The sequence below is a fragment of the Marmota flaviventris genome, chromosome 8 (assembly GCF_047511675.1).
Source record: "Marmota flaviventris isolate mMarFla1 chromosome 8, mMarFla1.hap1, whole genome shotgun sequence".
Classification (NCBI taxonomy): Eukaryota; Metazoa; Chordata; class Mammalia; order Rodentia; family Sciuridae; genus Marmota; species Marmota flaviventris.
Window position 1 is genome coordinate 105,507,303 of NC_092505.1, and position 144,179 is coordinate 105,651,481.

At 36.1% G+C, this 144,179-nt stretch overlaps 1 protein-coding gene and 1 non-coding gene across 5 annotated transcripts; both read left to right on the top strand.

The window, feature by feature from the left end:
- Positions 1 to 50,251: 50,251 nt before the first annotated feature.
- On the top strand, positions 50,252 to 119,979 carry Kpna4 (karyopherin subunit alpha 4). 4 transcript variants are annotated; one of them, XM_071615513.1, is made up of 18 exons: positions 52,430 to 52,518; positions 54,362 to 54,435; positions 86,135 to 86,179; positions 87,029 to 87,118; positions 87,221 to 87,250; positions 87,344 to 87,396; positions 91,059 to 91,154; positions 91,671 to 91,756; positions 93,065 to 93,151; positions 98,172 to 98,341; positions 98,431 to 98,475; positions 102,001 to 102,132; positions 102,223 to 102,351; positions 103,856 to 103,960; positions 107,497 to 107,568; positions 108,903 to 109,065; positions 111,390 to 111,484; positions 112,895 to 119,979. In XM_071615513.1, exons 3-18 carry the CDS (start codon positions 86,138 to 86,140, stop codon positions 112,991 to 112,993), a joined length of 1,494 nt encoding a protein of 497 aa, XP_071471614.1. In that variant the 5' UTR covers positions 52,430 to 52,518; positions 54,362 to 54,435; positions 86,135 to 86,137; the 3' UTR covers positions 112,994 to 119,979. The 4 variants fall into 4 exon arrangements, with proteins under 4 accessions (XP_027789489.1, XP_071471616.1, XP_071471614.1 ...); XM_027933688.2 differs by lacking the exons at positions 52,430 to 52,518; positions 54,362 to 54,435 and adding an exon at positions 50,252 to 50,603; XM_027933689.2 differs by lacking the exon at positions 52,430 to 52,518 and having other exon boundaries at positions 54,283 to 54,435.
- LOC114091589 (small Cajal body-specific RNA 7) lies at positions 102,685 to 102,998 on the top strand. Its single transcript, XR_003582523.1, has one exon. It is a non-coding gene; the product is annotated as a small Cajal body-specific RNA 7 (non-coding RNA).
- Positions 119,980 to 144,179: the final 24,200 nt, after the last annotated feature.

A 144,179-nucleotide genomic window follows, 5' to 3' on the forward strand; every position in this document is an offset into this window, starting at 1 on the left:
ACTGAAATATTGTAAACAAAGAAAGAAAACAGAGGTAAAAAGTAAAAGCAAGGTCAAAGATTAGAGTGAAGAATAAGGAAGTCAGCATGAGAGTTCAGAGCTGTTCTACAGGCAGAGCAAGCTTAGGAACCTAAAGTGCAAGGAGAAAACAACTCGTTCAGCCTCTTTTCCTGTCATTTCCAACCTTCCCCAATACCATGATGCTACTTGGAACTGAGCTCAGTAATCCAGAAAGGGGCATTTTACGCTTGAGGAAAGTCATTAAAGTCTAAAAATGAGGTGTCTACTTCCTCTGCATATCCTAGATTATCTACAATTGTCTGAGTCAAATCTGGCTATTGGTGAGCAGAGAGAAGCTAAGCTAATCAGAGCAAAAGGAAATTGGCCTTACAAAGAGCACTGAATTCCAGGGAAGGTGGAGGAGGTTTCTTATGATTTTTAAATCTTCTTCAACAAAATCATATGATGTTAAAAATTCTGACATTTGCTTTAAAGTGATCCAGAAGGGAGAATAAAGAGAAATGGCTATCAATAAACAGGAATGACCACATATATGTAGAAAATGGCATAAATACACAGGGCATAGGAATGGCCTTATAAACAGTGAGGCTGAATTATGGGTATGAGGCTTCATTATATAATTACCTTTATTTTTGTGTATTTAAAAATTTACAGATTAAAACGTTAATAAATTAACAAATGAATGATGAAACAAATACAGTAAAATCAAGACTAGACTCTGGGAAGAAAAGTATTTAAAGTTTAGAGAATATAGCAACAATTACTTAAGGTAGGTTAACCCATCTTAATACACAGACCTTAAAAGATAAACATGCAAACACAATAGAAGCTTATTTTTCTCTAAAAAAATGGTTCAGGGTAGTGTTCTGGACTGGAAAGAGAGAAGCTGTGCTCCATGAAGTCATTCAGAGACTCAGTTAAATGGAGGTTCTGCCATATTCAGTGTGACTTCCAAGGTCATTTTGTTTGTCACCAGCTTGGCCACGAGAAGGATAAAAGTAGTACAATGCCCAGTCTCTTGAAAACACAGTCCAGAGGGTACATAATTACTTTTGTTCACATTCCATAAACAAGAGCTTTGTCACAGGAATCACTTAGCTAGCTGCAAAGGAAGCTGGGCAATGTGGCTTGTGGTTTGACAGGTGCTATAGTTTGGGTCTGGAACGTGCACATTAAAGGCTTGGTCCCCACCTTGATGGTGCTCTTGGGAGATGGTGGAAACTTTAAGAGGCGGGGCCTCGTAGGAGGTCTTCAGGTCATTGGCTGCATGCCCTAGCAAGGAATTGTGGGACCCCACTCTCTTCCTCTCTTTGGCTTCCAAGCTCTTAGGTTAGTTGTTTTATTCTCACATGCTTCAACCCTGATGTTCTGCCTTATCACTCATCCAAAGCAATGAAGCCAATTAATCATGGACTAAAACTGTCAAAACTGTTAGCCTTAAAATATAAATCTTTTCTCTTTATAAATTGATTACTTCAGGTATTTGTTACAGTAACAGAAAACTAACACAACAGGCATAATCAACTTAAAACTGCAGTGGAAGAAATGATAAATTTTGATGGAAAATTAGTTTTCTCTGCTACAGGATCTTTTTAGGTTTGCTCATTAACATAAGGCAGAGATCAATTAATCATAATGCTTCTGAAATTTGAAAGTTAGGGTCTCTTACTTGCATGAATCCTTCTAAGGCCCTAAGAGAAGTCTGTATTAATTATCAATTTCTTTTTTTAATCAACAAATATATGAAAAAAATGTCCATCATCTCTAGCAATTAGAGAAATGCAAATCAAAACTACTCTAAGATACCATCTCACTCCAGTCAGAATGGCAGCTATTATGAAGACAAACAACAATAAGTGTTGGTGAGGGTGTGGGAAAAAAGGCACACTCATACATTACTAGTGGGACTGTAAAATGGTGCAGCCAATATGGAAAGCAGTATGGAGATTCCTTGGAAAACTTGGAACGGAATCACCATTTGACCCAGCTACCCCTCTCCTCGGTCTATACCCAAAGGACTTAAAAATAGTATACTATAGGGACACAGTCACATCAATGTTTATAGCAGCACAATTCACAATAGCTAAACTGTGGAACCAACCTAGATGTCCTTCAGTAGATGAATGGATTAAAAAATGTGGCATATATATACAATGGAACATTACTCAGCAATAAAAGAGAATAAAATCATGGCATTTGCAGGTAAATGGATGCAGTTGGAGAAGATAATGCTAAGTGAATTTATCCAGTCCCAAAAAAACAAATGGCAAATGTTTTGTCTGATATAAGGTGACTGACTCATAGTTGGGTAGGAAGGAGGGAGCATGGGAGGAATTGACGAACTCTAGATAGGGCAGAGGAGTGTGAGGGGAAGGGAGGGGGCAGGGGGTTAGCAATGATGGAGGAATGTAATGGACATCATTATCCAAACTATATGTATGAAGACATGAATTGGTGTGAACATACTTTATATACAGAGATATGAAACATTGTGTTCTATATGTGTAATAAGAATTGTGATGCATTTGATGTCATGTATTTAAAAAATAAAAGCAATTAAAATTTTTTATTATCAATTTCTATATAATAAGTTAAACATACCAGCTTAAAATAATAGATTTATTATCTCATACTTTTTCTGAGAGTAAAGAATTTAGGAGTGGCACATTAGAGAGGTTCTGACATGGAAATCTCATGAGATTGTAATCAAACTGTCAGCCAGGAGTGCCATTATCTTAAGTTTTGACCAGGCCTGGAAGATCCACTTCCAAAATGGTTCCCTCACATGACTGTAGGCTAAAGTCTCAGTTTCTTACCATCAAGACTTTTCTACAGGATTGTCGAAGATTCCTACAATATGGTAGCTGGGTTACTCCAGAGTGGCCTCATAGACCAACTCCAATACAACATGAAGGAGGAACTATCCAAGGACATAAAAACTAGGAGATAGGATTATTGGGAAAAATCTTCACAATTAGAAGCTGGCTACCATCAGGTTTTAGCAATATGGTCACATGACATATTTTTATAACATTTACAAAGTAAGATTTTTTTAATATTCTTTTTCCTAATAACCTTCTTCCCCAAGTTGTATTAGCTTTTGGCTCACAAAATGTGAATCTTTTTCTTATCTAATCTTGATTTGATACTTTTTAGAGCAGGGCATGGTGGCACAGGCCCCTAATCCTACCAACTAGGGAGGTTGAGGCAGCTTCAGCAGCTTAGCAAGACCCTTTCTCAAAATAAAAAATAGAAATAAATAGGGTTGGGGAGCCAGGCACAGTGGCCCACACATATAATCTCAGCAGCTCAGGAGCTGAGGCAGGAGGTTCCTGAGTTCAAAGCTAGCTTCAGCAACATAGTGAGGCCCTAAGCAATTTACCTAAGCCCTGTCTCTAAGCAAAATATAAAAAGAGCTGAGGATGAGGCTCAGTGGGTTTGATCCCTAGTGTCCCCCTGCTACAAAAAAAGATTTGAGGATGTTGCTCAATAGTAAAGTGCCCCTGGCTTCAATTCTCAGTATCAAATAAAATGGTTTTACAACCAAATGAAACTATTCCACAGATCACTCATAATTCCTAAATTCTGAATGAAATGAATCATTTAAAAATGTATTTATTTTGATAACTGTTAATATTATCTCATTTGTATACTATTGATTTATTATCAATTATTATTTATTATCAGGATAGGTGAGATCTGGATTTGAATCCAGAATCTCTCTCTACTGAGTGGTCTTCCTTTCATAGCCTGCTCTCTGAGGTAGCTCTTTTTTGTCAGGTCAAAGAGAAATTGCATAAACTGATCTATACAAGTACTTCTAGCCAGCTCTTCAAGTCTTTGAAGTTAATGTTGTCTCTCTATGCCTCAAATTCCTCATCCATAAAATGAGGACAACAGTACTTACTTCACAGAGCTGTAGTGGTGATTAAATAAGATAGCCTATCTGAAGTGCCTAGAATATGCCTGGCAGGCAGCACATATCCAATAAATGTTATTCATTCTTAATATTTTATCCCTGAAAACTCACCAACCTCAGAAAGCTAATGTTAGATGTTTTCATTATATCAGCAATTTGTAATTTCATTTTCATCTCAGATAATTGTGTACATTTTGATAAGTTGGCAAAAGACAACATGAAATGACATCAAGGATGCAGAACAGTTGGAACTTTTATACATTTACTGATGGGAATATAAATTGGGATAATGACTTTGGTAAATGTTTGGTAATATATCCTTAAGCTATTATGTGCATATCTTATGATCAACCAAATCCTCTCCTGACTATAAACCCAACAGATATTAGTGCTTATGTCTACTAAAAGACATACAGAAGAATATTCATAACACTTTCATTCATAAGCCCAAACATGAAAAAATCTAAATGCCCTTTAAGAGTAGAATACAGACAACAATGAAAAAGAATCAGTCTTACCAATATGAAGTTGAGTAAAGGACATGGACAAAAAAAGTACAGACATTATAGTTCCATTATGTAGAGTCTGAAATCAGGTAAACACATTCATGATGTTAGAAGTCAAAATAGTGCCAGGCACGGTGACACACAACTGTAATCCCAGTGGCATGGGAGGCTAAGGCAAGAGGATTGTGAGTTCAAAGCCAGCCTCAGCAACTTAGCAAGGCCCTAAGCAACTCTGTGAGACTGTCTCTAAATAAAATATAAAAAAAGATCTAGGAAAATGGCTGAGTGGTTAACTGCCCTTAGCTCAATCCCTGGTTAAAGAGAGAGGGAGAGGGAGAGGGCGGGGAAGGGAAAGAGAGAAATCAAAATAGTGCTTATTTGGGGGAGGATAATTGGGAAAGGGAGAAAGGGAGCCTTCTGAGGTACTTAAAATATTCTATATATTGATCTGAGTAGTGGCTACCCAAGAGTATACATAAGGAAAAATCACTCAAGCTTAAACTTAAAATTTATACATTTTATTGTAAATCGTACTTCAATAAAACTTTTTTTAAAAGTTTGTAATATAGAAAGAAACAGGGATGATAACATTCACATAAATTAAGAGGCTTGATAGCGACTGGAATTTATTCAAGTGTTTCATTTTAGTTAATCCTAAATCTTTACAATCATGGTTACTAGGCAGTAGTTAATGAACAACTATTTTTTTTATTCTGGGTACAGGGTATTGAACTCAAGGGCATTCAATCACTGAGTCACATCTCCAGCCCTATTTTGTATTTTATTTAGAGACAGGGTCTCACTGAGTTGCTCAGTGCCTCACTTTTGCTGAGGCTGTCTTTGAACTCACAATCCTCCTTCATCAGACTCCCAAGTGGCTGGGATTACAGATACGCAAAACTGAGCCCAGCTAACAACAATTTTCTTATTACTCCCTATCATATGCTACCCTACTAGTTGTGTCAATCGTTGCTCATTTCACAAATTTTTAAGTGCCAGGTACTCTGCTAGATGATGGGACCATCAACAAGGAGCAGCACAGTTCTTTTCTCCAGAGAGCGAATTCTATCTGGACAAGACAGAAAAGTAAATCAATACGTGCAATTGCAAGTCACAAATGAATTATATGGGAAGTAGAGGGTACTTCCCTTGCTGATGAAGAACAGAGCAGGAGCAAAAATCTGGAAGTGAAAGACTTATTGACGATAGTAATATCTGACTTAAAATCAGTACCTTTAGAGCAGGAAAAGCACACTGTCCCATGAGCCAAAGAGAACATGGCATAAACTATGACCTGAGAGAAGTTCAGTAAGGCTGAACTTAAAGCATGCTAGAGAGAGAAAGGCATGCAATAAATGATGCTAGAGAAGCCAATGCATGGAAGACCCAGTAAGCCCTGTGAAGGATGTTATTCTGTGGACAAAAGACTTGACTCCATGTGTTCCAAATATATTAGTCTGTCTTCAATATGAAGAATGAACGAAAGGGAGACAAGATTTAAGGAAGAAAGACTAGCTAGGAGGCTGCTGCAGTAAAGTAGACTGGAAATAATGATATCTAAAACTAAGGCAGTAGTGGAAGCACTCACCTGTAATCCCAGCAGTTTGGGAGGCTGAGGCAGGAGGATCCCAAGTTTAAGGTCAGCCTTAGGAACTTAACAAGACACTGTCTCAAAATGAGAAAAAAAAATTAAAAGGGGCTGAGATGTAGCTCAGTGGTAAAATGTCCTTGGTTTTAATACCCCATATCCAAAAAAGAAAAAATTAATAAAACTAAGGCAGTAGAATATGGCATGATGGTGCATGCCTGTAATCCCAGTGACTTGAAAGGCTGAAACAGGAGCACAAGTTCAAGGTCAGTCTCAGCAACTTAGTGAGACCCTGTCTCAAAATAAAAAAAATTAAAAGGACTGGGGATATAACTCAGTGGTAAGATTTCCCTGGGTTCAATCCCCAACACTGCAAATAATAATAATAACAACAACAACAACTAAGGCAGTAGAAATTTTTTAAAAAGAACATTATTTCAGAAGCTAAAATGGAAAGATTTGAAGACTGATTGGTTAAGTAGATTAGAGAGGCAAATGACAAGTGGTATCTTTTTTTTTTTTTTTTTTTTTTTTTTTTTTTTTTTGGTGCTGGGGATTGAATCCAGGATCTTGTGCATGCAATGCAAGCACTCTACCAACTGAGCTACATCCCCAGCCTAATAAGTGGTATCTTTATTGGCTGGAGCAACACTTGTGAATTGTGGTGCCATTCACTGTGATAGGGAATACAATCAAGGAATATTTTGCCAATTTTAGGGATTTTGAGGAGGTGAGAGGAGGAAGCTACAGAGTTTTGATTCATCCATCCTGTGCTTAAACTGACTGAGACACTGAGGTAGAAATACTCAGACTGTAGTTGATGCTTAGGAGAGATGACTGTCCTAAAAAAAATTAATGGGGGAGTCAGAAGTGTAGGAATTAATTAAAACTGTGAAAGTAGAGAAAATCTAAAATCACCCCTGAATCAAAAAAGTGAGAAACAGATTCAGTATAGAACAGTAATGAATACTAATTTAAGGATTAGCAGCAGAGAAAGAGGGTCCCTTGGAGAATACTGAGGAGGAACACAGAGAGAAGCTAAAAAAGGGGAGATCTCTCAGCTAAGTGCTGGGTCTCCCAAAGGACCTTCTACTTCTAAAAGCTTGTCTACTTCTGGATGATGGGATACATAGTAAGACCAGTGAATCTCAATGATACTAGTTTAGCTTGGCATGTTGCTACATGTTTATAATCCCAACGGCTCACGAGGCTGATGTAGGAGAATTGCAAGTTCAAAGCCAGCCTCAGCAACTTAGTGAGGCTCTAAAAGCAAGGCTCTAAGCAACTTATTGAGACCTTGTCTCAAAATAAAAAATAAAAAGGGCTGGAGATGTGGCTCAGTGGTTAAGCACCACTGGGTTCAATCCCTAGTGCCCCCCCCAAAAATTATCAGTTTAATAATTTACTTCATTTATCAATAAACAAATTCTCAGGTCAGAAGCACGGTTAAGGACATACCAAGAACACAGGTATTTAGTAGGCTATAGATGACCATGCAGATAACAATTTGGCATGCAAGAAAAATAAATCTGCATCTATAATAGATATATATTATAATGAGGAAAAATGCTGCCCACTTTCTGATGGAAACAGGCTTATATAATTAACATGCCACTTGACAGCTAGTTGATATTCAAGGGCTGGGAGCTGGATCAGGGCTCAAGTATGGGTCACTGTTTAAGTGTGGGAGACACAGAAGATGAAGTAACTGTCAGCCCCAGTGTGGAAAGTCAATTTTGAACATATGTGTAATCTATTTCCTTGCTTTAGGAGTGTTGTTAAGGAAGTCAGATCCTAGGGCTGACATGGTGAAGATTTGGGCCTTCTTTTTCTTCTATTAGGTGCAGGATCTCTGTTTTAATGTTTAAGTCTTTGATGCACTTTGAGTTATGCAAACAGTTCTAAGAGGAAAATTTATATCAATGAATGCCCACATTAAGAAATAGAGTTTCCAAATAAATAGGCTTATGCTTTATCTCAAGGCCTTAGGGGAAAAAAAGAACAAACTAATTTCAAAATTAGTAGAAGGCGGGAAATAATTAAAATCAGAGTCAGAATCAATGCAACAAAGAGTTGGTTCTTTGAAAAGATAAACAAGATTGACAAACCCTTAGCCAAAGTAACCAAAAGAAAGAGTGAGAAGACCCAAATCAACACAATCAAAGATGAAAAAAGAGAGATCACCACAGACCCTTCTGAAATCCAGAGGATTATCAGAATCTATTTGAAAATTTATACTTCAATAAACTGGAAAATATTGATGAATTTCCAGACACATATGACCTGCCCAAATTGAGTCAGGAAGATATAGAAAATCTAAACAGACCAATATCAAGTAATGAAATTGAAATATCAATAAAAGCCTTCCAAAAAATAAAAGCCCATTGGGCTGGGGTTATGGCTCAGTGATAGAGCACGTGTCTGGCATGTGTGAGGCCCTGGGTTCAAATCTCAGCACCACATATAAATAAATAAAATAAAGGTCCATCAACAACTAAAAATACAAAAAAAAAAAAAAAAAAAAAGCAAGCAAGAAAAGAAAAGCCCAGAACTGAATGGATTCTTTGCTGTGTTCTATCAAACTTTTATGGAAGAACTAACACCAGTCTTTCTCAAATTATTCCATAAAATTGAAAGGAGAGAACACTCCCAAATACAGTCTATGAAGCCAATATAAACATAATACTAAAACCAGATAAAGAAGCATCAAGGAACAAAACCTACAGACCCATATCCTTGATGAACATAGATGCAAAAATCCCTAATATTAGCAAACCACATTAAAAAAACCCGTCAAAAAGATAATACACGATGATCAGGTGGGTTTCATTCCAGGTATGCTAGGTTGGTTCAAAATGCACAAATCAATAAACATAATACACCACTTATTAGGGTTTGGCTGTGATTTATTCCCCAAAAGCTCATGTGGGAGATAATACAAGAAGGCTTAGAAGACAAATGATTGGGTTATGAAAGCCTTAACCCAATCAATAAATTAATTCCCTGATGGGATTAATTGATTTGTGATTGAAGGTGTGGCTGAAGGAAGTGGTCACTGGGGCCATGCCTTTGGGTATATATCTTGAATCTGGTAAGAGAACTCTCCCTCTCTGCTTCCTGATCATCATATGGGCTGCTTCCCTCTACCACTATTTTACCCTGATATTCTGCCTCACCTCAAGCCCTGAAGAATGGAGATGGCTGTCTCTGGACTGAGACCCCAAATAAACTTTCCTACTCTAAAATTGTTTGTGTCTGGTCTTTTAGTCACAGTAGTGAAAAGTTGACTAAAACACCACTTAAACAGAATTATGGACAAGAATCACATGATCATCTCAATAGATACAGAAAAGGCCTTTGATGAAATCCAACAGCCACTCATGTTAAAAATGCTACAGAAGGTAGGGAACTACTTAAACATCACAGGAATGTGCCTAAACATCATAAAGACAATTTATGATAAACCCAAAGCCAACATCATATTGAATGGAGAAAAACTAAAAGCATTTCCTCAAAAATCAGAAATAAGACAAGGATGTCCCTTTTACCATTCCTACTGAATATAATCCTTGAAACATTAGCCAAAGTGATCAGGCAAGGAAAGGAAATCAAAGGGATACAAAGGGAAAAGAAGTCAAACTTTCTCTGTTTGCTGATGAAAGGATACTATATCTAGAAGACCCCAAAAAACTCCACCAGAAGACTTATAAATGAGTGCAGCAAAGCAGCAGGATATAAGATCAACACCCATAAATCAATAGTTTTCCTATACTCCAACAGTGATTCAGCTGAGAAAGAATTCAGGAAAACTTTCCATTCTTAATAACATTAAAAAAATGGGAATTAATCTAGCCAAGGAAGTAAAAGAGCTCTACAGTGAAAATTATAGACATTGAACAAAGAAACTGAAGAAGACCAGAGAAGGTGGAAAGACATTTCATGTTCTTAGGTAAGCAAATTTAATATTGTCAAAAATGGCCATACAGGGGGAGGAGCCGGGCCGCCGCCAGCGCCCGGAGCAGGCCCAGCGGCTCGCCAGCATGGTGACCGCGTGACCCCAATTGGAGAGGGGGCGGAGCAGAGCCGCCACCCGCACCCGCAAGGTGGGCAGACCCGCGACCCAGTGGTACATGGGCGTGGTAGGAGGGGCAGGGCAGAGCCGCCGTTTGCGCTTGCAAGGTAAACAGACCTGTGACAGCCTGGCGGGTCAGGCCCAGTGGCCTGCCAGTGTGGTACACACGTCACCCCAACTGGAGTAGGGGCAGAGCAGATCCTTCTCCCACGCCCGGATCAGGCCCTGCCGGTGTGGTGGCCACGTGACCCCAATAGGAGTGGGGGCAGAGCGGAACCGCCACCCGTGCCCGCAGGGTGAGCAGACCTGTGACCAACCTGCAGATCAGGCCCAGGGGTCCGCAGGCGTGGTAGGAGGGGCAGGGCAGATCCGCCGCCCGCGCCTCCAAGGTAGGCAGACCTGCGACAGACCGGCGGATCAGGCCCAGGAGCCTGCCGGCGTGGTACACACACCACCCTAATTGGAGTAGGGGCAGAGCAGAGTCGCCGCCCGTGCCAGGAACAGGCCCAGCGTCCTGCAGGCGGGGTAGTCACGACACCCCAATTGGAGTAGGGGCAGAGCAGAGCCTCCACCCGTGCCCGAAAGGTGGGCAGATCTGCGACCGACCAGCGGGACAGGCCCAGTGGCCTGCCGGTACGACAGACACGTCACCCCATTTGCAGTAGGGGCAGAGTAGAGCCGCCGCCCGCGCCTGCAGGGTAGGCAAACCTGCAACCGACCGGCGGATCAGGCCCGGTGGCCTGCCGGCGTGGTACACTCGTCACCCCAATTGGAGTAGGGGCAGAACAGAGCCGCCGCCAGCGCCCAGAAGAGGCCCAGTGACCTGCCGGCGTGGTAGCCACGACACCCCAATTGGAATAAGGAGAGAGCAGAGCCGCCGCCCGCGCCTGCAGGAAAGATACGCAAGCAGTATGAAAAGACAAGGAAAGAAAGGACCACAAGCAATGCAGGTCAACGCAACTTTAGAAGAGGTAACAGCTGCAGCAGATGGAATGTCAGATAAAGAATTCAGGATATACATGCTTCAGATGATCTGGAGTATCAAGGAAGACATTAAACAGCAAAATCAGACAATGAAAGATCACTTTGACAATGAATTACGCAAACAAATCCAGGAAGCAAAGGATCAACTATACAGGGAGATAGAGGTTATAAAAAACAAACAAACAGAAATCCTAGAAATGCAGGAAGCAATAAACCAACTTAAAAACTCAATGGAGAATACTACCAGCAGAGTAGAACACTTAGAAGATAGAACATCAGACAATGAAGACAAAGTATTTCAACTGGAAAAGAACACAGACAGCTCAGCAAGACTGTTAAGAAACCATGAGCAGAACATCCAAGAAATATGGGATAACATTAAGAGACCAAACTTAAGAGTCATTGGGATACAGGAAAGTACAGAGCTCCAAACCAAAGGAATGAGCAGTCTATTCAATGAAATAATACGAGAAAACTTCCCAGACTTGAAGAATGAGACAGAATCCCAAATCCTAGAAGCCTACAGGATGCCGAATGTGCAAAATCATAAGAGATCCACACCTAGACACATTATAATGAAGATGCCCAACATACAGAATAAGGAGAGAATTTTAAAAGCTACGAGAGAAAGGAAGCAGATTACATTTAGGGGTAAGCCAATCAGGATAACAGCTGATCTTTCAACACAGACTCTGAAAGCTAGAAGATCCTGGAATAACATATTTCAAACACTGAAAGAAAATGGGTTCCAACCAAAAATTGTGTATCCAGCGAAATTAAGCGTCAGGATGGAAGATGAAATTAAAACCTTCCATGATAAACAAAAGTTAAAAGAATTTGCAGCTAGAAAACCATCTCTTCAAAACATCCTCGCCAAAGCATTACAGGAAGAGGAAATGGAAAATAACAATGAAAACCAACAGTGGGAGGTAGGACAGTAAAGGGGGGGAAAATAATCAAAGAGGAAAACAAACCATGTTTAGTAACAGAAATAAACAAATATGGCTGGAAGAACAACCCATATCTCAATAATAACCCTAAATGTTAATGGCTTAAACTCACCAATTAAGAGACACAGGCTAGTAGAATGGATCACAAAACAAGACCCAACAATATGCTGCCTACAGGAGACGCCTGATAGGAAAAGACATACATAGGCTGAAGGTGAAAGGTTGGGAAAAATCATATCACTCATATGAACTTCGGAAACAAGCAGGAGTGTCCATACTCATATCGAATAAAATAGATTTCAAGCCAAAGTTAATCAAAAGGGATAAAGAGGGACACTACATACTGCTTAAGGGAACCATACACCAACAAGACATAACAATCATAAATATTTATGCCCCAAACAATGGTGCAGCTGTGTTCGTTAAACAAACTCTTCTCAAGTTCAAGAGTCTAATAGACCACCATACCATAATCATGGGAGACTTCAACACACCTCTCTCGCCACTGGACAGATCTTCCAAACAAAAGTTGAATAAGGAAACTATAGAACTCAATAACACTATTAATAACCTAGACCTAATTGACATATATAGAGTATACCACCCAACATCAAGCAGTTACACTTTTTTCTCAGCAGCACATGGATCCTTCTCAAAAATAGATCATATATTATGTCACAGGGCAACTCTTAGACAATATAAAGGAGTAGAGATAATACCATGCATCTTATCTGATCATAATGGAATGAAATTGAAAATCAACGATAAAAGAAGGAAGGAAAAAGCATACATCACTTGGAGAATGAACAATAGGTTACTGAATGATCAATGGGTTATAGAAGACATCAAGGAGGAAATTAAAAAACTCTTAGAGATAAATGAAAACACAGACACAACATATCGGAATCTATGGGACACATTGAAAGCAGTTCTAAGAGGAAAATTCATTGCTTGGAGTTCATTCCTTAAAAAAAGAAAAAACCAACAAATAAATGATCTCATACTTCATCTCAAAATCCTTGAAAAAGAAGAGCAAAACAACAGCAAAAGAATTAGAAGGCAAGAAATAATTAAAATCAGAGCTGAAATTAATGAAATCAAAACAAAAGAAACAATTGAAAAAATTGACAAAACTAAAAGTTGGTTCTTTGAAAAAATAAACAAAATCGACAGACCCTTAGCGATGCTAGCGAAGAGAAGAAGAGAGAGAACTCAAATTACTAGCATACGGGATGAAAAAGGCAATATCACAACAGACACTTCAGAAATACAGAAGATAATCAAAAACTATTTTGAATCCTTATACTCCAATAAATTAGAAGATAGTGAAGGCATAGATAAATTTCTTAAGTCATATGATCTGCCCAGATTGAGTCAGGAGGATATAGAAAACCTAAACAGACCAATATCAATTGAGGAAATAGAAGAAACCATAAAAAGACTACCAACTAAGAAAAGCCCAGGACCGGATGGGTATACAGCAGAATTTTACAAAACCTTTAAAGAAGAACTAATACCAATACTTTTCAAGCTACTTCAGGAAATAGAAAAAGAGGGAGAACTTCCAAATTCATTCTATGAGGCCAACATCACCCTGATACCTAAACCAGACAAAGACACTTCAAAGAAAGAAAACTACAGACCAATATCTCTAATGAACCTAGATGCAAAAATCCTCAATAAAATTCTGGCGAATCGGATACAAAAACATATCAAAAAAATTGTACACCATGATCAAGTAGGATTCATCCCTGGGATGCAAGGCTGGTTCAATATACGGAAATCAATAAATGTTATTCACCACATCAATAGACTTAAAAATAAGAACCATATGATCATCTTGATAGATGCAGAAAAAGCATTCGACAAAGTACAGCATCCCTTTATGTTCAAAACTCTAGAAAAACTAGGGATAACAGGAACATACCTCAATATTGTAAAAGCTATCTATGCTAAGCCTCAGGCTAGCATCATTCTGAATGGAGAAAAACTGAAGGCATTCCCTCTAAAATCTGGAACAAGACAGGGATGCCCTCTCTCACCACTTCTGTTCAACATAGTTCTCGAAACACTGGCCAGAGCAATTAGACAGACGAAAGAAATTAAAGGCATAAAAATAGGAAAAGAAGAACTTAAATTATCACTATTTGCAGATGATATGATTCTATACCTAGCAGACCCAAAAGGGTCTACAAAGAAACTATTAGAGCTAATAAATGAATTCAGCAAAGTGGCAGGATATAAAATCAACACGCATAAATCAAAGGCATTCCTGTATATCAGCGACAAATCCCTGAAATGGAAATGAGGACAACCACTCCATTCAAAATATCCTCAAAAAAAAAAAATACTTGGGAATCAACCTAACAAAAGAGGTGAAAGACTTATACAATGAAAACTACAGAACCCTAAAGAGAGAAATAGAAGAAGATCTTAGAAGATGGAAAAATATACCCTGTTCATGGATAGGCAGAACTAACATCATCAAAATGGCGATATTACCAAAAGTTCTCTATAGGTTTAATGCAATGCCAATCAAAATCCCAACGGCATTTCTTGTAGAAATAGAGAAAGCAATCATGAAATTCATATGGAAAAATAAACGACCCAGAATAGCAAAAACGATGCTAAGCAGGAAGTGTGAATCAGGCGGTATAGCGATACCAGACTTCAAACTATACTACAGAGAAATAGTAACAAAAACAGCATGGTACTGGTACCAAAACAGGCGGGTGGACCAATGGTACAGAATAGAGGACACAGACACCAATCCACAAAACTACAACTATCTTATATTTGATAAAGGGGCTAAAAGCATGCAAGAGGAAGGATAGCATCTTCAACAAAGGTGCTGGGAAAACTGGAAATCCATATGCAACAAAATGAAACTGAATCCCTTTCTCTCGCCATGCACAAAAGTGAATTCAAAATGGATCAAGGAGCTTGATATCAAATCAGAGACACGCCGTCTGATAGAAGAAAAAGTTGGCTACGATCTACAGTTGGTGGGGTCGGGCTCCAAATTCCTCAATAGGACACCCATAGCACAAAAGTTAATAACTAGAATCAACAAATGGGACTTACTCAAACTAAAAAGTTTTTTCTCAGCAAAAGAAACAATAAGAGAGGTAAATAGGGAGCCTACACCCTGGGAACAAATCTTTACTCCTCACACTTCAGATAGAGCCCTAATATCCAGAGTATACAAAGAACTCAAAAAATTAGACAATAAGAGAACAAACAACCCAATCAACAAATGGGCCAAGGACCTGAACAGACACTTCTCAGAGGAGGACATACAGTCAATCAACAAGTAGATGAAAAAATGCTCAACATCTCTAGCTGTCAGAGAAATGCAAATCAAAACCACCCTAAGATACCATCTCACTCCAGTAAGATTGGCAGCCATTATGAAGTCAAACAACAACAAGTGCTGGCGAGGATGTGGGGAAAAGGGTACACTTGTACATTGCTGGTGGGACTGCAGATTGGTGCAGCCAATTTGGAAAGCAGTATGGAGATTTCTTGGAAAGCTGGGAATGGAGCCACCATTTGACCCAGCTATTCCCCTTCTTGGTCTATTCCCTAAAGACCTAAAAAGAGCATGCTACAGGGACACTGCTACATCGATGTTCATAGCAGCACAGTTCACAATAGCAAGACTGTGGAACCAACCTAGATGCCCTTCAATAGACGAATGGATAAAAAAAATGTGGCATTTATACACAATGGAGTATTACTCTGCATTAAAAAATGACAAAATCATAGAATTTACAGGGAAATGGATGGCATTAGAGCAGATTATGCTAAGTGAAGCTAGCCAATCCCTAAAAAACAAATGCCAAATGTCTTCTTTGATATAAGGAGAGTAACTAAGATCAGAGTAGGGACGAAGAGCAGTAGAAGAAGATTAACATTTAACAGGGATGAGAGGTGGGAGGGAAAGGGAGAGAGAAGGGAAATTGCATGGTAATGGAAGGAGACCCTCAGGGTTATACAGTGGAGGGGGTAGAGAGAGAGGAGGGGAGGGGAGGGGAGAGGTGGGGAGGGGGGAGGGTGGAGGATGGGAAAGGCAGCGGAGCACAACAGACACAGTATGGCAATATGTAAATCAATGGATGTGTAACTGATGTGATTCTGCAATCTGTGTATGGGGTGAAGGTGGGAGTTCATAACCCACTTGAATCAAAGTGTGGAATATGATATGTCAAGAAATTTGTAATGTTTTGAACAACCCACAATAAAAAATTAAAAAAAAAATGGCCATACAACCAAAATCAATGTACAGATTCAATGCAATCTCCATAAAAATATCAATGACTTTCTTCACAGAATTAAAAAAATAAATAAAAATTCATTTGGAAGAATAAGAGACCAGAATAAGGACAGAAGGAAAAACATTTTTCCTAAGCAAGAAAAACCAAAGCAGGAGGCGTCACAATACCTGATCTGAAATTATACCGAGTAGTTAACAAAAACACCATGGTGTAATCAAAATAAAAGACCAACAGAACAGAATAGAAAACACAGAGAGAAATCCACATATCTTCAGCCATCTGATACTTGTCAAAGGTGCCAAAAATATATTTTGGAGAAAAGATACCCTTTTTAACAAATTATGCTTGGAAAACTGGATAGCTACATGTAGAAAAATGAAACTAGACCCCTGTCTCTCACCCTACACAGAACTCAAATCAAAATGAATCAAAGACTTAGGAATTAGACCAGAAATCTAGCAACTGTTAGAAAATATAGTGCTCTATCATATAAGTGCTGGTACCAACTTTCTTAACAAGATCCCTAAAGTGCAAGAAATAAAACCAAGAATCAATAAGCAGATGCCATCCAATTAAAAAGCTTCTGCACAGCAAAGGGCTCAGGAGGCTGAGGCAGGAAGATCACGAGTTCAAAGCCAGCCTCAGCAATGGTGAGGCGCTAAGCAACTCAGCAAGACCCTGTCTCTAAATAAAATACAAAATAGGGCTGGGTTGAGTGCTCTTGAGTTTAATCCCTGATAGCAAAAAACAAAAACAAAAACAAAAAAAACCAAAAAACACAAATAACTAACAAATATATGAAAAACAGTTCAGCATCTGTAGCAATCAGAGAAATGCAAATGAAAACTAAGCTTACTCTAATCAGAATGGCAATGATTAAGAATACAAACAATGATAAATTCTGGCAAGGCTACGGGGAAAGAGGTACATTTATACATCATTAGTGGGACTGCAGATTAGTTTGACCACTAAGGAAAGCTGTGTGGAGATTCCTCAAAAAACTAGGGATGGAACCACCATATGACCTAAGTATCCTACTCCCTGATATTTTCCCCAAAGATCTAAAGTTAGCGTAGTATAGCAATACAAACACCTCAATGTTTTTTGCAGCACAATTCACAATAGGGGAGTTATGGAATCAACCCAGGTGCCTGTCAATAGATGGATTAAGAAATTGTGATATATAAACACAAGGAAGTTCTACTCAGTCATTAAGAAGAATGAAATTCTGGTATTTGCCAGTAAATAGGTGGAAATGGAGAATATCATGCTAAGTGAAATTAGCCAAACTCAGAAAATGAAAGGCTTAATGTTTTCTCTCTTAAGCAGAAGCTAAAGTAAAATAAAGAAAAGGGGGAGGAAAGGATAGGATATCATAAAGATCAGTAACATAGAAGACAACTGAGAGCCAGAGTGGAGGGATAGGAAAGGGGAGGCAATACATAATGAAATACTCAAAAATCATGTTATGTGCATATATAAATATACTACTGAGAATTTTACCTTTATGTATAAGTAAAAAGAACCAATCAAATATAAATAGACCAGTGAAAGTAAGTTTAGAAGAGTAGAAGAAGGAGAATGAGGAAGGGGAGGGAGGGCTGGAGGGAACAGGGTGGGGATCTGAAATCGAATGAACTGAAATTGAATGAACTAAAAACAAATTCCATGCAAGTATGAGTTTTGTCAGAATGAACCCAACCACTATATGTAATTATAAATCTCTAATTGAAAAAGTACACATGCATCTGCTTGGAATGAGCATGTTATTATGAGAAAATATTATTGCCTTTTTTTTGGGGGGGGGGTTACTGAAGACTTAACCTAGGGGCACTTAAACACCGAGTCACATTCCCAGCCCTATTTATTTATTTACTTATTTGAGACACAGTCTTTCTAAATTGCTTAGGGCCTCGCCAAGTTGTTGAGACTGGTCTTGAACTTTCGGTCCTCCTGTATCAGCCTCCAAAATTGCTGGGATTATAGGTATGCAATACTACATCTGGAGAGAAAATCTTGATTATAATTTTTTTTCTTCAATAAAGAGGAGGCAAGGTCATCAGCTAAAAGTAAGGAAGGGTCAAAGATGTGAAGAATTAGGGTTTGAATTAGCTACTCATACGAGATATGTGATTTGTAAAACAAAGATAGAATTTGGGTCAGTTTGCAGATGCCAAATTATATGATTGTTCCCCCCACACCCAACCAGAAGCCTACTATAACCCACTGAAGACACCAAAAACACCATAATGGACAAATATATCTTAACACTATAATTTGTTTGTGTTAAAAATAATCACTAGTTCAAAAGTGAATTTATTGGTAATTCAAGCTAAATCAATGTTATTCTTTAGATATTAGATTGGTTGGCTGACTGATTAATTGTAGTGGGAATTGAACCCAGGGGCATCTCCAGTCCTTTTTAATTTTTTTTTTTTCTGAGGCTGTTCTTAAACTTGTGATCCTCCTGCCTTAGCCTCCTGATTCACTGGGATTATAGACATGCACAATCATGCCCAATTTAGGTATTAGATTTTTTTTTTAGTTGCTCAAAACATTACAATGATCTTGACATATATCATACATTTGATTCAAATGGGGTATGAATTCTTATTTTTCCCATGTATACAGACTGCAGGATCACATTGGTTATACAGCCACATTTATACATATTGCCATACTAGTGTCTGTTGTATTCTGCTGCCCTTCCTATCCCCTTCCTATCCCCGCTCCCCTCCCCTCACCTCTCTCTACCCCATCTACTGTAACACATTTCTCTCTTAAGAATAATATAAAAAAATATTTGAAATAATTATTGTCTTAGGTCATTTGTGTTATTTTATCAAAATGCTTGAGTTTGGATAAGAGCAACTATTAATGTTTCAGTTCTAGAGGCTGAGAGGTCTAAGATCAAAGCACTGGTAGGGCTGGTGTCTTGTGAAAGTTTGTTTTTGTAGAAGACACCTTCAGGTATCCTCATCTGCTCAGTGAAAGAGCAGAAGAAAACAAACCTTTCTCTCTTTGAAGATTTCATTTCTTAATATTATCATATTTTGAAAGTTTCAAGAGTCAATTTGAATGTCAACGTGATCTGATTAAGAGGTGCTGACAATTAAGAGCCTTACGGGTGTGTTGGTGAGGGTATGTCTAGGAATGATTGCATGTGGGATAGTCAACTGAAATGGAGACCCTCCCTAAGCATTGGCAGCACTGTCCAATAATGATGGCTTGGATGGAATAAAAGTTGGAAGAACAAGGAAGCAGCAGCAGATGCAAGCTCAATGCTTCTTGAACAGGTTCTTGATTGCTGCTGCTATTGTCTGAGGACATTGGACTCTTGCTTCTTCACTCTTCCAAAGCAGATTCTGCCAGTGATTCTCCAGTAGCCTTCGATCTCAGACTAGGGTAGGACTGCCCTCTTGTTCTGGGGCTTCAGCCTCTTGGATCGCACAGCTACTGGTTCTTCCAGTGCTTCAGCCTGCAGACAGTCATTGTGGATTATCCAGCTTCTGGTTACATAAGCCAACATAATAAATCCCCCTTTTATAATTATACTTCCTGTTGATTCTGTTCCTCTAGAGAACCTTTACTAATACAAACCTAGAATTCTAGGAGACACATTCAGGCCATAACAATCAGCTCATAAAATTGGTAAAATCTATCAGTAACAATGATTGCCTCTAGTGAGAAGAACTGGGTGGCCCAAACATGAGAGGGGAAAGACATTTATTTTTCACTATGTACCCTTTTGTAACTTTTGAATTTTATGCCTATACATAAAAATATCTATATAAACATTTATCCACAAGTGCAAGGTGGTAAGAAGACAGGGATCTGGAAAATGTGGGCCTTCTGTGGTCCACCCTATACCAAATGATACCTACTACTGGTGATTTTTCAAGCCATACGCTCAACATCAGTTAATCAGAAAGATATTTCCCAAAATCTCTGTAGTAAGATTATGAATTATTTTTCACCAGTATTTTTCAAATTTTCTATTGTCATGTATTCATTCATTCATATATTCTTACATGGTAGAAGAGGTTCGCTAGTTCTCTGGAGTCTCTTTACTAAGATCACTAATTTCGATGATGAGGGCTTTGCCCTCAAGACCTAATCACCTTCCAAAGGCCCAATCTCCTGATACTATCACCTAAAGGGTTAGGATGTCAACATATGAATTTTGAGGAGACATAACATTCAGCCTATTGAAGCAAGTCTAGAGATAAGAATATAATCCAGTTAGGGCTAGGAATGCAGCTTAGCAGTGGACTGATTGCCTAGCATGAGTGAAGCCCGTAGTTCTATCTCAGCAGCACACACATAGGTACACACACACATAAACACCGTCCAGCAAAATAAGAATAAAATGTGCAAGGAAATATTTAGTGGGAGAAAATGCCAGAAAGGAATGCATGAGTCACACTGCCTTGAAGAGTACCCTGAGACATGCACTGGGGAGCCACTGAAGTTTGTGAAAAGGAAGTAACAATTTCTGTTCACATGTTAGGAACATAATATGTTTTAGGCTCTCTGATGACATATAGAACACAGACTCTGAAGTTAAGCAGACCTTCATTTGGATCTTCTCTTGTATTCACAGTGTCCTTTGGGGCAAATTACTTAACTTCCCTGCTTCTCAATTTCATCAAGTCAAAGTAGATTTGACAAATGAAAGTACTCAACACACTTGCATGGTACATAGTAAATGCTAATAAATTATAAGCATTATACTTATGGTAACCTGGAGGATATATTAACAAGGAAAAAGATTGGATAGCCTAGTTCAAAGACTAATATGGAGTCAAGTGAGAGGTGATGAGGGTCCAAAATATTAACTAATGACTATTGGAATAGAAATGAATGAACAAACATAAGATCATGGCATTTGGTAGACAAGAGGCCAGGGATCCTAAAAACAAAGAGTTATCTGTGCCAATAGGTCAGTAGTTCTCTTTCCATTGATAAAGGGAATTATTAGTGAAAAGAGATCAGAAAACAAAACTAATTTTTAAAATTATAAAATATTTAAAATGTACTTAAAACATAGTAAAACAGACATCTACATACTTACCATAACACAAAAATCACAACCTCTTCCAAAGGAAGGAAAAAGAAATGGAGCTATTAGTCTGCATAATTCTTGAGAAACATTCTAGCCCTCTATAGCTGAGAACCAGTTGCATTTAAAGAAAAGTAGCCAAATATCTTCAGGTTAAGAAAGGTCTTTCTCTTTCACAGAATTAAAAAAAAAAATCTGAAAGGAATAGTTTATTAAATTAAGGGTAAGAAATTTCTATTTGTTTCATTAAACAACGATATTAATGAATATTATTAAGATAGCATAATATCTCAAAAAGAAAGAAAAATTATAGGATGCTATGATAAAAACTCAATAAGTGGGTCATAAAACATCATGGGAATTCTACAGTCTTTGCTTAAATGGGATCAGATGGGAAAATCTAGTCTAACCTTACAAGCCCCTAGTACCTCCATCAAAATCTGACATTGGTTAAGGATTCAGTTTCAGTATGGGCATGACTTTCAGACTGTATATTCTACTAAGCATGTGCTGTCTTCCATAAAATGACACAAATATAAATGGAAATACTTAAAGTGATTCATTCAGGCTTTTAGTGAACATTATCACTATGAGTTAAATAAAGAAATGCAGACAAATGGAGGTCACACACACCCATCAGACAAGGGGCTGCTCCTTTAGTCAAGCCACTTCAAATTCACACCATGGCATATTTAAAAGATATATACTTCAAGATCATTTAGAATCACTGTTGGCCAAGTAGTAGTACAAATGTAAAACTGGCTTTTGCTAAGGATCCATTATATATATATATATATATATATATATATATATATATATATATATATATATATATATATATATATAATCATAGTACCTACCTACAATGGCTCCTGTGACAGTTATCAACATGACTATTCTAAGAGATGTCCAGAGAGCTGGTGAGAAATTACTTCTGGTGTGTCTGTGAAGGTCCTTATGGAAGAGATTAGCTTTTAAATTAGTAGGCTAAGTAAAGATTCACCCTCGGGCTGGGGATGTGGCTCAAGCGGTAGCCCGCTTGCCTGGCATGCGCAGCATGCTGGGTTCGATCCTCAACACCACATAAAATAAAATAAAGATATTGTGTCCATCTAAAAAACTAAAAAATAAATATTAAAAAAAAAAAAAAAGATTCACCCTCATCAATGTTGGTAGACATCACCTAATCCATTAAGGGTCTGAAAAGAGCACAAAGGCAGAGACAGAACAAATTTGCTTTTTCTTCCTTTTTTTAAATTTTTGTTTTGTTTTGTTTTGGTGTGTGTATTTGTGTGTGTGGGTGGGTGGTGCTGGTGGTTAAACACAGGCCTCACACATGCTAGGCAAGTGCTCTACTACTGAGCTATATTCCCAGGCCTCCCTTTATTAAAAAAAATGTTATGTTGAGATAGGGTCTCACCAAGTTGACCAGGCTGGTTTTGAACCTGCAGTCCTCTTGCCTCAACCTCTCTGAGTAGCTGGGATTAAGGTGTGCACCATCATACCAAGCTTCACTGTCTCTTCTTAAGCTAAGAATTCATTTTTTCCTGCTCCTGGGACATCAGAGTTCCTGGGTCATAAGCCTGTGCACTTGGACTTACACCACACCTGGTAGCTTCTATAAAATTTAAAATTAAATATGTAACTTGTATTATATTTCCACTTGGAAGTATTAACCTAAAGCTTAACCTACATATCCAGCCACTTTTGGGATCAAGTACACTCTAATTCATACTTATTGCTATGATATACATAGTAGAAATGAACACTCAGACATTTTTTAAGAAAAATATATTTAGAATATATATATTTTTAAATGACATTGTAGCTGAGCATGGTGGCACACATCTATACTTCCAGGAACTAAGGAGCCTGAGGCAGGAGGATTGCAAGTTTGAGGACAGCCTCAGTAATTTAGCAAGGCCCTAAGCAATTTAGTAAGACCTTGTCTCAAAATAAAAAGTAAAAAAGGGCTGGGGATGTGACTCAGTGGTTAAGCAACTCTGGTTTCAATCCCCAGTATCAAAATCAATCAAATAAAATGACATCATATTTGATTACACTATGGTTCTGTGAAGGACAGAGTAGTCTCAACCCTATTTCCTTAGATAGGAACCAGTGAAATTAATTGTAAGAGGCATAACTTCTGCATATGTATGTTATGGTTTGGATGTGAGGTGTCCCCAGAAGCTTACGTGTGAGACAACACAAGAAGGTTCAGAGGAGAAATGACTGGGTTGTGAGTCTTAACACAATCAGTGAATTAATCCCCTGAGAGGGACTAACTGAGTGGTAATTGGAGAGGTAGGGAGTGGCTGGAGGAGATGAGAGTTGGGGCGTGGCTGTGGGGTCTATCTTTGTAAGTGGAGTCTCTCTCTACTTCTGGATCATCATGTGAGCCATTTCCCTCTGCCACACTCTCACCTTGAGCCCTGAGGAATGGAGCAGGCCTTCTACGGATTAAGACCTCTGAATCCCGGAGTCCTCAAATAAACTTTTCCTCCTCCACAATTGTTCTGGTCTGGTCTTTTCGTCACAGCAGTAAAAAAGCTGACTAAAGCAATGTACATATAAATAATCCCTGGGGCCAGAAGGAATAATCATAAATATTTTTAAGGCAAAAGTCATACTTAATTAGATGATTTTTGTAGGTAAATAATTACAAATGAGGAAGGAAGATGTATATTTATTTTCTCAAAAAAGATTTGACCAAGTTCTACGTTGAAAGTTTTCCCATCCGTAAATTATATTACTGTAAACTTAATGGCTTCAACTCATTTTTGTGAGTTAAATGTTCAGGTACTGCTGAGCTGGGTCCTCTGTAAGACTGAAATAGTGGTGTTAGCCAGGACTGAGTTCGACTGGAAAGGATCTACTTTTATGTTCATGTGCAGCATTCAGTTCTCTTCAGTATGACAGACTGTGATCCTATTTCTTGTTTAACTGTTGTTTAGAGGCTTCCCTCAGATCCTTACCACACAGTCCTCTCCACAGGGAAGCTGACATCACAGTAGATTACTTCTTCAAAACCAGCAAGGAAAAAAAGACAGATGTTACAATTAGTTAACATAATCAAATAAATGTAACCGCTTATATCCTATCATCTTTGTTATATTATCAATATAACACAAAGTTAAAAGCAAATTGCATGGCCCACACACTCTTGAGGGAAAGGAATTACCCAAGGGTTTGAAAGGGGTTAAGTCCTACACAACAGAAAACTGGCTTAGGGCTAAAACTTAGGGAAAGATGTCACAGTGATGCCCAAACTATCTTTGAGAAGACCATTTTAATTAATGCTTTTAAATGATCTGGAAGAGAGGGAAAATAACAAAATCTTCCAGTTTTCTAAAAGAAATACTTTTCTAAATAGTGAAATATCATGGCAATAAGAAGCAAAGACTGGTCAATGCAAATAATAAGCAGCAACAGTAGCAATAACACTGGCAAGCAGTATATGGACTTAGAATATCTGAGAAATAAGATACAGAAGCAAAATTTGGAACTACATAAAAGTCCTGGTGAAATCAATGGGAAGATAAGGTGATTGACTTTCTTCAGGAATTTCAGAAACTGGGGATGTTCAGGTAGTGCTAGCCAGAGGATTTAACAATAGCAGAGGAAAATTTGCTCACTGCCCCACAGGAAAAAAAAATGAGTACATGGTGAAGTTTCTCTTTTAACAGGGATTTACAATAGCCTCAAAATAAATAAATAGATAAATAAATAAATAAAATACTTAGGAATCAACTTAATGAAAGAGGTAAAAGACCTCTATAATGAAAATTACAGAACACTAAAGAAAGAAATTAAACAAAACTTTAGAAGATGGAAAGATGTCCCTTGTTCTTGGAAAGGCAGAATTAATATTGTCAAAATGACCATACTACCAAAAGTGCTATAGCATGTGGTGCTAAGGATTGAACCCAGGGCCTCATGCATGCTAGGCAAGTGCCTACCACTGAGCTACAATCCCAGCCCCTCATTTGCTTTTGATAAATATTTTTTGCTGGGAGCCATTAGCCAAGTAGGTATGACAATTTCCTTGCCAGCGTACCCCATGTTGCTGACATGTTGCAGCGACATTGAATGTAGGTGACCTTGCTCAAGGACCAAGGCAGATTAGGGTGTTCCCAGTTTAGGTTCCAGGTTTAAGGTTTAAGATTATTCCTGCTGGGAATAGGGCGTATCCTGCTGCCTGAGTTCCCCTTGAGTTCTCACGGGATTTAGACAGTATATTTTGGAGATAGAAGCCCAGTGGAGGTGGATTTTGGGCAGAGAACGTGAATTTGGGCAGAGAACGTGGATTTGGGCAGAGAACGTGGATTTCCCCAGAACGTGATTATAGACCGCTGGTGTGAGTTCGGGAATAAAGAGTTGCTGTTTGAATCTACAAGCTGTGTGGTGGCTCGTGATTGTGTGCCCAGCCAGACTGTGGCATTTGGTGGCCCCGTACAGGGAACTTCTAAAGCTTGGAGGTAAGTGAAATTGCTCGCCCCTGAGGAAGAGCGAAAGAATGGGTGACCAATTCAAAAAACAATGTGTTATTGTTTTGATTTATCTTGTTTTTGTTTCAAGCTGCCTATCCCTAGAAATTTCTCAGGCAAACTGGAAAAAATGGTTGACTAAAGGTTTGAAGTTTGTCGGCCCTGAGGAAGAGAAAATTGATACAATGATTTTTTATTCCGTTTTTGTTTCATTCAGTTTCGGCTTTGTTTTGTGCTATCTTAGTGGGTTGCGTTATCTTTATAGTAGATTAGAAATTAGTAAAAAACAAACCGAAAAGATATTAAGTAAATTGTTAGAGGTTCAGACCATGGAGAAAGACATTTTAGATCAAGCAAAAGAGAAGTTCTCTCGAGCTAGTCAGACAGAGGAAGAAAATTTAAAGGAAAAGGGGTTGTTAGGAAAAAGGCCACAACAGGAGGCTGTTACTAACTCCGTTTTATCACAAGAGGGCGTAATTCAACCAACAGCCCCACCGATGGAGACAGCTGAGTGGCCCTCAAACCCCGTAGTTGATAAATGGGATCCTGAGACAGGACCTCAAAGATTAGCATGCCCTGTACTTGAACAGGCAGGAGGGCAGCGAATTCACCATGCTTTAGATTTTAAAACAGTGAAGCAGTTAAAGGAGGCTGTAACAACCTATGGTCCCCAAGCTCCCTTCACGGTAAGCATGGTCGAGTCCATTACTAACTTGGACATGACACCAGCAGATTGGGCTAGCATGTGTAAATCTGTACTAAATGGAGGACAATATTTGTTATGGAAGGTTGCCAATGAGGAATTTTGCACGGAGACAGCTAGGCGAAATGCAGCAGCCAGTTACCCTCAAAGAAATCTAGATATGTTGTTAGGAAAAGGACCTTATGAGGGTCAACGGCAACAAATTGAATATGATCCTGCTATATATGCACAAATTGCTGCAGACGCAGTTAGGGCATGGAAGACTTTACAAGGACATGGAGATTTACAAGGTCAGCTATCTAAGGTAATACAGAGAGCTAATGAACCTTACGCTGACTTTGTAGATAGGCTAATTCAAACGGCTGCCAAAATTTTTGGGGATACAGAACAAGCAATGCCATTAATAAAACAACTGGCTTATGACCAAGCAAATCGTTGCTGCAGAGAGGTTATTAGACCATGGAGACATGAAGATTTAAACACATATATTAAATTATGTAGAGATATTAATGAACAAGGGCAGGTCTTGGCAGCTGCAGTACAACAGGCTTTAGATGCCAGGCCAAAAACATGCTATGATTGTGAACAAACAGGACATTTTAAAAGGAATTGCCCCATAGGAGGAGGGTTTAACAAAAGTAGGTATCAAAGGAATAGAATACCGGGTATTTGCCCACGATGCCGTAGAGGGAGACATTGGGCTAATGAATGCCATTCTCAAACCACCATAGAAGGTACTCCCTTATCAAAAAACGGACAAAGACCAGGTATTTATCCAAGATATCGTGGAGAAAGGCATCAGGCTCCATTGCCAAAAAACGGACAGGGGGGCCCAATGCCCCGGGGCCCACAACCACAAATCTACGGGGCAGTGGAAGAACCCAGCAACACCATCAGGCTAGTGCCCAGGACACATTTTCCATTAAATCCCTCATCAGACAAACCCGAGGGAGCGCAGGGTTGGATATCTGCACCTCTGCCAGAGCAGTATTAACTCCAGAGATGGGAGTTCAAATCATTCCCACAGGAGTAAAAGGACCTCTTCCCCAAGGAACAGTAGGCTTATTATTGGGACGTAGTTCATCTACATTAAAAGGACTTATGATAAGTCCTGGGGTAATTGATCCTGATTATGTAGGTGAAATAAAAATTATAGCTAGTTCTCCAAGAGGTATATCAGTAATTTCACCTGGAGATAGAATAGCACAGTTGTTAATAATACCCAGCCTACATAATAAATTTCCTAGTCATAGTGTAGAAAGAGGTTCCAGGGGATTAGGCTCCACAGGTGTAGATTGGGCTATGTTGTCTTTAAATTTAGATTCTCGCCCAATGCTAAAACTAAATATTCAAGGTCATGAGTTTAATGGACTACTGGACACAGGAGCTGACCTTAGCATCATATCTCGTCAAGAATGGCCAAAACATTGGCCATTACAACAAGCCACTCAAACGCTTTGAGGCCTAGGAGTGGCGACTAATCCCCATAGAAGTTCTATGATATTAGATTGGAAGGATCCTGAAGGATGTGAAGGAACTATACAGCCATATGTATTGGATCATCTTCCTATAAATTTATGGGGACGAGATGTCCTAGATCAATTAGGTTTGACGTTAACAAATAACATCAATCCTAATGCGCCCACTACTAGGGCTAGACAAGGCTTTAGGAAAGAAAAAAGATTAGGAAAACAAGGGCAAGGTATAGCAGCACCAATACAAATAGATCAAGGAACAGACAGACATGGGTTGGATTTTCAGAAAGGGCCACTGAGACAATCAAAATTACTTGGAAATCAGAAAGACCAGTGTGGGTTCCTCAGTGGCCCCGACTAAAGAAAAGATACAAGTAGCCCATGATCTGGTCAAACAACAATTAGCGGAAGGACATATACAACCTTCCATATCTCCCCATAATACTCCCATTTTTGTCATCAAAAAGAAATCTGGTAAATGGAGATTATTGCAAGATTTAAGAGCCATTAATAATGAGATGGTTATTATGGGACCTGCTCAATCAGGGATTCCTCAATTGTCTGCTTTGCCAAAAACCTGGCATGTTTTAGCTATAGATATTAAAGATTGTTTTTTTTTTCAATTCCAATTCATCCCGAGGATAGTCCACGTTTTGCATTTACTATCCCTGCATTAAATCATGAAGGTCCTGATCAGAGATATGAATGGAAAGTACTCCCTCAAGGGATGGCTAACAGTCCAACCATGTGTCAAATATATGTTAACAAAGCAATCCAGCCACTTAGAAATCAAAATCCTGAACTACAAATATTTCACTATATGGATGATGTATTATTGGCACATAAAGATAAAAACATATTGCTGGAATGTTATGCCACACTTACAAACTTATTAAAAAATTATAATCTAGAGATAGCAATAGATAAAGTACAATTAAATTTTCCAATTAATTATTTAGGAGTTCTATTATCCTCAACCATGGTCCGTCCACCAAAAATTCAAATACGAGTAGATCAACTCAAATCACTTAACGACTTTCAAAAGTTATTGGGAGACATAAATTGGATAAGGCCTTATCTAGGTATACCAACAGGAGAGTTGGGACCTTTATTTGATATTCTAAAAGGTCCATCAGATCCAAATTCACCCCGTATGTTAACTCCTAAAGCAAGAAAGGCATTAAAAATTATTGAAACATATATGGAAAACATACATTTGGATAGATTGATATAAGTTTGCCTTTATTATTTATTGTACTACCAACAAAAAATATTCCTACAGGAGTATTTTGGCAAGAAGTTCCATTATTGTGGATACATTTATCTTATTCTCTTAACACTATTCTTACTAGGTATCCTGAGGCTGTAGGACAATTAATACTCAAAGGAATAAAAGCAGCGAAGGGAGTGTTTGGAATTTCTCCCAATAAAATTATTACTCCATATACTATGGATCAAATTGATGAGTTAGCTAATGAGTTAAATACTTGGGCAATAATCATGTGTAAATCTAATGTTTCATTTGATAATCATTTACCATCTAATTGTTTGTTGTCTTTTTGGTCTAAGCATCCTGTAGTTTTTCCTAAAATGACAAGAAAAACACCTATCATGAATGCTCCAAATATATTCACTGATGGGTCTAATAATGGTACAGCAGCAGTAGTTACCCCAGATCGAACTTTTACATTTTTAGTACCGAAACAATCAGCTCAAAAGGTAGAGCTTAATGCAGTTTTACAAGCTTTTTTGATGTTTAAAGATTCTGTATTTAATTTATTTTCTGATAGTCAGTATGTAGTTAATGCTATAGTATCTCTTGAAGATGCTGGTAGGATTTCCCCTTCTTCTACTGTTTTCTCTTTGTTTTCCACTATACAAAGTCTAATCTGGGACAGAAAAGATCCATTCTTCATAGGACATATTAGGGCACATACAGGATTGCCTGGAGCCCTTAGTTTAGGCAATGATTTAGCAGATAAAACTACACATGACATACATATTTTCTCTACATTTGAAGAAGCTACAAATTTTCATAAAAGGTTTCATGTTAATGCTAATACTTTACAAAAGCGTTTTAAAATAACTAAGGAACAAACCAGACATATAATAAAACAATGTCAAAATTGTGTGACATTTTTACCACAAGTTAATCTTGGAGTCAATCCTAGAGGACTGATACCTAACCATATTTGGCAGATGGACGTCACACACTTGCCAGAATTTGGAAAATTAAAATATTTACACGTTACAGTTGATACTTCTTCTGGATTTTTGATGGGCTCCCTTCATGCCGGAGAAAAAACTAAAGATGTTATAGCTCATTGCTTACAAAATTTTGCCACTGTGGGCGTTCCTAAACAGTTAAAAACCGATAATGGTCCTGGCTATACCTCTACCTCTTTTAAACAATTTTGCTCATCATTTGGTATTACTCATATAACAGGAATCCCATACAATCCACAGGGACAAGGCATAGTTGAAAGAGCTCATCAAACTATTAAAACATACTTATTAAAGCAAAAAGAGGGAATTGGAAGGGGGTATATATCCCCCAAAGATAAACTTAAAATAATGCTTTTTACTCTAAACTTTTTAAATTTGGATTCATCAGGACTTAGTGCTGCGGAAAGGCATATGTATCCAAAAAATGTACATAAGCCTAAAGTACTTTGGAAAGATATTCTAACAGGACAATGGAAAGGTCCTGACCCAGTGATTGTCTGGAGTCGGGGGTCTGTTTGTGTTTTTCCACAGGGAGAACAGCAGCCCATTTGGATTCCAGAGAGATTAACTAAAACAGTTTCTACAGATCGAAAAGAAGATGATTTGACTCAAATCCATAACAGCTGATATCCAGAACTCCAGCTTGGCCATTCTTACATCTGCGACAGTGATTAACCAGGATGCTTTTTTCAATAGCTATTTTATTATTGCATTTTTCCACATCATAAGGTTCTATTTTATTTTTTGAGCTCATACAAACCTAGGTTAATGTTTTTCTGATCAGTTTTATTTTTTGACTGTGGAGTTTTTAAACATTGCAATGGAGATTTCACCCAGGTAAAGCTACAGGGCCTTTACTATTTTCTTATGTGTTGTACGTTTGTGTACACTCTTGTGTTTTGTGTTGTATGTCTGTACGTGCGTATGTCCATATTTCTTATATGAGGAGCGCTCATGAAAAAATGGATCCGAATTATTATTTTTTTATTCACGTGATTTAAATGGTTTAATTTAAATTAGGTAAACAGCTGTTAAGGATTGTTTTTAAAGTAGGTTAACAGATCTGTTTGTTTACTTTCACCTTTCCTTTTCATTATATTTAATAATTCTTTTCAGGATAATGTCTTTTTAGCATCATTGCCAGAATTCCCATCTCCATCCCAGTGCCGGTGAAGACAGCTTCTATGATAGCTATCACAGTAAGCTGTATAAACTGATGCATCAATGAATATAACTCAACAAGTAATGCTCAATCAAGGAGTCAACTTACTTTGGGAGGAAACGGATTTTGGGAGGAAATGGACATATTGATAGATTCCTCTGCTTTGAACTGCTTGCAGAACTTGCCTGGACTATGTAACTATCGTTTGGTGCAGCGAATTGTGGTAATGCTGGCATATCTTTGCTGATGGTGTCACTAGTGATGCAATTTTTATTTCCTTGCCAGCGCACCCCATGTTAATTGTGGTAGTGCTGGCATATCTTTGCTGATGGTGTCACCAGTGATGCATTTTTTCCCAAGGAGCCGTCAATTGGCTTGGTGTCGTGGCATTTCTGTATCCTCCTCCCTTCTGCTAGTGATGGTCTAAAATTTGGGGGCCAATGGCTTATGCTGGACCGGTAGTCAGTGACGGGTATGATTCAATTGCAGTGGTATCAACCTAAGACAGGAGGCTGACGCCTAAAGGTCAGTTTTCCGATGACGGGTAAGAACCATATGTTGAATTGGACAACCTACCAGGCACGGTCCATAAGCCACATTAACCTCACTCCCCCACTGGCACCAAGGCCAAATTTGGGGGCCAACAGAGGTGAGGCAAAGAACCTCACCCCCCCACTGGTGCATAGACCTATCCACAAGTATGGCTGTATGCTGGACCGGTAGTCAGTGACGGGTATGATTCAATTGCAGTGGTATCAACCTAAGACAGGAGGCTGACGCCTAAAGGTCAGTTTTCCGATGACGGGTAAGAACCATATGTTGAATTGGACAACCTACCAGGCACGGTCCTTAAGCCATATTGCTTGTTGTTTAATTAATCAGAAGGGGGGAGATGCTGGGAGCCATTAGCCAAGTAGGTATGACAATTTCCTTGCCAGCGTACCCCATGTTGCTGACATGTTGCAGCGACATTGAATGTAGGTGACCTTGCTCAAGGACCAAGGCAGATTAGGGTGTTCCCAGTTTTAAGATAATCGTGTTTAGGGCGTTCCCAGTTTAGGTTCCAGGTTTAAGGTTTAAGATTATTCCTGCTGGGAATAGGGCGTATCCTGCTGCCTGAGTTCCCCTTGAGTTCTCACGGGATTTAGACAGTATATTTTGGAGATAGAAGCCCAGTGGAGGTGGATTTTGGGCAGAGAACGTGAATTTGGGCAGAGAACGTGGATTTGGGCAGAGAACGTGGATTTCCCCAGAACGTGATTGTAGACGGCTGGTGTGAGTTCGGGAATAAAGAGTTGCTGTTTGAATCTACAAGCTGTGTGGTGGCTCGTGATTGTGTGCCCAGCCAGACTGTGGCAATTTTTTAGCAGTTATTGTTTTAGGGAATGCACTAGTTGCTTGGAATAGAGTATGAGCAAAAAACAGGTGAGGTTTCAACTTTCAAAGAGCTTGTAAGTAGTAGGGAAAGTGCGGGAATAAATAATTATGCAAATAACCATGTAATTATTAATGGTGAGTGCTATAAAAGACAAGGATAGAGGGTTTTGAAAAAAATATAATAGAAGAATTCAATTGAGCCTGCAGGATCAGGATTGCAGAGGTAGTGAAGGTAGGGGTTCCACCAAAAGTTAGAGAAAGTATTTGCCAGCAGAGGAAATAACACATAAGGTCCTAAGGGGAAAAGGAATTTAAGTTGGACTGCAGTAGCTGGGAAGCTAACATGGCTCCAGCATGGTGGCAGCTTAAAATTACAGAAGCAATCATGTAGGGCATGGTAAGCCAAGTCAAAGATTTTTAATTTTATTTAAGAAAAATGTAAAGCCCCGGCTGCGGATGTGTCTTAAGCTGTAGAGCGTTTGCCTGGCATGCGTGCGGCCCGGATTCGATCTTCAGCACCACATAGAAACAAAGATGTTGTGTCCGCCGAAAACTAAAAAATAAATGTTAAAATTCTCTCCCTCTCTCTCTTAAAAAAATAAAGTTGCCAACCCCCAAATAATAAATATTAAAAAAAATGCAAAGCCACTAGAAGATTTTAAGCAGAGAAATGACATAATATCATGTCCCTTATAAGTTGACACTCTTATAACTATTGGAAATTTGATTGAAGGGGCAAGTTTAGATATAGAATAGACAGTGAGGTTTTCATAGTCATCCGGAGATATCAACCCTTAGTAGAGATATGGAATTTTCAAGGATGACAACCACATTTCTGGCAGAGCCATTTGGGAGGATAAAGTTACTACTGACTATTAAAAGGAAAAACTAAGTGCAATTAGATTTGGGGGGTTCAAGAGGCTTTAGTTAGGAGATGAGAGATGCTTCCTTCTCTTGTCTATGGTAAAACAATGATAATAAAAGAATGTAGAATTAGGTAATGATTGAACCATACAACTTTTGCTTTTTAGTACATTTAATGCACTGTGCTTTAGAAATAAATATATCTGCTAGAGAAGCAACCAAGATGCTACAGAGCAATCTTTTTGGACTTTTCCTATAATTTACTTCTCAGTGAAGCAATCTTATTTTGGCAAAGTTCCCCCATAATCAACTCTAGCAAGTCAGTACTAAGCAAACCAAGCTTGATCAATCTTACCTCCATCAATATAGTAACTAACAAAAAGTAAAATCTTTTTGCCAGGACCAAACTAAACAAAATTAAAGTCATGAATGACCCAATATTTCTTTTAGGGATTAAGAGAATTTCTAAATTCTTGTTCTATTACCTGAGGACAGCAGGCAATTGTTTTTCTAAGCAAGAATAAAGCTTATTTTTTTTTAAAAAAATATATTTTTGTAGTTGTAGATGGACACAATACCTTTGTTTTATTTGTTTAATGTATATGGTACCAGGGATCAAACTCAGTGCCTCATGCATGCTAGGCAAGTGAGCCACAGCCCAGCCCCAAGAATAAAGCTTTATCTACCAACATTATTACAGCACTGTTTCACCATCATGGAAGTGTTCAGATTATGAATTTATCTTCTGTATTCAGATTATATAAAATTGATTTGTCCAAGTGTTTTGCTTTTCCATGCTGATTGGACTGTCAGGACAAACATTGTGAGGCTGCTAGAAATAGCACTATGTCTTATACACCTTTCACCTGTAATGTATATTCAGTGAGTGTTTGAAGAAATGAATATTTTGTAGATTATAGTTCTAAGAAAAAGATGCAGAAATATGATAGTGACTTCAATGTAGGTAAATATCCAGATAAATAAATTGGAAGATAATTCAGACCATACTAATGAAACACTAGGTTCTGAATTATCACAGTGTAACAAAATAACTTGTTTATAGAAAATAACTACTTAGTGTTCCAAGATAGTAGCTTAATTCAATGAACAATAAAGGGAGACTATATTTACCATGATTTTAGAAATGTAGTAAATAGAGTTCAAATACAAGCTGTTGTTGACTATGACAACACAAGTAATTTATTTTTTTCTTTAAAGGAGTTCACAAATCACTATTTGTTGCCATGCAAAAAGAACTCCTTAGGTTTACAGTGCTTAAAAAGGGCCAAGGGTGGGGCTGGGCATGGTGGTGCAGGCCTGTAATCCTAGCAGTTCTGGAGGCTGAGGCAGGAGGATTGTGAGTTCAAAGCTAGCCTCAGTGACCTCAAGTACTAAGCAACTCAATGAGACCCTGTCTCTAAATAAAACACAAAATGTGGCTGGGGTGTGGCTCATTGGTCGAGTACCCCTAAGTTCAATCCCAGATACCCCCGCAACCTCAAAAAAAGGGGCCAAGGGTGAATAATATGAACAAAGGTCACAGAGGATATACTCAAAAGACAGGGACACTGAAAACATAGTTGAGTGAGTTCCAAAATTGTTGAAGTTCAATTGCTCAACTAAGATGGAACCCAGTCTCTGAAAAGTAATGTCTAATTAAAGTTTGAGGTGTGCATTTATACAAGTGGTTCTCAGGATAAACTGGCTTAACCACCACATCAGAGGTCCACCTGATGCAAGAGAGCAGGTTGGGTGTTGATGGGGAAGCTCCAAAGCTCCAATGCCTGCCAAAGATAAGAGTGCAGCCCTGATAGGGTCTAAGATCTCAAAGTGTCTATCAAACTGTTGAGTTTTGAAGTCCAGTGGTTAAAATAAGTAACTAATATGGGGGATCTGATAAGGTATGAGGAGCCATTCCCTGAGAGGAGAGTTTGCTCCAAGTTCCCACATATATACACAAGTAATTTCTTATGCTACAAACAAACAGAGAGCAGTAAATATAAACATTCACAATTAGGTTTATTAAAATACAAAATGGATTTTTCTGGCAATGCGTATAGCTTTTTGAAAAATCTATTCAGTTAAAGACAATAATTAAACAGTTATTCAAATTGTATGCCATTAAGAGAAAGGAAATATTCCATAAATTATGCAATTAATTATTTAAAATCTCTCAGCATGTTTGACTTATTATCATTTGTTTCCATAATTTTTTAAAAGCATGGTTAAACTATAACCTCAGTGGTGCCTTTTGAATGATCCACAACAGGGCATTCTAACTTTTATTATGCAATCATTTATAAATTTTGGATCATTTACATTTTATGTGTAAGCAACACCAATGATGACTCAGGAAACCAATGCTGTATGGCCCTCTCCAACAGTGCCAAGGTACATAGCCTAATGTGTGTTTTTTTTAAGACTTTAAAGACTGCACTGCAAGAAGGGTTGCTCATTTACCTCAGTGACAGAAACTGGTAGTCTCTTCAGAGGGAAACTGGCAGACTCAGGAGCAGGTTAACTGGCTAACCTCCTAATGTTTTATTTTCTTAGTATATATATTCTTTCCACATGCATGTATAGCCCTATAATAATCACAAATCACAATTTTAAAACAATAACAAAGTTAGTCACATGATGAAACAAAACCATATAATTAGTTTTCTGCATCTATCTTGGAGATAGTGCTTTTCCCAAAGTTCCATAGAACTTAGTGATAGTCATACTATTAAATTCTCTATTATATAACAAACAAAGCAGAAACTCTGTATATGCAAGAGGAACAAGTTAATTCTCTATGGTCCCAGGGTTATGATACCAAAAATAAACTGAACTCTTTAAAATGAAGATATTTTTATTCAAAAGTTTTGATTCTACCCCATGACTTTTTGTTAAAGCTAATAAAGAATAAAATAGGCTAAATTGAATTAAATTCTCTATTTTTTTCATAAGTTTTGAGCTCCAATGAATGCATCATGAGTAGTAAAAATGCATTAAAATTAATCAGAGAATCTGGGTGAATTTTGAAGAGATTAAGTCACTGAGTAAGAAAGAATTGTCTGTATGTAGCACAGAAGTTAAGATGCTAGGAAATAAAGCAGGCAGAACTTAACTACCTCAGATCCAGGGTCCCAATTCACCTAGAAAAGAGCTTCAGATAAATTCACTAATGCTATTTTGGTTCATCTGTGGATCAGCTGTACTAGTAAATTAACTTATTAATAAGATTGGGCAAGGGCTGGAAAGATAGCTCAGCTGGTAGAGTGCTTGCCTCGCATGCACAAGGCCCTGGGTTCAATCCCCAGCACACACACACAAAAAAATCTAACAGATCAAGAACAAAAAAAGAGTGGGCAAAGAGACCTAGGTCACCCACATTTCCTTTTTTGGCGAGGCATGTCTACTTAGGGCTCCAAAATCCAGATGAAAAATTGCTTTGAAGTCCACATCAGAACATAGGACTTACATTGTCATAAAAATCTGGTTTGAATTTTTTTTCTCACTTTTAACTATGTTGATTCAAGAAATGGAATAAGTTCTAATTTTAAAACAACTTGCTGACAAAGCCATTCTTTTTCCTTTAAGACTTTTGAATAAAATGTTTTCGTGCAAAAAATTTTAGGGTTAGGAAAAATTTCCAAGATGATCTATACCAGAATGTAACAATCTCTGTACATAGTTCAAATATCTCTCAAATTGCCCATAATAGTACATATATGTGGTTTTCAATTCATATGGGTTTGAACTGTGTAGTATAGTTTGGAAAATCTGCCATAGTTTTGTGAATTCATTGAGTGTGTACCTATTCACTTCCAAAGTACACATTCACACACATGTACACATACTCAGTCTATGTCACTATATTTCAGATTTTATCTTATCCCATTATAGTGCCTTCTCTCAGTAGAACATATCCATCAATTGAACAAATTTTATCAAGCTTAATTTTCTTGGTTTGTGTTAGGAAAACAATAGTCATACTGAATAAGCTTTTTTAAACTACACACACTCTCCTACCTTAAGAATGATTGCTCTAAGTTTACCATTCAATTCTTCCTCTAACAGCACACTTTTCTTAGACCTTTATAATGGCAAAATTTCAACCTTATAATAATGCATAGTGACGTTAAAAAGATTGTTATAATAAAGTTGGAATGAGTGTCTATATAATTATAATGTTTCCATAATATATTGTGACATTTGCTACTATGTATTAAATTCATTTTTATGGTTTTGGTTTCCAAAAAATTTATTCACTATTCACAAAATTATAGTTATATGTAAGGTGTCAGTCTTTGGACTGAAAGTACACATCTTGAGATTTAAATTTTAATTATCTACTGAAACAGCCACAACATTCTTGTATTTAAAGCAATCACCTTTACTAAAATAGCTCAACAACATTTATTGCTTAAAAATTTAAAAAATATTTTTAGTTGTAGGTGGAAGCAATACCTTTATTTTTTTATATGTTGTGCTGAGGATCGAACCCAGTGCCTCTCACATAGTAGGCAAGGTCTCTACCACTGGGCTACAACCCTAACCCTTTGTTTAAAAACATTTTAAACCCATTTTCAAAAGTAAAGAAATTCAGCAAGGCCATGTGGCACATGCTTGTAATCCCAGAGGCTCAGGATGGCTGAGGCAGGAGGATCAGAAATTCCAAGTCAGCCTCAGCAATTTAGTGAGACCCTGTCACAATAAAAAAATCAATGGGCTGGGGATGTGGCTCAGTGGTTAAGTGCCCCTAGGTTCAATCCCTGGTTAAAACGAAATAAAACAAATTCCTTTCTTTCATTAACAACCTTGGACACCACTGCCATTGGGGCTCTCAGCACATGAATCCTATAGTCAAGTCATAGAGTGGGAATCCAAATCCTGCTACCAAGATTTTTAGTTCTTTTCTGACTTCTTTCATTTTGTTTTTGAATTCTTATTCTTTTATTTCTTATATAATTTCCTGAATTTTTTTTTTTTTAACCTCACTGTGAAATAATGCAGTGTGTTGGTACTGCTTTGTGAGTACATTTTCCTGGCATACTCTTGTCTGCATGGATGTTGTTTTACTCCTTATTTTATTTCTTTATTACAACTTTGTATGACATCTAACCTGGATATTTTCCTGTTGCTCATTTTTACATGAATTTAGTTTTCCTGGACTTTAAGAATAAAGCATTATTCAGATAACCTTAACAACTTGGTTTTTTAAAAACATGGGAGCTTGGGCTGGGGATGTGGCTCAAGTGGTAGCACACTCGCCTGGCATGTGTGCAGCCCAGGTTCGATCCTCAGCACCACATACAAACAAAGATGTTGGGCCGCCAAAAACTAAAAAATAAATATAAAAAAACAAAAACAAAAAAAAACATGGGAGCTTGAGCTGGGGTTGTGGCTCAGCGTAGTGCACTCGCCTAGCAAATGTGAGGTCCTGAGTTTGATTCTCAGCACCACATAAAAATAAATAAATAAAACAAAGGTATTGTATCCAACTACAACTAAAAAATAAGTAAAAATTAAAAAAAAAAATCATGGGAGCTTGCTTTCAGTAGTTTCTGACTCTGTTCCCTTATCCCATTTTAGTTTGGATCTCTCTTTCCTTCTCCATTATCCCTGTTTGACTGCATTTCTAGTCATTTCTCCCCAATGTGAGGTCCCAACCTGGAAATAAAACTTGTGGATCAATTTCAAAAGTCCATTAAACTAAACTATTCAGGGGCTAAGGCTGTGGCTCAGTAGTAGAGTGCTTGCCTGGCAAGTGTAAGGCCCTGGGTTGGATCCTAAGCACCATATAAATAAATAAACTAATTAATTAAAAAAAAAAACAAAGATATTGTGTCCATCTACAACTAAAAAAACATTAAAAAAACACACAGCTTGCCTAGCACGTGTGAGGCCCTGGGTCTCAGCACCACATTAAAAAATAAATAAAGATATTAAAAACAAACAAACAACAACAACAACAAAAAACTATTCAGTCCCCTACAGGCCTCTCCTGGAGATTCTCATAGTCTTCTACTTCTGCCATACTAGCTGTGTGATTTTGGACAAATTGCTCATTCTTTCTGTGCTTCCCCTTCCTCATGGGTAAAATAGGAGAGTAAATAGGAGGGAAAAAATAATAGGATAATGAGTTTTCATTCAAAGTGCTTAAAACCTTGCTTAACACTGAGTACTTTTTGAATGTTAAGTAAAATATCCATCTGCTCCTTATTTATGAACTCACCTAGAAGTTCTACATGCTTTCAGGTTAGCTGATGGCAATTCCCCACCCCAGTGCTTCGGAAGGCCATTCCTATGCTAACCACAGATAAAGATTCAATTTAACCTATCAACATAGTTTACACTAGTTTGGTTTTTAATAATATTCCAAGAACAGAAAGCCGCTAAGTGTCAACCTAATAAAAACATAAATGCCCTTTGTTTCTACTGCTGATTTAGGAAATGGTATTTCTTGTTATAAGTTTCATTTTTCCTTTCCCTTGATTCTTTAGGGATGTGGAGGTAACTGTATTTGCATATAATCATATAGGAGTTTTTTCAACACCTGGTACCTTTAGCCAAGGTGGTAAGCAATCTTTTTAGAAAGGCTCTGGGAAACTTAAAAGTTCAGAGCATTTTCAAAAGACTAAAAAAAAAAAAAAAATGGGGGGGGGGGCGGATACTGGGAATTGAATCTGGGAGCGCTTTACCACTGAGCTACATCCCCAGTTCTTTTTATTTTGGTCTCACTAAGATTGCCCAGGTAGGCCTCAAACTTGCAATCCTCTTGTCTCAACCTCCCTGCTTGCTGGGATTATATGCATGAGCCACCATGCCCTGTGGAATTTTCATTTTTTGAGTTTAAGCAAATCATAAGCAGCAAATTCCTGTTATCTATAGTCAAGTATGCTACTTCTTTAACCTACTGGATCTGATTTTTTTTCCTTTTTAAGCAACGTTTCTGTTTTAAACATACAAACAAACAAAAAAAGCTAACCAACCAGATTTTTGGAATTCAGGTTTCCAAAAAGTAATTCCTTATACCATTATAGGATTTGTCTTGGAAAATCTGACTCAAAAAAAGTGGAGGAGAGACTCATGAAGACTGAAAATAATATATATTCCTGGTTTGAATTCTGGACAAGAATTTTTTCCCTTCCTTTTCTAAAAATTAGAGTATTACTAGGAAAATGTAAATGTTGGTTTTATATATATATAAATAATTTTGTATCAGTTTTTCTCATTTAGGTAATTATTCTGCAATTAGGAAAGAAAATGGAATGGAAGCATTTGGAGCATAAAAACATCATGCCTGCAATTTACTATCAGAGGTCAGACAAAAAGAGAGGATGTGAAAGTCAATGTGGTAAAATACTAACATTTAGAGAATCTTTGTGAAGGAATTCTTTGTACTATTTTCTTACAGCCTTGTATTTTCTTACAACACTGAAATTATGTCAAAATTATGTTTTTTAATAGTTGAGGGGTTAAGAGCAGAAGGACAGTAAATTAGTGTCCTTAGTCTCTTTGAGCATATACAGTATCTGTGAATGTTACATGTGGCAAGCGAGAATATTATTATTTTTAAAGAAAAGTCGAGGACTTTTATATACCTCACATATTTAGCTAGTAGGCCAAAACAGAATCACCACCTAATGGTACTCACTTTGATAGCCATTTCATATTAGTGGAATCAATGGTATCCTAGTGAGATAATAATGTAAGCTAAGACCATTAGATAGGCGCTATCAGATTGGCAGAGATGAAATTGAGTTACTATGCTCAGTTAGCTTGTGGGGCAATGACAATGTTTGTACACTCTTGATGGGATTTAGATTGATATAATCTAGTATGATCTTTCTGAGGAGCAACCAGGTGGTATGTATCACATTTTAAAATGCTCTCAGCAATTTCACTTCAGAAATTTATCCTAGGAAAATAGTGGGGCAGGTACACAAATATGTATATTCAAATATGTTTACTCTATCACAACAAAGAATAGAAGGCAACATGTGTCTATCAGTAAGTGATTGATTAAATAAATTAAGGTTTACCCATATAAAAGACTACTCTTCAGCCACCAAAAAGTATGATAAATTAATGTCTCTCTATGAAATGAAAAAGCAGGTTTAGAATGGTATATAGTGTGATCCTATTTACATTTAAAGTACTTATTTACATTTAAAATACAAATATTATACAAGCATTTTTTGAAAAGGCTGAAAAAAAAAGAATTGTAACTAGTTATAAGAATGTACTCTATACTATACCATAACTTGCAGGGACTAGAGCAGAATGAAAATGTGGAGCTCCATGTTTCAAACCTAAGAACCTAAGAATTTCAAGACAGTGACAACAGAGCATTAAGCCAAGCATGGGACTCTATGTGATTGTATGGGTCACATGTTCATAAAGCAGTACCTGACTATACACTTAGGTATACACTAAATTGTATTATATATTACATCATAAAACATAGGCTAAGATACACACCATAGTAAGTTGTTGCACATGGATAGGTGGGTAGAAATATATAAGGTAGTTTATCTTTTCCTCCCTTTCCTGTTTTTTTTTTAAGGTCAATACAGTTTGTGATATAAGCAACACAGTGTGTTTAAATTATTACTGGGGAGGGCACTGAAATTAGCCAGTTTGCCAGTGTATCCTATAGATCAACTCAATGCCACCAGAGTGCCTCCAAGAAGACTGACAGAAATCCAACCAGTAGACAGAGATGTGTGGCTCTTAAAAGATATCTATGGCTAACTTGAATTACTTTTTTTTTTTTTTTAAAAAGAGTTTCACATACTAATGATTATTAGGATAGATAAATGCAAGGTGATTTTTTCCTCCTTTCACATGCAAAATAGAAGTATAAGAAAAATAAGAATAAAAATATAAAACTTAAGAATTTTCAGTCCTTAGAAATAATTTTTCTAAGGTATTTAATTTAATAGCTCTACCAGGTCACCTGGGTATTGATATCTTTCTACTGCTCTAAAGGGTCCCATGATAGCCACGAATTAACAAAATAGTAGTATTATTAGTCATTAGTTGACTTGATCTTCCCACAAGTTAAATGTTTCCTTTGATGCTTCTATTCATAAGCAGAACTAAAAACCTGGGAAGTCTAATTTGGGATCAGTATGGTAGCTTATGTTCTGCCATGTAGAACATCAAGGTTTGATTAGGCAGATCTTAGGGTTGTAGCCAAAAGGCAAGAGTACAAGACATTCTAATATCTAATGACTTATAAATAAGATGGCCTAACACTTACCAGGTTCTCATTCTCATTAGTCATATAATCAGCAACCTTCAACAGGTCCTAATAAGAATGTTGGAATAAGCATACAGGTGAAATGACAAAGGTTTCTAGGATTTAATAGTGTGCTGGAGAAAAACATTAAAAGATTTGTTGTTAAAGATTTTTCTGAAGTTCATCATAAGGTAATCAGTGACAACTAAATCTACATGACACATCAAAAGCTATAAACATTTGACTTTGTAAGTATCTAGAGAATCTGTCAAAACTCTTATTTGAGAAGTTCTCTAAGACATTTCAGGGTTTTGTATAACATGGTGACAAACTATAAATAGAAAGTTGATGAATCCTATGAGGTGTGTATTTCAAGACTAATTTATGTGCCTTGAAAGTGTTCAATTTTGTACTATTTTTAAATTCTCATTCCAGAATTACATGTGTATACATGGTACCATATGTCACATATAATGTATGCTCAGTAATAGAGACAAAAAAAACCTAATAAATGCACCAGAGAATTCTACTTATATGTGATTATCCAAAGCAGTCATTTGTTTTAGAGCATCAGTTTGTCTTCACTAAAGTTATTAAAGCCAGTCATATTAACAAGAATTTTCACCAATCTGTTTAGTACTACTATTCTCAAATTTCCAAGTACGATATATTACTAAAGGTAGGAATCTATCATTTTCACAAACAAAAGTAAAACTCTATTTAATGATTTACCTTTGGTTATCTCCATAGATATTTATCTGCCTTTATCTTTGTCTTATGATGAATTTTTTTTGTTTTAAATGATTGTTACATATATAAATGTTTATCAAGAAGCACTTTTTAACAGTGTCCTATGAAGACTAAATGGGCTATGACAATATAATTCCAAGACATCAGGAACATGAAACAATTCTTATAGACATTATACAGGGATGACAGAGGATTGGAATGGAAAGAAGACAAATTCATGAAGATGTTCTATTTATTTATTACAATTTTGTACTTACTCAACATGGGATGTAGGAGAAAAGAATGAAGAATCAAAGATACCTAATATTTCAACTCAAGAAACTGAGTAGCACAATTAGTAGAAGTGACTGGGTATTAATGGATTTTTCCCCATTGTTATGATTGTGAAGGAATCTCTGAACAGGACAACTAAAAATAAAGATGCTAAATCTGCATTTCTGTTTTGTTTATTGGTATCAGAGATGATTCCAAGAGGTTGGTCAGGTGTGGCAGGAAACCCCATTCCTCTGTGCCTGCAGGGGCAGGGCCTGAGAAAGAGACTAGTAGAAGTAAACTAGCATGCCTGGCAAATAGACTGGAATTCAGAAGGAAGAACAGTTAATGGAGTCACACTTTGCCTCTTTGGGAATTGACTCAAGAACTGGGACAAGTCTGAGCCTTTAAGGAGCTAGAAGGGCAATGGCAGAGTATATAAGATTTAAGCTAACACCAAGAAACTCAAAATAGACTTAACAGGCCCAGTGGAGCCACTTACTGTGAAAAATGCCATAAACTGGTATTTGAGAAAACTCAAGAGAAAAATTAGACACAGGGAAAACATTGCGTAAATCTATTAAAATATGCAATTGGATGTTATGGCCTAGAAAATTCTGTTCTTAAAACATTATTTGGTACATTTTTGAGTAAGAGATATATAACCATGACTTACCTATGCATTATAGTTGTATGACATATGATCTATTATTGTGATGCACAATTACTCTTATTTTAACTTTGCCCTTATCTTAAGGCTGCCACCTTATAATAAGTTCTGTTAGGGTAGTTCTCAAAGGATGTTCAAGAACGTAAAACATCATTAGCATCACCTGAGCTTCTGCTAGAAATTCAGCTCTTCAAAGGCTATGCAGGCCTACTAAAACAGAAGTCCTAGGGACAGAATCTCCCAATTTGGGTTTTAAGCCTCTCAGGTGATTCTGATACACTCAGGTTTGAGAAACACTGTCAGTCTTCAGAACTAGCTCTTTATAGAGATCCAGCTGAGATCTGTGTGAGAGGCTAGGGAGGCAGAAGGGTCAACTAGAAACAGTGAGGTTTTTCAACTAGGCAGACCTAGAATCAAACTGGAATTCCAGCACCCTCTAGTTGTGTAGGATCTTAAGCAAGTCACTTAACTTCCTCATAAAGAAAATAGAAACAATAATACCCACTTTGAAAGGTTACTATGAATACTGAAGTTTATGTATCTCTGTGATAATCAGGAGTGTTGGCTGTAATGTCAGGCCTAGTTCAAAATGTCAGCTCTATCACTGCGTGATCTTGGGCAAATGACTACACCTCTGTGCTTCAATTTTCTCATTTGTAAAGTGATTACTCTTACTTCACAGGTTTTGAGGATTCAATGTGTTTATTTGTATATATATGTGTGACTTATATAGTGTATATATAAATTTATAGAATTGCTTAGAGAATGCCTACCCCATAAGTGCTCAATAACTGTTATCTCTCTATAATAGAAGAAATACAAATACAACAATAATCAATACCTCATGCAAATAAAACACCTTGACTCGAGTATAGTAGATATTCAATATTTGGTAACAGTAATTATTACTGTAACTATAGAATTCTTTCCCATAAAGTGTAGGATTGTAGAGTTTCTAGTATATGGGGACCCCTGATACCTTCACATATTATTTATATTCTAATGTCTTCCCTCTCCTCTGAATAACTTCAATAATAATAATACCAATATTAATTGCCTTTTCTTGATAGTATACTATAGTTAGGTAACATGCAATGATTGGGGGAGACAGTAAAGAGTAGATGGGACCTTCTTGTACTTTTTTTTTCAATTCCTGTGATTACTTAAAAATAAAATTTTTTAAAAATAGGGTTATAAATGTCTGAAGTAAGTAATCAGGTGGACATTGGGGGGGAAAACTCAGTTTTTCTCCAATTAAATTGTCAAAACTAAGTTTGTTTGTTTATATTTGGTAACAGGGATTGAACTCAGAGGTGCTTTACCACTGAGCAATACCCCAATCCCCTTTTTTTTTTTTTTTAAATTTTGAGATAGGGCCTTGCTACGTTGCTGAGGCTGGCCTTGAACATTCGATCCTCTTGTACCAGCTTCCTAAGTCACTGGAATTACAGGTGTGTACCACCATGCCTGACTCAAAACTAAGTTTTTAAAGAAATAAGCTAAATAAATACTAGGTGATTCACCTCTCTCACTTTAATATTAATTTTTAACTCATCTTCATCTTTTCATTCAGAACTTTAGTCAAAATAAAGAAGTCATCTTCTCCAGTCTCCCCAGGTTATAAGTCAGAAAAGTCTGGCAATGGAGAGAAAGGAGCAAAGTCCTCTAATACCTGGTCGATTTTACTTTCCAGAGAAAATAAAGGGACATTCTTGTATTAGCCCATTTTATATTCGATTAAAGAAACACCTGAGGCTGGGTACTTTCTAAAGAAATTTTAGAAAAGAGGTTTACATAGCTCACAGTGGGGAGGCTCAAAGTTCAAACAGCATAGTAATGGCTCTGGTGAGGATTCCCCAGCTTTATCACATGAAGACAGATGGCATCAGGGACAAAGTGAGTGTGAGAGGGAAAGATCACACACAAGGTGTGACAGATAGTCAAAGGGAGGAGAGAGGCCAGGTTTGCATTTTTTACAACAACCTAATCTTGAGAACTAACTCAGGGTCACATGAGAAGTACCTTAATCCCTTCCCAGGGCAATTACCCAAAACATCTAATCAACTCCTACTAGGTCCCACTTCTTCTCCCCACCCCCTCAGTATTTTTTTTAGTTGTCAATTGACCTTCATGTTATTTATTTATTCATTCATTCTATTTATTTATTTATTTATATGTGGTGCTGAGAATTGAACCTAGTGCCTCACACTTGCTGGGCACTCTACCACTAAGCCACAAACCCAGGCCCTAAGTCCCACTTCTTAAAGGTCCCACAACCTCTCAACATTACCACACAAGTGACCAAGTTGCCAATACATGAATATTTGGGAAACAAACTACATCTAAACGATAGCAATTACCAAAGGTTCAATATTTTTCTCTAAAATAAGATCTAACCCAACTGTCCTAGCAACATGTATATTTCCTTCTTTTTTTCAGCCAGTACTACCCAAAATATTGCTCAAGAAATCATACATAATTAAAGGTATTCCCCAAATATAGAGACCAAAAAATCCATATTAGAGATTCTATAATCCTCAACTTAATGTATACATGAATAGTCCAAACTGCTGAAATAATTAAAAATTACAATTCCTTTTGAGATGACCATCTACCAACTGAACCCTTGTGTGAGGTTTCACAATCCCCTCACAAATCTGTTGCAGAACAGAAAACTTCTTTATTCAAGACTTTAAGAGAACTTCATGATACACTGAAAGCAAATAGCTCTATAATATTTTAGACTTTCCCTATACCAAAAATAATAAGTTGGGGGTATTAAGTTACCTAATATTGAATAGGCTATTGGAAACAGGTCTTAAATGTAGAGTAGGTTTTATAGTGCTTGGTTATAATAACTATATCTCATACGCTCCAAAAACCTCTTTATTAAATTAGTCCATATTTTTTATGGACTTGAATTTTTGTGTCTCTCCCAAAATTCATGTTGAAATTCTAATCCCCTATGTGACAGTATTAAGAAGTGACACTAAAGGTAATGAAATCATGAGAGAGTTTATTCTCTGGCGGCTCTCTACCACACGAAAATACAAAGAGAAGATAAGCCATCTACAAGCCAGGAAGAAAGCCCTCACCAGTTACTAGATCTGCCAGCACCTTAATATTGGACTTCATGTCCTTCAAACTGTCTGCTTTTTAAGCCACCAAGTATATGTTTAACTTATTATAGCAACCCAACTAAAATAATGTCAAAATGGTATTAATAGTTATGCAGTTTACTACTTCCTTAGCTCAACAAATTAAATTTCCCAAACCTCCTAACCAGACTTAGTTGAAAAACAAGTTAACACTTCTTGATATAAATGTACATTGAGTTGTTATTACTTCTAATTTACACTGTTTGATCTAAAATTTGATTTGATATCCATACTAATTTCAGGATTAAAATTTAAGGAATAAGTCAGGCATGATTCAGGGCAAGACATGCCCTGCCCCCACATTTAAAAGCAGTTGGACACACTTTGTTAAGACAGTTTTCTTTAATTATAATTCATAGGTAATCTGTTTGCTGGCTTAAGTTTTTCACTTGAAGTTGTTACTAGTTTTTTGCCAACAAGTTTACATGTTTGGTGTCTGTACTTACAGTTCTTCTGATATAGAAGATAAATAATTTATCAAGGAAGTTTTTCAGGGAGTTGGTAATAGTTCTAAATGCAGATTGGCCACCTAACTGGCAAGAACATACAATGTGCTGAGTACTACTGCATTCTATATATACATAGTGTACAAAATAAATATGATCCTTGATTTCAAAGAGCTTACTGTCTGGAGAGGAAGGCAGACCTCAGCCAGACATTAGACAAATAAAATTATAAGATGTGTTTAATTATTATTTGGATTACATCTCTCCCAGTTGGTAACAGTCGTCAAACCCATTTAAGGAGTATTCTGCAAAGAGAATTTTGGGCTGTTTTATTATCAGATATAACCAGTTGTAGATGGAAGACATGAAGACCTACACAACAGTAGACAACTCCATGAACTTCATCACAAAAACTATCATAAAATTTATTTCCAGAAGTACAAAGTATTCACCTATACTGCACGTTGACAGGATAACTTCTAATAGCAGAATAGAATTCATCAATGCATTTTTTCCTTGAATCCTACTTATAAACAAATCCATGATGGTGAAAAGCACACATGCTTTACAACTTAATTTTCTTATCCTAAACTTTTAAATACATCAGTACTCTAGCATTCAAATATAATTCTTTTTTAATTAAACAAGTCTCTGGGAAATAAAAGTTTACATTCTTACCAGTTTTATTTTAAGGTCTGCATTTAATTTACAATCAAGTTAATCTTCGGTGTGAATTATTTCTAGGCATAGATTGTTTGCTAAGTTTATTTTCACCTTTCCTTCATTGTAACACCTTCAAGTGACTTCAATAGTATTCCAGTGCTGAGTTCTATAAACCCACTGACTTTCTTCAAAAAAAAAAAGCATATATGTATATATATATAATATAAATATATATAAATATACATATAAAACATATATATATATATATATGTGTGTGTGTGTGTGTGTATAACAAAACAAACGAAAACCCTCCTTTGCCTTAAAAGTGTTTCTTTAAGAAACGCTTCCACTTTAAACGTTTATTTCTGTATTTTGCTCCACCATAACAAAATATACCAGACGGGACCAAAAGTTTAAAAAGTTCCAGAAAGGGTTTGTGTTAGGGTCTCTTCCTCCTACCTTGCCACATAGAAATACATTCAATGTCTCGGTTCCCCGCTCGCATCCTAATTGCTATTTCACGTAACACTGTATCTTTGGGATACTGCATCTTCTTTTTTGAAAAATCTAAGTACATTCTTTTGTGTTTGCGTTATTTTTGCCCCTGCTACCCTTGGAATTCATTTCTTTTCTCAAGAGTTACAATGTTACATGGCTATGTGCCACGATCCCCGCCCTGCAGAAGTTTGCATTTTGTGGCCAAGTAACTTCTTCAAGTTTCTATGAGGAAACACCTAGGAAGCGGTATCATCACAGGCTCATCAACTCTACCTAGTTTCCTACCTGTTGCGGGTACTCAGGATAAATCCAATTCATCTAACGGACCGCTTTTCTTTTCCATCACCACCCTCTCACTTTGCTCAGCGCCTCCGGAACGCTTGTAGCCCCTGCCAGTCCTCAGCTCCAGACCTGGCCCTTGGAGGTTTGGCCCTATCCGGCGTGGAGCCAAGGCGCAGCTCTCTCTCCTCGAAAAGCGAGCGGAGCGCTCAAGAAATGCCCTGGAAGAGAGGGCGCACCAGAGGAGAAAAGAACGTTACTTTGACCCTGGACCCCAGACGTTTGGGGCTGCCCTGACAACCGCAGCAAACCAGCTTGTCCCCACCCAGTCTCCCGGCTTCTCCTTCTTTTACCCTCTCTCCTCGGAAATCTACTTTCTCTCACTTCCTCACCCTCTCTCCGGAGATACTAGGTCCCTCCCAGCGTTACCCTCACCGCACCCCTCCTTTCCCCTCCCACTCACCCAGCCCTGGGCCGTTTCCTCCCAGCGTCGCTTTCTTCCCCTTTCTGTTCGCTCTCCATCGTCCCTTCTGATTGGCCGAGCGCACCGGAGCCTGGTTGGCCAATCGGCGAGCTGGACTGGTGGCGATGGGCGTGGCCGCGGCGCCGGGGCTCCCATATCGAGGCTGCCTCCCCCTCTCAGCCGGCCGCACATTCCGCCGCCGTTGCCGCCGCCCGGCCCCGCAGTTGTCTTCACTGGAGCTGCTGTCGTTCTGGGGTTAGGGAGGGGGGGCGGGCGGGGAGAGCAGGAGAAGGCCGCGGCGGAGGCAAGTGAGAGGAGGAAGGAAGCGGCCGCCCGGAGGGCATAGCAGCTCAGGCGGCGGCCGGGTTCCTGGGAGTGTCGGTGCGGCGCGGTGGTTGGGGCGGATCCCGCGGGGCCCGGGCGGGGGAAGGAGTCACCGGCCCGGCCATGGCGGACAACGAGAAATTAGACAACCAACGGCTCAAGAATTTCAAGAACAAAGGCCGTGACTTGGAGGTAAATTCCGGGGCGCCGGCGGGTGGGGGCCGTGGGCCTTGGGCCGGTCTCCGCCGGGACTCCGAGTGCAGGGGGTAGGGGCGGGCGCCGCCGCCGGGCCGCGAGGGAATGGCGCTGGGGGCCGGCCCGTCGGTGACGCCTCTGCTAACGCGCCGGGAAGTTTGTGTAGGGCCTGCTCCGCCTCCGCCCGGGAACGAGGTGCCGGGGCACGGCTGGCGCGGCCTAGGCCTGCCCCGTGGAGCCGACCAGCTGCGGGTGCGAGGGGCTGGGCCGCGCGGCGGGGAGGCCGGGCGCAGCGAGTGCGGAGTAGGCGTGTGTGTGTGTGTGTGTGTGTGTGTGTGTGTGTGTGTGTGTGTGTGGCCCGCGCTGCCCCCCTGCCGCGGCCAGCTCCCCGGCAGCGGCGGAGATTCCTGCTCTCGCTCGGGCACCGCCGTCTGGCGCCGCGGGTAGAAGGGAGTTGCGGGAGGCGAGCGTGTGCGACCGAGTGGGGTCGGAACTTCCTCAGCGAGACCCAAGGCGTCTCCACTTAAAGGCATTTTTTCTGGTCTTCCCGACTCCCGCTTTACCCCTGCCTCCCCTCAATGTCCAAACTACAGGAGTCAACTTCTCCGTTGAAAAAAACACCCCCGGCGTGAGAGGCCATCCTGGTGATGCTAACAGTGCCTTCCAGCGGCCTGTGTTTTACTCTGGATATAGCTGATTCAAGATGTGGCTCACGGTGTGCCCACTTCCAGGCAAAGGATACCCCTTATTTCAGCTTGTTCACAAATCTCTTTAGCCCCTCCTGAGAGACCACCAGCTGCATTCTTACATTTAAAGTCCAAAGGGTTATACAAAGCTGTCATCCTCTAGTCTACAGTATCCTTTCCCTCCACCTGCTGGTGGTGGTAATGGGGGATGGGGTGGGCTGTGGAATGGCACCATCACGTTTTATGATTTTAAAAAGAAAAAAAAAAAGCTTCATTGTCTTAGATTCAGCTGCTTCCGAAATTGTCAGTCTACATAAGGTGTTATGTGTTAAATGCACGCACTCACCGCCGAGATTTTTGATAAAATACTTCATCTCAGCTTTAAGAATTTAGGTTCCTAATTTTTTAATCCATTCTGAGTCAGGAGTTTAGCTTTTAAGAAAAAGTGGTAAAGTAGTATATTTTATGTTGTCCCTCTGCATATTTTAATACTGTGATCTTCAAATCCCTATGATGTTTGTCTAATCTTGATTATTTAATTGGTTAAGTTAGTAACTTTTTTTGAGCTTTCCCAAAACTATTCATCTTTTAAGGTAGTTTGTGTTCCTTTAGTGGTTTTCATATTTTGAGGGAGTACATGTCTGGAGGTGTGGCTATTCTCTGATTGTGTTAAGGTTAACATGAGAATGATTGCCCTGTTATCCTTCTAATGAAAAGAACTCTTTATTGAAATAATTAACATGCCATAAAAGTCAGTACAGTTTATGACTTTAAGGTTGTGCAAGAATGTGATGGAAATTTTTTTTTTTACTAATATGAATATTTAGAATGAGAAAAAAAATCACAACCTTAAAAACTGATAAATATCACAGTTACAAAATCCAGAAAAGTAGCTATTAGGTGTTTGATGAATCCCTGTAATCCTTTTTTCCCTCTGATTTGTATTTCTGACAGGTTCACTGAGATGTGATTCACATACCATCCAAGTCACCCATTTAAAGTGGCTTTTGGTGCATTCACATAGTTGTACAACAATCATCAAAATCAATCTTAGAACATTGTCACCATCCTAGAAAGAAACCATTCTTCATTAGCAGTGATTATCAGTTTCCTTTTACCCCAACCCCAAGCAACTACTTTCTGTCTTTATAGATTTGCCTATTCTGGACATTTCATATAAATGGAATTATACAATGTGTCATCTTTTATGACAGCCATCTTTCAAGGTAGTATGTTTTCAAGGTTCATTAATGTTATAACAGTGTATCAGTGTTTCATTTCTTTTAAGGGAAAAGTAGTCTGGCTTATGAATATATACCACATTGTGTGTTTTCATCAGTCAATGGACATTTGCATTGTTCACACTTTTTAGCTATTATACATAGTGCTGCTAAGAACATTCGTGTACACATTTTTTGTTTGGACCTGTTTTAATTTATCTTGGTTATAAAACCTGGGAGTGGAGTTTTCTGGTTATATGGAAACCTGATATTTAACCTTTTATGAGATTGTCAGATTATTTTCTAAAGTTGTCCTGGGTTTTAAAACTGATTTTTCCTGTTAACTATATATTTCTTGCTTCTTTAGTCAAAATGAGATCAAATGCTGAATATGTATTAGCATATTATATGTAGTTAAATAACTATAACACAGATGTGGTAGTACAGGCCTGTAGTCCACTTACTTGGGAGATTAAGATGGAAGGATTGCTTTAGCCCATGCTTTAGCCTGGGCAACATACCAGGTCCACCTAAAAAAAAAAAAAAAAAAAAAAAAGCCCTACTGTGGGTACATGTTAGGCAGATATTTTGAGGTTCATCAACCTGTGATGATTGATATCTCTCCATGTACATTAGGAATATTTTTTATTTTCCATCTGAGAAAATGATATATTACTGTAATGGAGAGTCATACTTTCTCCTCACTGTGACTTGTTCAAAATCACTTCTACTTGTTGGATTGTAGAGGACTTGCTTAGCATGGGTGAGTCCTTGAGGTTGATCCTCAACCACACACACACAAAACAACAACAACAATAACAAAAACCATAAAATCCCATATACTTGTAATGAGATAGATAGAAACATTTTTTTAAAAAATGTTTTGTGACTACTATGATCACCTATTTTGTGTTTATTTGTATATGTTCTTATATCTCTCCAAATATGTTACATACATAATGTATATAAGGATGTAACAGTTTTGAAAATAATTGCATTTTGGTTTAAATATTAAAATGACATCTGTTTTCATTGGGAGGTGTTTGGAAAGAAGTATGAACCAGTGCTGTACAATGAATTTTAATTCTGTATGTCCAAAATACCATTACAACATGTGATCTGTGTTTAAAAAAAAAAGAAGAAAAGAAAATCAAAATTTTATATTATCCTAATACTAAGTTTTCAGAATCTAATTTGTAGTTGACATTCTCTTTTGGAGTAGCTGCATTTCATGGCTAGTGGGTACCTTAATGGACAGCATTATATATGTATATATAGAGAGAGAAAGAGGGGGGATACATATAGAGTGAGGTAATTGTAGCATTTTGGGGTTTGAGCTAACAGTTTTCTTGATTAATGGACGAGTACAGAGTCCTAGAGTTTATTTTAATCTGATCTTTAACTTTTTATGTGATAATGGAGGAAGTCACTTAGTCTTAGGGTTCTTTCCTCTGTAAAACTAGAGGTGCTTGACATCTGCTTCATGAGTGTTTTGAAGATTGATAGGTTAATGTTAGGGAGATGGTCTGGCAATTCTCTAAGCATTTTATCTTTAGCTTTTCTTTTTGGGGTTTTGAGGACTTTATAGGATTAAATGTAATTGATTCTGTCCCTTATTTGCAGTTGGCTCTGTTTTTTCTCTCTGTGTGTATATATAGCTTAAGTCACACTAAACTTTGTTACATTAAAGAGTTATTGGGGAATGCTTTTTAATACAGGGACATGTGATTGCTCACTGAATAATGTGGGCAACAGGGAATTAGTGACCCTTCTATAGTCATAATTTCTGAGTGTTAAAAGTTGAAACTGATTCATAGCTTTCAATCTGATATTCATTGCTCCCTTTCAGTATACCATTCTGGCTCCTCCAAAATATGGTCATGCTAACTTTCTTGGAACACAAAAGCATCAAAGGAAATATATGTGAGTATCCATTTGAAATAATTTTCAGGAATTGTCAGATGATATCCACCAGTGCTTGTCTTCTTCCTTGTAGTGTAGTAAAGGATCACAGTTACTAGCTTTGGAATAGTAACTATAGAGAGAGTGAACAGTTTGTTGTTGAGCTTGGGATTGAACCCAGGGATTGGCGAATTGCTAGACAAGTGCTTTATCACTGATTTGCATGCTTCCCCAGCCCTAGAGAGGGTAAACCTACAACACAGGAAATGGTTAGTAACCAAACTTGCAATAAGAAATTAATCAGGATAAAATTAAGTTCATTCAGCTTACTTTTTAGAGAGGACTTCTTTTGTAGCGTAAACCTGCATAGTTTCTATAAAAGTTCTGAGAGTATAACATGTTAGAAAAATAATTAGATCTTATGTAAAAATAAATTAAAATGCTACATAATTTGATTTTCCACACAAACTATGAAGTCTGCTTGAAATTTTTTTTTAAAAGTGTTTGGTTGACAAGAGTTTAATAAAATTAATCATCTATTTTGTTTTTTGGAAATAGCCTTAGTGATTTGTTGAAGTGTAGAGTGAAAAGCATTGTTAAGCTATTAAGTCTTGTTAACTTTTAGAGACTGATCTATCTCATCACAAATCTTGGAACATATTTACTGTACTTAAAATAACTATTGCCTAATTTTCAATATAATAGTTCAACCATGTGATGATATGAAATATCTGATGGAAATATAGTTAAAAACAATTATTTTTGTGCTTCCTGCCAGCTTTACTGATTTCTAAAATGACCAATTTCAGAATTGTTTCATTGATAATTTTCTTAGTGATATTAAGATGTCATTGTTTTTCTTATCACTAGTGTGTCAAGTGAATATTCAAAATTAAGAAGAAGTGTAGGAGTGATTTAGGTTTGAAAGAAGGGTGTTTTGTTTTGTTTTGTTTTGTGGTGCTGGGGATTGAACCCAGATCTTCATGCATCCTAGCATTGGTAGTTTTTAAACATTGAATCCTAATCACTGATAGGGTTCTTAAAATAGTTTTGGGTCCTTAAAATAGTTTTGGATGTTATCTGGAGTAGCATCTATTTGAATCCTATAAAGATGAAATGAGAGTATGTCATCAAATTTTAACCTTATTTGCTGACTTTCTTGTTCTCTGGTTTAGTTTTAGAACAGAGGGAAGAGTATGATTGAAAGGGACTTTTTGAACACCTTCTTCATATACCTTTAATTGTATTCTCATGTCTTTCAGTCTTAGAAGTAGGAATTATTGAGTTATTTTGTTGTTTGGTACTGGGGATTGAACCCAGGGGTGCTTTCACCATTGAGTGACTTCCCAGTTCATTTATTTATTTATTTATTTGGTAGCTGGATTAAACTCAGGGGCACTCAACCACTGAGCCACATCCCCAGCCCTAGTTTGTATTTTATTTAGAGACAGGGTCTCACTGAGTTGCTTAGTGCTTCCTTAAGTTTCTGAGGCTGGCTTTGAACTTGCAATCCTCCTGACTCAGCCTCTCAGCTGCTGGGACTACAGGCTGAGCCAGGATGTCTGGCATCCTTTTTTTGAGAGAAGGTCTCACTAAGTTGCTGAGGGTCTTGCTAAATTGCTGAGGCTGGCCTTCAACTTGCTGGCCTTCTGCCTCAGCCCCCTGAGTAGCTGCTGCCTTTATTAAGTGCATGTTAAAGAAGAAACTGTGCATTTGTCTTTGACAACATAACAGTTAAAGGAATAATTTTAATTCAGGTATGCCAAAGTCTATACATTTTATACTGTATCATACTACTTTACCTTTAACTTTTCTCAGCTTTAATGCAGATCTGAAATTTTATTAAGTGAAAGCACCTAGAGTTTGTAGAAGTGTAATAGATATTCAGTACGTTTTTTTTCCCCTCTAGAGAGTTTTGTAAAATTGTGTATCATTTGTGAACTTTAAACATTAGAGAACACAATCTATTTTCTATGCTTTCTATTTAGATTTGGTAAAAGACAGGCTTGGAGGAGGCTCTCTTTTCTACAGTTAATATGAGAACAATCTTTTTGATTGGCACAAACAAAATAAAGACAATATATATGTTATCGTAATGGACTTTATTCAGAAGTTTTCAAAGGTTTTGGGCTCAAGACTTATTAAAGATGGATTTCTATTGATATTTTACATTTTAAAAATCAAAATTAAGAATGTCTTTAAACATACTTAAGTGTTAAGGGAATTTCATCAAAATAGAGAAAGAATCAGTAGAGTAGGTAAAGGGGATTAAGGAGGAGGAAGAAGGGATTGGGAAAAGGGAAGAATAGTGGGATGCATCTGACATGCATGTATATGCATGTATGGGGGCACGGTGGGTCCTTGTATCAGGTGTATCCACAAGACGCTAATAATAAGTAAATAGATTGATTGATTGATTGATTGGAGGGGGAAAGCCAGGTAGTACTGGGGACTGAATTGGAGCAGGTTGTGTTCCATGTTTTTGTGATCATGTCAGGGTGTGTCCTCGTGTTATATATAACTAAGAAAGAATATATAAAAATGTTTAGGGGCTGGGGTTGGGGCTCTGTGGCAGAGCACTCACCTATCACGTGCGAGCCCCTGGGTTCCATCCTCAGCACCACATAAAAGTAAATAAACATTATTTTTTTATACCTTTATTTTAAGTGTTTAAACATAAAAATAATAAATGAATTTTATATAAACATAAAATTTTTAATAGAAAAATTATTTGTTTTTCAAAACCAAAAATATTAAATGAGAAGAATGGCCATGTTTAACTTTGTTTTTTTCAAGTCTCTTTTAATATTTGGCTTAAGAGAAAACAGCAGGATTCTCATATCTATTGCTTTTTTAAAAATTTTTTTTTAAACTATTTTTTTTTTTTTTTGAGAGAATTTTATTATTCATTATTTTTTAGATTTCGGCCGACACAACATCTTTGTTTGTATGTGGTGCTGAGGATCGAACTCGGGCCGCACGCATGCCAGGCGAGTGCGCTACCACTTGAGCCACATCCCCAGCCCTTAAACATTTTTATTGAGGCAGGCTCTCACTAGGTTGCTTGGGGTCTTGCAAAATTGCTAAGGCTGGTCTAGAACTTGTGATCCTCATACCTCAGCCTTCCAAGCTGCTGAGGTTACAGGTGTGCACCACTGTGCCTGGCTCTCATACCTATTTCTGAATTCAATGTTTTGTGCTACACCCTTGGTTGAAGTATAAAGAATATCCACCTTCATACAAATAGGCATTTGAAAAAACTAATCACCTTTTCAGGATATTTATGGAGATTATTTTTTGATTGTACACAAATGATAGTTTCAAACTTTTCTTATACTGTTACATTAAAATCTATTGGTCTACAGACATTGGTGTAACTTGCACTTCAATGAATCTTTTGGCTGCCTGATTTTGTTATATATTTTAGGCTATTTGGAAATCATCATGTCATTGACAAAGGAAAAAAAAGCTGGTTATATAAATCTTCCAAATGCTGACACATTTTATTATACAGTGAAATAATTCACAGTTATTGTAACCACACAGTTCAGGAAATTCTTGAGTATTACAAATCTGTCAAACCTGCAATGGTAGGCACAAATTTTTTAAAATTCAGATTTTCACTTGAAAGCTCAAATTTTATCATTAGTAGAAAATACTGATCCTAGAAATGATTTCCTTTTAAACCATAGGCTGGATTTGTCATTTTTGTGAAAATATCTTCCACTTACCAAGTCTAAATGACCATAATTTATCTTTCTTTCAAGTATTAAGTAGTGTTCCCTGAAAAAAGTGGCTAGTTTACTTTACAACTCAATCACATAAGTAATTTTTTTCCTTGAAACAGTCATCCAACTGTAGAAGTTATGTTGTAGAAGAGATTTATGTGTAATCCCTGTTTATCATACAATTGGAAAGAAAAGACCAGTATTTAGTAAAAGTCGTTATTTTTTACTGGCTCATCAAGGACATTCTTAAGTGAGCTGATTTCTAAAATTTTTTTATCTGAAATGTAAAGACACTATTACAGCTTTGTGTTTTGTGTTGCCTTAATTTATACTAAAGTGATAGCAGTTTTTCCTTCTTTGCATTAATACAGCTGTTAACATTGTATACTCTCACACATAACAATTTTATGGAGAGAATAAATTTGACTTTGTGAACTCTGTGAGAAGGTATCTGGAACCCCCTATTAGGACACTGGACCATACTTTTGAGAACCAATGTTTTAGTTTATCATGATTGCTTCTATCACAGATGACTTTCACTTTAATTAATGCAGGCTCTTAAAAGACTTTATATAGGATAGGGGTTAAAAGAATATGGACTGTGGAGTCACTTAGACTTGGGTTTGAACCCTGGTTCCTCCATTTAAAAGTTATGAAGGTTAACTTAATGTCTCTAAGTCATTGAAATTTCAATGTCTCTAAGTCATTGAAATTCTCAGCACTGCCTAGCAATGTAGAACATGCAGAGTGAATGGAAGATCTTACTATTTCTACCAGCTTACTTCTCCAGCATATATTACATCCTAGTATATTCCTGTGTTCCCTCTCAGAATAATGTTTTGTTTGCAATTTTTTTTACCACTGTATGCCATAATCCAAAGTATATATAACATATAACACAAATTGGGGAAGAATTCCTTTCCCCTTCATTAAAAGCTGGATTTCTTCTCTGTATTTCAACCAAATTGTCAAAAAAATTACTAGTTTTTCTGATCTGTGTTGTCAATTAATAAATCCTTTGTGCAGATTTCGTAATTGTTTTCCCATTGGTTGTAAATTTAAACTGAAAACAGGTTTAATTCACAATGTTCAGTATTCATAAGGATTTAAGATTGTAGACATTTGCAAGTAATGTAAGATTAGCTTGATTATTAAGCATGCTAAACTTTTTTATGTCATTATATGTTTGCTATTAGAAAAAATTTGGTCACCAGTTACTTTTACCCTGTAATTCACATTGAACTTAATGTAAATTACATTTTAAATGTTGTATTTTGGCAAACCTAGAATTTCCTTAAATTTTTATTAACAAAGTCAGAATTCTCAGATAACATAGGATTTCCTAATTTGATTACGGGCAAATTTTCTAATATGAGAAAGCAAATCGTATTCAAGTCATATTGTATCTCAGTGTCTTGTTCTTCAGTCTGTTGCTCTCCCAGCTGAGCTATTTCAGTGGGCCCATTGTCCTCTTCCTGAAAACTTCAATTGTCCAATATCTACTCTTTAATACCTGATTTAGTTTTTAGCCTATGTTTGTGATCCTTTGAAATAGCAATTATATTATATAAATTTATTTAGTAGTTGGATCCTGAAAGCTCCTACATTAAGTTGTCTCTGCTTGGTTGTATTAAGTGTCCCTGTCCTGCTTCTTTACCCTGGTTCTTTTGTCACTTTCAATTGTTACTGGTTCAGAAAAACAAGGAAAATAATGGTCTTAAAAATTTCAAGTAACTGTTACATCATCCTCCTTTTTTAGTAGGCAGGTCTAAAACCCAAGTATTTTCTGGCTCTCTTTAGAATAGTGGTTTTAAGGGTTTTATGGTCTTTTTAGATAATGTTAACATCAAAAATTAAGTCTGTAACTTCAGGCAGTAAAAACTGATTTTTGTATTATGTAGTTGTTTTAGGGAACAGAAACCTAGCTCAGATTAGTGTAAGCATAATGAGAGAGTCATGCTCTCATAACCATGTAAATCAAAGGTCACAGCTCACATTAATTAATTAATTAAGAGTACTAATCAATGTCTAGGATGGGCTTTGTTTGGCCTTGATTGAATACTTATACCTGAACTAATAATCATTGGACAGTGGAATATAGTTCTGTGATTGGCCAGTGCAGGGTCTTGTGCCATATGTCTAATTGTCTATGTTGGAGATGAGGAGGGCTATTGGTCCCTTAACTCAAACCACAGATTTGCCACGGAAGGAGGGGTTTGTTGGGTAAGAAAAAAAGGAAGAAAACAACCTTTTGAAGACAATATTATAAAGTACCACTGTCCAGTATAGATGTAGGTGCTTGGTTCCTTATTTTGTCTTTGAATATTATATGGAGATACTCACTATATCAGAAGAATATCCATGGAATTGGATTCATTATTCATAAGTTATTAGGCATCTTAAAGTATTTATTCACAATTTTCTTCTTAATGTCTTAAATACTTTTTCTTAATTCCCTTTTGGTCCCCAGCTTTAAAACAGGAACAGTATTATCTTTAAATGATGAAAAGCTTGGGCTGGGGTTGTGACTCAGCAGTAGAGGGCTCGCCTAGCATGTGGGAGGCCCTGGGTTTGATCCTCAGCACCACATAAAAATAAAATAAAGATATAGTGTCTAACTACAACTAAATAAACAAAATATTAAAAAAAATAAATGATGAAAAGCTTAATTAAGACCAATAAATAAGAAACATACATAATCAACATCATTAGTAATTAGGGAAATACAGATCAAAACCATGAGATACCACTTCATGCCCACTAGATGACAGTGCCCCAAAAGAAAACAGTGTTGAGGATCTGGAGAAAGTGGTATCCTCACACCTGGTTATGGAAATACACAATTGTGTGGCCGTGGTCTGGGGTATAGATCAGTAGTAGACTGCTTACCTGGCATGCACTGGACCCTGAATTTGATCCCTAGCACCATAAATAAAATTAAATGAAGGTACAGCTTCTTTGAAATGTAGTTTGGCAGTTCTTCAGGAAGTTGAACTGTTAACTTGTGACCCAGCAGTTCCACTTCTAGATGGCAAGGATAATTGAAAACATTTTTCTGCAACAAAAACTCATATGTGAATGTTCATAGCAGTACTATTCAAGATAAAGAAGCAACCCAAATATCCATCAACTGATGAATGGACAACTAAAATGTGGTATAGCCATACAATGGAGTATTATTCTGGTATAAAAAGGAATGAAGTATTGATACATGAAGCAGTATGGATGTACCTTGAAAACATGCTGCTTGTAAGAAGCCAGTCACAAAAGATCACATATTCTGTAATTCTGTGTGCATGTGAAAAGAGGAGAAAACTTCCCCTCACCAACCCCCCAAAACTGTTTTTTCTACTCTGCTGTCACTCAATAGTACTTCTGACACCCAATATTTAGGGAGGTTTTTCACGTGTGAGGCAAGCATTTAGTTCTTTAGTAAAGCACTAGTTGGGTGTCCTCCAATTCAGTTCTGACATCTGACACTATTTACCCAAAGGTAGCATCAGATTACAGGTTGAGGGCTCATTTCCACAAGACTGCCCCTCACTTTTAGATGCCAGTTGGAAGCACAGGTTGTTGTGGCCTTTTCTTATCAAATGGCTATAAATTAATATTTTCATGACCCCCTCCTGGTTCAGTTAATTTGCAAGAGCAGCTCGCAGAGCTCAGGGACACAGTTTACTTAAAGACGTTACAAAGGATGTAGATCAATAGCCAGATGAGTAAGGTATATGAAAAGTGTCACAGAGCTTCCATGTCCTTTCCTAGTATTCCACCCTTTAGGCACCACCATATGTTCAGCTAGCTGGGAAGCATGCCAAACAAGTCCCCCCCCCCAATCTTTGGCTGGGGGTGGTGGTGAGGGGACACGTTTTATGAAGCTTCAGTACATAGACATGATTTACTAATCATTAACCATTGGTTATCAGTTAACCTTCTCCACTCTTCCCCAGAGGTTGGGAGTTAAGGCTGAAAAAGTCCCTGCTGTCTCATCATATTTTGGTATTTTAGGTGAACAGCCCATTCTGGGGTCCTCCAGCCTAACTAGTCATCTCAGTAGCATACTAAAAACATTTTTGTGCCTTCAGAAATTCCAAGAGATCCCAGATGTGGTGGTGCACACCTATAATCCATTGACTCAGGAGACTGAGGCAGGAGGATTGCAAGTTCAAAGCCAACCTCAGCAAATTAGTAGAGACCCTAAGCAACTTAGACCCTGTCACAAAGTAAAAAAAAAAGGACTGGGGATGTGGTTCAGCGGTTAAGTTTAACACCCCTGGGTATAATTGCTGGTATTAAAAAAAAGAAAGAAAGAAACGAAAGAAAGAAAAGTAGATTCTAAAGGATTTTAGAAGCAGCATGTGTCATAGGATCAAATTCCATCAAATTATAATATTAAATGCCTGGGATAGATAATTCCATAAAGACAGATAATGAATTAGTTGCCAAGGGTTAGAACAAAGGGAAATTGAAGAATGACTGCTAAGGAGATAGAATTGTGTTTCTAATGATCAGAGTCATCTGGAGTTAGTGGTGATCAGTGCACAACTTTGTGAATATACTAAAAACTATGGTGTTGTACTCTTTGAACTGTATGATGAGTGATATTTTAATAATGCTGTTGTGATAATTAACAGCTTAATTAAGATAAATGAGTTGGGACTGTGGCAGCTTTCTACTACCTGAGAGTCACATCTGAACTTATTTAAGTAGCTCTTTTTCACTGACTTCCCCTTATTCTCTTCCCTGTTTTGAAATCATTTGTTCAACAAATAATTGTTCAGCATTGTGTTCAAAGTTCTGTTGTAAGCAATGAGGACAAAGCAGTGAATAACACAGGTTAAGTTCCTATTCTAGCAGGTCAAGATCTCTCAAATCCCTGGCCTGAAGACCCTATGGGGACCATAGGTTGTAGTAGATCACTTATCTTTTTATTCCTTAACTTAAATTATATTCTTTAAGTTTGAAGAGAAAGGAAATCCTAAATATTTCGTGTCTGATAACTCTTACCTTGAGATTTGTGGAAAAGCTTGATTTTTTTTTTTTTTCCCCTAAGAATTGGATGACCTAGACTTGTATCTCATTAGCTATATGCCATGAGGAAAGTTTAATATTCTTTTCAGTTTTCATTTTCTGCATCTATAAAATTAAAATTCTATCTTAGCAGATATTTGTTTTGAATTAGTCTTTTTTATTTGTTTTTTATATGATGTATTTGCTAAGGCCTTTAGTGGAAAAAATGGACAACATTTAAGAAAATGTATTTAAGGGAAGTAGAGAGATGGAAACTCAAAGAATTAAAAGAAAATGTTGCAAAAAAAATGTTAATAAGTTTTAACTACAAATATTATATTCTATGTAATATATACTTATGTACAAACTTATACTATATACTAGATTTTACACACACATACATGCACAATTGTACAACATTATACAGATGCAAAAAACTTAGATATAAGAAAATTGAGTCTAACGATATACAAAGAGAGATTTACCAGAAAAGCATGTTGCTTTCATATATTCACGCTGATGTAATGCTCATGCCCAACCCAGAGTACATTTTTATGACCCTTCTTAGACACCTCAGGTGCTTTTGTCAAGAAAGAGGTCACTAGCTGAAGGAAGTGTGCGACTGTAATTCCAGTGGCTCAGAAGGCTGAGGCAGAAGGATCACAAGTTCAAAGCCAGCCTCAGCAACTTTAGGCCCTAAGTAATTCAGTGAGACCATGTCTCAATTTTTTTAAAAATTTAAAAAGGGATGGGATGTAGATCAGTGGTTAAGCACCTTTGGGTTTAATCCCTGATACAAAAAAAAAAAAATTCACCTAAGTCTGAATGGATCTGAACAACTGAAGGCATCACCACATTTCCATAGACAAGGGTCTTCTCCATTGTGAGTTCTTCATGCTATTCAAAGAGAACTGGAAAGTTGAAAGTGTTACCACCTTTCTTAAAGGGCAAAAGGGTTTTTTCCCTAATGTGAATCCTTTTGTGTCTTTAAAGGAAACTGTGAAAGTTGAATACTTCCCCACATTGCTTATTCACAGGGTTTTTTCTACTGTATGAGTCCTTTCATACCACTGAACAAAACTTGACCATCTGAAGCCTTTACATTTATTTGCATAGGGTTTTTGTTTGTTTGTTTGTTTTTGTTTTTTGGCATGAATCTTCCCAGTCCTTACAAGGAACTGGAAATACTGTAAGGCTTCCCACATGTTTCAACATTCAAAGGGTTTCTCTCCATAAGTACTTTCACATATGAGAAGAAAAATGAACATCACACATTCAGGGGAAAACAGTTATTTGCCTTTTTTTTTTTTTTACATTTTTAAAAGAGTTATTCAGTTGGACATGGTAGCATATACTTGTAATCCCAGCAACTCAGGAGGCTGAGGCTGAAGGATCACAAGTTTGAGAACAGCTTCAACAACTTAGTAAGGCCCTAAGCAACTCAGCAAGTCCTTGTCTCAAAATAAAAAATAAGAAGGACTGGAGTGGAGATGGAGTTGTGGCTCAGTGGCAGAGCACTTGCCCAGCATGTGTGAGGCACTAGGTTTGATCCTCAGCACCACATTAATGAATGAATGAAGGAAGGAAGGTGCATCAACAAATAAAAATTTTCTAAAAAAAGGACTAAGGATATGGCTCAGTGGTAGAGCATCCCCAGGGCTAAATCCCCAGTACAAAAAGAAAAAAAGTTATTCCACAGTGTGAGTCCTGTCATGTCGTTAAATGTGACCAGGAAAATTGATTTACTACATTTTACATGCAAAGGATTTTTCTCCAGTAAACTTTTTACGTGTTTATGAGTGAAAAGGTAACAACAGAAGGCTTTGCCCATTATTTTCATTAGTAGGTGAATTAGTCTTTTAGTAATACAAGAAATGTACCTTTATTCAGACTTGTTCAAGTAGGGTAGGTTGTTAGGAAAGTTAAGGGGCCAGTTCTCAAATTATACTAAATATTTCTGATAGGATTGGCTTTGTGAGAACATATGGAATTTCCCCACACACACACACTATATTGCCTGTGGACACCAAGTCAGCGATGAAGTTTTATTTTTCAGGTCAGGTGCTTTCCTGTGTTCCAGCACCAGTCAGCTGTGGTGTGGAGAAGGGTGTCAACTTAGTAGGCAATATGCTTTGCTTCTTCAGAGCATCCCCTAGAAAGAGCAGGTTTTTTTTTTTTTCTTGTTTTAGACAAGCTTTTAAGTATGACATTATTTAGTTAATGTCATTTTCATTAGTTCTTTTCTGTTAACTTTCTTCTCATAGCTATAATCTGGAGCAAATCCTTGTCTCATAGTCAAAATGGTTGCCTTGTTTCTGCTATTGCTGTTTTCTAACTCATAAATAACCTGTGTGGTTCTTCTAAAAATAAAGTAAATCAGGGTTGGGGATGTAGCTCAGTGGTGGAGCACTTGCTTATCATGTGTAAGGCCCTGATTTCAATTCCCAGCACCATCAAAAACAAAACAGAAGTAAAATCTTGCCCCTCCTCTGCTTCTGTAGCTTCCCAGCACATTAGCTTCTAAACTCCTTAAACCTCCAAGGTCTTGCCAAATTTGGTCCTTGTCTTCTACTCCCGCGTCTTTGACTTTACAGTCTTCCTTAATTACTATACTGTTATCTACATTTCCTCTGAACTATTATGAATCAATGGCTCGCTCCTTCAGGCCATTCATGTATTCTTCCAGAATTCCTGGTCATCCCTATTCCCTTTTGTTCGCATGCATGATTATTTCTCATCCCCTGGATCACTGCTTCAGTGTCATTTACTCATAGATGCTGTCCCTAAACAAGCTAACTGAAAGTTAAGCCCACCTGGCTTTTCCAGTAAGGATAATTTATGTACAGGGTGCTGTGGTGCATACCTGTAATCTCAGCAACTCAGGGGTCTGAGTTCAAAGGCCAGCCTTGGCAACTTGGTGAGATACTTTCTCAAAAGAAATAATGAAAAGGATAGGAGGTGTAGTTCAGTGGTAAAGCACCTTTGGTTCAATCCCTCAATTCCCAGTACTATAGGGGGGAACAAAAACGACACTCTTGTTTAATGTTTCTCCCATCAGACTATAAGCTTCCTGAAGACTGTGGACCTTTTCTGTTTTGTACACTACTTTTTTTGGAGATGGGGGTCTTACTGTGTTATTTATGTTGCCCAGGCTAGCCTCAAACTCCTGGGCTTAAGCAATTCTGCTTCAGCTTCTTAAGTACTTAGTACTATAGGTGCACATCACCATGCCTGGCATATAGTTGGCATTTAAGTAAATATTTGAGGGAATTAAATAAATTTGTTTTTAAAAGAGAGGATGAATAACATGAGTATTCTGCTCAGAATTGGTAGTTAAATGAGAATTTTTAAGTCAAGTTCATTTTTCTCTTTATTTTTAGTAATGTATGATAATTTAAATTTTTTTTAGAAAAGTGAAAAAATAATATTCTCACTATTATTAATCTTTTGGAATGTTTCTGCTTCTTGTATATATTTTTCCCACAGATAGTTGAACTAAATTGGGTTCTTGTGAGAATAAATAAATAATTATCATTAGAACACAGCAATGATAATTTGTTGGTGGAGGGGCTGGGTTGTTGTTTGTAGGATGTTTGACAGTGTTCATGGCCTTTTACCTACTAGAGGCCAGTAGCACATACTTTCCCTCTCTGTTACAACAAACAAAATGTTCTCCAAAACTTGCCATATGTCCTCCAAGTGGCATCACCTTAGATGAGGACCACTAAAATGTAGATACTTAAGTAAACTTCCCAGAACACCATTGCTATTTTCATTTTCACCCGAGGTACCTTCACTGGTTGTCTCTTAAGTGGCTGTCAGATTTTCTTTATAGTCTAGGAATTTCAAATTCTCAGTTCAACCTAGGAGATATTTAAATATATGATATGTAAAATTATGAACACTAAATTAAATATTTTTCGTTTATAACTCTCTTGAGCCATGTAACTTTATCTCTGACCCTCCTTCCACTTTAGGCAAGTGAACCCATCTCACATTTAACGTTTGATTTTGCTTTAATTTTATCTTAACTTTTGTTGGGTCTCTATTAGAAATACTTTCATTTCTAGTTTTCCCTTTTCCTTTCCATTACTTATTTATGCTTTCTGGTTGAAGTTAAGGCTCTGGGCCTTGGTTAAATTTGTACTGATCATAACAATTCATATTGATCACTCCTTTATTGAATTCTTAGAGTAATTATTTTATGTATTCATATTTTGGTATTTTTTCATGTAAATAGTGATTTTACTTGTCAGGTTTTGTTTTTGTAATTTAAGAAAGTGTATTTTAATAGGATATGTATGGTTTGTATGCCAACAAAGTAGATAAATTAGATGAAGTGGATAAATTCCTAAAATACACAATTTGTTTAGATTAAATCATGTTGAAGAATCTGTGTGTGGGGGGGTGTGTGTGTGTGTGTGTGTGTGTTACTGGAGATTGAACCCAGGGCCTTGTGCATGCGAGGCAAGCACTCTACCAACTAAGCCATATCCCCATCCCCTAGATCATAAAGAAAAAAATTGGCTGAGGTTGTAGCTCAGTGGTTGAGCGCTTGCCTCACTTGCGTGAGGCACTGGGTTCAATCCTCAGCACCACATAAAAAAATAAATAAATAAAAGATATTGTGTTCATCTACAACTAAAAATTAAAAAAAAAAATTGAATAGATTTTAACTAGTAGGAAGAATGTGTCAGTAGTTTAAAAATCTCCCAATGAAGACAACTTAGGACTAGATAGTATCACTGGTAAATTCTATCAAATATTTGAGAATTCTTGAAAAACTGATACCAGTCTTACTCAAACTTCCAAAAATTTGAAGAGAAGAGACTATTCCAAAGTTATGAGACTACCAAAGCCAGAAAAAGACACTATAAGAAAATCACAGACCACTATCCATGATGAATATACATATAGAATTCCTCAAGAAAACACTAACACTGCCTTGCACAGCCCTTTAGAAGGATCATCCACTCTGACCAAGTAGGATTTATCTCTAGGGTTCAAGGATTATTTAACAGATGAAAATCAATCAATGTAGTACACACAGAATGAAAGACAAGATGTACATGATGATATCCCTTGATGTAAAAAGACCCTTAGGCAATTCAGAACCCTTTCATGATAAAAACATTCAACAAATTGGTAAAAGAATTTGCTCAACATAATAAAGGACATATGTGAAAAATAGGCCATCATAATTCAGTGATGGAAAACTGACAGCTTTTTTTTTTTTTTTTGGTACTGGGAATTGAACCCAGAGTGCTTAACAACTGAGTGATATTTCACAGGGTAGAAGGCCAGGGAGTTTGCTGAGTTCTCTTACCAGGCCCTCATCCCATTCATGGGACTCTGAAAAAGCAAACATTTTATAGCAAAACAAAACTATTAGCTGGATACAATGGTATGTGCTTATAATCTGTTGCTTAGAAGGCTAGGGTGGGAGGATCATTTGGCACCTACACATAATAAAACAGTCTGGGCAACATAGGCTACATCTCAGAAACAAAAAGCTCTTAAAATAGAAATAGACAAGTGGTACTACATCAAAATAAAAGGCAAACAATCAAGAGAATGAAAAGGTGTCCTGTGGTATGGGAGAAAACATAGGCAAATGATAGATCTATCTGATCAGGGGTTATTATCCAAAATATGTAAAGAACTGCTTAAACTCAGTAACAGTAAAACCCAAACAGCCTTATTTTAAAATAGGCAAAGGATTTGTAGATATTTCTCCAAAGAAGATATACAAATAACCAACAAGCACATGAAAAAGATGTTTGACATCATTTGGGAGATTCAATGAGGTATGACCTCTGGCCCACTAGAAAACCACTGTTTAAAAAAAAAAAGAACAGAAAATGGTGTTGGTGAAGATAGAGAAATTGGACCTGGGGTTGTGCTTAGTGGTAGAGTGCTCACCCAGTGCAGGTGAGACACTGAGTATGATCCTCAGTACCACATAAAAATAAATAAATAAATAAAAATAAAGGTGTTGTGTCCACTTACAACTTAAAAAAAAAGATTGGAAACCTTGTACATTATAAGTGCTAAAGTAAATGGTGTATCTACTATAGAAAACAGTCACTCAGAAAATTACAAGCAGAACTGGGTGTGGTTGCATATATAGGTAATTCCAGATATTTGGGATGCTGAGGAAGGAAGATTGCAAGTTTGAAGCCAGCCTGGGTCAGTTAGCAGGAACCTGTCTCTGAATTTTAAGAAGGGTTGGAAGTATAGTTCAGTGGTAAAGCACTTGCCTAGCATGGGCAAGGCCCTGTGTTTATACTTCCAAAAGAAACTAAAAATAGGATTATATGTTCCAGCAATTTCACTTCCAGGTATCTACCCAAATGAATTGAAAGCAGGAACTCAAAGAGATATTTGTACCCTGTGTTTATAGCAGCATTATTCACAACATTCAAAAGATGGAAGCAATCCAAGTGTCCTTTAAAGGATAAATGGATACAATTCTGTGTGTGTGTCATTATGTAATTTTTAAAAAGATAATATTATGATTCCCCTTAGATATTAGGATAGCCAAATGCATAGAAACAAAGAATAGAATCATGGTTGCCAGGGGTTGGGGAAATGGAGAAGTAGGGAGTAGTTGCTTAGGTATATGGTTTCAGTTTTTCCAAATGAAAAGTGTTTTGGAGATTGGATGCACAATAATGTGAACTTAATAATTTTCAAGTATATAGTTCAGTAGTATTAAGATAGTAAAGTTTTATGTTTGGGGTTTTTTACTACAATTTTTTAAAATGGAAAGATAATACATTTTATGTTACGTTTTATTTTACAGTTAACAAAACCCTGATAACTTCAAATGCTGGTGAAAATTAGGAATTCTCATTCATTGCTGGTATCTTAGACAAAATGAAAAGGGCCACTTGAGAAGACACTGTGGCAGTTTTCTTACAAAACTGAGTGTACTCTTACCATATAATCCAGCAGTTGTACACCTTGGTAGTAACCCAGACAAGTTGAAAACTTATGTTTTCACATGGTAACTTTGTTTAAAATCACCAAAACTTGGAAGCTCCCAAGATGTGTCCTTCAGTAGGAGAATGGATAAGTAAACTATGATACATACCGACAATGGAATATTATCCAGCACTAGGAAGAAATGAGCCACTGAGCCATGTTAAAGACATGGAAGAACCTTCACTGTATGTCACTAAATAAAAGAAGTCAATCCAAAAAGGCTACATGCTACACAATTCCAGCTATATGATGATCTGGAAAAGGAAAAACTGTGGAGACCGTTAAAATTTACAGTCATTGGTTACGAAGGGTCTGCATTAGAACACATGGGATTCTTAGGACAGTGAAAGTACTCTTGATACTATAATAGTAGTTGTATCATTACACATTTATAAAAACCCACAGAATGGCCTGGGGTTGTGGCTCAGTGGTAGAGCGCTTGCCTGGCATGTGTGAGGCACTGGGTTCAATTCTCAGCACCACATATAAATGAATGAATAAAATAAAGGTCCATCAACAACTCAAAAAATATTTTAAAAAACAGAGAATGTATACCAGAAGTGATTTCTTAATGTATGCTGTCCCTTTGGGTGGTAATGATATGTAAATGTAGGTTCATCAATTGTAACAAATATACCGTTCTAGTAACAAGGTTGATAGGAGGCTTTGGGAGTGGGTGTGGAGAATATATGCAAATAATCTATACCTTCCACTCTAGCTTTCCTCTGAACCCAGAACTTCCCTGAAAATTTTTTAAAGAGTATGTATGGTATGATACCATACTTGTAAAAAATTGAAATTATAAAACTATTGTAGACATGGTGATATACAGCTAAAACAACCATGAAAATTAATCAAATTCAGTTGTTTCTGGGTAGGAAAAAAGGCATGAACAGGGTTGTCAGTGAAGTGAGATTTTAGCAGCCCTTATAACACTCTAAAATTTAAATTTCTTTTAAAAATAACAAATAATAGTGACATGTATTAAAGCGTGAGTATTGGGCTGCATTTGGAACTCATTGGGTAAGTGGTTGCCAGCATGGGTAAAGCCCTAGGTTTGATCCCTGGCAATACACACATTTAAAAAAAAACAAAACAAAACAAAAAAAACCACGAGTGTCGTGAATTTTTCCTTTTTGTATATTTGACATATTTCATGGTTGAAATTTAAGTCCATCTTAGAGACGTAGTTACCTTGAGAATGTTTATATTAAAATGTAATCTATGCACTGGCTACGTTAGCTAAAGGACAGTTTAATCAAATTTAGTCAAAGGATTGTCCTAATAATACCATGACTTCATCAGAAATGGAACTGTCCTTAAACTGTGGGTTTGGTTTTGTTTTAGAGAAATTTTAATGTTTTGTTGATACCAGCACTTAGTTTTAGTTCTGTAACTTACTCAGGTGAAATACTGTAGCAAGTAAGTGAGATGTAGGTTAGAAGCATTAGATCTTGAGTAATATGGTTAAGCTTGTTGAAATGCCCAGATAGGGGAATAAATAATAATAGAAACAGATCAGGATTTATATTGGATGTGGGAAAGGGAGTATTAGAATCTGATTCTTTGATGATAATTAACTGTGTCAAATTACTTTATGTGTATATATATATTTATATATATTTAGTAATTCAGTGGTCCTCAGTTGACATTTGGTCCATCAATCACTAGCACTTGATATAATTAATTATACTCCCTTGGAAAGTAACTTTTTTACTTAGTTCCAGATTTCCATAGATTCCTGATGATTTTCAATGTCAATGACTGTTCATTGTTTCTTATTTTGTGATGCCTAGGGTTGTGCTCACTCTATTAAATATTATTTCTAAATTGATAGCTTTCTAAATTGATAATTTTAGACCCAGCCTTTCTTGAACTGCAGGCTCATTTGACTCCTTACCATTTCATTTTGATATATTATAATAAGCATCTTGAATTTAGCATGTTGGAAAGTGGTATTACTCACCAAACCTGCTAATCAGTCTGCCCTATCTTAGAAATGGCAATTCCATTATACTGCTTTAGCAAAATAATTCATTAATTTTCCTTTTTATAGGCTGGGGTTGTGGCTCAGTGGTAGAGCACTTGCCTAGCACGCATGAGGCACTGGGTTTGATCCCCAGCACTACATTTAAAAAAAAACAACAACAAATAAATTAACAAAATAAAGATATTATGTCCATCTACAAGTAAAAATAATTTTTAAAAAAGTATTCCTGCTGATGGGCAGAATCACAGCCTCTGGGACAAGGATTCCCCTTTGTTTCTCTTTTGCTAGCAAAGCAATAAACCTTCCTTTTAAAAAAAATCCTTTTTATGAAGATTTTCCTGTTAAATTTGAAAACTTTGACTCTGAACTCACAAAGAAAAATTAATTGGTTAATTGTGGTGGGGGCAGGGGGGTACCAGGGATTGAACCCAGCAGTGATTAACTACTTAGCCACATCCCCAGCCCTTTTTTATATTTTATTTAGAGACAGGGTCTTGCTGAGTTGCTAAGTGCCCCACTATTCTGCTGAAGCTGGCTTTGAACTAGTGATCCTGTTGCCTCAACCTCCTGAGTTGCTGGGATTATAGGTGTGTGCCACCCAGCAAAATATTATTATTGAACACCGAGGGGGAACAGAAAAGTAGTTTATTTGAAGAGGTATGCAACAGGTAGACACCTTCAATGAAAAAATAATATGTGGTGTGGTAGAAAGAACACTTGGACTGGGTCCAGAATATCTGAGCCTTAGTATTCTTGTGGTAGTCACTGGGACTTAGTTTCTTTCTCTATAAATAAAATTAAGTAGTTTAAATGATTTCTGTTCTTCCTAGCAGCAGAATCCTGTAATGCTCTTTGTTTAAATGTTTCCATAAGAAAAACATGAATTTAAATGTATTCTTATAAAATAGAAGGGAAGTAAATGTTCCTTAGTCTCTCTTGATTTTTAAACTTCCTTTTAACATTGTTTTATAAACTGGAAAAAAAATATTTTTTTTCATCTGGGAATATACCACATCAGCAGAGAAATTAGATTCCTTCAGCAATCATGTTAAAGCTTGATTTGTATTGACTTTATTTAATTGTATTTCACTTCATCTCCTATTGTTTCTTAGTCTGTCTGTCTTTTCTGGGAATCCAGCAAACCAGCGCCTCACACATAGTAAGCAAGCACTTTTTACCACTGAGGTACATCCCCAGCCCTTCCTCAGTAATGTTTCCTAATATTTTTTTCCATTTGTTGAGTTTTTTTGTTGGTGGTGTTTATTTGTTTGTTTTTGGTATCAGATATTGAATCCACAGGCACACCTGAGCCATATCCCCAGCCCATTTTTATATTTTATTTAGAGACAGGGTCTCTAAGTTGGTTAGGGCCTCACTAATCTGCTGAGGCTTGCTTTGAACTCATGATCCTCCTGTCTCAGCCTCCTGAGCTGCTTAAGCATGCACCACCATGCCCAGCTCCATTTGTTGACTCTCACACACACACACACACACACACACGTTTCTTGTTTAATAATCATCTCTACTACCAAAACTAACTATTGAAAGCTCAGTGATTTCTATATCCTTTTGGTATTACATTACAATTTAAGGTGAGAAAAGTGTAAAATAGGAAAGCACTGAGCAACTATACCAGAGTCACAAAGTAGCTTTACATTGCGATTTTGAACTGACTTTTTTTTATGATTCTTATAGAAACTATACTGCCTAAATTGTAGACCTCTCAACCTCCCAACTTCCCATCTTCCCATCCTCTGCCTCCTATCTTTTTCTCCTTCCCCCTTTATAGACTTTGTCCTTTGCATAGCTCTTCAGCTAATGAATAAGCTTTTGACCAGTTTGGTAGTTTGTGGAGGTTCTAATTGACAGCATTGCTTACTGGATCAATGTAAATTGTGAATACATAAACTGATTTTCAGGGAATATGCAAAACATGTCTAAGTTAAGGGGAAACTTAGAAATAAGAAACCTTACGTACTCTTTCACAGGCCCTCAGAAATGAAAGTCCTTGATTTTATAATGGGTTGTGACTTTGAGTGTCTAAATTTCTAATACCACTTCTAAGGGATTGGATTTTTGAATGAAAAGCATGGGTAAATGTTGCCAGGCCAAGTGCATAGGATGTTTTCTATCAGTTTGTTTATGATCTTTTCTTGCCCTATAGCAAAGATTGTTAGCACTCTTACTTTGCAAAGAGTTTCTATGAGTAGTAATAGCCTTAATCTTATGTTCTTGCTAATGTTGATTTATAAATTCTTTAATAGTTCTAAATTATCAATCTCTAAATTTAATAAAATGTACTATAGTGGAAGGACTTATTTAATAGTTTGCTTTAATGAAAAGAAGTTAGAGCACATTATACCCCAATCCTGGTACATTAGATGGAGGGGTTACTAATAAAAACTTCTTTTTTTTTTAAGGTTTAATTGTTTTAAACCTTTTATTTTTATTTTATTTTTATGTGGTGCTGAGGCTCAAACTAATTGCCTCACACATGCTAAGCAAGCACTCTACCACTGAGCCACAACCCCAGCCCCATAAAAACTTAAATTTTTTTTTTTCTTTAGTTGTAGTTGGACACAATATCTTTATTCGTTTTTATGTGGTGCTGAGGATTGAACCCTAAGTTGCTTAGGACCTCGCTAATCTGCTGAGGCTGGCTTGAGCCACAATCCCAGTCCAAAACTTTTTATAAATTAGAAATAACTCTGGACCTCAGAAGTCTGCTTTATTAACTTTATTGAAAGCAGTTTTTTAAGTAATACATCTTTTGTGTGAGATGTAGGACATAGTTTTTTTAAAAATTAATATTAGAGTTTATTGCTTTTCGGTTATATGCAAAGTCCCTTTGTCCTGCTAATACAAATTGAGTATTCCTTATCTGAAGTGTTTGGGACCAAAGTGTTTTCATATTTTCCACTATTTGCATATACATAATGAGATATCCTGAGGATGGGACCCAAGTCTGAACACAAAATTCGTGTATATTTCATATACCTCTTATACACATACTCTGAAGGTAATTTTATGTACTACTTTTAATAATTTTAGTATGAAACAGTTTCATGGTGTGAAGTTTTTCACTTTGGGCATATGTTAACACTCAGAAATGTTCAGCTTTTTTTCCTGAGCATGCCTGTAATCCCAGAAACTCACGAGGCTGAGGCAGGAGGATCCCAAGTTCAAATTCACCCTCAGCAACTTGGTGAGACTCTCTCTCAAAATAAAAATAATTTTTCAAAAAAATGGTAGGGGTGGGCTGGGGTTGTGACTCAGCAGTAGAGCTTTTGCCTAGCACATGCAGGTTGTTGGGTTCGATCCTTAGTACCACATTAAAAAAAAGTATTGTGTCGAACTATCGAACTACAACTAAAAACAAAATATTTTTTTAAAAAATGACAGGGGTGTCACTCAGTGGTTAAGCACCCTTGGGTTCAATCCTCAGTACCAAAAAAAAAAAAAAAAAAAAAATTCTGATATTTGCAACATTTCAGATTTTCAGATTAGTGATGCGCAACTTGTGTTCTCAAATTGGCTTATTCTGTCTTTCATATGTATGGGAGACTGTGGCTTAATGGATGGCTTTGTTGGCTTTGGGTTCTAATCCTGGCAGTCATTGGACAAGTACTTTAATTTCTCTAAGCCTCAGTCTGCTTATTTGTTTAAAAAAAATAAGGTTTCTTCTTCACTCTTGAGGTTATAGTGGATGTTAAAACTCTTTTTCCGTTCTTTTATTGATGCATTACATTTATAGATAATGGGGTTCATTGTTACATATTCATACATGCAGATGATATAACAATTTAATTTGGTCAATATCACTCTCCATATATCCCCTTTTCCTCCCTTCCTCCCCCCAATGCCTTTCCTTATCTTAACTAGTATCCCTTAGATTTTCATGAGGTTCCCCTAATGCATTTCTTTTCCTTTTTCTTCTCTTTAACTTCCACAAATGAGAGAAAATATACTGAATTTAGCTTATTTCACTTAATGCTCTCAAGTTTAATCTAGTTTTCTTCAGTTGACATAATTCCATTCTTCTTTATGACATCATTGTATACATTTTCTTTATCCATTTGTTTGTTAACAGACAGCTATACTTGTTCCATAATTTGGCTATTATGAATTGTGCAGCTATAAATATAAGTATGACAATATAGTATGCTGACTTTAATTCTTGAGGGTAAATACCAACGAGTGTTATATAGCTGGGTCATATGGTAGTGGCATTCCTCGATTTTTTTTCAGAAACCTCCATGCTGATTTCCATAGTGGTTGTACTAATCTCACCAACGGTGTTCCCCTTTTCTCCACATCCTCTCTAAGCATTTTTAATATTTGTATTCTTGATGGCTGCCATTCTAATTGCAGTGAGATGAAATCTCAATGTAGGAAATATGTCTAGGCAGCATAGCATTCAGGCAATGGCATGGATATTGCTAGTGGCTTTTAGCCAAGTTTATTGTGAAGATCAAGAGTAGAAAGCAAAGCAGAAAGATTTGAAAAATTGGGGGCTGTGGTTGTGGCTCAGTGGTAGAGCACTCGCCAAGCACGTGCGAGGCCCTGGGTTCAATTCTCAGCACCACATATGAATAAAAATATTGTGTCCAACTACAACTAAAAAATAAATATTAAAAAAAAAAAAAGATTTGAAAAACTTGGAGTTTGACCAGAAAATGTGAGTAAAACTGGAGCTATGGAATGAGAGACTTTGCTCAAGAGACTATAGGAAAGATGACTTGGGGGCATTTCAGACTTAAGGGCAGACAAGTAAAATTTTTTGATAAGAGATTAGTGGGGCACTCTGCTTAAATAAGAGGGCCTTGGAAGTTGTTTGACTGTGCTCTGCTGCCCCGGCAATAAACCTGCTGTAGCCATGAAATTCTTGGCCTACTACTCGAGGTGGTGACAGACTTTGGTGTAAATCATGTGGTGCTGGTTCTGTAGGAATGAATGATGCCAGAGTTCAGGGGTCATGGAGGCTTACACCGAGATTTCAAAGGAAGACCTGGGAGACCAAACAAAGTGCAGCAGGGTTGGAGTCCCTGCAAGCTGCCCTTAATAGAGCAATATGTGGTGATGTGAGGAGGAACCCCATACTGCAGTGGAAACCCCCAATTTTAAGAAAGGCCAGTACCATGGAACATCTGCTGAAGAAAGTTTCAGGAATTAAGCAGAGACTAACCAACAAAGAGGCCACATGGACTGAAACCAACAAAGTCATAGGGGCAGAGTTTTGGAAGAGAATGTCATAATGCCAAGTGCTTCAAATGCTGGACATGGAGCTACAGCACTTGTTTGCCCAGCTGGATTTCAGTCCTGCTTTGGTCCCATCCCTTAATTTTTTTTAATATTTATTTATTTTAATTGTAGTTGGACACAATAACTTTATTTTACTTATTTATTTTTATGTGGTGCTGAGGATTGAACCCAGGGCCCTGCACGTGCTAGGCAAGCGCTCTACCGTTGAGCCACAATCCCAGCCCCCCATCCCTTCTTTTTTATGCCTTCTTTGCTCCCTTATGGAGTGGAAATATTTATCTTTTTTTAAAATATTTTTTTGTAGTTGTACACAATAACTTTATTTGTTTGTTTGTTTGTTTTTATGTGGTGCTGAGGATCAAAGCAGGGCTTTGTACATGTGAAGCAAGCACTCTACTGCTGAGCCATAACCCCAGCCCTGGAAATATTTATCTTTATATGTTAGATACATGTAACTTGTGTTTGATTTTTACAGGAGCTTACACTGAGTTTGCCTTGAGTCTCAAGGAGACTTTGGACTTATACTTTTGGGCAATGTTTGAACAATTATTAAAATTATGGGGACTTTTGGAAATGGACTAAATGTATTTTTCATTGTGAAGTGGGCATGAGCTTTTGGAGGCCAGGGGCAGAATGTTATGGTTATGGTATTAGTTATCCCCCAAAAGCTCATGTGTGAGACAGTGCAAGAAAGTTGAGAGGTAAATTGATTGGGTTACAAGAGCTTTAATCTAATTAGTCTCCTGATAGGGATTAACTGAGTAGTAACTGTAGGCAGATTACAGTGTGGCTGGAGGAGGTGGGTCATTGGGAGTACGCCTTTGGGATATGTATTTTGTCTCTTGTGAGGAACTCTCCCTGCTTTCTGGTGTCATGTCCCCAGCTGCTTTCCTCTACCACACACTTCTTCATGATGTTCTGCCTCATCTTGGTCCCTGAGGAATTAAATTGGCCATTAATGGACTGAGACATCTGAAACCAGGAGCCCCAAAACAAACTTTTTTCTCCTCTAATTGTTTTTGTTGGTCTTTTGTTCACAGCAGCGAAAAAGCTGACTGACTAAAATGGGTGAATTTTGTTGAAGGCCTTCTCTAAATCTGTTGTGATGATCATGTGATTTTTGTCCTCGATTCTCTTTATGTGGTAAATTACTTTATTGATTTGATATGTTTAGCCATTCTTATAATCCTGGAATGAAATCAACTTAGTCATGTTGTACAATCTTCTTAATGTGTTATAAATATGACTTGCTAATGTAGAGTATTCTTGCATCCAAGTTCATCAGGGATATTGGTCTGTGGTTTTTTTCCTTGATGTGTCCTCTGGTTTTGGTATGAGTGTGATACTGGCTTCATAGAATGAATTTGGAAGTGTTCCACCCCTTTCTATTTCATGGAATAATTTGAGGAGTTTTGTAATTAGTTCTTTAAAGTTCAGCTGAGAATATGTCTGTTCCTGGACTTTTCTTTGTTGGAAGACTTTTGGTTAGTTTGGATGAGGGTTTCTCATTCTTGTTTATCTTTTCAAAGAACCAACTGTTTCATTGATTTTCTTTTTATTTTTTAATTCTATGTTTCATTAATTTGGCTTTGATCTTAATTATTTCTCTACTGGTTTTAGAATTTGTTCTTGTTTTCTAAATGTCTTGAAATACATCATGAGGTTATTTATTTGGGATCTTTCTGATTTTTCTTATGTAGGCACTCATATGCTTTCCTCTTAGAATGTTCCAGAGGTTCTAGTATGTTGTATCACTGTTCTTGTTTGCTTTAAAGAATGTTTTTACTTTCTCTTCTGATTTCTTCTGTCATCCATTCATCATTTAAAAGTGTGTTGCTTAAACTCGGTATGTACACATAGTTTCTGTGGGTTTTTTTTTTTTTTTTTTTTTGCATGTTGATTAGTAACTTTAATCCATTGTGATCAGAAGATAAGATGCAAGGAATATATATAAACTTTTCTGTATTTGCTAAGAGTTACTTTATACCCTAAAATACAGTCTTTTTTGGAGAAGTTTTCATGAGCAGTTGAGAAGAAAGTGAAATTTGTTGTTAGATGAAATATTTTATATTTGTTAAACCCATTTGACTTACAATGTTTTAGGTGTGAAGTCTTACTGAGATGATGTCTGGATGACCTATCAGTGAGAGAGGTATGTTGAAATTACCTAGTATTATTGTCCTGGAGTCTGAGTCTTCAAGTCAAGGAGTCTCAATTTTATGTTATTAGGTCATTGATTGATATTTGGGGCACAATTATTTACTATCATATCTTGTTGGATTTTCCCTTTACCAGTATGAAGTGACCTTTTCTGGTCTCTTCTGATTAATTTTGGCTTGAAGTATGTTTTGTCAGATATGAGAGTAACTACTCATTTGCTTGTTTGGCTTCATTTGCATGGTATGTCAATTTCCATCTTTTCACTTTCAGCCAGTGGATATCTTTTCTGTAAGATGAGTCTCTTGCAAACAACATATAGTTTGGTCTTGTTTTTTAATTTAGTTGGCTGGCCTAATTTAGTTGGTCCTGCAACTTATTTGCTTAGGCACTCTTCAAATGAGATTTGTCCATTTGCAAGCTCTGGGATTTGTTGATTTCTCTTATATAGTATTTCTTTAGGTATTTTCGGTAGTACTTATATAGTAGTTTATAGTAATTCTTTTAGTTTCTGCTTCTATTGGAAGGTTTTTATTTCCTCCTCAATTCTAAAGGATAGCTTTGCTGGATATAGCGATCTTGTTTGACAGTTACTATCTTTCAGGACTTGGAATGCTTCATTCCAGTCTCTCCCGGATTTTAGAGTTTGTACTTAGAAATCAAGAATAATTCTTTTTAATATTACTTTTTTTTTGTTCTAATTAGTTATACATGACAATAGAAGAGTAGTTCTAATGGCTTGCCTCTTTATGTGACCTGATATTTGGCCCTTGAAGCTTCTAAAATTCTATCTTGGGGGCTGTGGATGTAGCATAGTGGAAAAGCACTTGCCTAATGTGTACAAAGCCCTCAGCACTGCAAAACAAAAAAACTTATCCTCGTTTGTTATGCACTTTAATTATAATGTGTTGTAGAGAAGTTCTTTTTTGATCTTGTCTGTTTGAGGTTCTGAATGATTCCTATATCTGGATATCAATTTCATTTTCAAGGTTTGGAAAGTTTTCTGTATTTTAGCTGAAGAGATTATCTATGCCTTTTGTTTGCTTCTTACAACCCTCTTCAATTCCAGTGATTGTTAAATTTGGTCTCTTAATGTTTGTCTAGAGTTCTTTTATATTCTGGTCATGGTTACTTACTTTCTTTAATACTCTGAATGTTCAAGGATGGCCACTTGGTTTTCCAGGTCTGATATTTTGTCTTGTGCATAGCCTGTTCTAATGGAGAGACTTTCAACTGAACTTTTTAGTATGTTGTTCCTTTCATTTCCAAGATTTCTATTTGGTTCTTTTTCAGTATCTTTATCTTCTTATTAAATTTCCTGATTCACATCCTGTACTAACTTTCTTAATTAATTCAGTTATTTTTTTCTGTTTGCTTCAAATTTATTGATATTTTTATAATCATCCTTTTGAATTTCTTTCTGATATTTTATCCACTTTAATATTTTTGGAGTCAGTTGCTGGTGAATTATGAACCTTAGAAGGTGTTACTACCTTGTTTTTGTTTTTCATATTCATCGTATTGAGTTTTGTGTACCTATTGGAATGGATTTTTCTTTCACTTCTATCGTGTGAACCTTTTTAGGGCACATCCTTCCCTTAGCAAAGTGTTCTGGGATGTCAGATTGTTCTGAATTTTTCAATATATTTCCCAGTGGATTTTGTAGTAGTTTCTTTGATAGTTCTTTGGTGGTGATTAGTGTATTTTGATACAGTGTGTATTGGGTTAAAGTTTGAGAATTCTACTTTCTCTGGAGTTCTCACAAGAGTGGTGTCCTTGAAGATGGGGTGATTGTGTTTATGCAGCAGGGATGTGAGATAGACCCTCTCTGATTGCTCTTCTTCACTTACACTCTGTATTCTAAAGGAGTGTGGGAGCAACTTAGATTGACACTCCTCAAGGGTGTTGTGTCCATAGTCTTGGTGTTAATTCTGTTTTTGCTATAGGAGTGGGTCAGACATGGACCCACAAATCAGACTTGGGGGCTTATTCCCCCTCTCCTTACTGTTCCTATTTGGGCCCTGGTAATTAATTTGGGGTTTTCATCTCCCCTGTTTTTCATATTAAAGTATTGTTGAAGTCTGAGCATGGTTGGTTTGTGTGTAGAGCAAGATATGCTGTCTCTGCTGGGTTTTGGATATAGCTCAGTAGCAAATCTCTACTCGTGAACTTGAAGTTTTCCAGTAGATTACCAGCACTTCACAGAAAAGGGGTAAACATACAACAGTAATGAACAAATACCTGATGCCTCCTGCAACGTCTACAATACTAGTTACCACAAAAACAGGAATGGAATGGTAAGCAGTTGCCAGCAGCAACAATAATAAATAGTCATGAACTGGATTTGGCATTAAACAACAGTTGTCAACTATGTCATCCACAAGTACTAATAACCTCAGCTACGTGAATGGTGAAGGCAGAAATTATATAAACCAAATAGTTCCTCAAGATGGTAAAAATACACTTCTTTAAGAGAAAATAGGAAGCTAGAAGAGAGTTTGGAATGTTCAAAATGTGAGCAGAGAGAAAGCAGATGAAATGTAGCAAGTGATGGCTTTAAAGTAGTAGGAGAAAAAATAAATTTAGGCGGTGAAGAAAGAAGAGAAATAAATGAGAAACCCAAAATAAACAGAAAACTCCAATCCTCAAAAGACAAAGCAAAGAAAAACAAAGAACATAAGACAATGCTAAAAGTATGAAAAAATGCACATAGCTATATGTGTATATATATATCCATGCTAGAATCAGTACAGTAGGAACACCAAAGGATGCGGGGGGGAGAAAACTCTTAATGAAAAATGAAAAAGTTGTCTCCACAGATATAGTCAAAACTTTCAACAGGAATGTATGTATGTTCTCTTCCTGTGCCAGAGAGCCCTGCTTTCTGTTGCTTTTTAAGCTGTGTACTCCTTAAAGCAAGGACTAGGGGTTGTTAAATCCTTCCTCTTTTTTTGTTACTCACCAGGTTGCCAGCTGGAGAATTCTGCAACTGAAGCTGGTTGAAATAGCTCTCAGCTTCCCTTCTCACCAGTATATGGTAGAGTGAATGGAAAGTGCTGTCAATGGGCGTTTTGTCTGGATAGACCAAATTGATGCACTCCCAAGGTGGAGCTGCTGCACAGTTCTAAGTGGGAAATTCTCTGGCTGGATTTTAACTCTAATCAGACCTTTGGGACTTGGTCAGATGGTATTGGTTCTGGAGAGATTAGATCAGCATATACCCCTTGGCCAACCAGGTACAGATCCATACGGAGTGTCTGGATCTCAGGTGCCTCCCGAGAATTCTTTCCATAGGGTGGGGGAGTTAACCCTCCACAAGTCTCTCATAATCCACCATCCACAAATATTGCCTTCCCTGACTCAGTCCCAGAGTATAATCATGTCCACCTGTTTAGTGTCTCTACCCTATTCAGCTGGTCACATGAGGTGCGAGACTCAGGAAAAATGAGTTGCATTCCCCTCCACTTGAGTCTCCCCCCTAGGTATAATCTTCTCTGTGCCTGATTCAATCTCATTCTGCTAGGCACACTCTAGGCCACTCAGCAGTCACTTGCCAGGACAGTATGGCAGTGTTTGCTCTGATCTCCTGTGCTGCCATAGCAGCAAGCTGCAACTTTTGCCTTCTCTAGAAGTCCTCTCCACCTCAGTTCTCTGCTTGCCAATCGAGAAACTCCAAGCAATTTTCAGACACCAGCTCACTGAGAAACTCATTCAGCTAAATTGAAACTGCTTCTCTGTTCTACAGATTTTCCCGTGCCACATTTCTTCATCGTATTTCTCAGTTTGTGTTATCCTTCACCTGTGTTCCTCTGTGTAGCAAACTGATGACACTGGCGCTGCCACCACCAGCTTGGCTTCATTTTGCTCTTTCTTGTCCTTTAGTTAACATATCTAAGTTTCTGGGTCTCTTAAGAGTCTCTGTTTGATCTTGAATTTCAGTGAATTCCTTTTTTCACCCACCTTGTTGAGAAGCAGTACTTCTTCAGTTTGAATACCAACCCATGGAGCAACTGGAAATGCAGCCTTTCTATAATCTGCCATCTTGAATTCTGTTAAGAACTGTTATAGTAGTGCTTAGCTAATTGTTTTTATTCATGTTTCATTATTCATTCATTAGTATTTTTATAATTGAATCATTGTTTTTAAAATCTATATCTGTACCAAAGCTCAGAAGATCTCCAGAACTTCACTTAAGCAAAATTAGAATAAAATGGTCTGGTCAAAAATTGAGCCAGGTGTAGTGGCACACGCCTGAAATCCCAATGGCTCGGGAGGCTAAAGCAGGAGGATTGTGAGTTCAAAGCCAGCCTCACCAAAAGGAGACACTAAACAATTCAGTGAGACCCTGTCTCTAAAAAAATACAAAATATGGCTGGAGATATGACTCAGTGGTCAAGAGCCCCTGAGTTCAATCCCCTATACCCCCCCCAAGAAAAGAAAATTGAGGCAAAAATTTATGTACATATAAGATTAGTCATAACATTTAAGATAATAATTGTTTCTTGTTATTCCTTATATATATATAGAACTTAAAATGTAGTATAGTGGCAGAGGTACCAGTATAAATGAAAGTATGTAGTAGAATTTTATATTAGAAGGTAGTAAGTGGTATGAAGAAAAATGAGGCAGAGAAGGGAGAGAGAGTACCCAGATGGAAGTTTGTGGATGATCAGAAAGGGGAAGACCTCAAAACAGTGGTGAGGGACTCAGTACTCAGATAGTGGGGAATACCATTTCAGACTGAGGAAGTAATAGTATAATAATTAACACATATACTGTTGTGTGCCAGGAACTGTATACTTAACAAATATTTATTTATTTAAGCCTTACAGTAAGCCTATGAAGTAGATATTTTTACCGCTCCCATTTTATAGACAAGGAAACCGAAATGCAGAGAGCTAGTAAATAGGATGTTCAAGACATTGAATCCATGCAGAAAATTCCATTTTCTTAGGAATTGCTACAAAGTATATTAGTCATGAGGCAAGAGTTTCCAGTGTGTTTGAGTAATAGCAAAATTGGTGTGGGTACAGCAAAATGAATGGAGAATGGTAGAAACTAAAGTCTAAGTGGTGGTAATTGGAAAGTGAATGAGATGCGAAGATTCAACAACTTCAGCCATTGTAAAGATTGAGCTTTTACTCTAAAGTGGAGGGCCATTGAATGGTTTTGAAAAGGAGAGTGACAGGATTTGTCTGACTTTCCAGTATTTCTCTCTTTTTTAATATTTATTTTTTAGTTATAGGTGGACACAATATCTTTATTTTTATGTGGTGCTGAGGATCGAACCCAGTGCCTCATGCATGTGAGGCGAGTGCTCTACCTCTGAGCCACAATCCCAGCCCCTCAAGTAGTTCTTGATAAGAGTCCTTGGATCCTTTTCCCCATGGAATTTATGGGTAGAATTCAGGATAGCCTGGGCATTTAGGAGTATTTTCACTAAACTTCTGATTGAAACAGTGGTTTCTTCACATAATGTAGTTAACAAACCAGAGTAGTACTGAAGTTACCTGTGACTTTGTCATGGCCAGTACATATCACATTGTTGCAGATATCTTGAAGTAGCATTTAAGGTCATCATTACTTTGAAATTATAAATTCTTAGACCCACTGCTAGATCCCACTTAATGCACTAATTAAAAAGCAAATTGTCTTTAATATATATTTTAATAACTCTATATCAATATAATTGGTTTTCTTAGTAATCCCATGTAATTTTTTGTGTACTTAAAAACACTGAACGATGTTCAGTTGATTTCACCAGGCTGCCAAAGGAGTCCATAGCGCATAAAAGATTGTGTAAAGATTACTATGGCTGCTATGATAAGAGTAGACTGGGGAGGAAGAAAAATGGAGGGTAAGAAAAGGAGGGATACATCTTAGAAGACTTTTGCAGTAATCTTGATGAGGGGTAATGGTTAGTTGGACCAGATTAGTGGAGGAGGAGGTAGTGATAAGTGGTGCAACTTTGGATGAGAAGAAAAGGATGGCTCCAAGGATTAGGATCTGTGGAAAGAAGGATGGACTTGCTATTTGCTGAGGTGGTAGAGTCTGTTTCAAAAAATTCAGTTTTGGGTATAAGTTTGAGATATTTGTTAGACATATAAATATCACTTTGTGATTTGGTATTTTCACTTAATATATCTTGACATTTGCGTTATCAGAAAGAATGAAATGAATATGTATCCATGTATTAGTTAACTTAAAAAATTGTAAAAAAAAAACTTGTTACAAAATAAGAGTGGTAACTGGATGTGATAGAATGGTTAAATTAGAAAGAATGACAATCTTTTTTTTATAAATTTTATGTAACAGTTTTTAAAATTATAATATAGCCAGTATTTTAAAATTATAATATAGCCAGTATTATAATAATAATACTAGTAATTTTAAAGGAAATATAAATGTGAACTAAAGATGGAAAATCACCTATATAGTATGATAATGAGATGAGTAATATATGACTATTTGCCTATTTAACTAGAAGAAAAGATTAGGTTGTGCATTAAAATGTTAATAGTGGTTTTCTCTGGGTAATGGAATTTGAGGTGATTTTAAATTTTTTTATTTTATTTTTTTTTTGTAGACTATGAGAAGACAGCGAAATGAAGTTGTAGTTGAATTAAGGAAGGTGAGTCTGATAAATATTGGAACTTCCAGGCATAATTCTAACAGCAATATAGAATATATAGAAGTCAATATAGAATATATAGAAGTCGTTAAGTATATATTTTTATGCAAATATATTTCCTATTGTGTAACTAATTTTTTTGATTGAATATAGTTAAGCTTTTTTTAAATCTTAGATGTTCAACATTCTTTTTCTTTTACAAAAGGAAGTTTTGAAAAGCTATTGAAATTGGCAAGATAGGACTTGTCCACTGTGCAAAAGTAGATATAACAACTTACCAGATTTTTTGTGATTTTTATTAATTTATGTAAAGTATAAGTTATAGAGATATATAAGTAATTCTAATAATTAATAGGTGATAGGCCTTGAGAAAACTTGTTACTTATAAATTTTATCAAATTTTCAAGTATTAAAAGTAGATTGTGTAGTTGAGGATATATTTGTAAATTTGCCTCAAACATTTTTAGTGAAATTCAAGTGGCCCTTGATTTTTGTAAGACATTATTGATTTGAATTGTCCAATTTTTGCTTTGACTTTGCTTTTAGGTGATAAAAAGAAACTCCCAGATGATGTGTAAAATGGTTTAGTACTTTTAAGTAAAAATATATATGTTTGGTTCTGGCTTAAAACTATACATATTTGTGATTTGGGACTTAAATTAGTATCAGTTAAGTGTTTGGTTCACACTGTTGTTTAATTTTTTTGCATTTGAGTTTTAAAAGACACTTCATGTTTCTATAGGCCGAATCCTGCAAATCTAACCTTTGGTGTTTGGCTTTTTTTTTTTTTTTTTTTTTTGAACAGAAATTCTTTGTTTGACTTTCTTTTTTTATTTTTATTTTTTAAAGAATAAAAGAGATGAACATCTCTTAAAGAGAAGAAATGTACCACATGAAGATATCTGTGAAGACTCTGATATAGATGGTGATTATAGAGTGGTAAGTTACTATTATTCTGGTAACTTGTGAAAGATTTCACATAAATATAGCTTTCTCAGGTGACTTTTTAACTTTATTTGTTCTCTTTAACTTTTTCCCCAGCAAAATACCTCTCTAGAAGCTATTGTTCAGGTAAGTAGCTTCTCCCCACCCCTTTGTATTTCCTGGACTCAGCAATTAATTATTATGTCTCTCCATCATAATTTGTCTTATTTTTTTTTATAGAATGCTTCAAGTGATAACCAAGGAATTCAATTAAGTGCAGTACAAGCTGCTAGGTAAGTTAAGTTTTGAAGACAGATTTAAATTTTATGTGTTATATAGGGGTACTGTTTAGGGTTACAGTCAAATTTAACTTTGACAAACAGTAAACAGTAATAGAAAAACTAAATTTATTCCACAAAATTGTTCTTTGATTTAGAGTACTAACATTGGTGGCAATTTTTAAATCCTCATGAGCTTAAATAAATACAGTGAATCTTTCATGTACATAATACATCAAAATTCTAGGGAAAAGTTGATTTAACGGATTACTGCTTAGAATAATATAAAAGCATTATTTACAAAGCTTTAGCTGTTACTAATTTATAGGCTTTATTTTATAAAAGTCATATTATTCAGACACTTAACAGTCAGCTAATTTTTCTGATACCAATAAGCATACTATATCAGTGTGTAACAGACTTCAAGATATATAGCTGCATATGCTCTTGGTGTCTTTCCAGGCCAGAAATACCAAGTTATTTTGTACATTTTTGTTGTGAATCCTGTGCCCTCATATGTTAAGGGAAAAACCAGAAGAAAAAAATTATTACGAAGGCATCTGCATGAACAAATAAATTGGGAGAAGTCAGGTCGTACCATTATGCAAATGGTAGTTGCTTTGTATATTTATGAATATAATAACACCACCATATGATATGATTATTAGTGGGAAAGAGACACACAATAAATTGATCTTAGTTAATAGAATTTCAAACTGGAAAAAAAATTTCACAGGTCCATCCATTATCTTATCCAATGCATGAATCCTTTTTGTATTTTGTTCTACTTTCTACTTTTGTGTATTCACCTTAAATAACTTAGAACAAATAGGGAAATATAGAATTACATAAAAAACTTTTTAGAGAATACTAAGGCATGTAGGAAGAAAAACTACAAAACTATTCACATCTCAGAAAGGCTAATAATTAAGAAATTGTTAGTGTTGTTTGTTAACTGTTTCTGTGAGTGTATGAGCTCTGCAAGAAAATTAAAGCCCAGTGCATCTTAAGAGGTTCTCAAAGCATGGTCTGTGCATTCCTAAAGATCTGAGACAATTTCAGGCATAAAAAACAAACTAATTTTAAGACTTTTTTTTTTTTTTTGCCCTTTTTCATCATGTTAGTAACCTGTACATTGATGTTGCAAAAGGAACAATGGGTAAAACTGCTGGAACCTTAACACAGATCAAGATGGGCACCAAACTGGTTTTATATTATATGTTGTATATACTGTATTCTTTTTTGGGAGGGAGCTTACTGGGGATTGAACTGAGGGGCACTTGACCACTGAGCCACATCCCCAGCCTTGTTTTATATTTTATTAGAGACAGGGTCTCACTGAGTTGCTTAGTGCCTCACTAAATTGCTGAGGCTGGCTTTGAATTCAAGATCCTCCTGCCTCCACCTCCCGAGCCGCTGGGATTACAGGCTTGTGCCACCGTGCCCATCTAATTGTGTTCTTTATTATCAAAAGAATAAAAGCCATTTCTGTCCTTGGTGAAGCAGTAAAATATTTTTATTAAATCTTTACCCTTTGGGGTTGGGGTTGTGGCTCAAAGGTAAAGTGCTTGCCCAGCATGTGTGAGGCATTGGGTTTGATTCTCAGCACCACATAAAAATAAATAAAGAAAATAAAGGTATTGTGTCCAACTACAACTAAAAAAAAAATATTGAAAAAAATATTTCTTTAAAAAAATCATTACCTTTGATTTCCTACAACCTTGAATGAGAAAAATTTGGTGTTACGATTTTTATAATTTTTTTTTATTTCTACTTGTGCTAATTACTGTGCCTTATGTTTTGGAAAACTCCATGTGATCTAATTTTTCTCTTAAGTTTAGAATCTAATTGGGAATGCAGAACTACATAGGAAGTAATGATACTTAGTAGCAAATTAGGACTGTGCTCTGTAAATGCTCAGAATAGATAGATGGTATTGTGTAAAACATAGAACTTGAGATGGACTTGGAAGAGATAGCATTTGAATAGAGAGGTGCTTAGGCATTAACAGAGAGGGGAGTAGCATATAAGAAAGGACTTAGAAATGAGATAGAAGTCAGGTGTGATAGTGTGCACCTGGAATCCCAGCACTTCAGTTGGCTGAGGCAGGATGGTATAGTTCAGTAGTAAAGTACTCCTGGGTTCAATCCACAGTAGCAAAAAGCAAACAAAAAATGAGATTGTGGTGGTGTGACAACTGAGCTGTTGTTGTTTTTGAGTTACAGAGAGTAAGATTAATTAGGTAAAGTAGAGCCAATTTGTAGAGCAGTTTAAAGCTAGGTCAAGGAGTTGTATATTCATAGGGTAGTAAATAAGCAACTGTCAGTTTACATGGGGGAGATGAGCTGCTTAAGGGTTTTTTTGTTTTGTTTTTGGTTCTGGGAATTAACTAAACTAAACTCAGGGGTATCCTACAACTAAGCTACATCTCCAGGCTTTTTAATTTTTTATTTTGAGACAGGATCTTGATAAGTTGCTTAGGGCCTGGCTAAATTGCTGAAACTGGTTTTGAACTTGGAATCCCCCTGCCTCAGCTTCGCTAAGGTGTATGCCACCAGGCTGGTTCCTTTTATTTATTCATTTTGTTTGTTTGTTTTGGTACTAGGAATTGAACCCAGGGAAGCTTACTACTGAGCCATATTTCCAACCCTTTTTATTTTATTTTTGTGTTTTGAGATAGGGTTTCACTAAATTGCTGAGGCTTTGACCTTGCAACACTCCTGCCTCAGGTGTGTTGGTTCTTAAGCCTTTTCTTTTATTTTTTTAAATGTTGTTTTTAGTTGTAGATGGACAAAATACCTTTGTTTTATTTATATGTGGTGCTGAGGATCAAACCCAGGGCCTCACATGTCCGAGGCAAGCGCTCAACCACTGAGCCACAACCCCAGTCCCATTAAGCCTTTTCTTTGTATACTAATAATACAGGGGATTCCAATGTAAAGATTTGTGTCAGGTCACATTTAGGGTTTAATCTGCTAACTGCAGTCTCCCACATGTGAAAATAAGTATTAGCTGGGTTTTGTTTGTTTTTATCTTATAAGCTCCATGAGAGCAGGGATGTATCTAATCTGTCTCAGTCTCCAGCATCTCTTTGGGTATTTTCCTGTGTATTGCTGTCATTATTCCATTCATTTTTAGTTGGTGAGATGAGAGTGTTCTGTACACTCAATTTAGTGTACAGAATAGGATAAAAAATTGAATACTAGTGTCAGCTATAAACATAAATCAGCAGCCTACTTGTTCTTGCCCTTGACTCTTTTGTGACTTAATATGAATCATTTGGATGTTTCAATGACCTTTATTTCTTTTTTAGCAGAGTAAATGCTAGGTCAAAGTTTGCCAACTATTTTCTCTGAGCCCAAAATTTAATTAAAACCAAAGGTAAAGCATATAAAAACATTTAGTTATAAGCCATATTCAGAACTTCACTGAGGGAATATAATATTATATTAATAAAAGTGATAAAATGTCCATCGTATTTTCCTAATTATTGATCATCTCTAAATTTAATTTACAAAATAGTCTTTTATAATTAGAGAAACTATTGCATTATATAAGTTATAAAAATTAACTTTCAAAGAAGGTACTTGTGCCATATATTTAAGATCTGATAATATATTTACCAAATATATAATTGTGTATGTCATTAAGTTACAAAGAGGTTATGTATCTTACAGGAAGCTTTTGTCCAGTGATCGAAATCCACCAATTGATGACTTAATAAAATCTGGAATATTGCCTATTTTAGTCCATTGTCTTGAAAGAGATGACAAGTAAGTACATTATTTAATAAATTTAGAATATATCCTTTGGAGACGGCAAGATTTCCTAGTATTTAAGTTTGATCTTTAAAGAAAAGAAGGTTGTGGGATGGAATTAAAGTCAAAAGTGAAAAGCAATGCAAAATAAGTTAATGTCAGGAGATGCAGGCAAAGGCCAAGTAGGAGTTAGTTTAACTTGATAAATTTATCATTATCAAGTTATCAATTTAACTTGTAAGGCTTGAAAATGGACAGAAGACAAAACTAGGGGAGTAATATACAAGTATCTTAATAAAGATATATTACAAAAAATAAAGATATAGGAAGAGGTAATATATATATATCTTTATATAGAAGTAAAATGTTTTGAACAGTGATTGGGGTTTTTTGGGTTTTTTGTTTTGTTTTTAAATGCTGGATAGATAGATGATGCATTTTAAACATATTAAAAGCTAGAGGTAGGAAATGATTGGTGATATTTGGGTCAGTGTAAAAATCATCTGTTTAAATAATTTTGTTGTTTTATAGTCCTTCTTTACAGTTTGAAGCTGCATGGGCTTTGACAAATATTGCATCTGGAACCTCTGAACAAACTCAAGCAGTGGTTCAGTCCAGTAAGTTGTTTATTAACGAACAAAATTGTGATTTTTAAGTCAGTAAAGTATATAACTATTTACATTGTAAAATAATAGCTACCCATTAGCGTTTAGGGCTGTTGAAATAGCTAATTTAAATATGTTACTTTAATCAACTTGTTCAGGTGACTGACATTTTCTCTTAGATTACTTTCTAAAACTGAGTATTTCAAGAGTTATAAGTGGAAAATTACTATGAGATATAGTAACTTAGGTGTATTTTTTTCATGAATACTATTTCATTCTTCTACCAAAGAGTAATCATTTTTTAAAAAGATATTTTAAGGATTGTTAAACGTAAGCCATGTATAAACTAGTTCAAATCATAAGCACTAATTTCTTAATGGTTTTGAAGGTGTGGGGAGCAGATGTTAGCCATGCAAACATTTTATATTCTAACGTGTGTTATAATTTAGGAAAAATAATCATCTTACATCCTACTAAAACTTGTTTAGTTTTGGGTTTAAGTATATTTTGTTTTGTGTTTTGGCTTTTTTTTTTTTTTTTAATATAGTTGGCTATCAGGTAAACTTAGGATTTCATAATGTCTTATTCATACCTCTGCTCTTTCCTGTTTTATGCCATCCTTAAAGATTAGAAAGAGGCTTAGAATTTATCACTGCTAGTCTGTCTTAATATACCAAAAATAGATAAGTGAATTTTTATTGTAAGTTAATATGATTGATTTACATACACCTACATAGTTTTCTTCAAAGTGGTATCTGAAGGAAGGAGATATCATTTGTTTAGTGTTTTATTATTCTGTTCATTTACAGATCTGACTGTTGTTCCCATCTTTATTAACCAGCTGATTCAGGTCTCAAGTGGCCCAGGAATCACAGGCCTAAGGACCCACAATCATACTAATTTTATATATTCAGAATTTCTTAAATAGTTTCTTAAAAGTTTAATCTTTGTTTTATTTGTGGGTGATATTTACTTTTTAAGGAATCTTTATTTTGGAATTAAGATCGTGGTTAAGGCTGACTTTGATTCCCCAACCCCCCACCATTATATTAAGTTAAGGTTGAATTTGACAGTTGTCTATATTTTAAAATTCTTTTTGATACTGAATAAGGAAACTGCTAGTCAAAAATTCTTACAGTAACGCAATTCTAACTTAAAAAAGAGATCAGCCAGGATATATTTTTAATAGATTTCCATACACACATACATGTACATATGCATACATATATATTTTTTGAGATCTCAGCAGAAAATCAAGATTAATTTTTGTTTTATAGTATGGTCTTCAGCCTTAAGTGTGAACATGTTTTCCTGCTTCAGATGCTGTGCCACTTTTCCTGAGGCTTCTTCATTCACCTCATCAGAATGTCTGTGAGCAGGCAGTGTGGGCATTGGGAAATATCATAGGTTTGTATAAAACTTATAATGCTAATCCAACAATTATTGCCATATGCTAGGTAATAAAAATTACTACTAATAGATGAAAACGAAAAACAATTTGTCTTCAGTACTTGTTTTTGTGAGAAAGCTTCCAGAAATTTTGTATGTAAGTATAAAGCCTTTGAAAAACAGAAGGAACATTTTTGTTGCTTAAAATACTGTTTATATATAGTCAACTTTAAAATTACTTGAAGAATTATAAAATATGATTTAGATTTTATCGTTTTTTATCTTGAAATCCATTCTATTTCTCACCTTTCTCCATCAAAGACAATATTAAAAAAAAACGGGGATGGTGGCAAAACTTAAACCAGTAATTTTCCTCTTTAATGGAAGTTTTGAGTTTAAAATGACTTTTTGTTAATCTTTTACAGACTTTATCACATTCAAATTTAGTAATTTATAAAGTACAGTGGTATCTCCTACCATGAATCAGTAGGAAGTATTAAATGTTGTATTAAATGCTTATTAAATGTTGCACAACACAACCACAATTACTATACCTATTAGGTGTTCTCTGATAAATAATTCTATAAAGAATAATTAAAGATAATTTTAATATTTCAAGAATTAGGAACTAAGATCATCCAAACTCAAAAAATCAAGGAATTCTCTTCAGTAGAGAATGGGAAAAAATCTAGGGTCTGAATTATTCTGTGTCCCTGATGTAGAGAGAGATGTTATTGAGAGAGAGCACCTTTCTTATAGGTGTGTTTATTTCAGTAAGTGAGGTTTCTGAGTTACTCTTGCCACAGATATATTGTTGTTCTTGCATGGAAGTAACTAATATTGTTTTGATGTGCCTTTTTTTGTTTAAATTTTCATTAATGTATATAATTATACTTAATAGTGGGATTCATTATGCCATATTTGTACATACACATAACTTGATCCATCTCATTCCCTAGTACCTTCCCTTTTCTTTCCCTCCTCCCTCCTCCTGATCCACTTGCTCTACTCTACTGATTTCCCTTCTACTATTATTATTTTAATTATAATTATATATAAAAGCAGGAATTATCATGATATATTCATACTTACATAGCATAATTTCATAGATTTTATTTTCCAGTACTTCCCCACACTCCCTGACTTTACTTTATTGGTGTTCCTTCTATTTTCATAAGGGTCTCCCACGTAGGGCCCCCCCCCCACACACACACACACACACACACTTTTTGTTCTCTTTCCTCCCTAGTCTCTCTTCCACATATTAGAAGAGATTCCACTCTTGACTTATTTAACTTCACAGATGCTTTCCAGTTCCATCCATTTACCAGCACATGGCATAATTTTATTCTTCTTTATGGCTGACTAAAACTCCATTGTGTATATAAACCACATTTTCTTTCTACTTTTGATTGTTGACAGGAACTAGACTGGTTTTATAACTTGGCTACTGTGAATTGTGCTGCTCTAAACATGTATCACTATAGTATGCTGATTTTAGTTTGTTTGAGTATTTACCAAGGAGTGAAATAAGCTGGATCATATGGTGGTTCCCTTGTTAGACTTTCAAAGAATCTCTGTACTGCTTTCCAAAGTGGTTGTAATAATTTGGCATCTCACCAACAGTATATTAGTGTATTCCCTGCCCCCCCACATCCTTGACAGAAGTTATTCTTTTTTTTTATTATTAGTTGTTCAAAACATTACATAGTTCTTAACATAGCATATTTCATACATTCGATTCAAGTGGGTTATGAACTCCCATTTTTACCCCGTATACAGATTGCAGAATCACATCGGTTACACATCCACATTTTTACATATTGCCATACTAGTGTCTGTTGTATTCTGTTGCCTTTCCTATCCTCTACTATCCCCCCTCCCCTCCTCTCCCCTCCCCTCCCATCTTCTCTCTCTACCCCATCTACTGCAATTCATTTCTCTCCCTTGTTTTTTTTCCCCTTTCCCCTCACTTCCTCTTATATGTAATTTTGTATAACAATGAGGGTCTCCTTCCATTTCCATGCAGAAGTTATTCTTATTAGTATTTTTGATGATTGCCATTTTGACTGGAGTGAGATGAAGTCTCAGTGTGATTTTGATTTGTGCTTCCCTAATTGCTGAAAATGTTGAACATTTTTTCATATATTGGCCATTTTCTCTTCTTTTGAGAAATGTCTGTTGAGATCATTTTGCACATTTATCAGTTGGGTTATTGGGAGAGGTTGAGTTCTTTATATATCATGCATATTAATCCTCTATTGGAATACTAGCTGGCAAAGGTTTTCTCCCATTCTGTAGACTCTTTTTATGCTCTTGTTTCCTTTGCTGTAAAAAAGCTTTTTAATTTGATGCCATCCCATTTATTGGTTCTTTATTTCTTGAGCTTGAGAAATCTTATTAAGGAAATTGGTGCCCATGCCTATATGTTGGAATGATCCTGTGTTTTGTCTAGATCTTTATCCACTTGAAGTTGATTTTTGTACAGGGTGAGGGGTAAGGATCCAGTTTTATTCCTCTTCATGTGGTTTTCTAGTTTTCCCAATATCATTTTTTTAAAAAGCTATTTATTGCCAGGTGTGGTGGCACCCACCTGTAATCCCGGCGACTTAGAAGGCTGAGGCAGGAGGATCACAAGATCAAATAGCCAGCCCCAGCAAAAGTGAGGTACTGAGCATCTCAGTGAGACCCTGTCTCTAGATAAAAGACAAAATAGGGGATATGGCTCAATCAAGTGTCCCTGAATTCAATCCCTGCCCCCCACCACCACCAAGAAAAAGGCTATTTTTTTTTTAAAGGCTATCTTTTCAACCGGGTGTTGTAGTAAATGCCTGTAATCCCAGCTACTCAGGAGGATCACAAGTTTAAAACCAGACCCAGCAACTTACAGGGACCCTTAAAATTTCTTTTTAATAAAAAGGCCTAGGATATGGCTCGATGGTTAAGTGCCCTTGGGTTCAATCCTCTGTTCCAAAAGTAGGAGGGCAGCTATTTTTTCCTCTAACATAGGGTTTTGGCCCCTTTGTTGAGGATCAGATGACTGTATTTATGTTAGCTTGTTTCTAAGTTTTATTCCATTGGTCTTCACATCTGTTTTTATGACAATACCATGCTGGTTTGTTACTATAGCTCTGTAGTATAATTTGAGATCAGCCAGTGTTATGCTATTGGCATCATAGTATAATTTGACTGTTCTGGGTCTTTTTTTCTTTCATGTGAATTTTAGTACTGTATTTTCTATATCTGTGAAGAAAATCATTGGTATATAATGGGGATTGCATTCAATCTGTAGATCACTTTGGGTAATGTGACTAATTTTTCCATATTGATACTACCTAGCCAAGAACATGGGACATCTTTTCATCTTCCAAGGTCATCTTCAATTTGTTTCTTCAGTGTTCCATAATTTTCATTGTAGAGGTCTTGTATCTCTTTGGTTATATTTATTTCCAAGATTTTGGAGTTGGGGGGAGTTCTGGGTTTTTTCCTTTTGTTTGTTTTTTTATTTTTGAAACTGTTGTGAATGGAATTGTTCTCCTGATTTCTTTCTCAGCAGATTCATTATTGTGGTATGTAAATGCTATTTATTTTGTATGTTGATCTTGTATTATCCAGAATAATTTGTTTATCAGCTCCAAAAGTCTTCTGGAGTTTTTTGGATCTTCGAAGTATAGAATGGTGTCATTAGCAAACAGATAATTGACTTCTTTTTCATATTTATATTTCTTTAATTTCCTTCTCTTGCTTGATTGCTCTGGCTAGAGTTTCAAGAACTGTGTTGAATAGGAATGTTTAGAGTGGGCATTCTTGTTTTGTTCCTGTTTTTAGAGGAAATACCTTCAGCTTTTCTCCATTCAGTATGATGTTGGCTTTGGATTGTGGAATATAGCCTTCATGATGTGATGTACCTCTTTGTTGTCCTCTGAAAGGAACAGCATGGAAAATGGCATGGTTATGATTGTTTTTTTAATGGGAGGATTTTCTCTATAAAATGATCCCAGCATAGGGACTATTGCTATAGGAATTACATTATTTGTATATGCAAGGGATCCTTACTCCTTTGCTTTCTTATCTCCAGATATAGTAGTGTAAGGAAAGGTCTTTATTTTAATGGGAATACTTCATCGCTGCTTCATATTAGAAATTATAGTGACACACTATAGATATAGAAATTAAATTTGACTGCTATCTACAGTACTGGTTCTTAAACTTTAGTGTGTTGTCAGAATCACATGGAGAGCTTGTTAAAATACAGAATCCTGTACCCACAGTTTCTGCTTAATTATTATTTCTGGGCTTTAGCTCAGAAATCACTACTCTACTACTATTTAGTTCTCTCCTTTTTTTTTTTTTTCTGACATAGTTTTCTAAAGCTATAAGTTATAGTCCCTACTCTTGGTTCTCTGATAGTGGATAAGTATGAACTCTCTCTATATTTTTTCTTTTTAATGGCATTTTACACATGGGGCGGGAGGAGAAGGGTATTACTGGGGATTGAACTCAGGCCATGCATATGCTAGGCAAGCACTCTGCCACTGAAGTACATCTCCAACCCTTTTTATTTTTATTTTGAGACAGGATGTTGCTAGGTGGCCCATCCTCCCCTGGAATTTGTAATCCTGCGTCAGCCTCCTGGGTAGCTGGGGTAATAGGCATGTGCCACCATGCCCAACTGTTGATATATCTTTTTCATTAGATGAAAATGTGTTACACTAAGCATTCTATTGATTTTTGGAAAAATAAAAGAAATGGTTCTTGGTTCACAGAGTTATTTTTAAAGACTTAGGCTTCCAGAGTTCAACTGGCATAAATATATTTTATAACTGACAGCTTATAAGGCTGAAGTTGTAAATAATGTGCAAAAGAATACCTTAGCACTCTAGGTAAAAGACCTAGAATGAAATTAGTTGTCTTATTGCTAAAACGTTTGCATAAAACTGAATTGTACTCTGGCTAAAATACTTAAAGGAGCATTTTGTACCTGGTGCTTTATGTTTTCTAAAAATGCTTATTGTTAATTAATTAATCTTTTCTACAGGTGACGGGCCACAGTGTAGAGATTATGTCATAAGTCTTGGAGTTGTGAAACCTTTACTTTCATTCATAAGTCCATCTATTCCTATAACATTCTTAAGAAATGTTACTTGGGTTATGGTCAACTTATGTCGTCACAAAGACCCACCACCACCAATGGAAACCATTCAAGAGGTAAACAAATTTTAAAAATCAATAAGTAAATTAGTTACTATTATGTGTATGTTTTTATTTGTTTTTAAATCTGTGTATTCTCTCCTCAGATACTTCCAGCCCTTTGTGTTTTAATACATCACACAGATGTAAATGTGAGTAAATGTTCCTCATCATATATTTTTTTACCTGCATGTATGTGTATATGTGCATGTTTGTATATGTAGGGCTCCCCATGCGACGTAGAGTAAAAAATATATCAAGATCATGATAGTGTATTCTCTGTCAGATTTTACTATTCTAAGACCTACAATGCATATCTGGTATCTTTTTATTTACTCTGTTTTTCCTGTGTCACAAAATACAATTTCAGTAAAGAAATAGAGCCTATTATAAAGTTGGCACTTAGTAATCACTCTCACTAAGATCATGTTTTATATTTATGCACTTTTTATGGAATCTCATTTTGGCAGTCTGGCTATTGAATGCATATGGTGGTTTTTTTGTTTTTGAAAGATAAAGAGAAATATTGGTGCTCACATGCTTGAATTTTTTTTATTTTTTGGTATCAGGGATAGAACCCAGGGGTGCTTAACCACTGAGCCATATCCCTGGTAGGTGCCGCCAGCCCCCACACCCCCACACACATTTTTTTTTGGCGGCGGGGGTGGGGGGTGGGGAATTGGTTTTGCTAAATGCTTATGGCCTCCCTAAGTTGCTGAGGCTGGCTTTAAACTTGGTGTCTTCCTGCCTCAGTCTCCTAAGTCATTAAGATTATAGGAGTATGCCATTGTGCCTGGCTTATATGCATGAGTTTGTATCCATATGTACACATGAAAATCAGTTGCTCTTAATTCTGTTTTTACTTTGTTTCTCCAGTTATAGTGACTTTTAGCTTCAGTTAGTATAGGGAGAACTATTGGTTGTCCAACTAACAAGGGGAGAAAAGTCAGTACAGGCAAGATAAAATCTTTGTAATGTTAAAGACATTACAAAGATATCTTGCTTATTCTTACTAACACAAATAACAAACGAAAAAACAATGCAGGGAATATAAATAAAGTGGAAAACTGCTGTGACTGCTTATAAAAGCCAGACCAGCCAGACTAGCCTTTGGTGTGTTAAACTAAGAATGTGTGCTAGGGGTATAACTCTGTGGTAGGTTCAATCCCCAGCAGAAAAAAAGAAAACACACACACAAACACACACACACCCATACAAGCAATATAGTAGGTAAGGAAAAACACATGAATATATAGTGACAATCAGGAATTCTTTAAAAATAGTCGGCACAAAGTTGCCTGTCTATAATCCCAGTGACATGGGAGACTGAGGCAGGAGGATCACAAGTTTGAGAATAGCCTTAGCAACTTAGCAAGACTCTGTCTCAAAAAAAGAAGGAAAGAAAGAAATGCAAAGAACTGAGGGTGTAATTCAGTGGTAAAGTAAGTGTCCCTAGGCTCAATCTCGAATATTATCACCAAAAAAAAAGTTCAGCAGCTGAGTTTAGTGGTACAAATTTATAGTTTTCAGTCACTAGGGAAACTGAGGTATGACGATAATAGACTCTAGGAATTTGAGGCCTACCTGGGCAACATAGCAAGACCTTCTCTTTCAAAAAAAAAAGAAAAAGATAAACATTTGATATGGTGACCAGTTTTAAGCTGTTGTTGCCCAGTTTCTAGGGATATATTTCTCTAAAGCACATAAGGCAAATTAAAGATAGAATATACTGTGGCAAGTAATGACATAATTTACAAAATTCATAGGTAAACATGATCTCTACTCTAAAAAAAATGTTTTTTTAAGCTCCAGATAGTCTAGGACTTAAAAATATACATATATATAATATATAACAAGCAATTTTTGCTTTTGGCTCCTTATAGCGAAAATTTTGGTTAAATTACAAATTTTAGTATTTTGTTTTTGAAAGATTCACGGGGAAGATTAATCTCCAAGTTTATATCTTTTTTGGAAAATCAGGCATTTTACTTGACTTTACTTAGCAGTATATTTTGTTCTTTCTGCCTATTCACTCCAATCTAGATGAGGTTATAATTCCATTTTTCTTATTTTTGATGTATCTTGGAGGAATTCATTTGCATTGTTCTTCTTATAATGTAGTGTACTAAATATTGTTTAACTAAAAATAAAATCTTAGATAAGCTCTAACAATAAATTCTTAAATTATGCCATCAAAGATGTTATAAAAACTGCTTTCACGAACAGTGCCATTACACTGACATTACGCTGTAGTTACAGTTAGAAAACTTATAGTAGAATGTAAACTTTGATACAAAAAAATATGCTAGAGGGTGGGGGTTGTGGCTCAGTGGCAGAGCGCTTTCCTTGCACATGTGAGGTTCTGGGTTCGATCTTTAGCACCACAAACAAAATATTGTGTCCATGTATAACTATTTTTATTAAAATTTTAAAAATATGTTAGAGATCTAGTTTGAATTGGGTTGTAAGTTGGATCTGAGCACATGAATGACATGTTTAGCATTAGACTTTTAAAAAGGGAAGGATGCCAGGTTTTTATGTGCAGTCATGAGCAAGTAACTTGAAATTTTTGGCCTGTATTAACAGATTCTGTTAACGCTACAGGAAAAGAAATAGTTCCATTTGAAAATTGAAATAGTTGTTTCACGTATATTGATACTAGTATATTTGAGTTATTTTCATGAATGTCTTCTTTTACATTGAAACACATCCTTAAGCATTTTCTTGAGTTTCTGAAAGAATAATGACAAAGTGCTGTTGTCTCCTTTTTAGGGCCTCCTTGATTGTCTTAAAGTATAACATTTGTTTGTAATCTTAAAAGTTTTAAACTTCTGGCTTATCCTTTGATACAGTGTTGACATTCAAGAAAGATTTTGGAAGTAAAGTTCCAGGCACAGTTATCTTTCCTGTGGTTTCTTTCTTTTTCTCTTACTTTTTTGGTCAATAATTGTATTTATATGCAGCAGTTAAATAGTTGTGATACTACTCTTTGGCCATAATTTCTAATTGGTACTTAACACCCAAAGAAAGAAAGATCAAACATGACCTGCTGCACTTCAGAATATACTCGCTAAAAATTTGTAGGCCGTTTTTTTTTTTTTTTTTGAGTAGCAGCTGGTGTAAAGTTTTTTTTTTTTGCTTGCTTGTTGTTTTAATGTTTTGATCTGTAGCTTTGGGGTCTTTCTTGTATTTAGGAAGTTGCCTCCAGTTTTATAAGGCAATGCAAACTAGTTGGAGAAGATTAAACTGCTATAAAACTAATACCACTATAAACTAATACTAATATTGTCTTTAAGTATACCTGTATGGTATATCCATATAGTATAGATGTTTAAACCATTGTGCATGTTGGATACCTATAGTCTTTCCAGCTATATACATAAGCTACAATATTTGTGGGCCTGTTATCCCTTAGCCTGAGCATTTGAGAAAGAAAATTACTTTTTTTCCTATTTCATGTGCTTTGTAGTACATATATAGGTTGGTGAATTAAAAATAGATATTGGCATGGATTTGGGACCATAATTAACCTACACTTCTGAATTTGGCTAAATGATGCACAATAAAGATTCTAATGAATTATGGTAAGAGAAGAAAATAGAACAATCTTAGGAGTATGGGTAAAAATTACTGCAATGAGAAAATATTCAAAGACTGTTGGAACTTTTATTTATTAGATATTGGTAGATACGGTCTGGGCCCTCTCTTATCTTACTGATGCTGGCAATGAACAGATACAGATGGTAATAGACTCTGGAATAGTTCCTCACTTGGTTCCTCTACTCAGCCACCAGGAAGTTAAAGTTCAGGTAAGTTTGTTCTTGATAAAATCATGTTTTCTTACCATTAGTTACTTTAAACATGGCATTCAAAGATAGACATATCTTTTTACATTTCAGACAGCTGCACTTAGAGCAGTGGGCAACATTGTTACTGGAACTGATGAACAAACACAAGTAGTTTTGAACTGTGATGCCCTCTCACACTTTCCAGCACTCCTGACACATCCCAAAGAGAAAATTAATAAAGTAAGTATTTTAAAATAGTATTAAACTGGTAGTTTTCATTTATATAATTTGGGTCCCAGAAGTATCTGTAATGTTATTAATTTAAACTGTCATGTATGTATCAAGAGAAAGTATATTACTCTTTAGAAACACAAATTGGTATATAATTTTTACATATATAAAATAAGTTGCACAAGTGTTTTTCTTTTCTTTTTTCTTTTTTTTTTTTTTTTGTTCTCTTTTTCTTCTTTGGTGCTGAGGGTTAAACCCTGAGCCTCACATGATCTACTTATAAGCATGTGCTTCACCTCTGAGCTACACCCACATTTATAGTGTGGAGTTTTTTGGCTCTTTTGGAAATGATGAAATGGAGATACTTGGGTGTTGAATGTTGTATGACTGAAAATTTTTAATATATTAATTCTAGATTAGTATTTTATGGTAGTTAATTGTTTGTGTGTGTGTATGTGTGTGTTTTTGGCTATGGAAAGGGGGCACTGAATGGTGATGCTGATATTGGAGTGCATCTGAGGCTGTTGTAGAAATAATAGGGGTTGTTGATTTACAACATTGCCAATGATTATAACCCCAAAGCAGCTCACCTAACTAGCCCAGCACCCTAAAATCTCTAACAGGTTCATTAAACATGGTCCTGTGATCTGATCCAAAAGAGCCTATTGTATAGTAGTCAATGCTAATATTTTTTAGAACAAAACATGTTTTAACAGTTTGTAGGAATAGAGAAAACGTTTCCCTTTTAAAAAAATAGGTAAGTTTAATAAATTTTAGTTAGGAAAATTCTGATAATATCCTACATAGCATATAGGTAGATATTTTATCTTATTTCATGCCAACTGTGGCTTTAGTAATTGCATTTATTATCTTTGAAACTTTAAAACACTTTGGGATGACCATCACCTTTACAAAAGTATAGCACCATTGTAATATAAAAGATAACATTACAAGATTATTAAGGTAGACCAATAAAGTAGTCAAGCATCTGGGTCCACTTCAGCTTTTCAGAGAAATGGTGCAAATGATTGAGTATTATAAAATAAACTAAAACAGCCCACTGTTTTATTTCTGATGTCTCCATTGTTATGAATAGTTGATATTTACCTACTTTGGTTAGGAGTCTAAGGGTAGAATAGACAATAAAGCTTATTACAGGAGAGAAGGCTATTGATTGTCATTTATAAAAGTTTTAGTTTTGAATTTCTTTTACAGCTTATTGTTTTTTGGGTATTTATCCAACCATGCAAGCTTCTTTGGAGTCATACTCTTTGGGAGCATTGTCATTGAGAATTCTTTAGAAGGGTTAGTTCATTGTGATTTGGATTAGGGGCCATTAGCTATTTGTTCAAAGAATATATGGAAAGGGGGAAGAATTGAAATTCCCAAGATTTTTATTATGGAGTTTACTCAGTAGTAAAATCATTTGGACACAGTACAAATGCTTTTTTTCTTAGTTCAGATACAGATTTTATATTTTAATGAGAAATATTGAAAGGATCTTCTTCTACAGGAAGCAGTGTGGTTCCTCTCTAACATCACTGCAGGAAATCAACAGCAGGTACAGGCAGTTATTGATGCCAATCTTGTACCAATGATAATACACCTTTTGGATAAGGTAAGAAGATCATATTGTACACATCTAAATAAGGGGAAAGGATTATATATAATATATAGTCTGCTTTATTTTTTATTTATTTATTTTTGCATTGCAATTCTTAATACATCTTTATACCACAATTTATCATATCTCTGATTGTATATAAGGTATGTTAACACCAAATTCACATCTTCATACGTGTATTCTGTATAATGATGAGGGTCTCCTTCCACCATCCATGCTATTCCCCTTCTCTCTTCCTTTCCCTCCCACCCCTATTCCCTATCTAGAGGTAATCTTCCTTTTTTTTTTAACTTGTTTGTTTTATGATGCTGGGAATCAAACCAGAGCCTCACACATTAGGCAGGTGCTCTACCACTAAGACATACTCCCAGTCCCTAAATATATACTTTTTTTTCTTTGTTTATTTGATTAGATCCTATAGTGATGCTAATATTACAGGTAAAATAGTGTTCGTATTGAAGCTTTTGAATCCAGCAGTTTTTTAATATGATTCATTTCTTCTTGGAAACCTCTGGCCCTTCTGTATTTTTTCTTCCCAAAAAAGTTAGGTATTCACCCTAATAGATGAAGGACCTGTGATATAAAATGCCTGTCTCAGCCTCCCTAGCCATTGGGTTTACAGGCATGTGCCACTGAGCCTGGCAAGGGTATAATTTTTTGTCAGCTTCAGTAAATATAAAATAAGTGACAGGTATTTTTGTATTCATGTTATAAAGTGTAAAAAATGACTGATAGGAAAAAAGAATTAAGCATTAAGGATTTATCATGCTTTTCCCATACAGACTATATTTTGGAGTGAGCAATAGGTAATATTTTTGACGATGAGTTGATGATCGTGAGAACTTTTTTAGCAAGTTATTTATTCATTGACTTATTGGTATATTATAATTACACATACTAATGGGATTCATTGTGACATATTACTACATGCATATGATATCATTTGGTCAGTTTCATTTCCCAGTTCTTCCCCTTTCCCTTACCATCTCCTTCTCCCTGGTCCACTTTCTCTACTCAACTGGTTTCCCTTCCTCTCCCTTCCATTATAAGAACTCATTTTTGAGGTGGGGGAAGGGACTGAGGATTGAACCCAGGTGTGCTTTACCATTGAGTCCCATTCCCAGTCTTTTTTATTTTTTTATTTTGAGACAGGGTCTTAATAAGTTGTTTAGGGTCTTGTTAATTCTCCCAAATATGAGAATTCTGAAGAAATGAATCATGAAAGGAAGCTATCAAATATTATAGGGTTATCTTTTATATACAGTACAGTTATACATTTTTTGAGGCATACCATTGATGGCATATATCTTATGGATAAAAAATTGTTTTCAGCCTAAGGAAGAGATGTAAATATATGTAAAATATATTTATAGTATCAAAATAACAAGTCACATTGCCATAAACAACATGACTACTGAGGGTTGACTACTGAATGTACTTTTGGGTCAGGGGATATAGGGGATTGAACTCAGGGATACTTGACCACTGCACCATATCCCCAGCCCTATTTTGTTGTTTTTTTTTTTGGGGGGGGGGGGTGTACGTGGGGAACAGGGTCTCACTGAGTTGCTTAGTGCCTTGCTTTTGCTGGGCTGGCTTTGTATTTGTGATCCTTCTGCCTCAGCCTCCCAAGCTACTGGGATTATAGGCAAGTGCTACCACGCCTGGCTTTGAATGTACTTTTTAAAAAATTTTTTAAAGATGTTGATTGATCTTTATTTTATTCATTTAATTATATGTGGTGCTGAGAATTGAACCAAGTCCTCGCACATGCTAGGCAAGCACTCTACCACTGAGCCACAACCCCAACCTTTGAATGTACTTTTAAAAGATGTATTTCTAAAAGATGTATTTCATTAGCGAAATACTTAATGTGTACCTCTGAGTGTGGTTAAGCCACCAACTTGACACACAGATTGTTTGTTTGTTTTTATAGTTGTAGATGGACAGAATGCCTTTATTTTATTTGTTTATTTTTATGTGGTGCTGAGGATGGAACCCAGTGCCTCACACATGCTAGGCAAGTGCTCTGCCACTGATCTACAGCCCAGTCCCTGTTTTTTATTTTTGATAAGCATGTTACCTTGGTTTTTCATTTCTTGTTAAAAATATACTTTTGTTTTCAGGGCACATATTCAGAGGTCTGATTTTCATTTCCGCTCCTCCCTCCTTATTCCTTTAGCTAATCATTTTACCCACTTTTGATTTATCCTTCCATTATTTCTTTCTAAAATAGAAGCAAATGGATATGTATGTGGTTATTTCCACCCTTATACAGAAAATAATATACTGCATATCCTCGGGATACTGGTATGTTTGTGTGTGTGCACATAGATAAATGTGTGTCTGTGTGTGTGGGTATGTGTGTATAAGCACTTGAAAAATCTTTCCAGAAAACATTTTCTCTAGTTATCCATATATATCCTCTTGTCTCAGCCTTCCAAGTCTCTGGGATTATAGAGTGTGCTACCATGATATATAAATATATGTGTGTGTGTGTGTATATCCATGTATACACACGCACATATACTCATGCATACACTGGAGATCACTTTCATGACATTATAAAGAGAGCTGCTTTATTCCCTGTTTGTATTTCCCTTATTCTTCTTTTTATTATATAGTACTATGAATAATACATTATATGGATGCACTATAACATAATCAATTATGCATGACATTTGAGATATTTCTAGTATTTTGCTGTTGAAAATAGTGGTGCTTTCACAAATAGCTTGTAAGGGGTTTGTTTTGTTTTGTTTTTACCCTTTTCCCAGGTTGTATTTAGGATTACTGGAAATATACAAAAACATATGTAAATTTTGTTATATAGTGTCAATTCCCCCTCTTTGAGGACTGTGCCTTTTTGTACTCCCACCAACTTCACTGACAAATACTTGGATTTTCTTAACCTCATTTAGTACTGCTCATTTAGTAGGTATCTGTAATTAGTTATATTCCTATTATAAAGATTTCAGTTGATTTTTACTTTTTGGCTGTGCAATTCCCATATTTTCTTGGTAAATTCTAAAAGATGAGATTATAAAGATATAGATCTCATTATATAAATAGCTTCAAAAAGCACATATATGTATACATATTCAGAAATATTTACATACACATGTGTATCTTTTTTATTTATATAAACAAATATATATACACATCTTTTTAAGTTATTTTTAAATATTTTTTCAATTTGTATTTTTGTAGTGAAGTTACAGATTTTTCCAAAATTTTCTTTACTGATTTTATTTCATCCTTATTGTCATCTTTATTTAATGTGATAGCATTGAATAGTAACATTAAGTCAAATTGTTTCCAGGAGAGTTTCCAAAAAGAAAATTCCTTTGTTCAGGGTAGATTGCATGTTACAAATCTTATCCTAGTAAGTAAAAATTATATATATATGTAGAAAAGCTAGAAGGAAACCTGGAGAAATAAGCACTTGAAAAATAATTCCAGAAAACATTCTCTTTAGTTATCCTTATATTGCCAACAGTAGCCTTTTGCTTTGCTTTTATTTTTTTTAGGGGGATTTTGGCACTCAGAAAGAAGCTGCTTGGGCCATAAGTAACTTAACAATTAGTGGAAGGAAAGATCAAGTAAGTTTAACTTTTACTTATTTCTTAAAAGTGGTGTTAAAAAAAAAAATAGTACAAACAGATTATATGATTTAGATATAAGTAAACCACAATTTAAAATAATAGCAAGATAAATATTATGTGATTTGGGGGGACAGGGGGTAGGAGGGGTGTGTGGGGATATTACTGGGGATTGAACCCAGGACTTTATACATGCTAAGAATTTGCTCTACTGCTGAGCTGTATACTTCCAGCCACTCTTCTATGATTTTTTTTTCATATAGAATATCATCCTTTGGCCTTTTTTTTAATATATGTTTTTTTTTTTTTAGTTGTAGGTGGACGCAGTATATTTATTTCATTTTTATGTGGTGCTGAGGATCGAACCCAGTGCCTCATGAATGCTAGGCAAGCACTTTACCGCTGAGCCACAACCCCAGCCCCCACTCTTTGACCTTTTTTAATCAAAAAAGAGAGGTGATTTTTTTTTTTTCCCCTACCTGTCCAGGAGCTAGGGATTGAACCTAGAACCTTTTGTAGGCCAGTAAATTCTCTACCACTGTGCCAAATCCCCAGAAATCTTAGAAGAATTTCTAACCTATAATAAAATCAAGGGGCCTAAAATTAGGGTTGGGTTGTTTTTTTAACAGTACTAAGAACAGATTTTGGGGGTGGTGAATATGGCAGAAAGAAATTGTCTCACAGATTCTCCTAACAAATGAACAACAGGAGCAAAAATTTTAAAAATCATCGGCAACAGCAAATTCCTCAGCAGTTAGAAATTAAACTTTACTAGATGGCTGCGTCTAGGAACTAGGGTGAGAAACGTGAGGTGCATAGGGTTTAAAACTTAAAAGCTGGGGATTCCAGGGCTACATTATCACTGAGACACATTGTCTGCCCTTTCTATTTTTTGAGACAGGGTTTACTAAGTTACTGAGGGACTCACTAGGTTGCTGAGGCTGATCTCGAACTTGTGATCTTCGTATGTCAGCTTCCCACGTTGCTGGGAATATAGTTATACATTGCCATGCCCAGCTTACTTTCTTACTTTTAAAGAGGAAATGATTTTCAAAAGAAGTACTCCTTAAAGCAAAGAAATGTTAAGAAATAATAAGTTGAGTGATTCCTTCATTTTCACTTCAGTTTTTTTCCCCCCTTAAATTCAAGGAAAACAAACTTGCTACTTTAAAAAGAAAGGAAAATCAAGTTAATAATGAAGTTTTAACTGTGTCCTAGAGATGAAGTCATGTGTCCGTACTCAAAATTTCAAAGTGAAAAGCATTCTGTTAAAACATCTTGATATACAGATTTTGCCTACATTTTATTTTTTCATGTTTTTTTTAATTCTTTAGGTGGCCTACCTTATTCAACAAAATGTTATCCCGCCTTTTTGCAACTTACTGACTGTAAAAGATGCACAGGTTGTGCAAGTAGTACTCGATGGATTAAGTAATATATTAAAAATGGCTGAAGATGAGGCAGAAACCATAGCCAATCTTATAGAAGAATGTGGAGGTAAGTTCTTTATTAGCTGTTATTCCACATTCTAATTTTTTTTTGTAACTATTTTTATTTTCTGACTAATATACCACTTCTGTAGTTTTCTGTCTTAGATTAGTCAAGTAACAGAAGAAATTAATAAAATACTATATTCTATATATAGTCCTGCTCAGCCTCTTGCATGTATTTAGGTAACTGAATTGTTGCCTTATATTGAACAGGCCCTGTGCTAAAAGTATTGGAAAGACAGTGGTAAACAAAACACAGTCCTTGCCCTCAGGCATGTAGTCTAGTTTTGAAGATAAATATGAACTGATTTAATGTGCTAATTACCCTAATAGAAATGTACAGCAAAATGGGATACCTAATCCATCCTGGAAGAAGCAGGAAGTGACATCTGAGCTGGATTTTGAGAGATGAATAAGGATTAATAAAGTAAAAAGGGATGAAAGGTGTTCCAGGCAGAGATAACACCATGAGCAAAGTCTGAGGTGAGAAATAGCATTCAGCAAATTATAAGTAGTTCAGTGTTGCTGAATCACAAAGTATGGGGTAGAAACTGCCAAGAGATGAAGCTGGAGAAATAGCCAATAACCATACTCCTTTGAAGTCTTATAAGTTTCATAGCACAGCAGATACTTTATTCAGTAAGGCAGTAGTTACCAATCTGGCTGTGCACCAAAGTCATCTAGAGTGTAAACAACACATTAGATTTCAATCTCAGAGTTCTTATATAGGCAGAAAACGGGAGTCCAAAATGTGGCTATGGAACAGAAAATAAATGTTTCCAACTTGAATAATCATAAAAGTAAAGGTATTTCTGACAGGAGCTGAAAAGTGAATGAGAGGAGAGGTAACAACAATAATGAGAGAACCCATATCAACTAAGTGGAGGAATCAAGACTTGAAGTAAAGCATGTTTGAAGTTACTAAAGTGACAATTGGAATAACAACAAGTAATGTATAACCATCCAGTTAGAAAAAGGGAAATGGAGAATGATGTTAGGAACTAATTAGGGAATAAGAATTAGTAAAATGAACAACAGGTATTTTATATGTAGATATTGATTGATTCTCAAATATTGCCTCCCTCACTGGAGATATGAAACAGAAATATGTGTTTTATAAACTTCCCAAAGGATTTTGCCATAGGGTATGATAGGCCATTGGAGGATTTTCCTAGAGGATTGGTGCTTAAATAACTGAGGAATGGAGCCTTTGGAGACAGAAGGCAGACCAATTAGGAAAGCATATACTGTTCAGGCCAGAGTAAATGAAGGCCATAATAACAGAGACAAAGGGGAGATGACAGAATTTAGAAATGGATGAACAGAGTTTTGATATTTGATTGAGGAAAAGGAAATCTTAGATCTCAGATTTCAAGCTATTTAGTGAGTATCAACAAGTAAGAATTGTAGGATGAATAGTTTAAATGAGGAAGGAGAGTTAACAAACTGTTCTAGATAGTTTGAGATTTAGGAGCCTAAATGTCCTTGTAGAATTTTGTAGGCATTTGAATTTTGTACTAGTAAAGCTCTGAAAATAAGTGAAGCTACAAAAGCTACAGATTATTGTAAATCCTCCACCCATAATTAGTAGCTAAATTTTTTAATGAAAGGATCACCAAAAGTAGAGTGTGTAGAGTGAAATAGGGGCCCGAGGTAATTTCGTTCACTTAAGAAATGGATAGAGGAAGAACATAAGTGAAAGGAGCAATTTCACTTTATTTCATAGGTCTTATTATTATTGCTCCAATTTCTTATTATTATTGCTCCAAGATCCAATTTGTAGATCAACAAGTTTCTGCCTCTGATATAATAAATTTATTAATGTTTACAGGGAAAATCCCTTTTCCCCTGAAATATTGTGATCTCTCTTTTTTTTTTTCATGTTTAAGTATGCTTAATAGCTGTCTTATGGATCAAATTTGTTAATTGCCAGTATCTTCAGTTTCTTTTTAGTCCATTAGAAAAACTTGGCAGATGTTAGAAAACAGGAATTCCGCTTTTTTATTTTTAACAAACAAAAGCAATTTTACATGTTATTGTTCTTTATAAGCATTGGTTACCTATTATTTTGCTTTATAAATAGATGTCCCATTGTTTGCTTATGCATTTACATGATATTAGACACTAAGATTGTTAATCTTTTTAAAATAAATATGCTTATCTTCCTGAATTAAATCTTTTTATATTTAAGATTTACCTATAGCGTTCCAAAAATTATAATCCAAAAATTTTGCAATACAAAATTGGGTTATACATTCAAGATTATTGTAACCTGTCACTATTTTTTTTTTTTTTTAATATTATTGTTTCACTTCATAAAATCTCTTGCAGGACTGGAGAAAATCGAACAACTTCAAAATCATGAAAATGAAGACATCTACAAATTGGCCTATGAGATCATTGATCAGTTCTTCTCTTCAGATGATGTATTTAATAATTTTGTAGTTTTCTTAGTTTTATGTTAAAACATAATAAGTTTGAACAAAATAGTATATAGTAAGCTAGAGGCATATGCATGTATGTCCTTTCTGCAATTGAATTAAAATAGGTATGTGACTGTGATGTCACTTGCTTTGTTAACAAATATTTCAGTATTTTTAAATTTCTAATAACACTGAGTGAGTCACTAGTATATCCTTTATAATAGCAATTAGTTAATATACATTTGCATATGTTGTCATTTTTATTTGGTGACTAAGACCAAATGTGAAGATAATAGATCAAATTAAAATCACCAAAAATGATAAGGCACTATATAGTATAAGGTATGATATACAAAAATTTCTTCAGACTGTAACCATATAGTAGTTGGAGTTAAGAAATTATTTTTATTGCCTCTTTGAAAGAGTAAATCTAAAATTAAAGTAGTTTCTCCTTTAAAAAAAAATAGAGTGGTTAAATACAACCAACAGTGGATTTCTTGGATGATTTTTCAACTTTTCAAAGAATAAGTCTTTAAAAGAGGACAATAGGGGTTGGGTATGTAGCTTAGTGGTAGAGCATTTGCCTAGCATGTGGGAGGCCCTGAGTTCAATCCCCACCCCTGCCCAAAAAATAAAAAGCTACTAAACCTTTTGTTAATATTTGAACATTAATCACAATGTGGTAGAAAATTTGTAGAAAAGGAAATTATAGACTGTTTACTTAGAGATGTTCACACTAAAGCCTATTTAGATTAATGATGCCCAGTTAAATCAGAAATAAAATCCAAGAAAAACATGCTCTTACAGGTAGCTTTAATCATGTATCTTAAAGTTGGGATTTTAGATGTACTAATTTGTAGTTAGGTGACTAATTTCAGTAAGGTGACAAGGCCTGTGTTTTCTAATATCTTTTTTACTCTCTTACATTGTGAGAAAAATAATTTAAATGATGTACATGGTTATAAAAGCCACACCCTAGGTTTGTAATTTTGTGGAATTTAAAAACAAATATAGTATAAAGCATATAAAATATTAGCCACTATTAGCAAGCTCTTGTTTTACTGTTTTAAGGTTATATGTCCCTAGTTGTATTAAAAGATTAACTAGGGGCTAGGAGTAAAACTCACTGGTAGAGTACATGCTTAGTATGTACAAATCCCTGAGTTCAATTTCTAGTACCCAAAAGATGGAAGGGGGATTGACCAAATAATACACTTACTTTCCAAAAGTGGTGGCTTTGAAAGGAAAGAAAAAGACTTTACATTGTAAAGTGTTTCAACTTTCCAAAGGATGGTAGCACATTGTTGGCACTCATCACCTAGTTCTTATACCATTGTTAAGGGTAGTAAAACAATTACTCTAATGCTTCTTGTGTATACTTTAAAACTAAAACTAATTTTTTTTCCCCCCTAGATTGATGAAGATCCTAGCCTTGTTCCAGAGGCAATTCAAGGTGGAACATTTGGTTTCAATTCATCAGCCAATGTACCAACAGAAGGGTTCCAGTTTTAGAAAGATATTGTGGAAGTTAGGTACAATGCAGCACTCAGATATATATATATATATATATATACATATATATAAAAAGGTTTGATCCATCAAGCTTGGCTCATGGGATCTGCTGCTGCATTAAATCGGGAAAGAAAATGTGAAGATTTCATTTGGAATCACAGGAAATGCCCAAATGAGGTCAAGATGGCGAGTGGGTGCGAGTGAGAATGAGTGGCAAAATGTAATGAAAACTTTACGTGGATGCTTATTTAGGTTGTTCAAAGTAAAAAGGGCTACGGGTCACAGATCTTCAGTGCCTGAGAAGGAACATTGACTTACTCTATATCAATTGAGGAGAAAGTGAAATACTGTCATCTTCAAGCCTTGTAAGCATAAAAGAGAATAGAGTGCCCATATAAGTCAAAGAAAATGAGCCCAGGCCTTGCTATAAAGCAGTGTGTGAATGGACAATGTTGAATGAATGTCTGGCTCGGTGATAGAGAGCCAGGTTCATCTTTCAAATCTAGGGCTCTTCACTCATGAAGCAGACTCCTAGTCCTGGAGTGACTGTGTACGAGAGTGTGGTTGTGGTGCTGTATGTGAACGCATGCAAGCTTGATTCGCCTTCGGGGGGCTGATAACAAACATAGTAAATCATCAAAGTGAGATCACAAGTGTTAATGTACACTGGACATAAAAACAAAGACCGGTTTAGCAGCAGACATTGGTTTATTCTGCAGCCTGTGTTTTCTATTTCCCTCTCCCCCAAAACCCTCACCCCATTTTTTTTGTTTTGTCGTCCCTCCCTCCCCCCCTATTTTTATTTACCTAGTATGGCTCTTTTAGTTGCTTCTCAAGTCAGAAAACTTTTCAGGAAGGTTTCCCTGTGCATTTGCACCAGATGAATGTTTGATGCTATGAAAAGCTTTCCATATCATCAAAACTAATTTGTGTAGATTTTTGCATGTAAAAAAATCATAAATTTCCCTCAAAATAGACTGTTGCAGTACACAAGTTACCATAATAGTATAAAACAGTAAAATGTGCTTAAAAGGCCATTCTTTTCATTTTCAGAGATAACATAAAGACCTTTGCATGAGGTAAATCTACAGCATAGTTCATTTTTAGATTTTGTTGAGTCCTGTAAAGAAGAAGAAGAAAAAAGTTTCAGTTGTGATAGAATACCGTGCTGTGTTTAAATGTTACTTGTTTTCAAATTTTGTTTTCTATGAAAATGATATGGAAACTTCTAAAATGGAATTTGGTGCATATGTACTGCTGAATAAAGACCGATGAAGAGGTTTGAGTAGATGTACAAATCAAGTAATGGTTTGAACACCTTTAATAATATGCCTAATATGTTCAATTGTTTTAGAAAATCTTTTTATCTTAGATGTAGGCAGCCATGAACAATCTATTTTGAGCCACTTTAGGGAGAAAACTTTGTATTTTTAAAACTTGCATAAAAGTTATGCAAGTGGTTTTTATAAATTGGAATAATGCCTCAGTTTTGAGGTTATGCACACTAAATTAAATGTGACATAAATTAATTTGTACAAACAGAACTCTTTATAAGGTGGCTCATTGTAGGAAATCCTGTGCCTTCCCCTTTGAGCACAAGTGTTGCATGAACAACAGTTTGCTATAAGAAACATACCAGATTAGCCACCATTAGCATCTATATCTACTTTGTGTTTAAAAATCAACTGGTAATTCTGAAACACTGTAGAATGGATAAAAATTATTTTGTGATCATAACTCTTTGTTGAACTAGAGTATTTTTGCAGCATTCCTTGTCATCAGAAACATGGTTAAAGTTTAAAACTAGAAGCAGCAGAAAACTAGCTTGTAAAATTTATCCAAGTAGAGTGCAGGCTAGGCTGTCTTGGGGAAATAAACATTAAAACTTAAAGCAATGTTTTACATGGGGTGTGTGTGTGATGTGTGGATTTTTTTTTTAAATATTACTGTTGAGTTAAAGTGTGTAACTCAGTGGCTCCTATTCTTGTCTTTCTTCAACTTTTTAAACTAGAACCAACATAACAAGAAGTTTCATAAGTTCTGTAATATCAGTCTGGACACTATCTATAATTATGCTTTCTTCCTATTAAAACCAGGGTTTTGGCCTTCTTCACTCTCCCAGACAAATAGACAACTTGAGCTTCATTTTAAGTATTAACATAACTTATATGGCTACAAATTGCATACAAAGCTTTTTTTTTAATAGAAGACATTACTAGAAAGTGAACATAAGAATACTTTGCATAATTCTTGTTTTTTAGGAAGTAGTGTAGTTCAAAGCCAATGAGCTGGTAATAGGCCAAATTATTTTATAGAATATGTATCTTTAATTATTCCAAGGTCTTCCTGATGTTCTAAATATTTCTAACTATAAGACATTCATTTTCTAATGAAATTCTTAAGTGGGTTTTTTCTGTCTGAAATGTTTCAGTACAGATCATCAGAGTACCAGAGTTACAGATTTAAACACGACTTTTTTTTTTTTAATAATCCAGCAATCTAGGAAATGGATTTTTTTTTTTTAACACAGTCTGCTAACATCTTCTGGGGGGCTGGGGAGGATGGAATAATAAGCCTCACAAGCCTAAATGTTCTTGACTTTTCATTTCTTAAACTGCCTTATCTAAGCACTGAGCCCTCTTCAGTGCTACAATTTTAAAAAAGAATGTTATATTAAGGTGTATGAAAAGCCATGGTAGTTTTCAAAGATTTTAGTAATTGTTTGATATAGTGGTATTAGTACTTTCCTCATTGCTCTGGACCAAACCTAGAGCATTTCTATAATTGAAGCAATCTAATCATTAAAAGTGCGTGTGGAAGCATTTGGGGGAGTAGGGTATTGTTTAGTTTGAGCTTTCCTTGACCACAATTCATAGGTTGAGGCTGTTTGTTTGTTTAAGGCATTGTAAAATGACTGAGTTTGTTGTAACCTCAGTGTAACTTGGGACAGCCTTTTCCAAGACTCCATTGCTTTAGTTCCCTCAGGAAAAGTTGCAGAAATTAAGCTAAGTTGGCTTTTAAGACTGATTGCTATATAACAAATTACCTCAAACTTAGTGGCTTAAAACATGACATGTATTTATTATTTCAGTTGTGGGTCAAGAGTCTAGCTACAGTTCTCTGTTTAGGGCCTCACAAGGCTACAGTCAGCCAGTCAGCTTCTGAAGCTGGGGGTCGTCTTCTATACCTTTAGGACAGAATTCATTTCCTTGCATGGCCGCATGCTTCTTTACGGCTAGCAAGAGAATCTGTGATCTTGAGGAAGACCCAAGCCTTCTTTCAAAGGTCCCACCTGATTAGCTCAAATCCCTCTCCTGTCCCTTTTGGTTAACTTAGAGCCTTAATTACACCACCAAATTCCTTCACCTTTGTCCATATTCTAGTTCTATCACAGGGGTTAGTTGTATCCATTATATTTACATAACCTGCCACACTCAAGGAATTACACAGTGTTTGCATATCAAGGAAGCCTCAGCCTTTGTAGAGTTCTACATATCATGAAGGAATACAAGTTTTTGGAACTTATATTAGAAGTGATTATTCTCTTACACTGCAAGCCTATTTGGGGGTCAAGATATCCTATGAGAACCTAAGGAAAACTGGACTATTTACATCAAAAGTGCACACACACATGCAGTTTCCATATAGTTTTATTAGAGAATTCTAGGAGTCTGTGAATTACAGAGTACAAGTAATCTGTCCCAACACTCCCCTCAAACAATTGAGTTTGAAATTAAAAAGTGATTGGCCAAGACCATACAGCTCTTAAGGGCCATTGAGGCCCAGATCTTTGTTACCATACCATGCAGTGATTCTTCCAATTAATTTACAACTAATCTCAATTTATTTAAGTTTGTGAACCAAAGGCAAAAAAGAATGTTTTTGCATCTTGCTGTCTTGTCTTGTATGTAAACTGGTCTACTTCGCTTTAATCAAAGACAATTACCTGGAGTTTACCTTTTTATGTATGAAACTTAAGTTAGAATTATTATTGACTTTTTAAAGGTCTAGCTATCTGAGTATTCTTAAATAATTTTCACTTATTGATTATTTACTCATTGGAAAAATCTATTATATGTCATCAAATTTAATATGAGGGAAGGGAAACAGTTTGCCCAGACAGACACCTGATCTAGTATTCCCAAGTTTATTGTTTTGAACATTTTAGGAGTTGAGGGGGACTTAAAACTTTTTATATAAGCACATTAATTAAGTTTTATTTTGTTTTGTTAGGATTAGGGATGTAACTCAGGAATAGAGTGCTTGCCAAGCATGTACAAAGCCCTGGGTTTGATCCCCAACGCCACCAAAAAAGAAATACAAAAAAACTTTTTTAAAAAAAAAATCACAGTAATAAGGGCTGGGCTTGTGCCTCAGTGGTGGAGCACTTTCCTAGCATGTGTGAGGTACTGGGTTTGATTCTCAGCACCACATACAAATAAATGAATAAAGGTCCATCAACGTCTAAAAATATATTTTAAAAACAATCACAGTAATAAAAAAAATTGATGCTTTAGGTCAAATCAAAACATAAACTGATGACCAAAGTGCTTTTGGGGGCAGAGTAGGGGGTGGGGGCGGAGATAGTGTCTTGCTCAGGCTGGTCTCTAACTTAGCTCAAGTGATTCTCCTTCCTTGGCCTCCCCAGTAGTTGGAACTGTAGGCACACGCCACTGCACCTGGCTCCATAATACAAGTTGATTTTTTAGTTAATAAATTTGGAAAAAATTATTTGTGAAACAGTGTGATTAGAAGCAACTCATTTTGTTATTAAATAGTCACGGACGGGGCTGGGGCTCAATGGTGGAGCGCTTGCCTAGCATGTGTGAGGCACTGGGTTTGATCCTCAGTACAACATAAAAATAAAAGAAAATTAAAAATAGTCAAGGACAAGGCAAAATAAAAACTTCTTTAAAAATTAAACCTAGCAATAACCTTCATTTCTAATAGACCTTTAAGTAATGGGAGTTTGATTTGGAATGTCCATACCGAACTGTATTTATAAAATTGATTGACAGCTACACACTTTGAGTAGCTAAGTGTGAAGAAAAATGTTCCTACATACTCTCAAATCTACGTCTCACCAGAGGACTGCTGCATTCCCTTATCACTTATATTCTGTGTCCTAATCTCACAAATTTCATCTTTTGTATTTAAATGTGCTGCCTATTCAAGGTTTCTTTGCTATTACAGACCATCGTTTCTTCCAGTGTTGTTCTTTGGAAAGGAAATTTTTATACCTTTTACTACTTACATTTTTATTATTCTTCAAGCATGAATTCTAGTTTCCCTGATCATATTTTATTTCTGATCGAAAGGTTGTAATAGTCTGTTTTTCTGTTGATAATTGAATACCTTAAAACAGGATAAGTTTTAAAGAAAAGAGTTAATTATTTTGACTCACAGTTCCAGTCCAAGCTCAAGGGACCTCATCTGGTGATGGTGGTCTTGCTGAAAGAGTCCTGGTGATCCAGAGTATCTCATACCAAGAGTATCGCATGTGTGTATATGTGTGTCTACCTGGCTTCTCTTCTCACACTACAAGAATTCAATCACGACTCCACTGTGACGACTTTGTCTAATCTTAAAAAATCCCCAAAGGCTTCAACTCTAAACATAGTTGAGAAGTCTTCACCCTCTTAATACCTCATAATGGGAATTAAATTTCAACTCTTGGAGCCCTGGGAGACTCTCAATCCTAGTAATAACTAATGAACTCCTGAACTGTGGCTATTTTAGTTTTACCCAAGATTTTCTCTAGCCTGTTTGTATTCTTTGAAACAACTGTTAAAAATTTCTAATGATCTTAAATCTACATGGCTTTTATGGTACAATCTCTAGTTGCTTGCCTTCCAGATAATTCCCTCAGTATTCTATTTCTCTGAGTTTTGAGCCCTTTGAGCCGCCCTTCCCTCATCTTGTGTACATAGTTACCTTCTTTATTTTTCTTTCAGTGCTGGGGATTAAACTCAGGGCCTTGTGCACACAATACCTCTGAGCTACATCCTCAGTCTACCTTTTTAACTCTTTAGTGAAGTGATACTATCCAACTCTAGGGCTCTGCTAAATGGTATTTTTCTTTCAAAAAGAAAACCATATTTTGACTCATAATTGTGGGGGAATCAATAATGACCTTATTCCCTCTCCTACAATATCACCATACTACTTGTTTCTTGATTGACCCCCTGTTCAACCCAGCATAAAACTTAACTATTGTGGGTATTTTCTATCTCCAATATTTTCAGTTTATATTTGCAATGTGCTGCCTCCATAAATAGGTATATTCTACAAATCTAGTGTTTCCCAGTACAATGTTCAGGATGCACTCTCACTATATAACTAGCAATTAATTCTGCTACATCTGTATTGTTATGTCCAGTTCAGTGTTCTTTAGTAATAGTTTTGGTTATCTTAATATTCTTAATTAAAGTTAACTGTTATTTGTGTATATAGAACTGATGCAGATAAACTCACATTCTCCCTTCCCTCCTCCCCTTTTAACCGGTTCAGTATTGTCTAAGGCAACTGTTACCTTAAATAGTAGCTTGTAATAGAGGTGCTAAAAGTACAGCAAAGTTTGCCCATAATCTCCATCCCCATACTCATTCTGTGATCCTCCCCAGCTGCAGGGAGTAAGAAACGAGAGCAGCATAGTTTTGTTTGCAATCAGAATTTTTTTTTTTTCCATTCTGTGCCCCTTGAATATTATAGTGATTTCTTTCCTTCAAGAAATCAGGAAAACATCCAGGACTGTTTGCCGTCCTTGCCATCCCCATTAACCCTCATTTTGCAGTATGTTTTAGATTTATGGTAATTTTTCAGTCTAAAGTCTGTTCACTCATTACATCTGTGTTCCTCCGTCTGTTTGTCCACTAGATTGTAAGCTCCTTAAGGGCAAGGTCAGAATAAAAGCAAAGCTCTGTAAACACCATGAAGGAACCATGAGTTCTATGGGCATTCAATAAACATTTGTGATAAAGATGGAACTTCTCATATGAACTGATTGTAGTGACTACCTCTCAAAGTCATTTCAATTTGGATTTTAAAATTTGCCTCAGTACATTTGAGGATTAGAAGGCTTTATGTAGGAAGGAAAGATGGTTTATTCCTTACCAGATGGATGCTTATTTTTCTATAGCACTCAGCTCATCCCCAGCCCTTTACTTTTTGAGACAATATCTTGCTAAATTGCCTGAGCTGGCCTTGAATTTGAGATTCTCCTGCTTCAGCTCCTGAGTAGCTGGAATTACCAGTTCTCATGTGCTTTTTCAAATACCAATTTTACATATTATGAAGCAAAGTTGACCTAATGTCCTCTATACTATTGACACAATTCATTTTTTGAAATATATCAACTTATTGAAATAACTTTACATGTTAATAGTTTTGTTTTTTAATAAAGAATAAAACCATAAAAATAAGTGATTGCTGCTTTTGTCAGCTATAGCATGCAATTAATAGAATGTTTTGGTTTGTTTATATTGCCATGTTATTTGATCATGATAACTACAAAATTGCATAAGCTTTCTTCTGTTTGAATAGAAATTGCAGACTTTCACTTGCTAGAAATAATTAGAAGTAAATACAAGGAATGCTCAATTTTATTTAGTCCCATTCTAAGTAATTCTGACAATTACTATGGTGTTTATCCATTATTTTACTGTTTACCTTTTTGATAGGTTAACTGGCTTCTAACCTTGGCTCAGCTGCTTAACTCCTGTGGTACCTTCCAAACTTATTTCATCTCTGTGTTGTTTCGGTTTCTTCATCTGAAAAGTGGAAAACAGTAATAATACCTACCTTGGTCAGTTATTTTATGGTTTTAATGATTAATTCATGTAAAGTACATAGGAAAATCCTAGGTAGATGAAGCATTTATAGCTTTTAGGGTAAAATCTCTTTAAAGTTTGCTATAGCCAAGTGTGATAGCACACACCTGTAATCCCACTTACTTGGATGCTGAGGCTGGAGGATTGTCATTTGGAGGCTAACATGGGCAATGTGAGATCTTGTCTCAAAAGTAGCTTGCTGCAAGTAAAGGCAGAAGCTTTGATAATATTTGAGAACCCACATTGGAATAGACATTAAACCAGTAGTTTAGGGTAGCAAAATTAACTAAAATGTATTTGCTGTCATTTAGTTTCCTGGAAGAAAAACAGTCAAAAGTGAATAAGAAAAACAATGATAGAAAATAAAATGATAGATAAAAGCAGTGATAAATGTACATGATACCTGAAGTTAAACTTTACTACTTTAGGACTGCAACAGTACATTTGGTGGAGCACGCAAAAATTTTAAACTTTATATTTCTCAATTCGTTACTCCCAACTTCAGACATTTGACTGTTCAGACTTCATTGTTCTCCCAATTTCCAACTCCCTGCTTCTCTTTTACCCTTAGTAAGTGACCTTTCTTATTTCACAAGGAGAAGTGAAATAAGCACACTTTCTTCTTGGAAATCCACTGAGAGCATTCATCCCCTCCTAATGAGGAGGAAGTGTCTTTCCTCATAACTAAGGAAATCTCATTGTCTTATATCCTATCTCCTGCTGATTCTCACTGATCTCATACTATGAATTATGGCTCATTTCCTCTTTATGTTTAGCTGTTTCCCTTCAGTGTGATCCTTCCCATAACATTTAAACATGCTCAGGGTTTGTTTGGTTGGTTGGTTGGTTTTTTTTTTTCCCCCTCCTCTTAAGAAAGCTCAACCCTCCTATTCCACCTCCTCCCTGATCCTCTCATTACCCTGGCAGGGAAGTTCTTACAATTTGCTGTCTTCAATTGCTCAAATCCCATTCATTTCTCCTCATTTCAGTCTGTCATTGCCCCCATCCATAAAACTCGAAAAAAAATCACCAGTGCTTACTGTAATAAATTATTAAATTAAATGGGTATTGTTTGTCTTTAACTTGACCATTGTATTCTAGATTTTCACAACCACCACATTGTTTTTCTCTGTGACCACTACCCCCCATCCTTCCTCCCAGATCCTTACCCAGTATTTTGTCTTTTTTCTAGCACATCTTTTTCGCTGTTTTTCTCATCCCAAAGTTCTATACTCTCACCAAACTCCCTTTATTCTATAGAAAAATAAAATGATCACATTTTCAATGATCCATCTATGACATGCCACTGATCCACATTATGTATTAGCTTTCTCTAAAAGTTCCATACTACCTCTTTGAAATCATTACCTAGAATCCATACCTGAAAGACAACCACAATTCAACTTGTCCAAGACCAAGCCCCTGGTCTTCCTTTCTCCCCTGTCGCACTGTTCTCTGTCTCAGTGAATGTCACCTCCCCTCACTCTTAATATATTCCAGAATGGCTTTTCTGTCTCTTCACTTATTTCCATTTCTGCCTTCTTAGTGTGACCATCATCTCTTCTTGAACCATTGTAAAGGTGCATAAAAGTGTTCTCCCAAAGCCATTCTGGCCTTCTTCCAATCCGATCTCTACATTGAAGGTAGAATAATCTTTTTAAAATCAAATGTAAGTGTGCTAACAATCATACTTTTCATATATTCTCATTGCTCTTAGAATAAAAACAAATGTCTTTTTTTTCCTCTGGATTAAGTTATTGGAAGTTTAATGCATGGGAAAATTAGAATAAAATAATCCTGTATGCACACCCACTTTAAACCATCATCAACAAACACATAATTTAACTTTTTCCACTGGCCTACCCACATTTCCTATCTCCCTTGGATTATTTTGAAGCAAATTCCAGAAATTTTCTTATATATCTCAATAAAAATTAATCTTTGTTTAGCATAGCTACAGTGCTATTATCACCTCTTTTAAAAAAATCAAAATTCCTCAATGCAAGTATTTAATTGATATTTAAATGTCCTTGATTTAAGACAAATTACTTAACATGGCCATGACCTTTCATTTTCTGGCTTCTGTCTACTTCTCTAAGACAGTTCTCATACATACCACTCTTCTATTTCAACTGCTCTGCATTTCAGCCACTCTGGTTTTTTATAAAACTTTATTAAAAGTTCTCATACCCAGCACTTCAAGAATATGTTGTGCTAGGGGTACAGCTCAGATCTAGCATGTGTAAGGCCTTGGGTTCCATTCCCATTACCACAAACAACTCAGAATTCCATTCCTTTTCTTTAGAGTATATTGAAATTTAACTACAACTAAAATTTATACTTTGCTAGACTCTAGCACCAAACATGTAGAAAGAACATTGCCTAGAACGTTAAGCGCAAATATTTTTTGATTTATTTTTATTTTATTTATCTAGTATTAGAGATATAACCCAGGGTCTTGTGCTTGCTAAGTAGTGCTCTACCCTGGAGCTATAACTCCAGCCCTACAAGTATTATTTAATGAGTGAATATACAGATTTATAGGAGAAAAGAAGATGACTACTTAGTCCAGACATGAGGAAGAGGAGTTGTCCAGGAGGTCTTCTTAAAGGAGGTAGAGACCTTCTGACTGACTTAGAAATAAACAAGTGAAGTGGGTACAAGGGCCTTCTTCTGTAAGTAATGTCCTTTGACCACCAATCCCACTCATAGTCATTTACTCAAGTGAAATGAAAACTTCATTCACACAAAAACCTGTACTGGTAATCAACCCAAACTGGAAATAACTCAAAATTTCTTTCAATTGATGAATGAATAAAACTATTACATCAATATGTTTTACTTATCAATAAAAAGAAACAATATGAGTGCATTTTAAAAAGATTCAAAGATTTCATGCTGTATGATTCCATTTATATGACAATATGGAATAGGCAAAACTATAAAGATAACACTGATCAGTGGCCACATACAGTAGGGAGAAGCCCACAGGAAATTTTAGGGGTGATAGAGAAGTGCTATATTTTGATTATTGGGTGGTTACTCAACTATATTCATGTGTCAAAATTCATAGAACTGCTAGGAGCAGCAGCACACACCTGTAATCCCAGAGGCTGAGGAGGCTGAGGGTAGAAGGATCACAAGTTCAAAGCCAGCCTTAGCAAGTTAGCAAGGCTCTAAGCAAAAATTGGTGAGACCCTGCCTCTAAATAAACTACATAAAGGCCTTGGGGATGTGGCTCAGTGTTTAAGTGTCCCTGGGTTCAATCCCCAGTACCAAAAAAAAAAAAAAAAGAAAAGAAAAATCATAGAACTGTGTACTAAAAAGGGAGATCATGTCTACATGTGATTTATACTTCAATTTTAAAAACTGCTACTGTTAGAGGAGAGTATAGCTTAGTGTTAAAGTGCTTCCCTTGTGCATTTGAGGCCCTGGATTTGATCCACAGGACTGCAAAACTGTGTAGAATTGCTCATTGGGAAAGTTCACTGGAGCTTGCTCCTTCCTCCCTTCTTTCCTTCCTTCCTTCCTTCCTTCCTTCCTTCCTTCCTTCCTTCCTCCCTCTCCTGCTGCTCCTCCTCCTCCTTTTTTCGTTTTCTTTTTCCAGTGCTTAAGATCAAACCCAGAGCCTTATGCATGGTAGGAATCACTCTACCATAGAGCTACACTCCTAGTCTTAGAGCCAAATTTTTAAAAAAATTCATAAGTAAACTCCAGACCCTTTTAGGAATTTGTGTGTGTATGTTGCTGGGGACTGAACCAGGGCCTTGGGCATGCTAGAAAAGCATTTACCACCTAGCAATACCCCCAGTCCAGAACAGAGTATATTTTGAAGATAGCATCTCAACTAAGTGGGGAAAAGATGAGTAATTCAGTAAGTTGTAATGGAAAATGGAGTAGACATCTAGAAAGAAAGTTGGCTTCATACCTCATACCTCATAACAGGAAAAAAAATCCAAATAAAATAAACTCTATAAATGCACTAGGATTAGCTGTAGGATAAGATCTTTCTGGATATATACAAAAACTCAAGTGCTAGAAACAAGAAATTAATAAATTTACTTACATAAAAAATAAAATTAGAGGCTGGGGATGTGGCTCAAACGGTAGCACGCTCGCCTGGCATGCGTGCGGCCCGGGTACGATCCTCAGCACCACATACAAACAAAGATGTTGTTCCGCCGAAAACTAAAAATAAATATTAAAAAAAATAAAATTAGGGGCTGGGGTTGTGGCTCAGCCATAGAGAGCTCACCTAGCACATGCAAGACGCTGGGTTCAATCCTCAGCACCACATAAAAATAAATAAAAGTTATTGTGTCCAACTACAACTAAAAAAAATAAAGTAATCTGTAAAAATAAAATTATTTGTGCAGAAACATCTTTTTTTGGGGGGAGGGGGTACCAGTGATTGAACTCAGGGGCACTCTACCACTGAACCACATCCTCAGCCTTATTTTGTATTTAGAGACAGGATCTCACTGAGTTGCTCAGCACCTCAGTTGCTGAGGCTGGCTTTGAACTCATGATCCTCCTGCCTCAGCTTCCTGGCCATTGGGATTATAGGCTTGCGCCACTGCACCCAACTGTCCAGGAACATCTTTTTACACAAAGGGAAAAGAAAAACTGTGTGTGGTACCAGGGCTTAAACCTAGGGTCTCTCACATACTAGGCAAGAGCTCTACCCCCAGTTCAATGGGGAAAAAATGTAAAATATATGAATGGCTTTGATACAGGTTGAATCAAAGTGCATAAATGCATTCTACTGTCATGTATAACTAATTAAAACAAAAATCTTAAAAAGAATAAAGCATAAACTATTTTTGAAGAAAAAAAAGAAAACGAAATGTGTTTCTTTAAAATTCAGATGTTGACATCTTAACCCCATTATCTCAGGATGTGCTTTCATATGGAGTTAGGGCCTTTAGAGAAGTGATCAAGTGAAAATGAGGTCAGTAGGGTAGGCCTAAATTCAGTATGACTAATATCCTTGAAAGCGTTGAGGGACATATATACAAGAGAGAATGCCATACAAAGATGAAAGCAGAAATCTGAGTGATGCTTTCACAAGGCAAGGAATGCTAGGTATTGACAGCAACCTATCAGAAGCTAGGGGACAGGTGTGGAAAAGATCCTTTCTCACATCTCTCAGAAGTAACTGACCCTATGTTACATTGATCTCAGAGTTCTAACCTCTAGAATTGTAACAATAAATCTCTGTTGTTTAAGCCATCAAATTTGCATAATTTTATCACAGTAACTCTAGCAAACTAATATAGGTTCTACATCTGAAAGTATATGGTCTCCCCAGAATGAGTGAAATTCAAGTTAAAACTGCAAGAAATATTTTAAAAGAGTCTGAATAAGAAGATATTATTTGTTTGGGAAAACAGTGCTCTTATACCTTGGAGTTTGGAGTATACATTGGTACAATGTGAAGGTGAAGTATGTTATCAGTATTATAAATGCATGTACCCTTCCCAAAGTGTTCAAAATGTCATACATACATGTTTATTCATTGCAGCATCATTTGGAAAATCAAAAGAGTGGAATCAATCATCAATAGAGGGCTGGTTAATAATCAACCTTCATATAATGGACTATTAGAGATATATTAAAAAATAAGGAAGACTTTTTGTGTATTGTTATAGAAAAAAATCACCAAAATATTAAAAGACTTGTAAAGCATCACACTTTAATATTTATATGAAAAAGGTTTATATATATATATATATATATATATATATATATATATATACACAAAAAATTGCTTGATATGCTTGAAATATACTCAAGTAATAAAATTAAATTTTCTATGGAAACAAACTGCATTTCTGAAAGATTGAAAAGAGAGTTTTTATTTATTTATTTTGTGATGCTGAGGATCTAAGCAAGGACCTCATATGTGCTAGGTAAGTGCTCTACCAATGAGCTACACCCCACTTTGCTGAGAGACTTTTATCATGTTACATTAAGAAAATATTTTCAGAATTTTGAATCATGAATGATAGAAATTATATAATCTTTACATATAGTTTGTTTTTGCTGCCACAAGGTGGCAGTGTTAAAGGCTTTATTAAAAAAACATTTTGACACTTAGTCACATGGTAGAAATTTTTGTATTTGGCCCATATTTTTCAGGTATCAAGGATTGAAAATACTCGAAATGTATCTTAGCATATTTGGGGATCTACATAAAAAAATTTTCTTTATTTTCCTAATTTTATAATCATAGTTATTTTATTTTGATTTCATTAAAGCACTATAGACCCATGGTAAGAAAAAAAATATTACAAAATAATATTTAATGAAACAACACAGTCTTTCCATGCTACTTCCATTCCCAAAGACAACTACTTTTTTTTTTTTTTGGAACTGGGGATTGAACTGAGGGGTGCTTTACCACTGAGTTACACACCCCAAGTCCTTTTGTTTCTTTATTTTGAGACAGGGTATTGCTAAATTGCTGAAGTTCTCACTAAGTAGTCAAGGCTGGCCTTGACTTTGGGATCCTCCTCCCTCCGCTTCCAGAGTCACTAGAATTACAGCATGTGCCATCACTCCATATATAATTTTAGCAACAAGATTAAATGGGTTCCAGCTGGGCATAGTGGCACACGCCTGTAATCCCAGTGGTTTGGGAGGTGAGGCAGGAAGATCTCAAATTCAAAGCCAGCCTCAGCAATTTAACGAGGCACTAAGCAACTCAGTGAGACCCGGTCTCTAAATAAAGCACAAAAGGGGGATGTGGCTCAGTGGTTAAGCGCCCCTGCTTCAATCCCTATTACCACAAGAAAAGGATTAAGTCACCAGAATGCGGCAGAGGAGATAACTTCATTGAAACCAGCGGCCACAGCATCAAATAAATTTATAGGAGTAAACAGTAACTCAGCAGTCAAACAGAACAAGAAGTAACATGAGCAGCATGAAAAAGCAAGGAAGAAAAGGAGTACAAACAATGCAGGACAGCCTAAATATTCAGGAGGACCTAGAGTCATCAGAAAGATGGTCAAATAAAGAACTCAAGGAATACCTTAGACAGATGGAATGGATATGAGACAGCAAATTCAAACAGTGAAAGAACACATTGAAAATGAATTACATAAACAGATAAAAGAAGAAGTTAAGCATCTTTATCAGGAGATAGAGATTATAAAAAAAATCAAACAATAATTCTAGAAATGAAGGAAACTATAAACCAAATTAAAAAACTCAAATGAGAGTATCACTAACAGAGTGGAGCAAGTAGAAGCCAGAATGTCAGATAATGAAGACAAAATATATCATCTTGAAAAGAGTCTAGCCAACTCAGAAAGGCTGGTAAAAAATCACGAGAAAAACATCCAAGAGATATGGGATAACATAAAAAAACCAAACTTAAGAGTCATCGGGATAGAGGAAGGTATAGAGGTTCAAACCAAGGGAATGAGTAACCTGCTGAATGAAATAATTACAGAAAACTTTCCAGAAATAAAAAAGGAAACGGATATACAAATTGTAGATGCATACAGGACACCGAGCATACAAAATCACAGTAGACCAACACCAAGACACATTGTTATGAAGATATCCAATATACAGAACAAAGAGAAAATATTAAAAGCTACAAGAGAAAGGAGGCAGATTACATTCAGGGGTAAACCAATAAGGTTAACAACGGATTTTTCATCACAGACGCTGAAAGCGAGAAGATCCTGGAACAACGTATTTCAAACACTGAAAGACAATGGATGCCAACCAAGAATTCTGTATCCAGCAAAATTAAGCTTCAGGTACGACAACAAAATAAAAATCTTTCATGATAAACAAAAGTTAAAAGAATTTGCAGCCAGAAAACCAGCATTGCAAAGCATCTTGAGCAAAATACTACACTAGGAAGAAATGAAAAACAATAACCAAAACCATCAGTGGGAAGTGCCTCAGTAAAGACAGAGGGCGGGGGGAAAGCTGATCATGGAGAAACAAACTAAATTAAAAAAAAAAGATAAATAATCAAACATGGCTGGAAGTACAAACCATATATCAACAGTAACTCTAAACGTTAATGGCTTAAACTCTCCAATAAAGCGACATAGGCTGGTAACATGGATTAAAAAAACAAATCCAACAATATGCTGCCTCCAGGAGACACATCTGATTGGAAAAGACATACACAGGCTGAAGGTGAAAGGTTGGGAAAAAATATACCACTCACACGGTCCTCGTAAGCAAGCAGGGGTGGCCATCCTCATATCGAATAAAATCGACTTCAAGACTAAGTTAATCAAAAGGGATAAGGAAGGACATTATATACTGTTAAAAGGAAACATTCACCAACAAGACATAACAATTATCAATATTTATGCACCAAATAATGGTTCTGCGATGTTCATAAAACCAATTCTCCTCAAGTTCAAGAATCAAATAGACCACAACACAATAATTATGGGTGACTTCAACACACCTCTCTCACCATTGGACAGATCCTCCAAACAAAAGTTGAATAAAGAAACTATAGAACTCAATATCACAATCAATAACCTAGACTTAACTGACATATATAGAATATATCAACCATCATCAAGTGGATATACTTCTTTCGCAGTAGCACATGGATCCTTCTCAAAAATAGACCATATATTATGCCATAGGGCAACCCTCAGTAAATATAAAGGGGTGGAGATAATACCATGCATTTTATCTGATCATAATGGAATGAAACTGGAAATCAATGATAAAAGAAGGAAAGAAAAATCCTACATCACATGGAAAATGAACAATATGTTACTGAATGATCAATGGGTTACAGAAGACATAAAGAAGGAAATCAAAAAATTCTTAGAGATAAATGAAAATACAGACACAACATATCGGAATCTATGGGACACAATAAAAGCAGTTTTAAGAGGGAAATTCATCGCCTGGAGGTCATTCCTCAAAAAAAGAAAAAACCAACAAATAAATGAGCTCACACTTCATCTCAAAGCCCTAGAAAAGGAAGAGCAAAACAACAGCAAATGTAGCAGAAGGCAAGAAATAATTAAAATCAGAGGGGAAATCAATGAAATTGAAACAAAAGAAACTATTGAAAAAATTTACAAAACTAAAAGTTGGTTCTTTGAAAAAATAAATAAGATCGACAGACCCTTAGCCATGCTAACAAAGAGAAGAAGAAAGAGAACTCAAATTACTAACATACGGGATGAAAAAGGCAATATCACAACAGATGCTACAGAAATACAGAAGACAGTTAGAAATTATTTTGAAAACCTATATTCCAATAAAATAGAAGATAGTGAAGACATCGATAAATTTCTTAAGTCATATGATTTGCCCAGACTGAGTCAGGAGGATACACACAATTTGAATAGACCAATATTAATGGATGAAATAGAAGAAGCAATCAAAAGACTACCAACCAAGAAAAGCCCAGGACTGGATAGGTATACAGCGGAGTTTTACAAAACCTTTAAAGAAGAATTAATACCAATACTTTTCAAGTTATTTCAGGAAATAGAAAAAGAGGGAGCTCTTCCAAATTCATTCTATGAGGCCAACATCACCCTGATTCCGAAACCAGACAAAGACACCTCAAAGAAAGAAAACTACAGACCAATATCTCTAATGAACCTAGATGCAAAAATCCTCAATAAAATTCTGGCGAATCGGATACAAAAACACACCAAAAAATTGTGCACCATGATCAAGTAGGATTCATCCCTGGGATGCAAGTATGGTTCAATATACGGAAATCAATAAATGTTATTCACCACATCAATAGACTTAAAGATAAGAACCATATGATCATCTCGATAGATGCAGAAAAAGCATTCGACAAAGTACAGCATCCCTTTATGTTCAAACCATTAGAAAAACTAGGGATAACAGGAACTTACCTCAACATTGTAAAAGCTATCTATGCTAAGCCTCAGGCTAGCATCATTCTGAATGGAGAAAAATTGAAGGCATTCCCTCTAAAATCTGGAACAAGACAGGGATGCCCTCTCTCACCACTTCTGTTCAACATAGTTCTCGAAACACTGGCCAGAGCAATTAGACGAAAGAAATTAAAGGCATAAATATAGGAAAAGAAGAACTTAAATTATCACTATTTCCAGATGACATGATTCTATACCTAGCAGACCCAAAAGGGTCTACAAAGAAACTATTAGAGCTAATAAATGAATTCAGCAAAGTGGCAGGATATAAAATCAACACGCATAAATGAAAGGCATTCCTGTATATCAGCGACAAATCCTCTGAAATGGAAATGAGGACAACCACTCCATTCACAATATCCTCAAAAAAAAATAAAATACTTGGGAATCAACCTAACAAAAGAGGTGAAAGACTTATACAATGAAAACTACAGAACCCTAAAGAGAGAAATAGAAGAAGATCTTAGAAGATGGAAAAATATACCCTGTTCACGGATAGGCAGAACCAACATCATCAAAATGGCGATATTACCAAAAGTTCTCTATAGGTTTAATGCAATAGGACACCCATAGCACAAGAGTTAATAACAAGAATCAACAAATGGGACTTACTTAAACTAAAAAGTTTTTTCTCAGCAAGAGAAACAATAAGAGAGGTAAATAGGGAGCCTACATCATGGGAACAAATTTTTACTCCTCACACTTCAGATAGAGCCCTAATATCCAGAGTATACAAAGAACTCAAAAAATTAGACAATAAGATAACAAATAACCCAATCAACAAATGGGCCAAGGACCTGAACAGACACTTCTCAGAGGAGGACATACAATCAATCAACAAGTACATGAAAAAATGCTCACCATCTCTAGCAGTCAGAGAAATTCAAATCAAAACCACCCTAAGATACCATCTCACTCCAGTAAGATTGGCAGCCATTCTGAAGTCAAACAACAAGTGCTGGCGAGGATGTGGGGAAAAGGGTACTCTTGTACATTGCTGGTGGGACTGCAAATTGGTGCGGCCAATTTGGAAAGCAGTATGGAGATTCCTGGGAAATCTGGGAATGGAACCACCATTTGACCCAGCTATTGCCCTTCTCGGACTATTCCCTGAAGACCTTAAAAGAGTGTACTACAGGGATACTGCCACATCGATGTTCATAGCAGCACAATTCACAATAGCTAGACTGTGGAACCAACCCAGATGCCCTTCAATAGATAAATGGATAAAAAAAAAATGTGGCATTTATACACCATGGAGTATTACGCAGCACTAAAAAATGACAAAATCATGGAATTTGCAGGGAAATGGATGGCACTAGAGCAGATTATGCTAAGTGAAGCTAGCCAATCCCTAAAAAACAAATGCCAAATGTCTTCTTTGATATAAGGAGAGCAACTAAGAACAGAGCAGGGAGGAAGAACAGGAGGAAAAGATTAACATTTAACAGAGACATGAGGTGGGAGGGAAAGGGAGAGAAAAGGAAAATTGCATGGAAATGGAAGGAGACCCTCATTGTTATACAAAATTACATATAATAGGCTGTGAGGGGAATGGGAAAAAAAACAAGGAGAGAAATGAATTACAGTAGATGGGGTAGAGAGAGAAGATGGGAGGGGAGGGGAGGGGGGATAGCAAAGGATAGGAAAGGTAGCAGAATACAACAGTTACTAATATGGCATTATGTAAAAATGTGGATGTGTAACCGATATGATTCTGCAATCTGTATTTGTGGTAAAAATAGGAGTTCATAACCCACTTGAATCTAATGTATGAAACATGATATGTCAAGAGCTTTGTAATGTTTTGAACAACCAATAAAAAAAACAATAAAAAAGAAAAGGATTAAAGGGTTTCTTTTTTTTTAATATTAATTTTTTAGTTGTAGGTGGACACACAGTATCTTTATTTTATTTTTTTAAGGTGCTGCTGAGGATCAAACCCAGTGCCTCATGCATGCTAGGTGAGCACTCTAACCACTGAGCCACAACCCCCCCCCAGAATGGTTTCTGTCAATGCCTCAAAATCATGCCACCCTTAAATTTGCTTTACATTTAAATCATCTTGTATAGTTGTACTTTTTACCTTCAGGTTTCTAATTGTGTACACATAAAATAAGTGTAGTTGCCATGTCTTCAAATTTATCCAGCCTCTTAATCATACTGATTATTGTGCACAATCTCCTTTGTTTCTCCTGAGACATCCCTTCAAGAGTCTTCCATCTTCTTCTCCAATGTGACCTCATTGCATAGTTATAATTCTGGGATTAATCAATCCTTTCTTGAATCCTGTTTTTCTCATTTTCATTTATTTCTCTTGTTTTATAAACATTCATCCTCAAGTAACTTCCTCAGAAATGGTTCCTGGAAGTTATTTTATTTCAAATTTTATCTGTATCTTACCTTTATATTAATCTATCCAACACAGAATTCCAAGAATCTTTTGACACCTAATATTAAGATGATAAATCTTATGCCAATTTATTTCTCTTCCCCATTTGTGGTCTGTTTATCCCCCTTCTGAATCTTTTATGACCCTTTATATTTGGCCTTCTGAAACTTAATGATATATAGGGTAAATCCTGCTACCATTATCAAATTGGACATTCTCATCTTTTTGGTTTGGTTTCCTACATGATCATTTTCATTTCAAGATCTGAACAGGTTCTCATAAGAGAATGGAGAAAATACACGTGTTCTATTATAAAATTTAACTGGAATCCTCTGGAGGTATATATATATATATATATATATATATATATATATATATACACATATATATATATATACACACACACACATGCATACATATATATATATATATATACACACATGCATACACACACATATATATATGCATATATATACATGCTTATATGTATATTTTTTGTAGAGGATCAGAATACTTTTATTTATTTATTTTTATGTGATGCTGAGGATTTAACCCAGTACCTTACACATGCTAAACAAGTACTCTGTCACTGAGCTACAACACCAGCCCCTGGGAATAACTTTTAGTTCTGCCATGTATTAGCCTCAGATCATATGTGTGTGTTTATAACAGCTTTTAAATTTTATTTTATTTTTTTAAGAGAGAGAGAGAATTTTTTAATATTTATTTTTTAGTTTTCGGTGGACACCACATCTTTATTTTTAATTTTATGTGGTGCTGAGGATTGAACCCAGCGCCCCGCACATGCCAGGCGAGCGAGCTACCGCTTGAGCCACATCCTCAGCCCTTAAATTTTATTTTTAAAAATATTTTTATTGGTTCTTTTTAGTTATACATAACATTAGAATTCATTTTGCCTCAAAATCATCTAAAAAAATCATGGAATATAATTTGTTCTTACTCAGTCCTAGTACTTCCCCTTTCTCTTGTCTCCACCCTCTCCTTGTCACAGTCACTCTATGCTACTTGCTTATAGTGTTTTTTAAATTAGTGTCTTGGGGATATACATGATATACATAATATACTGTGATATGTTCATATATGTACATAGGAGGGTTATGTCATATTAATTCCACTGTTCTTCCATTTCTCTTCTTTCCCCATCAATCTCCTTCATCTAGATCACTGATCTATTTTTTATTATATTTATTTTTTATTTGTTCTACTTAGTTGTACATGACAGCAGAATTCATTTCAATTCATCATACACAATTGGAGCGCAACATTTCAATTCTCTGTACATGGTGTAGAGACACACCATTTGTGCAATCACACATCATACATCATTACCTAGGATAATGATGTCCATCTCATCATTCTACCATCTCTCCTACCCTTATGACCCCTCTGCACCCTCCCCTTTGCCCAATCCAAAGATCCTTTATTCTTCCCACACTCCCCCTCATAGATCAGCATCCACTAATCAGAGAAAACATTTGGCCTTTAGTTTTTTGGGACTGGCGTACTTAGTTTAGCATGATAGTCTCCAACTCCATCCATTTACCTGCAAATGCCACAATCTTATTCTCTTTTTTAAAAAAAAAAATTTTAATTTTTATTTTTTAAAATTTTTTATGTTTTTTTCTTTTTTTTTCTTATTCTCTTTTAATGCTAAGAAATGTTCCATTGTGTATTTATACCACAATTTCTTTATCCATTCATCTATTGAAGGGCATCTAGGTTGGTTCCACAGTTTAGCTATTGTAAATTGTGCTGCTATAAACACTGGTGTGGCTATGTCACTATAGTATAGTATAGTCCTTTTGATATAAACAAGGAGTGGGATAGCTGGGTCAAATCCATTCATCTATTGAAGGTCACTGAGAATTGGCTCTTGTGAATTATGTTGCCATAAACATTGATGTGGCTGTATCCCTATAGTATGCTGATTTCACATCTTTTGGATGTATTCTGTGAAGTGGAATAGCTAGGTCATATGGTGATTCCATTTCTAGTTGTTTCAGGAATTTTCATAATTCTTTCCAGAGTGATTGTTCTAATTTGCAGTCCCTTCAACAACGTATGAATGTACATTTTCCCCACATCCTCACCAACTTTTCGTTTTTTATATTCATGATAATTGCCAATCTGACCAGAATGAGATAAAATCTCAATGTAGTTTTGATTTCAATTTCCCTAATTGCTAAAAATTTTTAACATGTTTATTTATTGGCCATTTGTATTTCTTCTTTTGAGAGTGCCTGTTTAGTTTTTTTGCTCATTTGTTAATTAGGTTATTTGTTTTTGTTGTTGTTTGCTGTTACTTTTTTTGAGTTCTTTATATATTCTGGATATTAATCCCCTATTGAAGGAGCAGGTGGCAAAGAGCTTCCTTTCTACACACTCTCTCTTCACACTCTTAATTATTTACTTTGCTGTTCATAAGACTTTTGATTTGCTGCCATCCCACTTATTCTTGGTTTTATTTCTTGTGTTTTAGGAGTTTTATTAAGGAAGTCAGTTCTTAATGCTGACATGTTGGAGTGTTGGGCCTACATTTTCTTCTAGTGTTTGCAGAGTTTATGGTCTAATTCATAGGTCTTTGATCCACTTTGAGTTGACTGTTTGTGCAGTGTGAGAGAGGTCAAGTTTCATTCTTCTACATATGTATTTCCAGAACCATTTGTTTAAAAGGCTCTCTTTTCTACAACACATGTTTTTTACATTTTTGTCTAGCATCAGATAACTGTATTTATGTGGGTTTATCTCTGTCTTCTATTCTATTCCACTGGTATTCATGTCTGTTTTGGTACCAGTACCATCCTGTTTTTGTTACTATAGCTCTGTAGTATAATTGGAGGTACAGGTATTGTGATGCCTCCAGCATTGCTCTTTTTGCTCAGGATTGCTATAGCTATTCAGGGTCTTTTATTTTTTCAAATAAATTTTGATCTGCTTTTTCTAGTTCTGTGAAGAATGTCATTGGTAGTTTGATGGGGATTTTATTGAATATGTATAATGCTTTTAGTAGTATGGCCAATATTTTTGTTTATTAATTAATTAATTAATTAATTTTTTATATGTGGTGCTAAAGCTCAAACCCAGTGCCTCACATGTGCGAGGCAAGGACTCTACCAGTGAGCTTCAGCCCCATCCCAGTAATATGGCCATTTTTTTAATATTCATTTTTTAGTTGTAGTTGGACACAATGCCTTTATTTTATTTATTTATATGTGGTGCTGAGGATTGAACCCAGGGTTCAATGGTAGGTGAGCTAGGTGAACACTCTACCATTGAGCCACAACCCCAGCCCAAGTATGGCCATTTTGATAATATTAATTCTGCCTATCCAAGAACATAGGAAGGGCTTTCCACCTTATAAGGTCTTTTTAAATTTCTTTCTTCATTGTTCTGTAATTTTCATTGTACATGTCCTTCACATCCCTCATTAGATTAATTCCCAAGTATTTTTTTAGGTTATTGTAAATGGGATAGTTTTCCTGATTTCTTTTTAGCATATTCATTTATAGAAAAGGTATCAATTTTGTATGTTGATCTTGTGTTATGCTACTTTACTGAATTTGTTTATCAGCTCCAAAAGTCTTCTGGTGAAGTTTTTTGGGTCATCTAAGTATAGGATGATGTCATGGATAATTTGGCTTCTTTTCCTAATTGTATTCCTTTAATTTCCTTCTCTTAGCTGATTGCTCTGGCCAGAGTTTCAAGTATTATGTTTAATAGGAGTGTTGTGAGTGGGCATCCTTATCTTATTCCTGTTTTTAGAGGAAATGCTTTCAGTTTTTCTCCATTTAGTGTGATGTGGTCTTATATAGCCTTTACAATGTTGAGGTAAGTTTCTTCTATGCCTCGTTTCTCTAATATTTTTAACACGAATGAATGCTGGACTTTGTCAAATGCTCTTCTGCATCTATCAAGATAAGCATGTGATTCTAGTCCTTAACTCTATTTATGTGGTGAATTACCTTTATTGATTTGTGTTTGTTGAACCAACCTTGCTTCCCTGTTATGAAACCAACTTGATCATAGTATACTATCTTTTTAATGTGTTTTTGTATGCAGTTTGCCAATATTTTATTAAGAATTTTTGCATTTATGTTCATGAAGGATATTGGCCTGGAGTTGTCTGCCCTTGATGTGTCTTTGTCTGGTTTTGGTATCAGGGTGATACAGGTTTCGTGGAATGAATTTGGCTGTGTTCCCTGCTTTTCTATTTCATGGAATAAGAAGGTACTGGTTCTTCTTCAAAGGTCTGGTAGAACACATCTGAGAATCTGTCTGGTCCTGGACTTTTCTTTGTTGGAAGACTTTTGATAACTGCTTCAATTTCATTACTTGATATAGATCTGTTTAAGTTTTTTATATCACTAAGAATTTGTCCATGTCTTCGGGATTTTCTAGCTTATTGAAATATAAATTTTCAAAATAGTTTCTGATGATCCTCTGGATTTCAGTAGTGTCTGTGGTGATATTTCCTTTTTCACCTCTAATTTTGAGTCTTTTCTCTCTTTATTTTGGTTAGTTTGGCTAAGGGTTTATCAGTCTTGTTTATCCTTTCAAAACACCAACTCTTTGTTTTATTAAACCTTTGTACTTTTTAAAAAATTCTCAATTTCATTGATTTTTGGCTCTTATTTTAATTATTTCCTGTCTTCTTCTGATTTTGGTGTTGGTTTGTTCTTCTTTCTCTAGGCCCTTGAAGTATAGTGTTAGATTATTTATTTGGTGTCTTCTATTTTTTTAATGTATAAACTCAGTACTTAGAACTGCCTTAATACTGTCAGAGATTTTGATAAGTTTATCACTATTCTCATTTATTGATAAGAATTTTTAAATTTTTCCCCTGATTTCTTCTGCTATCCATTCATCATTCAAAAGTATATTATTTAGTCTCCAGATGTTTGAGTGGTTCTATTTTTTTTTAAAGAGAGAGAGAGAATTTTTTTAATATATATTTTTTAGTTTTCGGCGGACACAACATCTTTGTTTGTATGTGGTGCTGAGGATCAAACCCAGGCCGCATGCAAGCCAGGTGAGCGCGCTATCACTTGAGCCACATCCCCAGATCTGGTTCTGTTTTTTATTTTATTAATTTCAAATTTTATTCCATTATGAACTGATAGGATGCAAGAAATCATCTCAATTTTTTTTATTTCCTAAGATTTGCTTTGTGACCTAAAATATGATCTATTTTAGAAAATGTTCCATGTACTGCTGAGAATAAAGTAATTCAGCCATTGATGGATAAATGTTCTATAGATGTCTGTTAGGTTCATTTGATTAATAGTGTTTTTTAGTTCTGAAGAATCTTTTTTAATTTTTTTTTTTTAGTTGTTGATGGACATTTTATTTATTTATTTATTTATTTATGTCGTGCTGAGAATCTAATTCAGCTCCTCACACATTCTAAGCAAGTGTTCTACCATTGAGCCACAACCCCAGCCCTCTGAAGAATCTTTACTTAGTGATCTGTCTAGTGTTGACAGCAGTATGTAGAAGTATGTAGCAGTATGAAGAAGTCACTAGTATTATTATATTGTGTTCGATTTTTTTTTTCATTTCTTTTTAAAATTTTTTTTAAAAAATTGTTCTTTTTAGTTATACATGACAGTAGAATGTATTTTGACATATCATACATGCATGGAGTATTACTTCACATTTTTGTGGTTGTACATGATGGGGAGTTACACTGGTCTATTTGATCTTACTATTGAGAAGAGTTGGTTATATGTACATAGATGGCACAAGTGGGTGGAGAATAAATACTTACAATCATTATATCTTATTGGATTATTACCTTAAACAGTATGAAATTACCTTCTTTGTGTCTTCTGATTAATTTTAGCTTGAAGTCCATTTTGTCTGATATGAGAATAGCTGCCCCTGCTTCTTTATGGATACCATTCGCATGGCATATCTTTTCCCATTGTTTCACCTTCAGTCTATGGATGTCTTTGTCTGTAAGGTGTGTCTCTTACATACTGTTTGGTCCTGTTCTAAAATCTAATCTGCTAATATATGTTTTTTGATTGAAGAGTTTAGGCCATTTACATTCAATGTTAGTGTAGAAAGATGATTTTTTTTAATTTCCTGTCATCTTGTTTTTCCTCCCTCCCTTCCTTTCACTCTATCTCTCTTTCTCCCTCCCTCCCTTCCTTCCTTTCTTTTTTGTAATAGGGATTGAACCCAGGGATACTTAATCACTGAGCCATATCTGGGGCTATATTTCACTTAGAGACAGAGTCTCACTAAGATGCTTAGGCCCTTGCTGAGTTATTAAGGCTGGCTTTGAATTCATGATCCTTCTGCCTAAGCTTCCCAAGCCATGGGAATTACAGGTGTGCACCACCATGCCCAACTTCATTTTGCTTTATTTCTGATGTTCAATTCAGACTTAGTTCTCCTTTAATTGACTATTCTTCTAGTGCAATTCCTTCCTTTGCTGGCTTTCATCTTTATTTTTCATTTCTTCTTCATGAAATATTTAATTGAGTATGTTTTCTAGTGTAGTCTTTGTAGTTATGAATTCTTTTAGTTTCTGCTTTTCATGGAAGGTTTTTATTTCATCATCAATTTAGAACGCTAATTTTGCTGGGTATAGTAATCTTGGTTGGCACCCATTTTCTTTGAAAAATTAGTATATATTATTCCCAGGCCTCCTGGCTTTAACATCTGGGTTGAGAAATCAGTTGAAATCCAAATTGGTTTACCTCTAAATGTGACCAGTCATTTTTTTTCTTTCAGCTTTTAAAAGCTATCCTTATTTTGTATATTAGGCATTTTCATTATAATGTGTCTTGGGGTGGATATATTGTGATTCCATCTATTTGGAGTTCTATATGCCTCTTGTATTTGAATTTCCATCTCTTTCTTAAGATTTGGAAAAAATTCCAATATTGTTTCATTGAAAAGATTGTGCATTCTTGTAGTTTGTATTTTGGAGCCTTCATATCCTAATGATTCTTTTTTATTTATTTATTTTTTTAAGAGAGAGAGAAAGAGAAGAGAGAGAAATTTTTTTAATATTTATTTTTCAGATTTTTTTTGGTGGACACAACATCTCTATTGTTTTATTTTTGTGTGGTGCTAAGGATCGAACCCAGCGCCCCGCGCATGCCAGGCAAGCGGGTTACCGCTTGAGCCACATCCCCAGCCCTCTAGTGATTCTTAAAGTTGGTCTCTTTGTGTTATCCCAGATTTCTTGAATATTCTGGCCATGGTCTCTTAGTATCTTTTCTTTATGGTCAAATTTATTTTAAAGATTATATAGTTTGTCTTAAGTCTTGAAAAATCTAACTTCAAGGTGGTCTAAATTGTTGGTGATACTTTCCATTGAATTTTTTAATTTAGTTTATTGAGTCTTTCATTTTCAGGATTTTTTTTTCTGAATCTCTTTTTATTGAAGCAATCTTTCACTTCCTGTATTTTCCATCTATTCCATCTAATTTCACTCCTTATTACTACAACTATTACTACTACTTCTTCTTCTTCTTCTTCTTTTTTTTTTTTTGGTACCAGAGATTGAAAATTGAACTCAGGGGCACTCAACTACCGAGCCACATCCCCAGCCATATTTTTTTTTATATTTTATTTAGAGAAAGGGTCTCACAGAATTGCTTAGTGCCTTGCTTTTACTGAGGCTGGCTTTGAACTTCCTGCCTTAGCCTCCCATACCACTAGGATTACAGGCATGTGCCACAGCGCCCAACTCACTCCTTACATTTTCTTTTAGCTCACTGAACATTTTAACTATGGACTTTATAAATTATTTCTCTGACATTTTCCTACTGTGGTGTCAATAGAGTCAGTTATTGAAATGTTATGGGCTGTTTGGGGTGGTCTTTTCCCCCAGCTTTTTCATATTGCCTGTATGTCTTTCCATCTATGTGATGGTTATTACTTCTTTTTTTTTTTTTTTTAGAGAGAGAATTTTTTGATATTTATTTTTTAGTTTTTGGCGGACACAACATCATTGTTTGTATGTGGTGTTGAGGATCGAACCCGGGCCGCATGCAGGCTAGCACGCTACCGCTTGAGCCACTTCCCCAGCCCCGGTTATTACTTCTTTTAGGCAAGAGATTACTTCATGAGATTCTTTCTCATAAGAGCTTTGAGCTGGGCAAATATCCAGGTATTAATACTTAATTAATAATTAATAGCTCTGTGGCCTCTGCTGATCCCAGTATCAGCACCACTTTGAGAGAAGTCACTAAACCCTACTTATCACAATCACTTCAGAACCAAGTCACATACTAGTCAATTTTATAAAATAAAAAGAAAGAAAGAAAGAAAACATGTTGATATTGTTTTCCATGTTCCTCTAATCCAGGCATAAACTTGTACTAAAGTTCTGGAACAGGTTGAAAAATTAGTTATTAAATATAGTAAAATTGCTGCAACTTTGTACGAGAGCTGCAAAGAGGATGAAGAAATACTGGGCAAAAGAGAAAGAAAGAAAGAGAGCTAGAAAAGAGTAATACACACCAAGGTGAAAAGGAGAAAAAAAAATAGATGAGGAGTATTTTAGGTTGTAACAGATAATGTAAGAGGGAGAATAAGGGATAAGAGAAGCAAGAGAACTAGGAAAACTAAGATAGGGAGAATTATTCCAATTAGTCCTTTAAACCATTAGAAGAAATACATTCAAGTAGATTAAGGGAAAAAATGTTTGCTATTGGGTAACTATTAACAATCAGGAAAAAGAATAACATATGATCAAAGTTGTTGTTTGTTATTTATTGTCAACCATGCCAAGGTGAAGAAATTTCTTGTTGAATCTTGGCTTGGATTTCATTAGGATTTAGGACATTTAGAAGATGTCCCTCCAGAATGGATCCAGAGGCACAGGAGCCACCCCTCTAGTTGCTATGGGCTTCACCAACCAGTTCTGGTTTGTCAGCTCAATCAGTGGCTAACTGTTTGGAGAATGTACTATTATGTTTGTTTGTGTGTGTGTGTGTGTGTGTGCGCGCACACACACACGCACGGGCAGGAGTTCAGGGTGCAGGGTTTTAGGCTGTGATTACTATAGCTCCCCTCTACAGGATCCTTTTCATGTTGGTGTAGAAGTGGTCATCTATAAGCACAGGTCCTATAGTTGGGGATTTTCCTTGGGTGGTCTACAGTGCAGAATCATTCACCCTGGACTATGAAGCTCAATGAAGTATGCTCCTTACTATTGACTAAAGGGATTCAGCTGGTTCACCTGGGTTCTAGTTTCCATTGCTTCAGGTTATGAATAGTGGGTGCCGATTCTCTCTGCTGACTGTGACTGAAGCATGGTCCTGCCAATATCCAAACAGTGCCCTATCACTTGACAGTTGTGGTCAAAGGTCAGGCTGCAAGCTGGGTCAGGCTGGGGCCCATTGCTCTCCATTGCCTTGGACTCAGGCAGCTTTCTGCTTTTGACTGACCTCCTGCTAGCTACGGTAACATCCAGGCACTTCTCCTTTAAGCTTTCTGGGGACTCAAGGCAACTTCTCATTAGCTGGCCTTCTGCCAACTGCTGCTACAATCTGGGGAACCATTCCTCTATGCCACTGGATATCCAGGCAGCTTCCCTCTTGGATGGCCCCACGTAGATTGTGGCCACGATCAGATGGACTGTCTCTCTAGGCTTCTTAGTACTCATGATGCAACTTCCTGCCTTGTCTATCATGTTAGCAGGTAGCAGCAGTAGCAGTAATTCTAAAAGCTCCTCTTTCCCCTTCCCGCTGCTCAGGGATCCAAAACTTCTTTGCTGTTCACATTGGAGCTCTCACTTCAACCACGCTGAATTGTGGGTGTCTGCTCTGTCTCTACCAGGCTTCTGCACAGGCTTTGTGGAGTTTGGCGAGCACTTCCTGGGTGGGTTACTCCACCCTGTTCCCCTCATTCTCGGTAATGGGGAGGGGGTTTCAGCAACTTTCGGCTAATAACTATCTCTCTACAAGTTCTTCCTAGATGGATTCTTAAGTGAACCTCTGAGTTAATTTGCTGCTCTCTGGAGATGCTGTCTTGATTTACAACCATTTTGCAAAGCCTGGTAGGGCTTTCTATCCAGGATTTGTTTTATACTGCTTGATCTATTTCAAGGAGGTCACTGTTCCATTAGGCTTTAATTATTTCTGCCTTTCCAAATGTTGTTAAGTGGATAACCTTATGTGCTTTTCCATTTCCTCTTTGTCTTTTTCTGTTGCCATTTCCTCCTTTCTCACTCTCTTCAATTCATTCAAGGTTTTGAGAGGTGAGGAAGCTGCAGAAGAAAAGTCTGAAGCTAGCAGAGTTTTGTTGATGAGATTAAGGAAAAAAGTCCTTTCCTAATATCGAAGTGCAAGCAGGTGTAAGGGTGAGTGTTTATAATCCCAGATACTTGGTAGACTGAGGCAGGAGGATGGCAAGTTACAGGTTAGCCTGGGAAAATTAGTATCTCACTAATTGGGGATGTAGCTCAGTTTTTGCCTACCATGTTATTGAAGCTGTAGGTTCAATCCCCAATACCAAAACAACAACAACAAAACACGCTTTTAAGTGAAGAAGCAAGTGCTGATATAAAAGTAGCAACAAATCATTCAGAAGATTGTGCTAAGATAATTGATTAAAATGGCTATACTAAACAAGGGTACCTGGAGTGGAACCTAGTGGAAGGGTGCCTAGTAGAAGAAGATGCCGTCTCAGACTTTAATAGCTACAGAGGTCAATGCCTAACTTCAAAGTTTCAAAGGCAGGTTTAACTGTCTTATTAGGAAATAATGTAGCTGGTGACTTTAAATCAAAGTCAATGCTCATTTACCATTCTGAAAACCATAGGGCCCTTAAAAAGTATACTAAATCTACTCTGCCTATGCTCTATAAATGAAAGAACAAAGCCTAGATGACAGCATATCTGTTTACAAAATGGCTTACTTAATATTTTAAGTCCACTATTCAGATCCACTGCTCAGAAAATAATATTTCTTTCAAAATATTATGCTAATTGACAATGCACCCAAGAGTTCTGATGGAGCTGTATAATGAGATTAATATTGTTTTCGTCTCTGGTAACACAATAT

Coding starts and splice junctions, on each gene's coding strand:
- Kpna4 (XM_027933688.2), top strand. CDS start 50,535: ATGGCGGACAACGAGAAATTAGACAACCAACGGCTCAAGAATTTCAAG. Junction 93,152..98,171: donor GGCATTGGGAAATATCATAG/GTTTGTATAAAA, acceptor TCTTTTCTACAG/GTGACGGGCCACAGTGTAGA. Junction 98,342..98,430: donor CAATGGAAACCATTCAAGAG/GTAAACAAATTT, acceptor TTCTCTCCTCAG/ATACTTCCAGCCCTTTGTGT.